At 39.0% G+C, this 105,456-nt stretch overlaps 2 protein-coding genes and 1 pseudogene across 6 annotated transcripts; all 3 read right to left on the bottom strand.

Annotated features, from left to right (window-relative positions):
• Positions 1 to 5,398: 5,398 nt before the first annotated feature.
• Positions 5,399 to 5,922, bottom strand: LOC105858273 (large ribosomal subunit protein uL11 pseudogene; annotated as a pseudogene).
• Positions 5,923 to 8,975: 3,053 nt separating this feature from the next.
• On the bottom strand, positions 8,976 to 15,156 carry NACC1 (nucleus accumbens associated 1). Its single transcript, XM_076010759.1, is given in 4 exon segments — positions 8,976 to 11,473; positions 11,476 to 11,941; positions 11,943 to 12,130; positions 15,034 to 15,156. Coding segments are annotated over 4 exon segments (1,491 nt in total). The 3' UTR covers positions 8,976 to 10,759.
• Positions 14,069 to 105,191, bottom strand: LOC105858327 (cytidine monophosphate-N-acetylneuraminic acid hydroxylase). Of its 5 annotated transcripts, none has more exons than XM_076010501.1 (17): positions 94,140 to 94,226; positions 93,182 to 93,241; positions 86,462 to 86,685; positions 73,897 to 74,100; positions 70,032 to 70,123; positions 49,491 to 49,600; positions 48,017 to 48,207; positions 44,524 to 44,671; positions 43,883 to 43,964; positions 42,974 to 43,111; positions 40,886 to 41,021; positions 25,646 to 25,786; positions 23,712 to 23,886; positions 22,048 to 22,164; positions 20,181 to 20,296; positions 17,585 to 17,681; positions 14,069 to 15,473 (listed from the first exon to the last, which is right to left on the bottom strand). In XM_076010501.1, the coding sequence occupies exons 1-17, from the start codon at positions 94,158 to 94,160 to the stop codon at positions 15,468 to 15,470; spliced, it is 2,058 nt and encodes a 685-aa protein (XP_075866616.1). In that variant the 5' UTR covers positions 94,161 to 94,226; the 3' UTR covers positions 14,069 to 15,467. The 5 variants fall into 5 exon arrangements, with proteins under 5 accessions (XP_075866616.1, XP_012596835.2, XP_075866615.1 ...); XM_012741381.3 differs by lacking the exon at positions 86,462 to 86,685 and adding an exon at positions 74,343 to 74,443 and having other exon boundaries at positions 94,140 to 94,225; XM_076010500.1 differs by lacking the exons at positions 93,182 to 93,241; positions 94,140 to 94,226 and adding an exon at positions 104,790 to 105,191.
• Positions 105,192 to 105,456: the final 265 nt, after the last annotated feature.

A 105,456-nucleotide genomic window follows, 5' to 3' on the forward strand; every position in this document is an offset into this window, starting at 1 on the left:
ATTCCAGATGAGACTCAAGCTCAAAATTGTTCTCTTTTTGGACAGGAACACAAATGCCACATTTCCTGGGTAATGCTATTGAAGCATATATGACTTCATAGACACTTTATTAAAAAAAAAGTATATGATGACAACACAGCAAGAATAATTGTTATTAAACATGTACCATTTTCAAAATTCAGTTAAGTTCTATAGAGATATACCAGAGCTCTTGGGTATTTCAGCTGGTGGAGTTTGGGCAGCTGGGACTCACTGTTGCAATAGTCACAAATGCCACGGTCACTCTGTCCAAAATGTCTAGTTGAACTTAATAACATCTGTCTACCCAGAGGGCAATAGCATGTTTGTTCCTGGCTTGTGAGGGCAATGATATTTTAATTTTTTTTTTTGAAAAGTATTGGCCTGGGGCCCCTGGAAACATTGCTTCATTGCTTGGCCTTATAAGACTTCACTTGACCTATTTTGTGGAAAACAGAGAAATGAAAATTTGTACTGCTGAATAGGTCCCATTTACCTGAGTCAATTACAGATACTGAAATGACCAGGTTTGTAAGATGCTATTTTAATGAAAATAAGATCTTCAGATCTAGACTGAGTAGATCCATGCCTCAAAAATGAAAATTTTCTTCTTAGCTACTACAGCTGCATTATTGGGCAGGGCCACCATTCTGTGAGTATCAGATTATTATCAACACATGAGGCTCTCTCACCAGGGCTACGCCCTTCAGTGGTGTGATCCTTGTGGTTACAAAGAGCAGTACAGTTCTCTCATCTTGGTTTTTTAATGATATAAACAGAACAAAACTCCCCAACTCCCATCTGCCCACAGACTGAGGCTGATGAGGACCCTAAGAATCTACTCCTTACAAGATAACATTTCACAGTTAAGGGAGTCTGGTTTTTGTGTACTGAAGGAATGTCCATTAAGCAGTAAATGTCTCAGACACAGGTCCCTTTCTTATCCTTGGTTGACCCAAAGATGAACAATTTGGGAAAAAAAGGGGGGGGGGTACAATGTCAAACCACAGGAAGTAACTTCACTTTGCCTGATAAAGCAACCTTTGAAATCCTGTTTGGCAAGTTAGGAAAATATCCCTTCCTTTTTAAAAATTGAGATAGCTTCCTGGGGAAATGAACATTGGCCATTAGGAGGTTGGTGGGTTTGTCTCAACCAATTAACTGCATGTTCTCCCATGGGAAGGTCTCTAAGAAGCTGCTGCCAAGAGTGCCCCACCTTCCCTGAACAGTGGGAGGCCTTGAAGTCCCAAGCCAGGAGGGCTCCCTCCCTCTCAGCCCTGGACCACTGACTGGTCTTAAAGTGGTAAATGCTGTGCTGAATGCACCCAAGAAGCCCCTGAAGAGTCATTAATACAAGGTTAAATATTTCAAACTGGAGGAAGTTCCCTGCTGTGAACAGGGATGGTCCTGGGATGAGTTCCTGCGAGTGGAAGAGGGTCTCCAAAATGTTGGGTGAAGGGTGCTTGGGTGAGTTGGGAAGGAGAGTTTTTTTAAAAAAACAAAATAAAACAAAACAAAAAACCTTTTTTCCTCCCCCTACAGAAAGGCCTGGATTTGAGAACAGGCAAGGATGATGAGGAATCGCACGCATTCCAAGTTGCCCTCTTGTGAAAGGTTTAATGCCTTAGGTGTTTTTCTTCCAACATGGAAGAAAGTCATATTTAGCATTAAGCTTTAATGTATAACCTTCTGCCTCGTAGGTCGCTAGGTACCCCAGAGCTTGGGTGGAGCGTGCCCGCAGCATCAGCCTGCAAGGCGCTGGGCTGGAGAAGAGGAGGCTACAGGCGGCGAGGGGCGGCTGGGAGCTCTGCGGGGCAGCCAAGGGACCCCTGGGGCCCCAAAAGAATCCCCTCTCTTCCCAGACACACAAGAGAAAGCGGTTTCTTGGAAAGACGAAAGAGGGCCGCTTGGGTCACTTTGAGGCGGTCACTGAGTCAATAGCAGCAGCCTGGACGCATCAAAGGGGCAAAAGGAAAACCAGAGCGCGGGCCGCGGGGTGTTGATGTGGTCCTCTTCCGCCACCTATCGACAACATCGGTCCATTGCGGTTTCCAAACGCACCTATTTGCGACTTCTTCAAAACCTTTCAAGCTTCCAATTTCTCCATTCAAATTAAAATTGCATCCCCAGGGGAAAAGATATAAGCTTACAAATCTGGTTTATCTATTTTATTGAGTAAATTAACATTGATTTTCAGCTATTAAAATAATAATAGTATATGACCATAATAGGGAGGCAGAGTTCTGATAATGTTTTTCTTACATTTGGTTAATGCTTTAGAATATATAAAGGTACTGTGTATTTTTACGGTTTTTGTTGGTTTTCAGAAAACATGATCACTCTAAAGTATTGAAGGAATTTTTAGAAGAGACATAGTGTATGAGTAATATTAATATTTGTAAGCTGCGGAGGAGGTAATTTCTGCAGAATTGTCATTATGGAGCTCCATGGAGAATCAACATAGGCAAGTGCAGCATGGAAGATTGTCTCTGTGTTATATCGGCCTGTACGTTCACTGGAAGACTGGGAAGATGCTATCAAAAGCCACAACTCTTCATACTTTTTGATTCGGTAATCCAATTTTACAAACTCTATCACAAGGAAAGTACCAAAAAACGTGAAAAAGTAGTGTGAATAATATTCATCATAAGATTGTTTAATGTGGCCAGCACGGTGGCTCACACCTGTAATCCTAGCACTCTGGGAGGCTGAGGCGGGAGGATCGTTTGTGCTCAGGAGTTCGGGACCAGCCTAAGCAAGAGCAAGACCCTATCTCTACTAAAAATAGAAAACATTAGCCGGGTGTGGTGGCTTGCACCTTTAGTCACAGCTACTCGGGAGGCTGAGGCAGGAGGATCACTTACTCATTTCTAGATTTTGATTTAAAGTAAGAAATATGTGCCTCTCACTTTCACTTGAACACTTGGAAGCCATTGAAGGATTATTAATTGGCCTAAATTCAATATTTTTGTGTCTCAGGGACTAGGGAGGCCTGAGGAGAGGGAGAGAGATGGGGGAACAGCTCATTAGTGGAGCAGTCAGAACACACAAATTTATTAAGTTCACCTTCATATGTGGGCATGATTCATGGTGCCCCAAAACAATTATAATAGTAATATCAAAGATCACTGATCACAGATCAACATGACAGATATAATAATTATGAAAAATTTTGAAATATTGTAAGAATTACCAAATGTGACACAGAGACAGGAAGTAAGCAAACGCTGTTGGGAAAATGCGATTCTTATTCCTTATAAGTTTTAAAGTAGTAAATAATTCTGCAAATGCCCTTTCTTGCACATTTATCTCGGTGCACCCTATTGATGAATTTAAGCTTATTTTCATTTATTCATTCGCCATTTGTGTTTCCTTAGAGAATTTTCTACTCAAAAATATCTCTTGCAAATTTTTATATTTCATTGTTTATATTTTTGCTATTTATTTGTAGGAGTGCTTTATGAATTCTAGGTTTTTACTCACATTTCACTGAATTTAGAGGTTGGTACAGCATAGAATATTTCCATCCAGAACATATGACTACCCCTTTATTCTGGTCTTCTTTTATATCCGTTTGCAAAATTTTATTATTTTTTTATTATGACTTATACACTTATTATCATTTATATTACACAAGGAAGACATTTTCAATGATCGTTTATATAACTGAAATAATTTACATTGAACTAACAGCTGCCGTTGAAATCATACTGTTTCTTAAAACTATAATGACCTGTCAAATTTGAAGATGTATAATTATTAGCCTGCTCATTTGCTTGTATACAAGGGAAATCAATAGATTGATTTCATTTCTTCTAACATGCCAAAAACAGGATTTAGGTACAAAACAAAAAGAGGGAGAGAAGAAAAAGCACAGTTGGGGGTTCTCCACAACTCCCTGAGGATTTAAACTGTGAGGACATTGCATCTGGACATCTCTACCCAGTGTCTGCAGATGCCCTCCCATTAGGCCAGGCCTCGCATTGCCCACGTTGGAGTCTCTAATAATTTTTCTGGTACAATTTTCAAAAACAAGTTGCAGTATGAATAGGATGAGTGGACCTTCCTCAACGTCTCTGTGGCAAGTCGCATGGTCCAGAGAGTCTCTCCTCCCCCTCCCATGCCATGCCATGTCGAGGTGCTGCACCTGGGCTATACAGGGGTAGACACGAGTTTTCCAAAATTTTAATTTTTACCTGAGTAAAAATTATCATTCACAAGAAATATTGTCAGTTGTTTTCCATGAAATGACAGGTTCCTTTCCTTTCTTTCAAAGAAAATGTCTGCCAAATATCTAAGTCTGAAAAACCAGTTTGTCAGTCTTTCCTTTGAGGAAAAGTTGTTTTTCATGAAAAAGGGTGGCCAGTGTGGCTCATGACTCAATCACATAAGCTCTTTCCCTCGAGACAACCATCGTACTGGAGTGTGCAGCGGAAGTGCTGTGTGCATACTTCCTGTGAGACACATACTTAAGGTCTGTACTAAATTTATGAAATAAATTTAATAAAATCAATGATTTTTCTTGCTTTATCAAGGATGTTAAATAAAACAATTTTTTTAAAAACTGTAAATGCCTGGGGGTGAAGACTATAATGACTACTAGCACAGTTTGAGGCCTCTGCCTTGATCCGTGCTAAGATGTCATCATTTAAACACACTATTGCTTTTGCAACATCAACGTAAAGGTTAACGTGGAGAAAATGGCCTATAACGTTAGTATTATTTTGAAAATAGTTCTGACCTTAAGGACTTCATAAAACAGTCTTGAGCACCTTCACGAGTCTGCAATCCATACTTTGAGAATTGCTTCAGTGGAGGCTTCTGTTGTATGGATATGTTTCTTGCAGGTATTTGGGGTGCTTCCAGTTTTCTGTTACAAAAAGTGCTGCTATGAACATTCTCATAGATGTGTGTTTTGGTGAACACATGTGTATGGTTTTGTGGGGTATATGCCAATGCATAGGATGGAGTCATAGACTATGTGTATGTTCATTTTAGTGGTGCCTCATGGTTAACCAAAGTGATTGTACCAATTTATACTCCCACCAGCAGAGTATAAGCATTCCTATTGCTCCACATCCTCAGTGACACTTGGAATTGTCATTATCATTTTAGCCATTCTGGTAAATGGGTAGTGGCATCTCAATGGAGTTTAAATTTGCCTTTCCCCAGTGGCTAAATTAATTTGAGCATCTTTTCAAAGCTTCTCATCCATTTAAATATTCTTTTTTAGTGGAGTGACTGGTTCAAATTTTTTATTTTTCTATTATTCATCTTCTTTTTAATTTGTAAAAGCCATTCTGTGGCTTGCCTTTTTATTCACTTAATATTGTTTTTAGGGGACAGAAGTTATTAATTTTGGGGGGGTGTTAAATGATCTTTATTGAAATATTTTCCTTTGTACTTTTTGACTAGCTGGGCATTCCACTGCATCACTGTTGATGTCATCTATGATGTCATGTGGGTGGCGGCCATTGACATTGCAGCCCACAGACTGGGTAGTCCCCAGGATCTCTTTCATGGTTCCAGAGAGTTCTCTGTCTAAAGAACAGTACTGGATCTATCGGGCAATGTTGACAACCTCATCAAAAGTGATATCACTGCTGTTGTGTTTAATGTTTTTCTGTTTCTTTGTGTCTCTTGGTGGTTCCTCGAGGGCTTTCATGATCAGGGCAGAGGCAGGAGGTACCACTTCAATCTGGGCCTGTCTGTCCTGAATAGTTTCACTGTAATCCTCAGACCCTTCCAGCCACTGGTTGCCTTGGCGATGTCATCACCAACTTTTTTTGGAGACAGACCCAGGGGGCCGATCTTGGGGGTCGGGGCAGGCGTGGCACCGACTTTGCCACCGGTGCACCTCAGGTACGCGACTTTGATCTCGCTGGGGTCGAACTTAGGCGGCATGGTGGAGGCGGCTGGTGTCCGATGAACCCTGATTCAGAACGACCAAAGAAAGTTGCACCTTGGCCTCCTCTGAGCCAAAAACCGAAAGCAGATGTTATTGATTTTTAATGGGTTATTTATTTTTAAATTTACATATAGTAAAAGTCGACCTTTTTGATGTAGAGTGCTATAAGTTTGGTCAAATGCATAGAATTATGTAACTTCCACAACAATCAAGATACAGAACCATTCCATCACCCTCCAAATTTCACTCATGCTGCTCCTCTGTGGTTATCTCCTACCCCTACCCCAACCTCTGGCAACCACTGATCTGTTCTCCATTGCTATAGATTTGCCTCTTGAGTCTGGCTCCTTTCACATAATACAATGCATTCATTCATGTTGTATGTTTGTTCCTTTTTACTACTGACTAGTATTCCTTTGTATGGATATACTATAGTTTCTTTATCCATGTGTCAGGATGCTTGCATTGTTGAAGGATGCATTGTTTCCAGTTTGGTAGCAATTTTGAATAAAGCTGCTGTGAACACTCTTGATTAGGTTTTAGTGTGAACATAGGTTTTCATTTCTCTTGAGTAAATAGCTAAGAGTGGAATTGCTGGGCCATGAACAGAGTTTGTTTTTAATGTAATCTAGTTTTCTAATTTTTTTCTTATGGATAGTACTTTGATTGTGTGTTCTGTTTAAGAAATCTTGCCACGGCCGGGCGTGGTGGCTCACGCCTGTAATCCTAGCTCTTGGGAGGCCCAGGCGGGCGGATTGCTCAAGGTCAGGAGTTCAAAACCAGCCTGAGCAAGAGTGAGACCCCGTCTCTACTATAAAATAGAAAGAAATTAATTGGCCAACTGATATATATATAAAAAATTAGCCGGGCATGGTGGCGCATGCCTGTAGTCCCAGCTACTCGGGAGGCTGAGGCAGGAGGATCACTGGAGCCCAGGAGTTTGAGGTTGCTGTGAGCTAGGCTGACGCCACGGCACTCACTCTAGCCTGGACAACAAAGCGAGACTCTGTCTCAAAAAAAAAAAAAAAAAAAAAAAAAAAAAGAAATCTTGCCAGGTAGATCAAAAAGATATTCCCCTTTTTCATCTTCTAGAAGAGTTATCGTTTTCCCTTTCATGTTTGGATCTATAATTCACTCAGCATTTATTATTTATGCTATAAAGTAGAGGTCAGGGTTGATTCCCTGTCCATTCAATATGGAAATATGATTCATCCAGCACTATTTATTTAAAAGTTTGTGGTTTCTCCACTGATGCATAGCATCTTTGTCTGAAAGGGAGTGTCCCTACATGCCTGTTTGTTTTTGTACTTTCCATTGTGTTATATACATCTGTCTCTCTTGTAACTCTACCACACTGTCAAATTACTATAGTTTTATAAGTCTTGTTAACCAGTACGATATATTGTCACTTTATTTTTCCAGCATATTACGGGGCTGCAAATGTTTAGGTTATGTATATTGCTTTTGCCCCACCCAAATCAGAGTTTCAAGTGTGTCCATCCCCCAGATGATGTGGACCACACCCCTTAGATGTGTATATACCCATCCCCTCCTCCCCTCTATTCTCCCTTTATCCTTCCTCACTCTCCTTCTTCTCCTCCCTCTCTTCCTCTTCTTATATCCCTTACCCCTCCATCTTCTTTAAGAATGCCTTGGCAACTTCTGAAATTTTCTATTGCTATATAAATTTTAGAAACTGCCTACCAGTTTCTATAAAATGAATTCCTGTAGGGAGGCTTGAAACCTATTGGGTAAAACTGATATTTTAAAAATATTGAATCTTCCAGTTTATCAATGTCCCTCTATTAGGTCTTTAATTTTGGCATTTAGGTTTTAAATAGTTCTCAATATTGTAGTGTTTTTGTTTAGAGATCCTGCACATATTTTGTTAAATTTATTCCTAGGTATTTGATGATTTTAATGCTGTTGTAAATGGTGTCTTCTTAAAATTTCATTTTCTGTTTATTACTAATATAGGAATAGTAGGGGTTTTTCTGTATATTGACCTTATATTCAGGAACTTTGCTAAACACATTAATTCTAAAAACGTATCTGCAGAATGTTTTGAATTTGCTATGTTCTCAATAATATCACAACTAATGACACTTTATTTCTCCTTTCTAATGCTTATATCTTCTATTTGGTTGGCTTTTTATTTTTTCCTTATTGCACTGGCTAGAATTTCTACTATATTGCAAAAAGGTATTGATAGCCAGCATTCTTGTAATACTTCTAATCTCAGAGGGAAGATTTAAACATTGCACCACGAAGATACTTGCTGTAGTGTTCATTTCTTTTCTTTTGGAGAAAGAGTCTTTCTATTCCTAGTTATTAAGAGTTTTCTTTTTACTCTTAAATTTATGATTAAAACACTTACCAAAAAAAAAAAAAAAACCACTTACCAAATGCTTTTTGTACATATATTGAGATAATCCTATAACTTTTCCCCTTTATCCAGTTAATGTGAAACACATTGATTGATTTTCTCATGTGGAAGTCATGTTGCATTCTGGGACTAAACCTAATAAGTTATCCTAATAAGTTATCGCTGACATCCTCATGGTTAACATTTGCCAACACCGCTCCTCTTCCTTACAGTAGTTAATGTGCAATCTCTCTTGGGGGCCGAGGAGAGGGTGGGGGCTCGGCCTGGGGCGGGGAGGGCGTTGGCATTTCACGAGGACAAGGTGGGCGCCCGGCTCGTGTGACAGAGGCGTGGGTAAGTGGGCGGCCAGGGGAGTGGAGGTGGATGGGGTGGGGTGGGGGGAGGGCCCCAGTCTTTTTTTTTTTTTTTTTTGATGACTCCCCATTCCTGTTCCTTCCTGGCTGCCCAGGGTTGGGGGACTATGCAGCTCAGAGCAGGGCAGGGCAGGAAGAGGAGGGAAAAGCAGCAGGCCGCCCAGGGCTGGGGAAATGGCAGGGCGAGGGTGAGGGGGTTGGGGGCTACTGGGGTAAGGCACAACCCTGTCTTTGGCTCTCCTGGTGAGGAGTTTCCTCCCCTGCACCCCCTGCCCGGCCCCGCTTCCCCCCCCAGGCCCCCCCCCACAGTCCCGGGAGCCAGGGGCGCCTCCTGGGGTCCCTGAAAAGAGTGGGCTCTGCCACCCAAGCCAATGGTACAGGGCCTCGGAGGATACAGGGGCAAGCCCAGGGAGGGGCTGGTGGGGGTCTGCCCAGGACAGAGTGCCAGGACCCCAGCCAGACACCCACACCCCGGACTGACCCCCTGCAACAAGCAGATGTTAGGAGGGACCCCCCAGCAGGCTGGCGGGGCTGCAGGGTCAGGTGGATGGTCACTAAATCAGATTCAGAGGGTCCAGTAGGGCCCTGCCTCTTTAGAGAGGCCACTGGGAGCAATGGGGAGGGAGACTCGAGGCAGGGAGGACAAGGGCCAGGGACGCAACTGTGAGATGACGAAATAACACCCCACATGGGGGAACGGGGAGCAGAAAAAGAAAAGAACCCTCCACAATCACATGTAAAACTAAAATAAAAATAAAAGTACTCGCTCTGGGCAAGGAAAGGGAATGGTAAGAGAAAATTCTGGAAACAATCGCTAACAATGGAAGTGGGCCCAGCCCTGCCCAGCCCCCAGGAGGTGGGCTTAGCCAACAGGCCAAGGCCTAGGACACCCTTAAGCTGTAGCCCTGTGGCCGCTGGGACAAGGGACGGGGGAAGCTGGGAAGACCCGCAGGAGCCCAGGTGGCAGCTGGGACTGGGGCGCCGCCACAGAAACACCCTCCCACACATGCGCACACATTTAGCCTGCCGCCCCTCCCCACCCCAGCCTGCCTTCCACGGCCCCGGGCCGAGGGGGGACATCAGACACAGTCACATTGGTTTTGAAAAATAAAAGGAATCTTATACTTCAATAGTTCATTCGCTAAAAAAAGGTTTTAAAACTTATGTACAAGGGGTGGGGGGCCTGGAGCCCTGCCGTGGGGCAGGGTGGGGTGGAGGGAATGGAGGGAAGGGGCCCCCAACCTGCTCCCCTGGGTTCCAACCCTGGTCCTACTGCCTCTTAAATCTTCATTTGTCTGAAAGCAAAACTTCTATACACGCAAACGCACACATGCACACGCACACGCTCTGCCAGCCCTGCGACCCTCCCCAAGCCTCTGAAACCCTCCGTCTGCCACCAATGGACCCCGTCCCTTAGGACTTGCCTCTCTAAGGCCCCAGGGAACCCACAGGGGGCAACAGAGGCAGGGAGAGGAGAAAGGACACTGGGCCCGATGCCTTAGATCAGTTGTGCAATTTCTCTGAGCCTCAGTTTCCCCAGCTGTAAAACGGGCAGTCCCCACAGCCTCGCCTACCCTAGCCCCCAGGCACAGGGACAGACGAGGGTGACAGGAAGGTGCTTTTGGAGATGTGGAAGCACTGGGAGGTGGCAGGAGGGGCCCTGAGAACCCCTGGGGGACCCCTCAAGTCCCAAGGGGCTGCAGTGAGGGCGGAGGCTGAGGAATGCTTCCGCGGGGCAGCCTAGGGCCTGGGGAGGGGCCCTTCCTGAGCCCCCCAGGCCGGCCCCGTCCCCATGGCGGGCCTGGGTGTGGGGGCATCATTGCGAGGGGTGAGGGGAGGAGCAGAGCTCAAGTGTGCAGAGTGTGTGAAAGGAGGCGCATGGACCTCGGCCACCTGCTCTGCCCTGTGGGTCCTCTGTCCTCTCCTGGCCTGGCTCGTGTTGGGGGAAGGGGGGAGGAGAGGGGAGGCAGAGGGGCTGGGAGCATGCAGCACCCCCCGCGGGTCCTGGGGAGGGACAGACAGTAGCTGGTGACCAAGATGGCGGGCGAGGGTGTGACGGAAGGGGAGTGTGCGCCGCGGTGGGAGGGCGGGCGGTTACTGCAGGCCCTCGGCCGAGGGGCCTGCCTCGCCCTCGTGGCCGGCCGTCTTGAAGCCGTGCTCCACGCCCATCATGTCTGGCTCTATCTTGCCCGTCTCGCTGATGAAGGCGGTGTAGGCGTCGCCCTCCGCCTTGAGCACCTTGAGCTTGGGCATCCAGCTCTTGCGCATGGCGCGGCGCGCGTTGGTGCACATGTCGCCCGCGATGGCGTTCATCTCGCCCTCCTTGAAGTTGGAGGCGAAGTTCTGGCAGTAGTACTTGACTGCGTGGAGCACGCGACTGTCCAGCGGCTTGCGGCTGGGGTTGTTGCTGGAAGAGCGCATGCCCGTGCCGCAGCTGTTGGCCAGTGTGTTCCGGTCAAAGGAGGAGGCCAGGAGCCGCCGCAGCAGGACCTTGTGCCGCGCGCCCGCGCTGACGTGGCGGTTCATGAGCTGCGCCCGTGTGATGTACACGTTGGTGCCTGTCACCAGCTCCAGCTTCTCGGAGGGGTCCGCCTCATCGTAGAGCTTGGGGTGACAGCGGCTGCCGATCTGGTTGATGAGCTCAGTGGGGAGAGATGCCAGGTCCTGCCGCACCTGGATCCGATTCCGGGACTCGGGGGCCACCTGCTCGGGCAGGGCCTCCACCTTCTCGGCTGTCTGGCCGACATTCATCGTGCTGTACATGGTGTACATGTTGCAGATCTGCCGGTACTGCTCGTCTGTCCCCTCCTAGCCCCCCCGTCCTCCTCCTCGTCCTCCTCGTTGTGGTAGGGACCAGGGCTGTCGCTGGTGTAGGCGCTCGAGGTGCCCAGGCTGGTCCGCTCGGATGTGCTGGGCCCGCTGACCACGGCCCCCGCTGCTCCGCTGGCCGGCTGCCCAGCCCCGGCCCCTGCTGCTGCTGCCGCCACCGCGGCTGCCACCCCAGCAGGCTGGGCCGCTGCCACCACTGGGGCCTGCTGGTGCGGCTGGTTGGCGGCCAGGTCCGGCGTGGAGAACTTGGCCATTTTGCGGCTGCCGTTGCCGCTGCCCCCGGCCGACTTCTGGCCGCTGTCCCACAGCCGCTTGGCCACAGGCGTGCACTGCACAGAGTCCGACTCCTGCTGCTCCGTCTTGACCCGAGACACGAGGGGCAGCGGGGTGCCGCAGGCTGGCCAGCCTGACGTCTGCGCCACGGGGCTCTGGGGCTCGGACCACGGCCTCCTCGGTGGGCAGGCCCTGGGAGTCGCAGCTCGGGGAGCTCACCTTGAGGAAGAACTCGGTGCCCTTCTCCATGATCTCCTGGATCTGCAGGAAGCCGGCCGTGTACATGAGCAGGAACTGGTCGCCCACGTTCATGCTCAGCCGGCCCGGGTAGCAGAAGTTGAGGATCTGCTGGAAGGACTGCGGCTGTATTTGTTATTTTTTTTAGAATTTTGCATCTATCATCATTTGTGAAATTGACCTGAAATTTTTGTTTCTTAAAATGCTCTTGTCACATGTTGATGTCTGGCTTCAAAAAACAAGTTAGGGAAAAGTTTTCTCATTTTATATTTCCTAGAAGAGTTTAAAACTAATTTGCATTATGTCTTCCCTAAATGATTGGAAAACTTTGCTAGTAAAGCCATTTGGGCCTGAAGTTTGCTTTGAACCACAAATTTAAAATTTCTTAATTTCCAACATATGGTGATTTTATAATTATCTTATTATCTCAATTGCCTTGTGGTTTGAGAATAATATAATGTATATGATTTAAATCTTAGAAATTTGTAGAGATTTGCTGCAAGTATGTAGTCAGCATGTAGTGATTTTGTGTGAAATGCCAGTATGTCCTTGAAAAGAATGGGTATTCTGTGGTTGTTAAGGGCAGTCTTCTCCATATATCAATTCAGTCAAGTGTTTTAATTGTATTGTTCAAATCTTCCAAATATTTAGAGGTTGTTTTGTCTGATTGGTTTATCATTTACTGAAAGAGATGCATCCACATGTCTCACTATGATCTAAATTCGTCTATTTCTTTTCTTAGTTATATCATTCTTTGCTTTATATATTTTGAGGTTATGTAATTATTTGCATACAAATTTAGATTTTTATATCTTCCTGGTTAACTAAAACTTTTATCATTATGAAGTGTTCCACCTTGTCTGAAATTGATAGCCACACCATCATTCTTTTATTAGTGTTTTCATAGTGTATATTTTCCCATCTTTTTTCTTTCAAGCTTTCAGCATACTTATCTCTTCTAAATACATGTGCCTTATAAGCAGCAAAGAATTTTTTTTAAAAAAATCTAGTCTGTCAATCTGTCTTTTGAGAGCATTTAATCCATCTATTAATACATTCAATGCAATTATTAATGTAATTTACCATCTTGATGTTTTCTATTTGTTCCATTTTTCTTTTTGTTTTATTGGCTTCTTTCAGATCAGTATTTTTAAATTATTTTGTTTCCTATTATCTTTGTAGTTACATTTTTTTTTTACTATTCCTTTATTGACTACCTTAGAAGATTACAACATGCATTCTTATCAAATCCATCAGTTATGAATTTATTACTTCTCGGCTCCAAATCCACTTTTCATTGCCTGTTATGCAAAAATAACTATTTCTCCTTTGCTAGCTGTTGTGAAGCTAAGCCATGTGATGTAGAGGGTGCTGGAGAGGCATCAGAGGAAGGAGGAGTTTCTCCTCCTGGTTCCGGTACCACCCTCCTGCCGTGCTCCAGGAGAACAGGGAGGTGAGTGGCAGTGCCCAGCAGCCAGCAGCTTCCCTGGCTCCCTTCAGGGCAACTTCACACTGGGATTGTGTAGCCCATGAGGCATCACCTCCCAGTGAATGGCTTTCTCAGCACCCCAGTAAAGGGCTTTGAGCAAATTTTGAGGCATTCAGCTTCTTGGCCTTTTCTGGAATTGGCCGATGCCTATGGAGAAAAATTGGTCCCTAATGCCAAGATTACCTTTATGGATTTCCTTCCTCTTCTGATCTTGGTAGCAGGGGAGGTGGTGGAAAGTGGTCAGACTCTGGGTATATTATTTTGAAAGTGGAGGTGACAGGATTTGCTGACGGAGTAGATGTGAGAGCAAAGTACAAAGGATGATTTCATAGTTTTTTATTAGAATGGAAGTGAGACATCAGACAAGGGAGAGAGAGAGAGAGAGAGAGAAAGTGATGTGGGGTATACCCAAGGAGAAGAGTAGTAAGGGAAGTGATGATATAAGGTACTGTTATTGGGTCAATGGCTTGGAGGTCCTGGTGATATCAAGGAATTGTTGGAGTTAGGATATCAGAAAGAGAGAACTAAAAAAAGTAGCATGAAAATATAGACAGACTTGGGGAAGAGGAAACAAATTCTTGTTTTAAAATAATCTTTTATTTGCTTGTCTTAGGCATTTTAACATACATTATTTTGATATACATTACATTTATTTTCATTAACTGAATAATTTACTATATAATGTAAAGCACAAAATATAATTTTGAATTCTAAACATTGCATAATGTATGAGGTATGAATAATCAAAATAGTCAAACATTATTGATGTTCATCATAATGAGAAGCAGATAATCAACATTTCTATTACCAAGTATGACTCTAGAGATTGGGGAGATAAATCCACCACTGAATTTTCACACCTTTGGAATTAGAGGTAGGATATGTAATCAAAAAATAGATTTTGATATTCAAATCTGTACTGTGTGTTTTTGTTGGAAACATCAACACATAAAACAGAAAACTAGTTAATGGTCATGTTTTCCGAGAAAAAAATGTGTGTCTGAACAATCATTTGAATATCACAAAAACACTGCAGACATTAGCAGAAGCAGGCAAATTAGTTGCCTATTTTAACCATTGAAATGATGTTTTTAAATGTTCAGAAGAGGGGTTCCTAATTTTTTCAAGATATTGATCTTTATTGTTGATTTGTCTATTAACTTGAAAGATTTTTGTCGACAAAACTTATTTGATTAGTGTTCACATCTTGCATTGATCAAATATCTACATAATAGTTAGCAATTATAAGTAAACACATTCTAAAATGTGATATTAAATGAATCAGAATTAATCTAAATTATTTCAGTCCCATTGACCCTTTAGGGCAGCCTCTGAATTCTTTGTTTTAGTAAATACATGATTTCAACAGAGCCTTTTGAAAAATTGAAAATAACTTATGAAACCTTCTTATTCAAGTGTCTTTCTGGGCCTTATTTGGAGAATCAATCTATTAAAGAATAGAATGTCTGTTTTTACATTCTTCTTTTTAAATTTCGTCTTAATTTTTTCTCCTTCCCATTTTTCTCTTCTAGGTCCTCACTGATCTATTTCTCTTCTTCCATCCTCTAACTAACCTAAAATCTGCTCCCTGTCCCCTTTCCTTATTTCTCATCGTAGCCTTGGAAGTTTTTCCTCTTCCTGTTTCTTCTGTGCTTGGATTCATATCTCCTCCTGTTGTGTTTGGTTTTCCACAGAGAATTTGTTTCTGTTGGGTTCACCGGTTCTTTTTACAGAGAATTATGGATGAAATAAGTAAAATATTTTTGAATCTGGCTATGTAGTGATCCACAAACATAAGATATATCAACATCTCACAAATGCAACATGTAGTTGTCTAAGGCTGATATCATACGCGTAGTCTCTTTGGTATATACTTCTTGTGTTCAAGATGTAACAACATTAAATTTGTTTTTTTTTTTAGTTTTATTTTGTTTTTAATTGACCAGTGAATTCTGGAACTTTTCATATTGCTTTCTATTCCTGTGAAGTAATAACAATTAAATGCTATTAATAATAAATGTTATTAATGAATAACAGTATGAATCTCATTTTGATACTTTTTCATCTTCTTATTGCATTGGGACTTTTTTTATTCTTATTCTTTATTTCAGGCTACATAGTCTATTATGCTTTGAGGTAAGAGAGAATCTAAAACTGGAATATGATTCTATTCCCAAGTTCTTACAGATTTACCAAATGGTTGTCTGTGGGTCACATCTCTCCTATTTATTCCATAAGGTTGATATGGTTAACATCTACTATTCCCTTACCATGTGCTAGTCACTCTTCCAGACATACCTTATATCCATTACATAACTCTGGGAGGTGAGTGCTATTATTATGTTCATTTTACAGATGAAAATCTGGGACACATGGAGGTTCAATAATTTGCCCAAGGTCATACAGTAGGAGACAGAGCCAGAATTTTAACTTAAGAAGTCAGATTCCAAGTCTGAGGCACTGGCCACCATACTGTATTGCCTCCTAATAAGGCAAGTTGCAAATGCACGTGTTGACCTCTTGATTCTTGTTACCTTCATCTCTGCTCCATTTCATTCACCCACTTATATAGAAGCACCTATAACCCATCTTCTTTCAGAACTCCATCTCTAAGACCTTAGACTCAGCATTCTCTTGATTTGATGCCTCCTTACCTTTCATGCCTGCTGCTTTTTCATAGCTACTGAACCTGCTGGGCATCTGCACTGAGCCCTCAGGACTCTCCTTATTCTCCCAGTTCCCATCATGCCCCTTTCCTATTTTCTGTTACTTCTCCACCTTACCAGGAGGGCTTGCCATTGCTTGAATTCACCTTGCATTTTTCTACTTTTAGTTTCACCCACTCTTTCTGTATGGAATATTCTCCCATCCCTTCCCTCTATTTTAGCTTAACTTCACTCAATCTTTAAGCTACTCCCTAAACTCCCTACCCCTTGTCTGCGTCCCAAAATACTACCTCTCTATTATGTACTTCCTGGTCATCTCAAAACATTAGATGTGTTCCTTCTCTTTTCAGCATTCCCAACACTCAATTGGTACAGCAAATATAGTGCTTATGAGAGTCTACCTTGTAATATAGTTGCATGTGAATGTCCTTAGCATCCCTCCTAGCTTATAATCATAACTTAGAAGACCTAGCCCAATGCCTTATGCTAAAGCATGGAACAAGGAACTTTATAAGGGAAAAGAATGTAAAAGATATTCTAATTCGACCTGTAATTTTTCTGGTAAAGACATTGAAGCCTATTTGAATAGGCAATCATACTGACAGTGGGAGACAGAAATTCACTTGTTCTTTCCATCCTTGAATGCACATTAGGATTAAATCATGTGTGCACTCAACACCGTGCTAAGCACTAGGGCTACCCAGGCAACAGTCTCTACTTTTAAGAAATTTGGTGTCCACTGGGGTCTACTGGGGAAGACAATTAATAGATTACTACAATACCATGTGATGAGATAGCTGTTAGAGGAATAAATAAATGGATATATAAATAAATACATGAGTCAAGGAGTTTACTATCTTTGTAGTAATATCATATGGTCCTTTTGATCACAAGCATGAGGAAACAGGTTTTGTAATTCACTTAATAAAATCACAGCTGAGGCTGTAGGAAGGCATATCAAATCTGATTTGTGCCAGACAAGCTGATCTTCATCAGTCCAAAAAAAGAGAAAGGTCTATTGAAAACAGAGAGGTGATGTTTTCTATCTTACTCTCTGGTTTTAGTCCTTTTCTATTCAGTTTTTTACACTGCTTTTTCTCACGTGTTTAGGATTAAATTCTGAACACTCAGTGACATCCTGGGATAGTTTTTGTTTTGTTTATTAATTGGCTGTATGTTCACCTCAACCAAACCAATGTTCACCTCAATCCAACCAAAGATTCGATCGACTTTGGACTGGCTGCGTGCACTGTTTGTTTTATTTACTTATTTTTAAGCTTGAATGTTCTTCCTGTAATATTAGCTTTTCTCAACCCCTGAAAAGTTGAGTTTTCTGACGGCCATGGAGCCTGCTTAATTTAGGTGCCAAAGAGAGTGTCATAGGATGTAAAGTGGGGTGTCTCCCAGGCCGACAGGACACCTTACCTGGGGAATCCCAAGCCCATTCTGCTCATTACGCATCAGGAATGACCTCCAGTTGGGTGGCGTTAGGGGGAGTTTTATTTGAAAATGATTCCAAAACCTGTAAAAGAGATAAAACAGGGAAATTCCACACCTGTCATTTTGCCAGGATCTTGTTGGAGCCTGGTACCCAGCTCTGCCTAAGAGATAACGTTTCTGTACTATTTCAGCTGTTCATGTACCTTGGAATTTTCAGGGTGTTAAATATAGATAATCTTTAAAACACGATGACTGTGTCTTATTTGTATTGTACTATGATATCCTTTGCTTTAACAAATTCTCATATATGAAAATCTAGATTTATATGCTGTATACAAAAGCATTAAGGCCTAGTATTAGTGAAAGGGCAGGTAAATACATCCTCTCATGAGTTATTTATGGGAAGGTGAATTGGTTTCCTGAAGAACGATTTGGCAGAGTGCACCCAAAGCATTGTAGGCAATGGACCCAGCGCTCTACTGCTAGGAATTTATCTTAAGGAAATCAACATGAATGTGTGTAAGACACACCTACATGATTATTTGCCTAGTCACTGTTTCAAATAGTAAAAAGTTAGAAACAACTTAAAGGCCAAAGATGGGATGCATATAGGTATATGGCATTAGGCAAGCAGGCATTACAAACGAAGTAGGAAAATAGAGTAATGTGGAAAATTACTTTGATAAACATACAGGTACAAAAGTTAGTATAGTATTATCTTATTTGTATAAAAAGTACATGGGTATGTGCTTATAAACAGAAAAAGAAAGCTTAAATAAACACCAAAGTATAAATTGTTCTTTCTGGGTGGTGGGATTATTTGTGTTTTTAATTGTTTTTTATTTTAAAATATTTTTTCAAATTTTCTACAGTGGATAAGTATTATTTTTATAACCAGAAAAATGGCTAGTAAGCTTAAAAATCCCATTTTAGGAGCAACAAAGAGGCTTGGTGCAGTGACTCACAACTATAATCCTAGTACTCTTGGAGGCTGAGGTGGCAGGATTGCTTGAGCTCAGGAGTTCAAAACCAGCCTGAGCAACTGTGAGACCCTGTCTCTACTAAAAGTACCAAAATTAGCTGGGTGTGGTGGCACATGCCTGTAGTCCCAGCTACTTGGGAGGCTGAGGCAGGAGGATCGCTTGAGTCCAGGAGTTTGAGGTTGCAGTGAGCTATTATGATGTCACTGCACTCTACGTGTGTGACAGAGTGAGATTCTGTCTCAAAAATAAATAAATAAATACATAAATAAAAATAAAAAAGAGCAACAAAGATAAAGCAGGCTGTGACTGCTTCCCAAGATTCCTTATGACATCCTTTAATGAACTTTGTAATCAAAACACAATATTTAGCATCAACACCTTAGAAGTTTCTGAGATGGAATTCTTAAGAAACAAATCTCCAGAATTTTCTCCGAAGTTGTCATATTCCTTTTTTCTCCCAGAACAAGAAGTTAGATATATGCTCTGTTGAAAATCAGCAAAACTTGAAATGAGTTACAGCTGTTAAAAAGTTTAAGTAGGCTTGCATGTCCCAATACAGAGGGATGCCTAAGATATGTTGATGAGTAAAAAATGCAAGTTGCAGAACATATGTACTAGGATTGTATTAAAAATGACAGCAACAATAATACTCCCTCCCTACCAACTATATGGGACATTTTATTGAAAACAAATATTTTTAGAGAAATGTTGATATGCCCAAAAATAGGCCTAGGAGGGCACACCCTGAGCTGTTATCAAGAGTTACCCTAAGAGTGGGTGGAAGGATGGGCAGAAAACAGATAAGCTTTCCTGGAAAGTGCCAGGTGGGGTTACCTCCTTTTTATTTTATATACTTTTATGTTCTTTAAATTTTTAAATATAATTTAAAAACATTCAAAAGGAAATAGATAAAAAATAAATTTTAATAAATGCCTGTGCTCAGGGTGTAAACTAGATAGTGTATTTTGCTTACACATTTTAAATAATTAGAATTTTAAAATTAAATTTCTGTATTTTTCAGAGGATCAGTTGTAATGATAAGAAAGAATATTCTCTCCTTCGGTGATTATTTTGCAGATATAGAAATGGCAAATTGCCATTCCTTAAATTTTAACTCAAATATTCTGAATATGATCTTAAAGGCTTACACAGTTTTGAAGTATAGGCAGGCAGAAATTCAATGGGCCATTCCCCTAAACCAACTACCCCACCAAATTCATTCTCAGAGTTGGGCACAGGTGAAAACGTGACATGGGAAATCATTGTAACTCAATGACCACATCTTTGCTACATTAATACCCCCTCCTCATTCTTGTCTTAGCAAATATACCATTTTCCTCTTATCTTTCCTTCTCCTAAATCAAAAACCATTTCCAGAAGGGATCAAGAACACATTTACATGATGTATAAATGACTCTATGTTATATCTTCCTAACCAGATTTGTTTTTTAACAAGCTAACAAAAGAATGAAGTTCTAATGGGGGAGTCTCCTACATCAGTCAAAATTTGGGAGCATAGGCATTCACTGACTCTGTTTATATATAAACACAGCACCCTCTGCATCGGCCCAGGGTGCAACAGGTGTTTTCAGACTTACAGATGATGGTATATGTCAGGATCCCGCTGGAGCCGGGTTTGGAATCCTATATACAAGTCATCCCAGAGCAGCCCATTCTTCACCACATGTCTGATGACATCAACCCGGCTACGAATCTGAAATAGATGTGGCACAACTAGCAGGGCGACCTAGACAGCACAGAGTATGGAGCCCTCCTGTCCCTGGGAGAAGCAGCTGCCCATGATGGCAGGGGCATGAAGAATCAAGGAGAGATGTCTCCTGGAGTAGACATCACAGGCTGAGGACAAAAGGAAGGAGGTTGAGTGCAGCAGAAATCAAAAAAAGGAAAACAGGAAATAGATTAAGAGGTTGGGGAGCATAGTGGCTAAGAGCACAGACTCTGGAGTCAGATTGCTGGGTTCAAATCCAGGTTCTAGCTGTGTGATCTTGGTCACACAGCTTCTGTGCCTCAGTTTCCTCATCTATAAAATGAAGATAATAACAGTAGATTCTTCAAAGGATTGTTGTGAGGATTAATGAGTCAATGGACATAAAGTACTTAAAACAAGGCCTGGCACATCATAAGCATGCATAAGTGTTTGCTATCATCATCATCCCACATGTGGAGTGTCCGAGTCTCCACCTGCACATTCGCTGCAGTCCCCTGTGTCCGGCCTGGCAGAGACCAGGATCACCTTCAGTCAGATGGCCAAGGCCCTCACCCTTACAGAACCCTCAACTTCGGACACCAAAGCTGCTGAATAGCCAAAGGAGCACAGAATTAGGGGACAGTAGAGAGGGTCTTGAGTCTCAGACCTGCACTTGCTAATTATGTGACCTTAAACTTGCCAAGCCTCATTTTCTTTACTATGGGACTGTTCTGAGAAAAAATTAACCTATATAAATAGCACAGAGGGAAGTTGTCCTAAGATTGCATGGTTTTAACAATATGTCGTTGCCAGTGTTAAAGTTTACAGGAGCTTTTTTAGTATCTGTATCCTATTTTCCCCCTGGTAAATATTATGCTAATGCGAGAAGGGGCAAACTTTCATAAATGACAGACACAGAATTAAATGACACAGTATTAAATGACACATAATGATTAGAAGGCAGGCATTTTGGGTTCATTTCGCTTTTCTGCACTGTTTCTATAAAACAATTATATCCATTGTGAACTGAGGTTATAAACAGAGATCAGAGGATCTACTCTTTTGCCAACAGAGACTTAGAAGCATGATTCCACAGTTCGGTCAGGTCATCCTGCCGTGCTAGGATGCAGCATCAGGACCCAGTGCCTCCCAGTGGAGGGTGAATGGCCTCTCTTGGCCTTCAGATTTGGAGAGGAGCACTTGGGAGAACTGGAAAGAGACTTGAGAAATATTTAGGGTGTAAAATGGAAAGGTCTTGGTGACAAATTAGATTTGGGGATGGAGAGAAAAGGAAGAGTCTCCAAAGCCCTGGCTCTTTCCTTTATATCATGCTGTTATAGGTGAGGGATTTGCTCAAAATTTGGACTCAATAAAATAGGTGTTGGTTTATATTGATTTAACTCCCTTTCCAGAGGTACCTGTTGGGTTCACTTGGGGAAGGAGACACCACTAGACAGAAGGAAAAGGCAAGCAGAACACAATGCTCACTGGTCTATCAACAGCTCAGGTTGGGCAGGTGTTTGGAAGTAAGCATGGACAAGCCAGTCTCTGGGAACAACTCAAAAAGAAGCAAGTATGGACTTTAGTCAATAACAATATTTCCATATTGGTTTGTTAGTTGTGACAATGTACCATAGTAAAGTGAGATGTTGATAATACTTTGCACTATCCTTATAACTTTTCTATAAAGTTACTCTAAAATAAAATATTTATTTAGGAAAGAAGGAAGGAAGACCTCCACCAGTGTTGCTGCTTACTTCCTCATAGGGATGTTCTCGGCGTGGTCTTTCTTTTGGAAAGGATAAATCTAGAAAGTCAACCAAATAGTCATATCCTCCAGGTAAAGGGCTGAAGTCCTCATCTGTCTCAATCATCTGTGCAAATGACATGGTTAAAGGGAAGAATATCAATCAGGTGCTCAAGGTCTTGAAAAAATTCTAAGAATGTGTAAGGCTCAAATGCCCTTAAATGAGAAAGGATAGCAATGACCTGGAAGTTAATATTAAGAGTTTCTTACTCTCTGGCTCTTGTTCTCACTATCTATCTCCTCTCTCCTGAACTGATAACATTCAAATGCTAGTCCGCATTAGCAAAACTGTTTCATTTCACTAACTTCAGATTTATAGAGAAGGTTATCATTATCTCAAGTATCATTAGTAATGAGACATCAAGCATCACCATAGGTTTGCAGGTGAGGAAACAAATCACAGGTGGAATGTTTCTCACTGTCATACAGCAGCTATATATAAATAGTTTCATTAAAAACTATTTGTCAAAAACTTCCAAAAGTTTTTCTTTTTCATACTAATTATACTGAAAATATCATTTAGACCAATGTTTCCCAGGTCTTTGGATTTCAAAGACCCTTTCCTAAAATATGCCTGGGAGCTAATATAAGTATTAATCTTTTGTTTTGCCAAGTCAGAACTTTTTTTTCTAAAAAAATCTTACATATGCTATCTTTTTATTTCATTAAAGGAAGGGTGTTTTACTGCTTCTAAAATAAAAAGGACCTAGTCATGAAATAATAATTCATCCCAAGAAAAAAGAGTTGACATTTTTGTGCCAACAAGGATACCCTTTCTCTCACTTATTTCACTATTAACAAGCAAAAACTTTGTCATAGACTATCAGTGACCCTCAGGTTTTTGTGAATCATGCTTTTGAGAATAGCAAATGTTGCCTGGCATTACTTTTCAGGAGTTGAAAGGTGAACTTGAGAATAGTTCTCACCCTGAGAATAACCAGTGGCTTGTCTCTAAGAATGTGAGCATTGTCTGTTTCCTGATGCCATCTCCAAACTTTGCTCCCCTGCACAGTCTCAGGCACTTAATATCAGCCAGGGGTGGCCCACTGCAGACCTCCTCTTTGTCTCACACCCCTATTTATTAGTACTTAATTTGCTTTTGGATATACCTCCAGCTTTGGCGACCAGGTTATGACCTGAACTCTTGGGTGTGGCTCTGTGTGTATGGGGTGGGGCTAGTTTAAGTTCTAGATCTAGGCCTACCTCTGGGTTTGTGCAACTCAGTCTTCAGCATAGCTGCGGATATTAGTGACCTGCTTCTATCTCACCTTGCTCCAGGTGAACACCTCTCTGGGTGGATCCCACCTTCTAGTCCCACAGTTTAAATAGCTGTTCCTGCCATGCCAAAACAAAAACAAAATACCCACAAACACAAACAACAAATACATGGTGACAGAAGATAAAAGATGCTCTAAAAGAAAACCTAAGCTGGACTTCAGAACATTCCCTAAATATTTATCAAAGGATTGTTGATCAGATTGTCAAATTTGTTCTCTGTTGGGCAGCTAGTAGGGCTTAATGAATGCTGCTTGAGAAACAAATTGAAAAATGAAGGGGTTTTTGTGTATTTCAATAATACAAGAAAGCAAAGATAAATAATACTTGATAGCATACCCTGACCACAAGGTTATAATCCTTAAATCCAGCCCAAGTGAAGTATTCTTTTATCCAGGATGAGTGAAGAAATATTTCATCTTCTACAGCAGCATTCAAAACTTTCAAATAAGGTTCAAAGTCCCAGGAATCCTTGTAAATTTTAGTCCCCTGTGGAGGCTCTCTGATGCCCTTGCTAAAAGACACAAAGAGAAAGCAGCAAATGATGAAGGCAAAAGTTACCACTTAAATAGCAAAAGTCAACCAGATTAGTAGCTTTGAGACTGCTCAAATGATTCCCAGGGGGGGTCCCACTGTCACCTAAACCAGAGCAGCTCCTGTTAATTGTTTAATGTGATAGGTTTCCAAGTCAGATTTCATTTGAAGAAAAAAGTCTGTGTCTGGGAGGGAAAAAAAGTTTGAAAACCACTTTTTTAGACCCTTTTGGTTCAAATAAGTAAATTATGAAAATGTTGGATATAATCTGGCCATATTGACTTTGTGGATGTCTGCACACTCCTGCCTCTCCACCCCAGTTATTAATAGAATATAAGTTTGATGAAAGTAGCAACCGTGGCTGAGCACACAGCAAGTGCTCAATAAATATTTGTTAAACATAAACTTTAGCCTATCTTTGAGATATTCTCAGAATTTTGTGTTTCTAATACACAGCACTCTTACTGCATGAATCAAGGCACAGCTGACAGAGAGATGGGCAATTTTATCTTTAAACCCAGTGAGCAATGTGGATAATGAAGGTCTCTCATAGTCCTAGAGTTCTGTCCATCCCATGTGAAGACAGATCCTTGCATGGAACATGGAATCTTGAATCCTACGAATGGAACAGGAAGTGATGTGGGTAAGAGAAACACAAGGAGGGAAACAGGCATCCACTAGTAAAGATTCAGCAGGTCATGGTATCTGTCCCTGTTCTCAAAACTATACTTTTGGTCCATTGTATTCCCAAAGTGACAGAAGCACTGGTTCCTGTAATAAATTATTTACTAAATCCTAAAGCTTCTCACTTCTAAATATATGTCAATCTTCTCCAACTCCTTGCCCCTGTCCCAGTTTAGAGCCTTGCTAATCTCTTCTTATATAAAGTCACAGCCTCCCTGACTCCAGTGGTTCTTCCTGTAGCCTCTTCCACAGTCCATTCTTCTCTGCAAAGCTCAAATGGTTTTTCTAGAACACAACTCTGTAATGTCGCTTTGCTTTGCATCTTTCTGCAGCTCCACAAGGCCTTTCTGGCCCACACCCAGCATTCCTGCTTATCCTTTTCCTCCACCTGCACTCACCAGCCCATACTCAGGAAGACAGGTGGCTTCATGAGGACAAGGACTTTCCACGGCTGTATCCCCCATATCTAGTGTGGTGCCAGGTATACAGAAGCAGCTCAATAAACTGTCTCTGAATGAATGGCATATATGTATGCCCTCATTTGAAGTATCTGCACTCACCAAACCCATGATACCATCTACGACTACCTTCTTCAGAATGTGCCATTGCCTCTGACTGGAACCTCTTTCTTCTCTCTAATCACTTACCTGTAGCCTTCTCCTCATCTCTAAGTGCCATGACACAGATGGCACTTTCCTTGACGACGCACTTCCTTGGCTCTCCTGTCCTCCCCTCCCCTGAGGAGGCAGTTAAGCACTTAGCATCTGTGTGTCCCCTACGCTTTGAGTTAGCTCTGACACCCAACAGCGTTGGCTCTCTTGTTACCTAGAATGCTTTGGCATGGCAAAAGGATAGAAATGCAGATTCCTGGGCTCTGTCTCAGATCTACTGAATCAGCATTTCTGTGGGAGAAGCCAGGTATTTGCGTTTATGTAAGCGCCTTTAGTTATTATGATGTTCATTAACATTTGAAAATTACCACTGTAGGATATAGCTGGAGGAGTGGAGAAAGATCCATGAAGCATTTTTATCCTCTATAAATACTTAAGCCAAACCTGTCTGTTGGGTCCTTCAGCATCCTACCCAGATCAAGGGTGGCTCCAGGTCGTGGGGTCCATGTTATCACATCAGAATTTTTCTTGATAAGATTGTTGAGTTCAATTGGGTCATTTTTGATGTTTGTTTCCATAATGTACCTGAGCAATGAAAACATTCCAACGTAAGAAAGTTTATTCTCAGGTGCATAGTCTCATTAGTACGATGGCGGATTTTTTTTCTCTACATTACCACTTCCTAATCCCCTTCCACTTACTCCATGGAAAAAATAAAAACTATACTTGGATTAATGTCCCTAACTAGGGAAGAAGTGTTAGCCAAAGAGGGTTGTACTTGTACTTTGTTTTTAAGTATAATCACATGGTGATTGGAATTCAAGTTAGATATATCAAAACTGACTATTATAAATAGGTAGAGAATGCACACGTTTGTATTTAATATTAATTAATATATGGACTAATTATTATTTGGCAGGCATTATACTAAGTGCTTAATATGAACTCAGTGATTTTATCTCACAATGCCTCATGAGATAGCTACAATTCTTGTGCTCATTTTATAGAGAAGGAAACCAAGGCTTAGAGAGGCCAAAGGACTTGCCCAAGGCCACACCACTAGTGGGACCCCCAGCCCCAGCCCTGCACCTGCTCTCTAGTGCAGGCTGTGCAGTCAAAGCAGGCTTAGCCCTCACAGGAGGCCACAAGGAAGGGCCTCTCCCCAACCTTGGGACTAAAGTCTGAAATGTCCCTGTATTCAAAACCGTTAAAAATCTACCTATTATATACACAACCACAGTTGCAACCTATCCTGAGATCTAATTTCTAATTGTGCTATTGACCAGAGATGGCGTCTCCCAAACCACAGTCTTTCTCAGAAAGCTGTAACTCCTCAAGTTCTATATCATATGGGAAGGTGATTGGTGGTGTCAGAGCAGGAAAAGGGAGATCCACAGAAATGCATTTGTCATTGTGACTCACCTGGCATGGGTTATCTAGACAGACATTTCTGTTAAAGGGAATTTTACTTTCTTGAGCTACAACTTGGTTACCCAGACTTGATTGATACTTTAAGTATCTATCAAGGCAAAGTGTATTTAGGCATTTGTGTTTCTATATCACTAAGGTGACTTACATCAGTGACGATACCAGAATCGATTTGCAGATCTGAGTGAGGACTCTGTCACTATACCCAGTGATGTCAGCAGTTTTCCCTTCCTGCACATGTTTTAGTCCTTCATTTAAAGCAGTGCCACCACTTTGTCCCATCTTATTACTTTAGTCTCAAAATGGTTCACTAACTGGCCTCCCTGCTTCTGATTCCCCTCTCTCAAAAGCATGTTGCTGTCACTCTTCCTAAAACATAATGTGTCGTGGTTGCAAAGTTCCATAACTTCTTGATGCTTCTTTGTCTTTCTCTCTAAAATAAAAGTAAAATCAATATCTAAGGCCAACTGCAGTGGCTCATGTCTATAATCTCAGTAATTTGGGAGGCCAAGGTGGGAGGATCGCTTTAGGCCAGGAGTTCAAGATCAGCCTTGGCAACACAGAGAGAACCTGCCTCTTTAAAGGTTAGCTGGGTATGGTGGTGTGCATCTGTGGTCCAAGCTACTTAAGAGGCTGGGCAGGAGGATCACTTGAGCCCAGGAGTTCAAGGCTGCAATGAGCTGTGATCATGCTATTGCACTCCAGCATGGGCAACTGAGCAAGATCCTGTTTCTAAAATTAAATTACATGAAATTACATGAAATTAAATTTAAAAAATCAATGTCCAGATGCCATCATCAAAGGGGTACCGTGGGCCCTAAGGGCAATGTTTGCCATCTGCTTACACATAGAAGAGTGGCTTTTAATTACCATAAATGACAGCATCATATTAAGTGGCCAAGCACCTCCCACCTCCAATTCTTCTCCAAGTCCTTGCAATTTGACCTACTTAATGTTTCTGGAGTCTGAATTTGCTCCTCACTCCTCACTGCCACTCACCATTCCTTCCTAGGTTATTGTGATGGCTTCAAAACAGTTTCCAGAATCAACACTCCCTCTCCCTTTCCCACCACACAGACATACAAGCTGACTTCCCCAATGCACGTCTCATTACATCCCTGTTCCTCACTAGACTCTCCATGGGGCTCCCCATCCTTTCAGGAAAAAGTCCAAACCGCGTAGTGTGTCGCAAATACTGTCTGCCTCCCCCACCTCTCCTCACAGACCCCTCATCCCTCACAGTGACCTGCAATCTCTCATCGCAGCAGCTTTTTATCTCTGCCAGTCACTGTCTACTCATTCTTGAAAATGCTACTTTCATAGTCTCATCCAGTTGTCCTTCTCTCTCTCCCATCTGGATCTCCTTGCCTAAAACAACACTTATCATTCTGTATTATAATTGCTTTTCTCTTCCAATAGACCATACCCCTGTGGAAATTCATTTTGTCTCTAGTTCTCCAGTGCCTAGGACAGTGCTGATCAGTAAATGACAAATGAACAAACGATTACTGAACAGCATTGATGAAAATAAATTATTTTTTAACCTTAGGCCAATCTTTCTGAAAAAATTTGGAAGATATGAGACAGCTAAATAATGTCAACAAGAAGGTTAAAAAAAAAGGAAAAACATCAGCAATAAGCCACATTAAGTGATTACACATGAAGTTATATCTTGAGAGAACACAGAAAAACAGCAAAGCAATAAGTCACATTTTAATGCTGAAACTGATAAAGTCCAGAGAAGATAGATAAATGGTGGTAGGACCAGAACCTAAATTCCATGTACACTGCTCCTTCCACTGCACTGTACTACTGTCCCTAGTGGACAAGAAGTCATGGGCAGTCCTTACACAATTATTGTCATGAAAACTTATCTCAAGGACTGGTTTCTTTAACACCCAATAACTTCAGATAAGTACAGAGAAGTGTACTCCCACAGCAAAATGACACATGCATTTCCTGCCTGCCCTCTGTTCACAAAATATTATCAGTAACTATAAAAAAATATTATCAGTAACTGTAAAAAAACTATAAAAAGTCCCTGCCCTTTGTTCACAAAATATTATCAGTAACTGTATCGTAAATGCATTTTTGTGAAGCAGATGATACTTGCTCATAAAAACATTATAGCTAGGGGGCTGAGTCACTGCATGGGCTTAGGAGCAAATAAATTCTATATATAATCAATGGAATCTTATAAAAGCAAAGTTTAAACATCTATATATAAGACTTTGGTTAGCATTTCAAATGATAAAATTATGATCCAAATACTACAAAGGGGTGGATATAATATATATATTGTTTTTTCAAGAGATTATAAATTCTATAAAATATGCACGCAATAGAACTGGAGTGTGTCACAAATGTGACTTAAACAAACATGCTTGCTTTAACTACCATAGGTTAAGATGCGCTTTAAGAATAATCGTGTTTGCCTTTTCATTTTTCAAATTTACTGAGATTCAAATTTTTTACTTTCTAGAGGGTAGATTTCTATAATTTTAACATATGTATCTATTTAATGTAATCACTACCACAATCAAGACAAAAGACAGTTCATCACCCCCAAAACGTCCATGTGTTGCCCCTTTGTAGTCAAATCCTCCTTCAATTCCTAACTCCTGACAACCACTGATCTTTTCTCCATCCCTATGGTTTTGCCTTTTCCAGAATATCATATACATGGAATCACATAGTACATAACCTTTTGAGACTGGCTCTTACCACTCTACGCAGTGCCTTTGAGATTCATCATGTTGTTGCATGTAGCAATAGTTCTTTCATATGGTTGAGTAGTAGTCCATTGTACGAATATACCATAGTTTAACTATTTACCTATTGAAGACCATTTGGGTTGATTTGGTGATTATGGATAGAGTTATTAATGTTTGTGTATGGTTTTGTGTAAGTAAAAGTTATTATTTTGTTAGGGTAAATACCTAGGAGTGGTATTGCTGGATCATATGGTAAAGGTAGCTTTGAAGAAGCTGCCAAGCTCTTTTCCAGAGTGACTGTACCATTTTATATTCTTAACAGCAACCTGGAGGGCTCCTGTTGCTCTGCATCCTTGTCATAACTTAGTATTGCCAACATTCCAAAGTGCTCTTAATTCTTATAGTTATGCCATTGTGGTGTTAATTTGCATTTCCCTAATGGCTAATGCTGTTCAGCACCTTTTCTTATGTTTATTTGCTAATCACATATCTTCTTTGGTGAAGTGTCTGTTCAAATCTTTTGTCCATTTTTAAATTTTCTTATTGATTTTTAAAGTTATTATTTTAAATTGTGGTCTTACTGTTGATTTTTGAGAGTTCATTATATATTCCGTATACAAGTACTTTTCAGGTATGCTATTTGTAATATGTTCTCGGAGTCTGTAGTCTTTTCGTTATCTTAATAGCTTCTTTCATGGAAGCTATTAAGATAACTTTGCTCATGGAGCAAAAATTTTATTGGGTAAAGTATAATTTATTAATTTTTTTATAGATCATGCTTTTTGATGCAGCATCTAAGAAGTATTTGCCTAACCCATGGTCATAAACATTTTCTCCTATATTTTCCTTCTAAAAGTTTTTTAGTTTAACCCTTATATTTATATCTATGATCCATTTTTACTTACTTTTTTGTATATGGTGTGAGATGTAAATCAAGGTTCACTTTTTTGCATATAGATATCTAATTGTTCCAATAATGTTTGTTGAAAAGACTGCCGTTTCTCCATGAAATTGCCTTTTTACATTTGCATTTCCTAAAATTACATCTTTGTCAAAAATTAATTGACCACATTTGTATGAATCTATTTCTAGTCTCTCTATTCTGTTCCATTGTTGAATGTATCCATTCCTTTACCAATATCACACCATCTTGATTACTGCAGCTTTATAGTTAATCTTAAGATCAGACAGTACGTGTCCTGTCCTAAAATAGAAGAATTTTATTCTTCTATTACAGAATTGTTTTCATTAGTCTAATTCCTTTCCTTTCCCTATAATTTTAGAGATTGTCTACATCTACAAAATATCCTTCTTGGATTTTGATGGGCATTGTGCTGAATCTATACATTCATTTGGGGATAATTAAAACCTGAACTATACTGAACATCCAATTCATCAACAAGAAATAGTCCATTTATCTAATTAGAGTCTGATTTTTTCATCAGTATTTTCAGCATACATACCCTGCACACATTTCATTATAACTAAGTATTGAATTTTTTGAAGCTACTGTAAATGATATTTTAAAAAATGTTTAGTGATTTCATGTTCACTGTATATAGAAATACAATTGATTTTTGTATGCTTACGATGGATCCTATGACTTTACTAAACTCATTCATTAGCAGAAATTTTTTCTATAGGTTCTTTGGTATTCTATAGAGACAATTATGTCATATGTGAATAGGCATAGTTTTATTGCTTCCTTTCAGTCTCCATTTCTTTCTTTATCCTGCTTTATTACACTGGCTAGGACTTCCATTGGAATGCTCAGCAGGAATGGTGAGAGTAGTCATTCTGCCTTGTTCCTAATCTTAGTGGAAAGTATTTAGTCTTTTTCCAAGTTTGGTCATAGCTGTGGGTTTTTAAAGATATCTTTTAAGAGATTAAGAAAGTTCTCTTTTATTTCTCTTTGCTAAGAGTAGTTTTTTGCTTTTGTTTTTATTTAACCATGAATGGATATTGAATTTTGTCAAGTGCTTTTTCTGTATTGATAGATCATGTGATTTTTCTCTTTAGTTAATATGAATTTTTAGATTGATCAGTTTTTAAATATTAAAATAGTATTACATTCCTGTGATAAACGCCATTTGGTCATATTGTATTATTCCTTTTATATATTGCTGGATTCAAGTTGCCAAATTTTTGGAGGATTGTACTTCTATATTCATGAGGTGTATTGATATGTAATTTTCTTATAAAGTCTTTGTCTCCTTTTGATATCAGGATAATGTTGGCCACATAAAATGAGTTGACAGTGTTTTCTCCTCTACTATTTTCTGGAAAAGAATATGTAAAATTGGTGTTATGTCTTCTTTAAGTGTTAGAATTTACCAGTGAAACAATCTGGGCTTGGAGCTTTTAATTTTTGGAAGATTTTAAACTTGAATTTCTCTAATAGATATAGGGATATCTATTTCTTGTTATGTGAGATTTAGAGGTTTTTGGCTTTTAAGGAATTGGTCCATTTCATCTAAGTGTCTGAATTTATATGCATATAATTGCTTGTAGTATTTCTTTATTAGTCTTTCAACATCCATGGGGTCTACAGAAATATCAACTCTCTCACTCCTGATATCAGTACTTGTCTCTTATTTTCTTAGTCTGACCAGAGATTTTTTATTTTATTAATCTTTCCAAAGAGACACTTCTGATTTCATTGTTTTTCTCGATTGTTATCCTGTTTTCAATTTCATTGATATCTGCTCTTAACTTTATTTCCTTCCTTTCTTCTTGCTATGGGTTTATTTTGCTATTCTTTTTCAAATTTTTTTAAGATGGAAGCTTCGATTATTGATTTGAGCCCTTTCTTCCTTTATAATGTAATCATTTGATGCTATAATTTTCTGTGTAAGCATTGTTTTGGCTGTATCCCACACATGCTGACATTGTATTTTCATTTTTTTTACATCAAAATATTTTCTAATTTCCCATGACACTTCTTCTTTGGCCCATGGATTATTTTGAAGCATATTGTTTTAATTTCCAAGTAGGTGGAGATCTTCCAGTTATCTTCTTTGATTTCTAGTCTAATTCTATTATAATCAGAGAACATTCTTTGTCTGATTTCAATTTTAACTTTGTTAAAGTTTATTTTGTGTTCCAGGATATGGTTCCCTTGGTGAATGCTTGGTGTGTCCTTCTCTTTGGGGTGGAGTTCTGTTTATATAAGTTTTTTTTAATAGTTTGTGTAAGTTTATTGTTCAGCTTTTCTACATCCTTGCTGATTTTCTGGGTTCTTGTTCTACAAATTACTAAGAGGAGAACGTTGAACCCACTAATTATAATTGCGAGTTTCCATTTCTTCATTCAGTTCTATCAGTTTTTGCTTCATGTATTGGAGGTTCTATTGTTAGGCACATACATATTTAGGATGTTATGTCTCCTTGGTGAATTGAGCGTTGGTGAATTGACACCATACATCACTCTTTATTTCTGGTACTTTATCTTTCTCTGAAGCCTACTCTGTCTGCTGTTCACGTAGTCACTCCAGCTTTCTTTGGATCAGTGTTTTCACAGCATAACTTTTTCCATCCTTTTACTTTTACTTACCCGAATAATAATATTTAAAGTAGATTTTTTTGTAGGCAGTATGTATTATGTCTTTTATCCATTTCCATAATCTCTGTCTTCTGTTGGGTATTGACAACTTCATGTTTTAAAAGCAACATTCATTATATCTCAAAATTTTGTGGATCATGAAATCCAACGCCATTTGGATGATCAATTATTTTGTTTCACATGGTGCTAAATGGGATCAATGTTATTGAGTTTATGGCGGGGCTTATCTGGAAGATACCAAATGGCTTCACTCATATGTCTGTAGACCATTTACATTTAAAGTAATTATTGCATCTATATTCATTAGGGATATTGGTCTGTAGTTTTCTTATTTACATATTTTTCAGTATTCCATTGAGTCTACCTATTGCATTTTTAAGGTAGTTTTTGTTTTTGTTTTTTTTGGGGGGGTGCTTTTTGTTTTAGAGATGGGCTCTCACTCTGAAATGCAGTGGCACTATCATAGTTCACTGCAGCCTTGACTGAAGTAAGATCACACGCTACCATGCCCCAATAATTTTTTTTTCCGAAGAGACTGAGTCTTGGCTCTGTTGCTGAGGCTGGTCTTGAACCCCTAGTCTCAAGCAATCCTCCCACCTCAGGCTCCTGAGTCACTTAGATTACAGGCATGAGCCACTGCCCCCATCTACCTATTGCATTTTTTACTATATCTCTTTATATGGTTTTTATAGTTGCTGCTCTAGGGGTCACAATACACCATACTTTACTTTTCACAGTCTACTTAGAATTGATGTTTTACCACTTTGTATGGAATATAGAAACTTCCCCAGTATATAGAGTTCTTTATACTATGTTGTAATTGTCATATGTATTGCATCGCCTATATTAGTTTGCTAGGACTGCCATAAAAAAGTAGCATAGACCAGGTTCTTAAACAACAGAAATTTAAACAATGTATTATCTTATGGTTCCAGACACTAGAAGTCCCAAATAATGGTATCAGCAGGTTTGGTTCCTTCTGAGGACTGTGATGAAAGATCTATTTCATGCTTTTCTCCTTGGCCAACTTCTCTATCTCCTCACATCATCTTCCCTTCAAATGTGTCTAAATTTTCCCTTTTTATAAGAACACCAGTTAATTGGACTAAATCATTTTAATTTGATTAGCTCTGAAAAGATCCTATCTTCAAGTAAAGTCAAATTCTGAGATACTAGGGTTAGGACATCAACGTAAGAATTTTGAGAGAACACAATTCAACCTGTAATACCTACATACATTGAAAACTTCATCAGCCAATATTATACTTTTTCAAATGCTATATATATTTTAAAGAGCTTAAGAGAAAAAAAAAATAGCCTATTAAATATGCTCAGATATTTACAATTTCTGTTGCTCTCCCCTCATTCCTGAAGTTTCAAGTTTCCCTTTGGTATCACCTCCTTCCGTCTAAAGAATTTTCTTTAACATTTCTTCTAAAGTAGGTCTACTGGCAATGAACTGTCAGAGTTTTCTTCATCTGAAAATGTCTGTATTTTACCTTCATTCCTGAAGTATATTTTCACTGGATATAGAATCTGGGTTGACAGTTTAAAAAAAAAAACTTTAAAAATGTTATTCAATTACCTTATGGTCTCCATGGTTTCTGATTAAAAAGACAGTTATCTAAATTGTTTGCTATATGCAATGCATTTTTTTTATCTAGCTGATTTGAAGATCTTTTCTTTATCTTTCATTTTCAGCAGTTTTATTTTGAGATATCTAGGCATCAACTTCTTGAGCTTATTGTGTTAGGTTTGCTGTGCTTCTGGAATCTAAGTTTATGTCATTTATCAAGTTTGGGAAGTTTTCAGCTATTATTACTTCACCATAATTCTGTTCCACATTTTTTTCATCTTTTTCTGAAACTTCAAAGACATGAATACTAGACCTTTTAGTATTGTCCCACAGGTTCCTGAGGCTCTGTTCTTATTTAACCAAACTTTTTTCTTCTTTCTATTGATCTATCTTCAAGCTCATTTATTCCTATTTGGTTCTTCTTTATATCTTCTATCTGCTGCAGATTTCTATATTTGCATTCATTTCAAGGGTCTTTGCCCTTACTTATTGAAACATGATAGCTGCTTTGTTTTTCTGATAATTCCAATATCTGTGTCATTTTAGGTTTGACATCTGTCATCCTTTTCCTTATGAGATGCGGAGATTTTCCTGGTTTTCCTATGTTCAGTAGTTTTGGGGTGTTTCTTGGACATTTTGAATATTATCTTATGAAGTTCTGAGTCTTGTTTATATCCTCTAGAGAAGGTTGAGGCTTTTGTTTACCAGGCAATTAAACAGGTCAGATTCATATCACAGTTCCTACCCACCTTCTGTCGGGTGTGGTTCCAATGTCAATTTAGTTTTCAAAGTTTTTTTTTTTGTAGTCCTTTTCAGATCTGTTCCACATGTGTACTATGTAGTGACCAGTGTGAGACCTGAGCAGTGGTCTACCCTGTACTTCAGTTCTCAAAGACTTTGATATCCATCCTGTGCAGGGTTAGATCCACACATACAGTGCAGCTTGGGGGTAAACCCAGGAATGTATTCACAATTTTATGGGCTCACTTTCTTAAGCTTCTTCCTGTCTGCAATATTTTGTCCCCAGTATTTTATTCCTCCAAGGAGTTCCTTTCTTCATCTTCTGGTTGAAAAGCCAGGCCTTTTAGTCTCCCTGTTCTACTGAGCATTTTCAGAAAATTGCATATGCTTCTGAGGCCAAGTAACAAAAGGTTAGAGAAAGAAAACATAGCAACAACAAGGATTCTCTCTACATTATTGGAACCAAAATTACTTTTATCTAAGAGAGAGATTCCTTCTCCATGGAGTTTTAGGTATCTACACAATTACCACTGGTCTTGACACCACTGCTGCTGAAGGATTGTCTCAGGACTGGGGCAGGAGAAAATGAACAAACAAGAACAACAAAAAACCCAGAAGATTTCCCCACTTTTTTCATAGGGCCCCCTTTCCTGGTCTTTCCAAGGGCCTCTTGACTCTGGGGGTCCACTTTTCCTGCTCTTCAGATTAGAAAGGGAAGGCTTCTCTTGAGCTCCTTCTAGCCTCAACCAGGACCCCATCCCAGTTTCAGGCTGTCTTTGAATAAAGCTAGGGAGATCTCAGATTTTTTAAGACTAGAGCATCACCGCTGGTTCAGAGGCACTTCAATTTCTCATTTCTTTCCCCAATCTTTCTGCTACCATTCAATTTTTAGAGGCCTTACATACCTGCTCCTTGCATTCTGTCCAGCATTTTTAGTTGCCTTCAGTCAGAAATACTTGGAAGAGTTCACTGCATTTGCCTTTGTAAGAATTGGGGCTTCTGTTTGCCTTCTTAGGATACAGATTGCAATGGGATGAGTTATCCTTGAAAATATGCTGTAATACTTTCTGTATTTTCCTGATTGCTGTCTCTATACAAAGCTGAAATACTCAAGATCAATTCACTGGTCTTAGAACTATTTTTCCCAAAATTTGCTTTCAATCCTTTGCCATGAACCATTAGGTAAAGAGTCAAGAGAGGGAAGGAAGAAAGGAAGAAAGGAGGGAGATAATGGGATTTCCTGAGAAACTTTCATATTCTAGGCATTATGCTAGGTACTTTATATTTATTATCTATAATTCTCAAAATAACCCTTTAATAGTCTTATTATGCCCAATTCACATAAAATTGGGGTTCAGATTAGTGTCATTCCTGGATCCCACTGTTAGTATGTTGTAGAGCAGAGATTCAAACTTTAAACATCTTTTGCAGAACTATGAACTATGCAATGTGCCAAGCACTTTTATATAGATGGCAAAAGGTGGGAATTGCTTGTATTTCTGTTTTCCCACAGATAAAGATCAAATTCCAAATGTGAAAAACCATCTCTCTCCCTTTCAGGTATTTCCACGTAATGTGGTCTGGCTGATGTGAGTGGCAGTAGGGTCTCTTCTCCACCGCCTTTGTCCATTGCTGTAAGGACAGAGCTGATATTTAGCTGGTATGAGTATCAATTGTTAAAATACTGAAATTATTCTGTGTCAGCTGCTTTCTTGAGTCCCTGAGTGTCCTCTTTACTACCCCAGCCACCTGACCCTCCCTGGAACCTCCTGACTCTTTCCAGACTCCAACAATTTGAGGATTAAAGCTTGGGAAAACAGAGGTGTTCAGGATCAGACCCAACACTTCCTGGCATCTGTTCTGACCGGTGGCCATGCCATACTGGCTGTGAACTGTGTTAGATCTCACCTCTGCTTCAGTGAAGCCTCTGTATTATGTCTATATTATTTGTTCAGTAGCCATGGGAAAGCTTATTTTTGTTACATTACCTGATTACGATTCAGTTTTACATCAACAGTGAGTATGAGACCATTAATGACTCCTAGTTTCTTTAGGAAACTAAAGAGCCTTACAGAAGTTTCTCAGGGCCATCAACTTCTAGCAATGTTGGGAAACCTAATTCCCTGGTCCTGCACCATTGCCACCCAACACAGATAACCCTTCCCTGGTTCACTAAAATCCTTCATTTGCTGTCTAACGCCACCATTCTTATTCTACCTTTTATCCCTCATAGTTACATGTGTTTGAATAGAGGATAATAGATTATGTCTCTGGTGTGATCAAAATTTCATTCCTCCTTTAACAGCTGTTTCTTGTAGGAAAATTGCTTTTGATTTAGTTTTAAAGCTACACAGATTTTTAGAAGAACACATTCCTTGACTTTATGCTTATCTGGCACTTCCAAAAGTTTTTTTTTAATAAATGGTATACTTCAAAGCAGGAATTTACTTAGGAAAAAGTATACCTAAATTTTTTTTTTAATTTACAAAATATAACAACTGATTTAGCTGCTTAGTAGTGAAATATAATACCACTTTAAGGACCTGGGACTTGGTTATAGAGAATACAGTTAAGGACTGGTTAAAAATAAGAAGTCCAGGCCGGGCGCGGTGGCTCAAGCCTGTAATCCTAGCACTCTGGGAGGCCGAGGCGGGCGGATTGCTCGAGGTCAGGAGTTCGAAACCAGCCTGAGCAAGAGCAAGACCCCGTCTCTACTATAAATAGAAAGAAATTAATTGGCCAACTAATATATATATATATAATTAGCCGGGCGTGGTGGCGCATGCCTGTAGTCCCAGCTACTTGGGAGGCTGAGGCAGAAGGATCACTTGAGCCCAGGAGTTTGAGGTTGCTGTGAGCTAGGCTGACGCCACGGCACTCACTCTAGCCTGTGCAACAAAGCGAGACTCTGTCTCAAAAAAAAAAAAAAAAAGAAGTCCTTTTGTAGCCTGACAAATACAATGCATGAACTAAGTTCATAATCATAAATTTGGTTCAGAATTTTATAATCATGAATTAAGTTCAGAATCTATGCACTAAGCTTCTAGTAGTCTTTCACTAAGAAAATTGCTCAGGGCGTCGCTCAAAGTATGTGTACAAGAGAATGACATTAAGTCAATTTTTAACTTTTAAGTACTTAGGTAACTAAAAACAGCAAATCAAAAAGAAGGATGGAGGCTGCTGGTAAAGATTTATTATAGCAGCAAAGAATGATCACTGACAGCCTCTTAGCAAAACTATAACAAGTTGACATGTTTTACTGCCTGGGGCCATTTAGTGCAAAGGCAAACAGCTGAATGGACTATATGATATCCTGCTATAATATTCTTTAGTGGACTGTAGGGTAATTAAACTGCTACATCACATTCTGAAACTTTTAAATGATGATTCCATTGTACCAAGAAAAGATAAATTATATTCAAATATTCTTTTTGAGAAGATACTTCTACCAAATCATAAAACTTTCATTTCTGATAAATCATAGCTATCCACAAAACTTTGCTACCTAGCATGGTTTCATTATCCAGAATGCCCAAGTTCCTATAAGTTCTATATAGCTGAGATTCTATATTATTAATAGGTCTGTGATGCTCAAAATTATTAAACTCTCAAGCTGAACTCTGTCCAACAGAAATATAATGTAAGCCATGTATGTAATTTTAAATTTTCTAGTAGCAACATTTACAAAGTACAAAGCAAAAGGGAAAATGAATAGACTTTATTGAACTCAATCCAACAAAAATATTATTTCAACATAAAATGAATTAAAAATTATTAAGAAATATTTTGCACACTTTTTTGTATATCAAGTCTTTGGAATTCAATGTCTCTTTTAAATACAGAATTCCTCTCAATCCAGATACTAAATTTTCATCAGAAATACTTGATCTATATTTAGATTTCAGAAAATCTATAATTCAAAAAGTAGATTCAGATGTTCCAGTTGTTTCATAGACACTTAAAAGTTTTCCAATAAAGGAATCAAGTACTAAAAATTTATTTTCATGAAATATTCAAATCCACCTTGACACAACTGGTTCATTTTTTAAAACGATTTGCCTTTGAAGCAAAAGCATATCAATTTCAAAATTATGTCTGTCCAAGTTCAGTAAATTCACTAACTTTTGTGTCAACTCATTAATATTAACACTGAATTAGGGTATTACATAAACCAAAATGCAATTATAAATTATCAACATTAATGAAACATTCTTCAAATTTTTCTTATAATTTTACAGTGAATTTTAATGTTGGCAATTTAAAATCTGCATATTGGCCTACTTTAGAAAAATGTGCAAAATCATTAATATCAATTTGTGCTAAGAAAAATTTCAATTTTAACATAATTACTTGGTTTGGATTGAATTATTTTCCCCTCAAAGATGATGTGTTGAAGTCCTAACCCCCAATACGTCAGCACATGATCTTATTTGGAGACAGGGTCTTTAAAGATGTAATGAAGTTAAAATGAGGTCATGTAGGTGGACCTTAATCCAATATGGCTGATGTCCTTATAGAAACAGAAAATTTGGACAACATGGAGATTTGCACAAAGAGAAAATGCAATGTGAAGAAACACAAAGAAAAAGATGGCCATCTATAAGCCAAGGGAAGTCTGAGGCAACCAGAAGCTAGGAGAAAGTCCTAGAACAGATTCTTCCCTAGCCATTTTAGTATGGCACTGCCCATACCTTGATTTCAGACTTCTGGCCTCTAGAACTGTGAGACAATGTATTTTTGTTGTTCTAAGCTACCCAATTTGTGTTCCTTTGTTATGACAGCCCTAGGAAACTAATACAATGCTTATATTTGTATAACTATGACACAAATAAGCTTTTCCTTTCATGAGAACTTCAAATTTAGCTTTCCCATATGCATAGTGATATCAATGAGAAAACATAAACCACACTGCCAGATTCTGTATGATTCCTGAATATATGGCAAGCATTTCTTTTATCTCAAGAAAATCTTAAATTGGAATTTACAATATAGGTCTTCAGTGACTTAACCAACAAGCTTTGGCAAAGAGCACAAATCATCAAAATCACTGTTTTTTATTTCTTTCAACAGTTCCATGAATTGGTGATGATTCATAACATTTGCAGAAGTTATATTACTGCAAGAGAAATCACATAAGATACCCCAAAATATGAGAAGACAACTTCAATTTGATAATGACACAGTACTATTCTGGGATGCAGTATGGTATAGAGAAAAGAGCTTTGGAACTAAGCATACCAGGGTTCACTTCTCAACTCGTGTTTCCAACAGGGTGTCTTTGGGCAAGTCCCTTAGCCCCTCCAAGTTTACTGATACCTCTCAAGTCTCCATCTGATAAAAGGCATAATCCCACCTTCCTCACAGTGCCACTGGGGAATTAATTTGGATGACTTAGTTAAAAGCCCCATTTCACTTCATGGCACATACTAAGTATCAGCTGCCTTCATCTTTTCTAGGATCCTTTCAGAGAATATCTACCTGAATTGACTCTGGCTGCCAAGTGTGGCTTTTATTCAAACTCTGTTCTTTGGCAACTTGTCAAAAAGTTCTAGATTCCTATTAATCACTTTCTTTCTCATGTCACACTGCATTTACAGCAAAGTCACTCAGTCTGCCATACTTTAACTTATGTGTAAAAATGTTGCCCAAAATGTCTAGCCATACTTGTCTGATGGGTGGGATTCCACAAAATACCCAGCGAAGGGACAATAGATTCGGGGTTGCAGGTCCTTCACCAGCCGGGCCTTGTAGTTCAGGAGCTTCTTCCTTTCTGTTTTAATGAATTGGGCTTTCCATTCCTCTGAAATGGCAGAATTTGGAGAATTTAGAGTTTCCTCTTCCCAGAAATCACACAAAAACAAATGCTCCACCAGATTGGAATTTTTTTCAGGAGATAAAATTGACAGATAACTAAGGCAGAAATAAAACAAATTTCTGTGTCATTAAGTAGAAAATTTCCCCCAGCTTTATCTTGCAAATTTCAGTTAGCTACTAGGAAAATGTCACCAGGCCACCCAAAGGTACTGGCACTGAGCTTCCTCCTTGTGATATGGCAATCCATTGAGACCCTAGCTGAAGACACAGGGCAGCATAATCTTACCTTGCATGCATACACTTTTAAAGGGCACTGTAATTGTTGACATTATTCACTCTTTACAAACATGGAAATGGCTTTCTTAATTATTTTAGTAGATCATAAAATAAGTCATATTCAACATAACCTGACAATGCACAGTGATTAAGAGTATGACACTGGAGTCATGACCGATCACTTACTGGTTGGGCAGCCTTGAGCAAACTCCCTAACTTCTCCTATGTTTCCTCCTCTGTAAATGGAATCATGATGCCTACCTCGTGGGGTTGTTTATTTGCTCATTCTTTCAGTCAACCAATTTTTATTGTGTACCTACTATGTGCCAGATGTGGTTCTAGGCACTGGAATAAAGTGGTGAACAAGACAAAGCAGGTCCCTGCTCTCATGGAGCATTCCTTCTAGTGAGAGAAGCAAAAATGAACAAGTAAATAAATAAAGTCATTTATTTAGCAATGTGCTACAAAGAAAATAGAAAAGGGCAATAGGACATAGAGTGTTTAGGGTGGCATGGGATGGGATGGAGGCCATCACTAGGGTGGTCAGAGAAGAGATGGCATTTGAGTTGAGAGACGGATGTAAAGTTGCCCACCATGTATGTGGAGATCAGAGCCAAGAGCATTCCAAGCCGTGTAAACAGCAAGTGCAAAGACCCAGGACACACACACACACTTGATATTTAGGGTCTGAGAAACAAAAAGCAGAAAGATGTGGGCTGATATATAGCAAGCATTGGAGAGTCAGGAAGTAAATGAACTTGAGGAATGAGGCAGGACTCAGAGCATATGGGTCACAGGACCAGGTAGCTGTTATTATTATTGTTATTATGAAAATCTGACAAACACAGATACGGACACAGAAAAAAATTAAAGTTACCCATTACCCAGACATAACCACTATTAACATTTTGGTATATTCTAGACCTTTTTAAATGCATGCACATGCATTCACTCACATACACACTCAAATAAGAATGGGATTATGCTAGTTAACCTTAAATAAGTATATATTTTTGCACACTTTTAACCTTAAGGACAGAACCTTCCCTCTGTCTCACATGTGGTTATACACTCTGGGAGGCAAAGAATACAGATCTGTAGAAGAAAGCAAGGAACGGGACAGAGGCTAGCCTCATACTGCAAGTAGTGCATTTTCTGCCACAATCACTTGCCAAACATATTAATTTATTAATTGGACCTATACTGAGCACTTACAAAGCTAGTGTTGAGGATGCACACTTTCCCTCTGCCAACCCCAGCACCACCCTTAGACCCAGAGGGCCCCCCTGTGACTGCACTGGTCCCCTGTGAGCATGTGCTAAGGGCTGTGTCTACATTGGGTTGCACACAGCCAAGAGCACTGAAGCCTGGATGACCTTTCCTATTCTGCTCTATGGTCTGCACAGTGAATCCAATGACTCTTTGTCATGGCTCCTCCTGAGGTGCTCCCTGATCTCAGTGTTTCCTTTATGCTCCATCATCACATTTGGAGCCAGAAACTTTAGTTTGTAATATCTGCTGCTTACTAGTCTGTTTCCCCCAATAATTTGGTAAGCTTCTTGTGGGGAGGGACCAGGTCTCCATTACCTTTGCGTTTGCTCTCACAGCATTTAGCAAAGTGCCATGTCTGATGCTTAGTATTACTTTCATATAAAATATTACCAGTGAATTTTCCACCATTGAAAGTCATTGGAAAGCCAGATGTTCCTCCGGCAAAGTCACTCATCATCAGATCAACCTTCTCAGGCAGCCTTCCCCCGTTAGGTCTGGTGCAGTCTACTGTATTGAGTATTTTATGACCTGTGGAGAAACAAAGTGGTAAAGGTTTTAAAGGTGAAATCTTCAACACCATGGTTTGAATTTCCAAGCTGACAAAGTCTGTGCAATCTGACTTACCTGTTTATGGAAGAACTGCTTATGTCCAAAGAAAAACAAAGAGAGTAAGATTTCAAAACCTAAGGTCTTGAAGAGTATATTCTGAATTTTCAAGTGAATAAATTCTTTCCATTTGGCTTGATGGATGCTGAGTGTCTCACGAAGACATTTAGCTTAATTCTACTCTGGATCATAAATAGATTGCTTTCTTCAATCAACCATCTTTAGATGTTGGGCCCAAAGGATTAAGGAAGAGTGACTGGATCAACGAAAATCCTTCTACCTTTTGCAAATTCCATGCAAAGCCCAAGTTCAAATGATTGTTGGGGCAGTAAGGTCATCTTTTGGTAGGAAAAGCAGGAGTGTATGATTATATTACATGATAATATTTCATGGTGAAAGTAACAAAAGTCATTTATTTAATAAATGTAGTTTTGAAGAAATTGCTATAGGTAAACTATAAAATATCTTCTACCTTCTGAAAAAAACCTTTGCACCTGTCACTACACAGTCTACATCATCGGTAATATATTATCAATCTGAAAGATAGCTCAATTTTCAAAGACAAGGTTATAATACACTATGTTCTCTGAAAATGAAGATGAAAGAAGATGAACATAGGATGGAATTTTAGATGGCTATTACTATTCTTCCCACCAAGTGGATTTTTCATTTTTTATGAGGATGAAAAGGTACCTTTGTATTCCACGATGATGCAAGTGTCCATCTCAGGATGAACACCATCCATCAGGATCATGAATCGAAGATTTTTGTCTACCTGGAATTTAACAATAAAGCCAACAACTGGGTATATCAGTTTTGCTTTTAATTAATATTTGAAACATTTTTGCTTTCAATTAATATTTGAAATATTTCCTGTTCTAGAAAGAAGCGTGGAGAACCTGCGGCCTTAAGCCAAAATGTGGCCTTCTAGGTCCTTAAGTGCGGCCTTTTGACTAAATCCAAATTTTGCAGAACAAATCCTTTTATTAAGAGGGATGCAGCAGAGAAAGATGAAGCTTTTCTTGCCTCCTTTGGTGCTTAAAAAAGAATATTGAAATCAGAAGGCCACAGTTCCCCACCTCTTCAAGAATCCCCTTATTCAGAACTGGATTTATTACCTGTTCCATAGAGTTACACTACTGGTATGTAGAAAGAAAATCATCTTTACCCAGGATAGTCTGCCCAACATTTGAGGTTCAAATAAAGGTGTTTATGCAGACCATGGGCAGACCATGTTGGCCATTTTTCCCCCTGAATCTTAAGGTGACTACCTCACCTAAAATTCATCCCAGAAAGCATAACTGGAAAGTTTGCAAAGAAAACAGATTCCTGACCTGCTGCCATATTCCAAATGGCACTACATTGATATTAGTCAACTTGACACCGCTCTGATTCAGATTCCAAAATACAGGTCTTTCTGTGTTTCCAACATAAATGGGAATATCTGGTCTTCTCCCAGCAAGCTTCTCCAGTGTTGGGTAACTAGGATTAGAAGAATAGAAAGGTTGAAAGGTAAAAAAAATAGGGGCCATCTAGTATGAGAGACAGTTTGCTCCTTTTAATAACATATCGACTGAGAAGCAGGGAATTGAGAAGCAGGCTCTCATCAGAGTTCAGGGAAGAGTTTCTGCTCACTGTGATGGTGAGGGCAGGTTCCCAGGAGATTCCTCTCTACTGTTAGAACACACCCTCTACCATGGTGTGTACGTCAACCCCATACACAAGTTCCGCTTGCACCCCGATGCTGCTTTGAGTAGTGGTAGTTCTAACAGAAGGCACGGAGCAGAAAAAGTCATGCTGCCGAGGTTGCTGGCAGGTGAAGAGCTCCATGAGCTTCATTTCTTCGAATTCCTCCATTAGTAGTTAAAGAGAGGACTGGGACATAGTATAAGAAGAATCTATGGGTCACCACCATTTGGGAGGTCAGTTTTGCAACCTTTTCAAGCCACACTTTGATGTACAGAATGTATTATTTATCCTTAAAGAGGGTCAGAGTTGCCAGCTAGGCAAGACAGTAAAATTTAGTGGAGAGGAAAACTACATTCGACATTACAGTAATCCCAATTCAGTATGTAATCAATCATTATTAATCAGATATTAATCTGATTGATATTATCAGATATTTTTGAATGCCTACGCTCATTAAGTCAATGTTTATTTATTGTGTATTCATTATAAGAAAGGATTACTATACCACTGTAGTATATGGTAGAAAGATGAATAAACAAATAAAAGATTAGATATCTATCATATTTCAAACACAGTGTTAGGCTCTTTCACATACTATGTTATTTGGTTCTTACAAAAAAGCTCTGAGGTTTTTTGATTTTTTTGTAGATGAAGAAACATTCAGAAATATACAACTAATAAATACTAAATTGGTATTCAAATTTGAGGCTTCTGATTGTAAACCTAGTACTACTTCTATTAGAAGACAGTTTTTAGCTTTAATAAATGTACTATCTGGTTTAAGAATCAGACTTGTTCATAAAGTGTAATGTCAGGTGAAATAAGATATATAATCATTAAAAAGAAACCCATAAAACTTGTATGTCAGCAGTTATCAGCTCTACTAATATTCAAGTTCCAGCCCTGTGTTAAACGATATTCAATTAAGTAGAATCTGGATATGGGGGCTGCAGTGGGGGGGGGGAGAATCAGTAGGTTTTCTCCTCAGAAACAAAGGATTCAAAAAATCAAGGATTCTTTGAATGTGCCTTCAATCTCTGGGTTCAGCAACCGAATCTTATGTTTTAAATGACTTTAGGAGCTAGGTTAAATTACTCTAAAATGGATATTTATTGCTTTGTGATTTTTTTTTAATTGCTTATAATTCTCATTGGCATTTAGTAGTAACATCATCTATTACAATACTATGTATACATAATAAAATTTCACTTCTTTGAATAAAGACTATTCACTAAAGTATGTTCATCTTTTCCCTTATTTTTGTGAGTCAGGCAGGATTTATTCAGTAAATAAAACACAGGAGGATGGGGGGGCAAATGACCTCACTGTTTATTAGTTGACTAGGCAAGAGTTGAAAGGTACAGGCCAAAGGAAATCAATTCAGAGGAATAAAAATCACAAGTTTCAGCAACTTTTCAGTAATAAACTATCTGCAACACATTGTACAACCAATGTGTTGAGATACTATAGTTAAAAAACTGAGGTTAATACATGACAATTTTGTTCACACAAGCCCTTGAAACTAAAATTAAATTGATTTTCAGGTCAGTAGTTCAGGAATAACTCAACTAAATGACATTTAAAAAGTTCTTACTTTCCCTAAAATTCAGTGTATTCCCATAGGATGTCTCTCATTAGGACTTTAGGCAATTGCATCCTTCAAACACTATAAAGCAATCACTTCATTTATGTAATAGTGTTATCCCAATACAAGCTATACAAAATTACTACCACACATTACTGTTATAACACAACACATGAATCTAGGACTCTTACAATCCTGAAATTATGCAAATGTAGTTCCAAGAAGTTATGTGGGACAAAGGTATCATATAGAGTAGATTTTTAATTGTATACCACTATACAATATATAAGTACCACTATACCCTAGTGGGTTGTGATCAATTATGAGGTCTGTTACAGCTAATTTGTTAATAAATCAGTTAAATAAGGTTTTAAACCATTTCCTTAAGACAAAAAAAAAAGCCCATCATATTCATGCCTTAGAGTTTTCATATGTTTTTGAACGGAAAATCAAAGAGCCAGTTAACCAACAGCTAATCTATTATCCCTAACCATGGTCATTTCATCTGAAGTATGTTCTACATGTAAACATAGTCTGGAGGGTCACAGAAAAAAAAAAATTACAACTGCTTCTTTAGAACATTGTGGGCATTGCTTGTGTTTATATTAGCAACCCAGCAGAAGTGATAAAAACTTCACAACAAGGATGAGGAAACATGACACTATAATTATATAATTATAATTATTAATTAAACATGACACTATAATTAATATGATACTCCCTCTTCTGACAACTCAGTTCATTTGTAAATACATGTAGTCTCTTAAGTGAAAGTTCTTCTTCCTTTCCGCTCGTTTTCCATTGTCTGGGTTAGGGAGGCTTCGGTTCATATCATCACTAACATATTGCTCTGGTTTCAGTGAAGTGTTGGATGAGGTTGACTTGGGGTTAATAAGCAGGGAGCTCAGTGCCAGGATGCTATAAACCAGAGGTCAGCAAACCACAGCGCATGGGCCAGATCCAACTTGCTCTTGTTTTTGTACAACTTTGCAAGCTAAGGCTGCTTTTTACCCTTTTAAATGGTAAAGAAAATCAAGAGGGCAATATAATTTCATAATACATTAAAATTATATGATAGTCACATGCCATTTCCATAAAACAAGTTTTATTAGAACACAGTTTCATTCAGGACTACTCTGTGGCTGCTTTTGTGCTACAACAGCAGGGTTGAGTCATTGCGACACCAGCCGTATGGCTTGCAAAGCCTAAAATATTTACACTATGGCCCTTTGTAGAAAATATGTGCTGATTCCTACTATAAACGTTGAACTGAAAAAGGAAATCAACTTTGATTACTCTTAAGCCTAGACTTGTGTCAAGGGGCCTTAGGGTAGGGGTGGACAGGGTAGAGAAGGTTAAGAACCAACCCCTCCTTTCCACAATAGCTCCTTCCTCACTTTCAAAGGTGTAAAGTGTGGAAACACTGTTGAAAGTATAAAATTGCTAAGCGAATGTAAATATTTGTCTGTATCAGTCCTCTTTTCCTCATCCCAACTGAACCTATTTCAAAGTGAGCTTTCCCCTTAGGAGCTGAGCACTCAGGGCTTCCTTACCTCAAGTGGTCTGAGTGCATGTGACTGATGTAAATGAGGTCTGCTTGGCACAGCCTCTCCAGCCAATCAGACGGAGGCTCATGTAGCAACCACCATCCTCGGGCAAAAGCAGGACCCATTAACCAAGGGTCAAACACCATTCTCTTGTCTCCCAACTTGAGGTCCATGCAGGCGTGAGTGAGATATGTTACCTGTTAAAAGAAAGTGGGATTCCTGTTATTGAATCAGTGCTGGTCAGCAACAACGAACTGAAATGTTTGGCCTGGTTAGCTGACAAGTCAGGTTGGAGAAATTCGCACCTAAGCACGGTCAGGCAAAATCTTGGACTCAAGTACAACTCAACAGGAGCCTTTCATAGAACACAATTCCCAACACAGGTCATGGCTTTATCAGAAGAGAAATTCTCACGGTTGGTTTTAGGTGTCAGACCAATTGATTTTCCTAGTTTTACTAAATACGTATTTATGATCTACAATGCAGAGTATGTCTTGTGACTAGTCCTTCAAAGGAAGGCAGTTAGACTTGTTATGACATGCATTTGGGGATTTAAATGCCAGAGTGGCTATTAATAGGAATATGAATGAACAATTCTTTTGAGTTTGGTGGGTTGACATAGCTCTGCAGACTGAACTGGAAACTAGCCAGGCTTGCAAGGCTTTCTCTTCTAAATTACCTGCCAAATAATCACCCCTTGAGGATATCAAGGTCTTCTGATAATTGCTACAAACAATCACTTAGAGACAGGAACAGACAGGAAATTCCAAATTCCTCCTTCATTCCCTTGCCATGGCCTGGCACATCCATGGAAAAGGAATGTAGCAAGACATCTCTGAGACAAGGTAGCAGAAACTCGAGCATGAAAAGCCAGCAAAGTGGGTGAGGAGAGGTCAAGGAACCAAATCTGTTTCTATTATGTCCATTCTGGGTGGGTGCCCATTCATTTCCTTACAAGAGTAACTGCCCCAATACACACAAGCTTCCTAAATACACAGAAAAATAAATTTTTGATTGTTTGCCTCTCCCAAACTATTAAAGTATTTATTCTGAAGGAAATTCTCTTCAAAAGTTGGGAAAATTCACAAGGAAATTTGTAAAAGATCTTAGGGCAACATGCAGAAATATGCAACTAGCTATTCTATCCAACAATGATCTGGCACTAAGGGTAATTTTGGAACTTCCTCCAATAGTTTTGAATGACTCACCTTCCAGACCTCCTCTGAAGTTTTGTATTTTTTTTTCCTATAAAGATTTTCTTGCAATCCCTGCCAAGTTCTGGGAGTTCCTTAAAGAATTTGCTGAAGAGTTCAGAATGACTTTATCATATATCCTAACTAGCCATCTCAAAGAGGATTTAAGGTAATATAGGATTAATGTGTGTATATATGTGTGTGTGTGTGTGTGTGTGTGTGTGTATAATGAACATATTAGTTATATTTTTGTTTTTAAGAATACTGTAATTTTAATATTTACTTACCTGCACTTCTCCGAAAGCCAAATCTTCAGGGGATCTGGGCTCTGAATCCCAGGGGTTGGGAGGATTCAGTTCTAGAAGTAAAAGTCCATTGTTTTCATCCATCTCAACAACTAGAACCAAATGGGAACAAATCTGGATTAATAACAAAAATGTCTTTTAAAAAGCATCACTGAAATAGAAATGTGAGGTCCAGATACACAGAGTGCCACAAATCAAAGGAAAATTAAAACAAAGGGTGACACTCACTTGCGTCAAGAGGTATCTGCTGAGATGATGGCTTAAGATGGATAACTCATTTCCTTGTTCATATTACACTAAAGGAACCCATGAGCTCTCAGTCATACCAGGGATACATACATATACAATTTCACTCCAACTAAATGAATGATTGACAGAGATGGGTTCAAGGTGCAGTATACAGAAAGGAGTACCTGGTCTGCTTGCAAAAGACAAAACAAACTTCAAATAGCAGGTAATCCTCCAGCTGGGCTGGAAAGACAAGACGTTTGGAGGAAATGAAACAAATACTATGATGTGAGGCAAAAGGAATGAGAGAACAGAATGTGCAGAGGCATGGAAGAGTTTGGTATTCACAAGGTGAATTTCTGGTAATTTATGACTGAGAAAAATGGTGTTTAGGTCAGGCAGGATAGATCAGCCAGAGTAGGTCACAAAGGACCCTAGATACCATGCTAAGAGATTTGGATTTTATTATGTGATAATGAGGGAAAAGAATTTTTAAGCAATTATGGCAGACACTTCTGGTGGCCTGCACAAAATCCATTCTCTCCTTCTTCCTTACTATTAGCATTCTAATTTTATTAGGGGTGATATGTCTATTAAAGATCACGGTTTCCCAGGTCCCTTCCAATTAAGAGTGGCCACAGACAGCTCTTACATACAATATAGTACACACAGTTCTGGCCAGTAAGATGCAAGCACAAGTCTCCTAGTGGAATTTCCAGGAATGCTGTTATTTTCCTAAAAGAGGGACAAACTCAAGGGACTTGCACAATTTTCTGTTTCACTTGTCCCTCTCTTGTTTGGATCTTGGTTGCTATGCCTGGAGGAGTAGGAGCCATCTTGAGACCCAGGGGAAAAGAGCCACATACTAAGGATGACAGAGTAGGAGGACAGAAGAAACCTGGTTCTTTGATGAGCCATGGAACAGCCATACTTCCTAGGACTACCTACTTTTCAACTTCTTGTGATGTAAGGAAAAAAAATCCCCTATATGATCAGGCCACTGTTATTTAGGTTTTCTGTTACATGCAGCCAAAAGCAATCCCTAACTGCTCCAGCAAGATAGTAATTAAATCAGAGCTTAATTTTAGAAAGATCAATTGGAGGGAGGCCAGATCCTGTTGGAGAGCTGTTGCCATGGTGTTGGGAGGTCATCAGCAGAGTGCAGATGGGCTTGAGCGTGAGAGACAGTGCCTTGTTTGGAACCCTCGCTTTCCCACTTAAGAGGTGGGCGACGTTGGCCAAGTTACTTGATTTCTCCATTCTTCAGTGCTTTCATCTTTAACCTTCGCTACTTCCAATGACTGTTAATCCTAATAAATGCCAGCCACCGTATTCATCACTAAATGAAACCAAATGTGGTCCTACACCACAAATGGCATCTCCACCCAGCACTCAAAGCCAAGCACTGTCCCATTCTCAAACCTGTGCACTTTCCCAGCTTCCTCAAAATGTATTTAAATAACTTTATATATACTTTCCAAATGAATATTACTTTTACTCACTTTGAGACAACTGCCTATGGAAGAAACTGAAGTGAAAATTACCCATAAAATGAAAAAGGGTGCATTTTAAAATTTGTCCCAGTAGTGGTGAACAAAGACTTATATATCTCAGTCAAACTTCAATTTTCTAAGTCATCTTGAGGAATCATAACAAGGAAAAGGCTGAAAATTTAAAGATATACTACTAAAGTCTTCTTATCTCCCTAGCTTCTGCCTCCTGGCCATGTACTTACATTCTTCCTTGCTGGCCCCGACTAATTGATGACTCATTTAGAGGATTTGCCTAAAAGCTCTCCCTGGTTATCAGCACTGCTCAGTCCCTGGCTTCACTGGGGACTCTAATGTCACCTTATCAGAGAGGGCTTTCTGACCACTCTATCTCAAACAGCGCTCCCTGGCCTACAACTGTCCTATCCCTCACCAGCCTTCTACTCCACCTTATTTTTCTTCCCAGCCTTATCATCATTAGAAATATTATATATGTTATATATATGCCATATATTTATGGTCTGTCTCACCTACAAGACTGTAAACTCCATGAGAGCTGGGATTGTGTTTTGTCACTGCGGGATCAATAGTGTGCTAAGAAAAGTGCCTGGCTCACAATAGTATTCATTAAATATATAGAGAGTTAATTGATTAATAGTCTTAGCTTCATGTCTCCCAAAACTTGTCTCAGGCCTGTATAGCTACACCCCTCAACCTAGACACTGCTCCTGCTCAGACTTAGCAGCTTACCATAGGAAATTTAAATATAAGATTATCTCAGTATAAGTTAAAAATAAAATGCACTTATTACTCCTTCTTTAGTCGTAAAATAGCACTTGACAAACTAGACGTGGTTGCACCAGAAAACTTCCATGGGTCCCTGCAGCCCCGCACCCCTCTACCTTTCTCTTCCCTTGTCCGCCTGCTCTCTGTCTCAGGAGGTTGACCTTTACAGGCCATGTGAAAGGGCTCCCTTTCCCTCGACCTTCTAGGTGGGTTGGGCCATTGCAGAGAGAGGCTGGGGAGAGAGTTCAGTGGGGCTGGGCGCTTTATTCCACTGGCTCTCTCCCTGGAAGGTAAGTTACTTTGGCCTAGCTGTGCTCTGGGCACCCACCGATGTCACTGCTCCTCCCATGGAAGCCAAATCTTTACAACCCTCTCTTCTTCTAGATTTTGGAAGCCACTCCTTCTCCTCCTCCTCTTGGGCCTAAAAATGGACAACTTGGCTGCTGTCAACTCCAGGCTACCGCACCTTCCACAGTGGCTCTCCCACATCCACACCTCGTATTAACAAAATGTCCCTTTGTAAACATGCCCTCTTCAAATTATCCTAACTTAGGAGTGTCATCTGGTATGTGTGTGTGTGTGTGTGTGTGTGTGTGTGACCAAACTAATACAATAACAGAAAATAACTGTCCTTAAGATAGACTCTCTTAGCAAATTTCGAGTATTTTTACCACACACCAAAAACATAATGACTACATGAGGTGATGGACATGTCAATCAACTTGATTGTGGTTATATTCCGTGCTGTACATTTTGAATACACAGATTGTCCCCAATGGTTCAAATTACAATTTTTCGGCTTTACTGTAGCACAAGAGAGATACACATTCAGTAGAAACTGTACTTCAAATTTTGAATTTTCATTTTTTCTGGGGATAGTGAAAAAGCCATATGATAGTCTCCCATGGTGCCGGGTGGCAGCAGGGAGCCCCAGCCCCCAGCCAGCCATGCGAGCACAGGATCAGCAGGTGACCCTCTGCGGTGCTCAATGCTGCCAGATGATTCTGCCCAACTGCAGGTCAATGCAAGTTTAGGCGAGGCTAAACCATGACGTTAGGTAAGGCAGGTGCATTAAATGCATTTGGCTGGCTTATAACCAGTTTATCAGGACTTAAGCCCATTGTAAGTTGAGGAGTTTCTGTATACAATTTTTATTTGTCTATCAATTATATCTCAATAAAGTTGGGGTGGGAAAGAATAGCTATCTTGAAACCCCAAATTCCTAAAAGTGATTACTCCTGGGAGGTGGATGGGGCTATCTATGATATGATCAAGGAAAGGTACTTAAAGATTTGTTGTTTTAATCTTAAACTGGGCTCTGTTTGCATGGTGATCACTTTAAGTACCTTTTAAATATTGCCCAAGAAATTTAATAAAAAACATTATTTTTCTTAGTAATAGCTATTAGCTTATTTAATGGTGAAACACAAATGGCTTTCATTTTTGTTTGCTTGTTTTGAGACATAGTCTCACTCTGTTGCCCCAAGTAGAGTGCAGTGGCATCATGACAGCTCACTGCAACCTCAAACTCCTAGGCTCAAGTGATCCTCCTGCCTCAGCCTCCCAAGTAGCTGGGACTACAGGTATGTGCCATGATGCCCAGCTAATTTTTCTAACAAATGGCTTTCTTAATAAAATCAGGAATACAAAAAGGATGTTTGATATAGCTATTACTTATGTTCCTGAAAATGTAAGTGGTATAATAAAGGTACATATTATTGTTATGTATAGCTTATATGATTGCTGGAAATTAGTGTCATAAAAAGTGCTGATTTTGGAAACATCTGGGTTGGAATCCTAATTCTTATTGCTTGTTAGTAGCAACCATAGCTTATTAGAAGTATACTGAGCCTTCACTTTCAATCTGTAAAAGGAATTATGATGCATACACCCCATAGGTTGTTGTGGTGATTAAATGAGATAATATAAAGTATCTAGCATTATGCCTGGTACAGAGCAGTCATTTAATAAATAATAGCATTATTAGGTAATTATTTTATACTTAAAACAATGAATAGAATTAAAAAGAAAATTCATTATAAGGCAAAAAAGACCCTATATATTTAATACTAGAAAGATCAGCAACAAAATACAGTAGTATTACGGGAGACCCTCAGAAAACTCTTGTACTGATATCTTTTCCTAAGGATTTTCCTTCTTCATAATTTTTCTCTCTCAAGCAATGCAGAAAAAAATGAGTCTATAACTCTTCACTTAATCTTAGCCAAAAGGCTGAGAAGCTATTATAACTCTTAATCATTGTTCTGAAGCAATTACCATAAAGGTCTCTATGTCCCTCGCACAAAGATAACTTGCATATACCCAATGAAGAAAAACATAGTATCTGTCAACTCCCTGCCTCTATAAATAAAGTAGTGACAATGTGGTATCTTTATCTTGATATCACAAACTGATGAAATCTAGGTAATTTGGGTTATAAGTTAATATTTATCCAGAAAAACAAATGATATTTCCTAAAATCCTTTTTAAGGAAGAATAATGAAAGAGAATTAGAACAAAAACATACCAAAGAACTATAATAATCAAATCATTGATTGTTGACATTAGGACAGCCAAGAAGTAGATCCTAATTATATAACTATTTAATATTCTAAAGAAGGTATCATAAATTTGTGGGCTATTTAACATGGTGCTGTGATAATTAGTTAGCTAAGTATTCTAGTTGATTAAAGACAAAAAGGAAAGCAACCAAGCCATGAAAACGTATGATATTTAATAAAATAGAATACCAAATATAAGGAGAGACTTTTTAGTTTAACAGCAATGGAAATAATTTCAAGGGAAAATCTGAATAGATACAAATGAAAAAGTCCTAACACTAAAACAATTTGGCAAAGACATTTTGCCAAATTATATGTAGCAAAACATAATCATCATATTTGATATACAAATGCAAGTGAAAACAATGAGATGCAATTTTTGCCTCAGATGAGAAAAGCCTAAAAGACTAAGAATGCCCTAAGCTGATAAGGTATAGGGAGAAAAGGCATGCTCATATACTAATTGAAGTGAGAAAAAAATCGGTCTATTTCAAACAATAGATGGCAATACAACGTCTATTAAAGAATAAACAGATGACAAATTCATTTATTCATTCATTTAGGATATCAAGTGAAAATGGGTGTGTTAGTCATACTTTTCAGTTCACTACATATATCTGATCTATACAAACTCCTCTCTTTTTTATTTATTCCCTTTATCTCTATTTCCCATTCTCATTTCCCTCCCATCCCCTACAGGGTACCATTTTAAATGTTTAAACAAAATGCATATTATATATATGTATTTCTAATTTATATAAATGATATTGGGTCTCCAGTCTGTTTCTTACTGTTTTTCATTCAACATTATGATTTTAAGATCCATCATGTTGCCACGTGTACATCTAGCCCACTTCTTCTAACTGCAGTTGGGTATTCCATAGCTCATGTCCATCACATTTTATCTTATTCACTCTCCTGGTGGTGGACCCCCCGATTCTGCCACAACAGAATTTATTCGGGATATGAACAAGTGGGATTTATGGATCCTGGTATGTTCATAAATCTCACCAGCAGCCAAGTGTACACCTATAGTCTCAGCCCTCAGGAGGCTGAGATAGGAGGATCACTTGAGCCCAGGAAGTCAAGTCCAGCCTGGACAACATAGCAAGACCTCACTCTCAAAAAAACCCAAAAGCAACAACAGCAAAAAAACACCTCCTCTGACTAATCACTGTCAGACTGCTCTCCAGAGTGGCTGCACCAGCCACATTTCCACCACATGCATGAGGATTTCTAAGTCCTGACAACATTTGGCATCATCTTAGTTTCTACCTTTTTATCAGTCAAAAAGATGTAAAGTGGCACCTTCTTCACTTGCAGTGTTCTGATTCAAATGAGTTCAATAAGTGTTTTCATATGCTTAACAGCCTTTGGGTCTCTTCTGTAAAATGCTAGTTCATATTCTTTCTTTTTTATTTGGGAATCTCTCAAACTGTCATTATGTCTTTTGATTTTTTTCATGGTGTCCTTCATTAAGCAGAAATCTTTAATGTTGATAAAATCATATTCATCAATATTTTTAATTCTTTATTAATTTTTGGTTGTTGTTGCTCTATGAGGTGTACTTTTGAAGTGTTCTCTGAAGAATCAAGAAGTGCCTCCCCATCTCCAGGGCTCAAAGATATACTCCTATCTTTCTTCTAGTACTTATATAGTCTTACCTTTCACATTGAGGGTATTATTCCATGTGAAGCCTACCTTTAGGCTTCATATAACCTTTATATGAAGTGTTAGACAGGAGTAAAAGCTTTAATTAGTCGTAATGCCTTTTGGTGGGTAATTTAACTACTTTATATAAACAACTCCAAAAATACAGAGATGCTCTTAAGCACAAAGACATTTTTGATGGCAAAAAACACAGAACACTCTGCTCCACAACATCAGAATACACATTCTTCTCTAGTGCATGTGGAATATTCTCTAGCATAGACCATATGTCAGACCATCAAACAAATTTCAATAAATTTTAAATGATCAGAATCATGTAAAGTATGTTCTCTGAACACAATAAAATGAAACTAGATTTCAATAGGAAAAGAAAGTTGGGAAATTCACAAATATGTAGAAATTAAACAATACACATCTAAATAACAAATTGATTACAGACACAATCACAAGACAAATTAGAAAATACTGTGAAACAAGTGAACACTGAAACACAATATGCCAAAACCTATGGAATACAGCTAAAACATTGCTTATATCTATTACAGATATAAACAGAAGTTTATATCTGTAAACTTTCTATATTAAAACAAAAGCAGAAAGATCTCAAATAAAAATCCTAACCCTCCACCTTAAAAAACTAGCAAAATAAGAGCTAATGAAACCCAAAGCAAACAAAAAAGTAATGAAAAATTAGAGCAGAAATAAGTGAAATCAAAAATAGAAAAACGAGAGAAAATCAATAAAAACAAAAGTTGGTTCTTTGAAAAGATCAACAAATTGACAAACTTTTAGTAAGACTGACCAAGAAAAAAAGAAATTACAAATTTACTAAAATCAAGAATGAAAGAAGAGATATTACTATTGATCTGACATAGATAAAAAGGATTATAAGGAAATACTAGGAAAAATTGTACTCCAACAAATTAGATAACCCAGATGAGATGGAAATTCCTAGAAAGACACAAAATAACAAAACTGACCCAAGAAGAAACAGACGAGCAAACATAATAAGTAAAGGGATTAAACTAGCAATCATAAAAATGTCCCACAAAGATAAGTTTTAGGAGTAAATTTGGCAAAAGGTTTAAAGAAGAATTAGTACCAATCCTTCACAAACTTTTCCAGTAAATAAAAGTGGAGGAATCACTTCCCAACTCAAGAAAAGAAACTACAGACTAATATTTCTTAGGAATATAAGTATAAAAATCCTTAACAAAATATTAGCAAATACAATTTAGCAATATAAAAAAGAGTTATACATCATGACCATGTAGAGTTTATGCCAGGTTGGGTCAACATTTGAAAGATGCATGACTGGTTCAATATTAGAAAACCAAGTGATGTAATACATAACATTAACAGAACAAAGAGAAAAAAACACATAATCATCTCAATTGATTCAGAAAAGGCATTTGACAAAAATCTACCACCCTTGGTGTTCACCAGGGTATTTGGGAGCTGTGGGGGTAGACCCACATCTGAGGGATGTGGTGAGCATTGTGGAGGGGAAGGGCATACCTCTAATCCTTGCTAGGGAAAGGCAAAGATATAAAATGTAACCAAAATGTTAAAAAAACAAAAAAAGCAAAACATTTATCAAGTGTCAGGCAGGCGGGAGGGGGAGGAGAGGATGGGTATATACATTCACAATGAGTGCGGTGTGCACTGTCTGGGAGATGGACACGCTTGAAGCTCTGACTCAGAGGGGGAAGCAAGGGCAATGTACGTAACCTTAACATTTGTACCCCCATATTATGTTAAAATAAAAAAAAAAACTACCACCCTTTCATGGTAAAAACACTCAGAAAACTAAGAATAAAAGGGAACTTCCTCAACTTAATCAAGGGCATCTAAGAAAACCCAACAGCTGTTTTTCAGCTAAGAGCAGGAAAAAGACCAGCAGGTCTACTCTTGCCACTTCTACCTGGCTTTAGCCAGGGCAACTAGGCAAGAAAATGAAACAAAAGACTTTAAGACTGGAAAGGAAAAAACAAAACTACATCTATTCACAGATGACATGATCTGGTATACAGGACATCCTAAGGTATCACTGAGAAACTGTTAGACTTAACAAATGAGTTCAGCAAGGTTGCAGGATACATGATCAAATAAAAATATCAATGATATTTCCATACACTATTTTTACATGAAATTTACAAAATTCCATTTATAGTACCATCACAAAGAGTAAAATACTTAGGCATGAATTTAACAAAAGAAATACAAAACTCATATTCTGAGAACTACAAAATATGGTTGAAAGAAATTAAAGACTTAATAAATCAAAAGACATTTCATGTTCATGGATTGAGACTGAGTATCATTAAGATGACAATACTCCCCAAATTACCTACAAATTCAACACACTCTCTATCAAAATTCTAGATGCCTTTGCCCCCCAGAAATGGACAAAGCTGACCCTAAAATTCACAGGGAAATGCAAGGGACCCAGAAGAGCCAAACAATCTTGGAAAAAAAAGTTGGAGGACTCACATCTCCCAATTTGAAAAACTTACTACAAAGCTACGGTAATCAAACAATGTGAGACCAGCATAAGCATAGACATATAAATCAATGGAATAAAACTCAGAGTCCATAAATAAACCCTTACACTTGACCACTTGATTTTCAACAAGGATGCCAAAACAATTCAAGGGGGAAAGAATATTCTTTCAGGAAATGGTGCTGCAATAGCCATATATCCACACACAGAAGAATGAAGTTGGGTCCCTATCTTGCACAATATTCAAAAATTAACTCCAAATGGATCCAAGGCCTTAATGGAAGAGCTAGAACTATAAAACTCTTAAAATAAAACATGGTAATAAATCTTCATAAGCTTAGACAATGGTTTCTTGTGTTTCTTACACTATATATTAATCTCTATATATGTTAATCTAATAATTACATTAAAATACAAGACTTAGATATTCTATGCCATATACTTTCTTAGACACCAGAGGCACAGGATCCAAACAAAAAAGAAATAAGTTAGACTTCATCAAAATGTAAAACTTTTGTGCTTAAAGACATCATCAAGAAAGATGGACAATAACAACTCTTGGTGAGAATGAGGAGAAATAGAAACAATCATTCATTGCTGACGGGATTGTATAGTGCTTTTGAAAATAGTTTGGCAGTTCCTCAAAGTTAAAACACAGTTACCTTATGACCCTGCAGTTCCATTCCTAGGTGTACAACCAAGAGAACTAAAAATATATGTTCACACAAAAGTTTGTACAGGAATATTCACAGGAGAATTAGTCATCATAGCCAAAATGTGGTATATCCTTACAGGGAATATTATTCAGCCATAAAAAAGAACAAAGTAAGCGAAATACTGCTACATGCTACAACATGGATGAACCTTGAAAACATTATGCTAAGTGAAAGAAGACCCACATAAAAGACCACATACTGTATTATTCCAAATATATTATTATTCCAAATGTATTATTCCAAATGTCCAGTAGAGATAAATCCATAAAGACAGACAATAGATTAATGGTTTCCAGGGGCTTGGAGAAAAAGGGAATGAGGAGAGACTTCTAATAGTTATAGAGTTTCTTTTTGGAGTGATAGAAATGTTTTGGAATTAGATAGTGGTAGTAGTTGTACAAAATGTGAATTTTTTAAAAAAACACATTAACTTGCAGTTTTAAAAGGGTGAATTTTATAGTACATGATGGGAACTAAAATAAAATGTTAAGCCCCCCACCAGACTGATGGATCTCCTCCTGGCCAAAGGGACCTCCTCCCCAAAAAACCCCCTTAAAGTTGAGTTGCAGGCCATGAGGAAAAAGACATGTCTAGTTACGCCCAGTCCCTTTTAGAATCATTCTATATAACAATAAAATACAAAATTATTAACCAGCCTGAAGCCATGTAATACAAACATTAAACCACACCTGCACATCATCAATTTATTAACAGATCACTTGAGTCTTGGCGCATGTCTGGTGGTTTGTCTTTGATTAACAGATTTCCTTATCTTAAAACATCCCAAGCCTTTAGACAAAGATTCATTTCTTTAACCAATTGCAAATCAGAGAATCTTTAAACCCATCTATAACCTGTAACCCCCTGCTTGTAGATTTCAATAGGAGAAGAAAGTCCTGCCTTTTTTGGCCAAAGCAATGTATGCTTTCCATGTATTGACTTATCATTTTACATGTAATTCCTGTCTCCCTAAAATGTGTAAAACCAAAGTGTAACCCAACCACGGTGAGACCACTTGCTCAAGGCTTCTTGGGCATGGCTCTCCAGACTGTGGCCAGACATGTTCAGCTCAGAATAAACCTCTTTAAATTATTTTATGGAGTTTGGGTTCTTATCTGCTGACAATGAATTACTTCTCATGAAGAAGAGGAGCAGAAGAAAAAGAAGTGGAGGGTAGAGAGGAGAGAAGGGGGAGGAGGAAGGAGAGAGGAGCGATGACTAGAACAAAACATATCAAAGGAGTTTAGGTGATGGGAGTATAAATGAGATTTCTACTTTTCTGATTTCCAACTTTTTAATTACAGCTGTATATTGTTTTTTATAATGATGATAAAACCAGATACTCATAGCTGATAGATAACATTTCTGGGTGGATCAAGCGCCCCTCCTCTTTCTTAGAATATGGTATGAAATTGCTATAGTATTGGTAGCACTGGAATGAAATGTGAGCTCTGTTAAATTTTCCCCTCCTGGCAGCATTTCCTCACTTGATTAACAGTTGGACATCCCCCAAGTTTGTTATCTCTGTCTCCCTACCAACCAGGTGCGGGCTCTGGCCTTGCCCTTTACCTAGTGGGCAGTTGACAGCAGCCCTTGGTATCAGCTCCCAGCCTTGATCTATTTTTCAATTGATCCAACTTCCTGCTGCAAGAGTAATTCCTCATTCCTGCATCTGCAGTCCCAGTCTCAGGGGATATAGATTACTTGAGGCATACTATGCAAATAAATAATTACACTTTGTGTACCAAGTACCAAGAATTTAACAGGTACTAACTTTATTTACTTTTTTGCAGTCTTTTTAAAATTTCAAAATATTAAGGGAGTAGAAATGTTTTAGGTTACATGGATTGTTTTTGTAATGCTCGAGTCCTGGTTATAGGTGTGCCTGTCACCCAAATAATGTTCACAGTACCCATTAGGTTGTTTTAGTCCCCTTCCCTCCTTCCTGCTCCCTGTTGCCTTCCACTGAGTTTTACTTCCCTCTGTGCACATGTGTACTCATCAGTTAGTTCAAAATTCATACAACAACCCAGTTGTTGTGAGATGCGACCCACAATATTACCTCCAGTACACTGGAGGAAACCAAGGCACAAAGAGATTGAATCATTAGCTCAGCATTCCTGGACTGTGTGTTGGAGCCAAGACCAGCAGAGTCCTGTTGCCTTTATTTACTCTTAACACCTTGCTACGCTGTCTCTCTGCAGGGTTTGTCCAAAAGACTTAAGGGTTTTGATAACAGCCCCTAAGGACCTGTAAATTTCTTGATTATATATTCATAATGTTGATAACCTATTAGTCTTTCACTTACACAAACTGTGTTTATGTCCAAACCTATGATTCTATCTATCTATCTATCTATTTATTTTTGAGACAGGGTCTCCCTCTGTTGCCCCAGCTAGAGTGCAGTGGCATCATCATAGCTCACAGCAACCTCAAACTCCTGGGCTCAAGCGATTCTCCTGCCTCGGTCTTCCAAGTAGCTGGGACTATAGGGGGCGTGCCGCCACACCAAGCTAATTTTTTCTATTTTTTGTAGAGACAGGATCTGGCTGTTGTCCAGGCTGGTCTCAAACTCCTGACCTCAAGTGATCCTCCCACCTCGGCCTGCCAGAGTGCTAGAATTACAGGCACAAGCCATCATACCTGGCCAAGTCCAAACCTATGCTTCTTAACAGTTTTATGCCAAATAAATTTAACAGTGTCTGAATAGCACACATAATCAGCTGCTAGTAACAAGGCAGTCTACAGGGTTCTCAGGCTGGGGCAACAGACTTGGGTGGAGTTTACTGGAGAAAATAGCTAGTGGTCCAGGTGTCCTTTCTCAGAGGTGGAGGGAGGATGAATTTATAGCCACAGCAATTAGTTACTCTCCCCGGAGTAGCATTCTATTTCCTTGGCGTGAATATAAAGGACATCACCTCAATAACTGATGCTTCTGTTCATAGGAAAATTGGGAGAATGCTTGTGCAGGAAATACTTGTTTTAAAAGTCACTTGATGACTCATGCTTGTAGTCCTAGCACTTTGAGAGGCCAAGGCCGGAGGATCACTTGAGGCCAGGAGTTCGAGACTAGCCTGAGCAAGAGCGAGACCCTATATGTACAAAAAATAGAAAAATTAGCTGGGCGTGGTGGCACATGGGGTAGCAGTCCCAGCTACTTGTGAGGCTGAGGCAGAAGGATATCTTGAACCCAGGAGTTTGAGGGTGCAGTGAGCTATAATGATGCCACTGCACTCTAGCTGGGGTGACAGAACAAGACCCTGTCTCAAAAAAAAAAAAAAGTCATTTGGGGCTAGGCATAGTGGCTCATGCCTATAATCCCAGCACTTTGGGAGGCTGAGGCAGGAGGACTGCTTGAGGCCAGGAGTTCAAGACCAGCCTGGGCAACATAGTGAGACTGTCTCTCTACAAAACAATGAGAAAAATTAGCCGGTGTGGTAGTGCAAGCCTGTAGTCTCAGCTACTTAGGAGGCTAAGGCAGGAGGGTTGCCTGAGCCCAGGAGTTTGAGGCTGCAGTGAGCTGGGGTCACACCCTGCACTCTGGACTACAGAGTGAAAACCTGTCTCTAAAAACAGTAATAAAAAGTCATTTGGAGTTGGTCTCAGAAAAACACATAGGTGAAAGTGGTCACACCCACATAACATGGTCATAGTAATTTTAGCCTGAAAAAATGTAAAAGTAGAATATTCAAAGCACACAACCTGGAGGTACAGCCTAGGAAGCCCCCGGCTCAGCTACTTTCACAGGTAACCTAAGGCTGCCCTTGTGTCACCCACATGTGCTTATGCATGTATAATTCTTTATATAATGTTTATAACTTGTTTTGCTTTGTATATCAAAATACTCTTTTCTTATTTTAATTTCTTCAATAGCATCACTTTTAAGACATACCAGATTAATTTCTAATGTTGAATTTACTTCTAATTTTTCGCCTTTTAAACAGTATTGCTGTTGGACATTCTTATAGCTGTATCTTTTGACACACCAGTGATTATTTCCTTGGAATATGGTCTTGGTTGTGGAATTGCTGAGCCAAAGGGTGTACATATTCGTAAGTATGACAGGAAGCCACTGCAGGGCTTCTAATGGGGAGATAATGTGAATTGATTTGGATTTTTAAAGGTCAGAGACTATGAGTGCTGCAAACATAGGGACTAGAGAAAGCAAGGACAGAAGCAGGGAGGCCGGCTGTGAAGGCAAAAGGTGACCATGACCTGGACTTGCATGGAGGGAGTGCAGAGAGAGGGAAGTGGGCTCACAAGGTTTGGCGTAGAGGCAACATGGTTTATTAATGGTTCGGATGGGAGCGTTTAAAGACAGAGAAGACACAAGGACGACTCCCAGGTTTTGTTTAGTCGTGTGACTGTGGTGCCATTCACCGAGGGGGAAGGCTGGAGGAAGAACAGTTTTGAGGATAAGTTGAGGCTGGGCATTATCAGTTCCATTTGGGCTGTAGGCTTGCAATGCCCATTAGAAATTCACATCAAAATGCTGAATAAGCAATTGGATATCAGAGTCTGGAGCTTAGGGATGGAGTCAAAGCTGGAGGTAAAGTTTTTGAAGATATCTTCTGAATAAAGATGCTGTTTAGAGCTGTGGGATTAGATGTGATCACTTACAGCAGCAGTCCCCAACCTTTCTGGCCCCAGGGACCAGTTTCATGGAAGACAATTTTTCCACAGACTGGGGACGTGGGGTGGGGTGCTGCGGGTGGGGCAGGTGTGGGGCGGCAATCAGGTGATGACGCATGGCCCATTTCCTAACAGGCCACTGACTGGTAATGGGCTGTGGCCCGCAGGGTTGGGGACCACAGCCTTAGAGTATCACTTAGAGTTCAGATAAGGAGAATTCAGGGTAGAGTTCAACGACATTCCAACATTCATTCGTCTATCAGGGGATGAGTCAGCAGAGGAGACTGGGAAGAAGTGGCAGTGTGTGGTAGGAATACAAATCAGGAGAGTATGGTAGATAGAATAGTGGCGCCCAGAGATGTCTATGTCCTACCCCTGGGAACTGTGAACAAGCCAGGTTGCATGGCAATGGGGACCAAAGTGGCAGTGAGATTAAGGTTGCTAATCAGGTGGCTGGCTGTAAAATAGGCAAGTTATCCTGGATTATCTGGGCAGCCCAATGTAATCATTAGGGCCTTAACAGTAGCAGAAAGAGGCAGAAGAGGGACAAAAGGAGGGAGATGTGATGACAGAAGAATGATCAGAGAAATGCAATGCTGCCGGCTCTGAGAATGGAAAAAGGGAGTCTCTGTAAGCTGGAGAGGAACAGGAAACTTCTTCTCCCCTGAGCCTTCAAAAAGGAACAATGCAGCCTTGCCAACACTGTAATTTGAGCCTGTGTTGGATTTCTGACCTACAGAACTGTAAGAGAATAAATTTATATTGTTTTTCACCATGCTAGTTTGTGACAGGAGCAAACAGAAACGAATGCAGAGAGTCTGGTTTCCCAGATGCCAAGAAAAGAAGGTATACCAAGAAGGGCCGCTGTGCTGTACGCTGCTGGGAGTTTGAGTAAGATGACAATGGAAAAGTGACTGCTGATTTAGCCTCTTGGAGAGCACTGGTGACCCAGCAGGAGCAACTCTCATGGAGTGGTGGCAACAGAAGCTCAAGTGAGAGAGAATAGGAAGTGAAGGAGCAGACGGTGAGTGTAGACACCTGTTTCAAAGGGTTTGGCTGTGTAAAGTGTTAGAGAAATGGGAGCACACCTTAAGAGGAGCGGGAGGTCTAGTAAGGGCTTATATGAACACTAGAGCGTGGGCGTGGAGGGGCTGTGGGTGTGGTGTGTGTGTTCACACGTGCACGCTAGTAAACAACGACAAAATGAATGATGCGGGAGGGAGAGGGGCAATTGCAGGAATGAAGTCCTTGAGCAGGTGTGAGGCAATGGGATCCAGTGTGCGGGGGGGCAGGGCTAGCCCTAGGAGCAAGGTCAGTTTGTCCATTGTAACAGGAGGCCAGGGAGACTGCCCAGTCACAGAGGCATGTGGGTCGATAAATGTGATAAGAAAATGACTTCATTGCTGACTTTCCATCACCACATTGTAGGGTCAGTGTGAGGGTAAAATGAAATAATTCATACAAAATATTTAACACTGTATCTGGCACACACTTAATAAAATGCTGGATTTGGTCTTAATTCCTAGACTAGCATTCAAGACGCTCTTTGCAACATACATGTGCAGTCTTGTGTCTTGCTACTTCAATCTGCATGCCCTGCACTCCAGCCAACTAAACTACGCATTTGGCCACATAGCACATTGCCCAAGCTGTTCCCTCTCGCAGGAATGCCCTTCTTTCTCTTCTCTGCCTCTTGAAACTCTGCCCGTATTTCAAAACCCAATACAAATGCCATCTGTGGCATGAGGTTTTCTGTGATTCCCTCAATGGATTAAATCTATTTTTTAAATTCCTATACCAGTCATTCTGACACACAGTGTGTCTATCATACTGTCAAGTGGCTGTCCCTTTTAAGGATTGTCACGAGTAACTTGCTACACTAATAACTATATTTTACTAAGTTAGAACAGAGACAAGTTTACGTCCTGGTCCCTATGACAAAGGCTTTTTATTCATATTGCTATAGGCTTTCTAGAGTAAAAGAGAGCAGAGCAGAGGCGGAGCCAGCGATACTGAGAATAGAACAGAAACTCTAGCTTCTTAGCCATGCCAGAAAGAGCCATCTATGAAGTGCTTTGCTTCTCCACCAAAATTGCGACATTTCATCAATAGTTGAGAGGCTCGTGCACATGAACATAGGCTATTTTGTGTATCTTCACAGATAAAATATCAGAGCCACTATTCTACAGTACACTGTATCTCTCTTAAGAAACTTATCATAACATCCCTTGTTATTTACACATTTGTGTTAGCCACCACTTCATGTCAAAGTCATCTCATTTATACAGACTCTATCTTATCCATCTTTATATCTCTTAATACCCTGCGTGTTTGCACATGGTAAGATTTCAATAAATATTTGCCAAGAAAATGAATGAATGCATGAAGGGATATTTTGACACAAAATTACAGCTACACAGTAGGAGTAAGTTTCAGTGTTCTCCACAGCAGGGTGACTATAATTTATAATAACTTATTGTATATATTCAAATAGCTAGAAGAGAGAGGATTTTGAATGTTTAAAAAAATGATAAATGGCCAGCTGTGGTGGCTCATGCCTGTAATCCTAGCACTCTGGGAGGCTGAGGCGGGCTGATTGACCTCGACCCAACTTTTTTTTGCAGCCCTTTTGGGAAAGCACTGAGGATGACTCCAGGATCACGCTCTCTCACTCACAGCCCACATCACATTCTAGGAAACACTCGCCTGTTCTTAGCCCCAAGAAACATTAGGAGTGCTAGGGCAGGGAGATCCTAACACAACCAACCACCTCTCCTTCAGCTTGTCTGTCATAGCTACCTGGCCAAACTTTCAACCCTGAGATTTCTGAGAGGAGAGTCAAATATAAACCCACTGTGTCCTTCTACCTTGGAGAACACCTTTCAGACTCTCCAGGTAGTCCACCTAAAGGGGTGGCTTAAGGTAAGGGACAGGCATCCCTCAGAACTTGCCCTTTTTAGTGAACGTGGACTTCAGTATAGCTTTGCAAAGAAATCCTCCGAAGTTGTTATATTTTGATCTTCTCTACTCTTTTATGCTCCTGACAAAGGTGAGGAGCTTAAGAATGATCTACTAGTTCTCAGCCTCTTGCTTTGTAAATCCTGGTCTAGGACTTCAATTTGGAATAGGTATCTGTTGTTCTGCAACCTAAACTTCCATTTCGCCATCCTGTTGCAAGGTATCACATGTGTTGTATATTTAGTATTTTCCATTTTTACATATAACCCAATTTCCCCAGGCCTCCCCAGATTGGGAATATAAAATAAAGTTTCAGTCTATTTTTATGCCCAAATTATGATGGCAAGAGCCCCAACTGTTTTAATGACAAGTAATTAGCACATTTTTAAGTGTCCTCAAGATATTTTTGGGAGTTCCCCAAAAGAGTGCCACGCACATGCCCACCATCCAGTCTGTCACTGCCTGGTGTCTGCTCTCTCCTTCCTTTCCTACTCTGGCTTGGAAGTTTCACATTCTCTGCCTACAGATTTGAGGAGTGTCGGATCATTGCTGGGTTCCAGGGGGAGATGGAGGAAATGGCCTCCTCAATTTCATGCCACATGTGGTCACCAGGACTCTGACATGGTTCTTTTTTGCCAGAGATGAACTTTTGGCTATCTCCTACTTCCCATGAATTCTCCAAATTTCTCCTTTAAAAATAGTTCCATTATTTTTCCAACTGCACTTTTCTGAGCTTGGGTGGTTCAGCCCAGTCTAAGGCCAGACAACGCCCATCCCTAACTCCTCACAAACCAAAACTCCATGGCCTAATTTTCTTTCTTTTTCTCTTGTGTGTCCTGGCACAAAACAGGAACCTCTCTGCATGTTAAAGGATGGAAGGGAAAGGGGCATACAAGTCTCACTAGTAACTTCTGGACCAACGTTCACTGGCTAGTCCAATATTATCTTTCTTTTACTTTCTAAATTCAAGAGCCATTCAGAAAAAAGCAAAAAGCAAATAGGACAGTATATACAGTCTGCTACTAAAGGAGAGGAGATTGTAAGTATGTACAGGTTTATAAGTGCAAAGAATGTCTCCAGAAAGACCCACAAGAAAGTAATTAACAACAGTGGCTGCTCCCAGGGTGGGAACTTTGTGACTGGGCATCAGAGATGGAGAGAAGACTTACTTGCCACTGTACTTCATTTTGTACCTTTGGAATATTTTACATGTGCATGTATTCCGTATTTAAAATGAATTTTAAAGAATACTAGTAAAAATACTTTAAAGTTCACATATACACACATACACACAAACTCTGTATCCCATAAAGGATGTACCCTTTTATTACTTATTTACTAAGAGTTATTATAAAGTGTTGCTAACATTTACCAAATGACAGTTATGCATATGTTGAAATAAACATGATTTTTCTCCTTAAAAAAAAAACAAAGGGATATTTTGTAGAATTCCTCTGTTTAGGTTTTACTGTTAATTATGGTCTTCAAAAGGTTTGTAGAAAATGCATATTATGAAAAAACTACACAAGAGTTTCTTCTTTTTTTTTTTTTGCATTAAAACAAACTCATACTTCAACCAGAAGTACTTATGGCAAATAAAAGGGGAAAAAAAGAAAAGAAAAATGTATAAAATAAATAAAATAAACTTGTATTAACTTGTTATAACATGTCTGAAGAGGATATAGTTTTAGGCACTAAGAAGGATAAGATATCAGTTTGAAAGGAACCTCTATCAGAGCAAAAGAATTCTTTTAAAATTGAAGCAAGAACAAATATCAAATTTATGGTAAGCTTGGGTAGAAGAATGGTAAAATCATTGATGCTTTATAAAAAGTTTATGGGACAATGCCCCCAAAGAAACCAGCAATTTACAAATAGATAACTCATTTTAAATGACAAGACAATGTTGAAGATGAAGCCTGCAGCAGCAGACCATCTATATCAATTTGCAGGGGAAAATATTCATCTGATTCATGCCCTAAAAGATTAACAGCACAACAATAGCAAACACCACAGACATCTCGATTGGTTCAGCTTATACCATTCTGACCAAAAAATAAAAGTTTAGCAAACTTTCCACTTCATAGGTGACAAAGTCATTGTGCTCAGATCAGCTACAGACAAGAGCAGAGCTTTCAATGGGAATTTTAAACAAGTGGCACCAAGATCCTGAAGCATTTCTTTTAAGAACTGTAACAGGAATTAAAACGTGGCTTTACTAGTAAGATCCTAAAGACAAAGCACAAGCAAAGTAGTGGCTACCAAGAGGAGGAAGTGGTCCAGTCAAAGCAAAAGTGGACTGGTCAAGAGCAAAGGTCATGGCAACAGTTTTCTAGGGTGCTCAAGGCATTTTGCTTGTTGACTTTCTAGAGGACCAAAGAATGATAACATTTGCCCATTATGAGAGTGTTTTGAGAAAGTTAGCCAAAGCTTTAACAGAAAAATGCCCAGGAAAGCTTCACCAGAGAGTCCTTCTCCACAACAATGCTTCTGCTCTTTCCTCTCATGACACAATGACAATTTGGCAAGAGTTTCTATGGGAAATCATTAGTCATCTACTTTACAGTCCTGATTTGGCTTCTTCTGACTTCTTTTTGTCTCCTAATCTTAAACACTAAGGGGCATCCATTTATCTTCAGTTAATAATGTAAAAAAACCACAACACTACATTGAGATGGATAAAATTCCCAGGACCATCAGTTCTTTAGGGATGGACTCAACAGCTGGTATCATTGCTTTAAAAAGCATCTCAACTGTGATGAAGCTTACATTGAGAAAGAAAGCTTATATTTTTAATTTTTATCTTTTAATTCCATTTTTCCATGAACATTTTGAAACATCCTCACATTTAAAAAGAGATCTAATAGTTTAAAACCAGAATATATCCAAAGCTTCAAGTGAGATTGGAAATAAGTTGAAAAGAAGAACCCCAATAACAATAATAACAGAATACATTAATCAATGTTGATGGTATTTACCCAGTTCATCTTGACAGAAGCTTTCTGGAGGATTGATATACTTCATGGTGCTCACATCTAATTTCCAGTTGTGCTTTGTGCATTTAACAGACCTAGATGAAAAATTATATTTAGGTTTATGAAATGGTGAAAATAAAAATCCTGAATAGGCTTAGATGCATTATTTTATGATAAAATTAAATTATGATGAAATTCGTTGGTTGAACACAAAATACACAAAAGAAAAACTATTAATAGCTAATACTCGAATATCCAAGGACTAATCATCAATAAGTGATTTTAAAAAGTGAAGATAGAATCCATGTCACAAAATGACACGTTAGAGATCAGTAGAGACACAGAATAAAGTGATCTTGAGAAATGGCTCTCTTATGAAAGCTACACTAGATGAGATCCCATTAGAGCCAACACAAGGGAAGAATGTCAAAGCAAATACATTGTCTGTGATTTACAATAACTCTACAACCCTTTACCCCTAGAAGAGTGTCAACTACAATTTTGGTATGTCAAAGATTCCCTTATAGTTTAAGATTTCAGACCAGAATTGCAAGATAAACTACAGGGAGCCTGGTTAAATTTGAATTTCAGATAAACAACAAATGATTGTTAAATATATTTCACACAATATTTGAGACATACTTATTCTGAAAATGTGTTGTTTGCCTGTAATTTAAATTTAACTGAGTGTCCTGTACTTTCATTGCACTCCAGCAACCCTGTTTCAGAATGAGAACCAGACTGAACAAATGGATTGCTCTTTCCCCCACATTTCTTACCAGAACTTCCAGACTGAACAAATGGAATGCTCTTTCCCCCACATTTCTTACCAGAGCTTCCACAGTTCCATGTATTCCCTTTATTTTAGTAGTATTTCTGGTGAAGTTTTTGTTGTTTGGTTTTTTTAAGAGTTAAAGAATTTTTTTTTTACAAAGAAATGTCTCAAACCAGAAACATAAAATTTTTTTTTTTTTTTTTTTTTTTTTTTGAGACAGAGTCTCACTTTGTTGTCCAGGCTAGAGTGAGTGCCGTGGCATCAGCCTAGCTCACAGCAACCTCAAACTCCTGGGCTCGAGTGATCCTTCTGCCTCAGCCTCCCGAGTAGCTGGGACTACAGGCATGTGCCACTATGCCCGGCTAATTTTTTATATATATATCAGTTGGCCAATTAATTTCTTTCTGTTTATAGTAGAGACGGGGTCTCGCTCTTGCTCAGGCTGGTTTTGAACTCCTGACCTTGAGCAATCCGCCCGCATCGGCCTCCCAAGAGCTAGGATTACAGGCGTGAGCCACAGCGCCCGGCCTAGAAACATAAAATTTTTTAAAACTAAAAACATCAACTTAGAAGTGAGTCATGCTGATTTTTCTGAGCTTTATTATATCCAGAATTTCTTATGTTCTTTTCTAGTGATAAGGCAAAAAGCATATCCAAACTTCAATTTATGAAGGATTATTTTATGACACCTCCTTTCTCATCAATGAGTAGCCAATCTTTTACTAATTAAGACAGAACATTCCAGCTGCAGCTATTCAGTATGCTGGGCCATGGAGGGGGAAACTAGCAGAACCATGTGCTTACATTACAGGTGGCAGGCAGACAGGAGGGCGACAACCACTGTACAAACAGGTTGTGAAAAAGTGTTAGAATTGTTAGAAAAATTGTTAAGAATGAGAACCACCACTTATATTTGCTGATCTTGGTTATGTGTCAAAAAGAAAAATGACTGACTGGCAGGTAGAATAGAACTGATAGGTTCTTGTTCTTGACTGGGACCTGGAAACTGGAAAAGACAGTTTCTTCGCATGAATAGCTACAAAGACACCCAAGTAGAAGAAACCAAATTCCAAGAAGTGTATGTGAGAGTATAGTGTATAAGTTACCAAAGGAATACAGTGTCAACATACAAATGCTTGGTGAGCTGCATCAATAAAACTGTAAGAACTTGGTTCCTCATGTGCAGGAGAGCTAAGAGAATAGAGTTAGCTTGTCTACATACAGAGTAGGGTGGAACTAGGATCAAGTACCCACAAGGCTTTGGATGAAACAGAGAAAGGCCAGTTGATGGTAAAGCAATCATTATATCTAGCTGAGCAGACTAGATACAAAAACAGTCTGACTTCCTGTAAATATTCCCTGCACATAGCCACACAAGAAGCTCGTGGCACAGAAATAATAATGCCAACTGTAACCCACATCTTTTGGGTGCTCACCACATGGCATTCTTTTATGTGCTTTTTTGGGGTTTGACATCACATAATCCTCTCGGCAACCTGACAAAGTAGGTAATACTTTCATCTTCATTTTACAAATGAGAAGATGGAGGCCCAGAAAGGCTAAGAAACTTGTCCAGGATTATTACTGAGCTAGTAAGTGGTTGAGCCAGGTTTCTAAGCCTGGCAGTTTATGAAAATAAATGATGCTCTTAACCACTAAGCTTTGACACCTCCTTAAATGCCTGGCTAAGTGCACACTGTGTGAAACGTCTCACTAAGGAAAGAAACAAAGCAAAGAAAACCAGAGACTCAAAACTGCAAAAGTTAGAAGAAAAAAACCTTAATATCCTAGACAAAAACCTTAACACCCAGTGACAGAACTATGTCTGAGGCGTCCCTGCCTTGAACCCACTGAGCAGATGGAAGACAATCAAAACAGCTGCCAGCAAATTATCTAGATGTTCTCTTAGGGTAGAGTTGCCAGCTAAGAAAAGATGTCCCATTTATAGTAAAAATATACTCATTGTTTACCTGAAATTCAAATTTAACTGGGCATCCTGTATTTTATTTGCAAATCTGGCAGCCCTCTCTGAAAAGCTGAGCAAGCTACAGGTGCAACAGTGGTTAGCATTTCAAACTCTAATAATATCTGAGGCTGGGCCCTGAAACTATATATGCAGTGAAGCAAATCTGTGTGCAGGTGGTATGAGAACATTCTAGGCTCAGGTGACTGTCTTCTATACAGTTATAGCAGGGAACTCTTGGATAAACACCCAGCTCCCTCTCAGTACACTAGCACTAAACTACCCACAAATGACCTAAGAAATAAGATTGACAACACAGAGGAAGAAAAAAGCCTAACACCAAATGACTAAAACCACATAGATTAAGTTAGGCTAAAGAAAAATTTGAAAGATGGGGTTAACCACTCACACCATTACTGGTGTTGAGAATCAAGCTGACAGCAGACACCCTAGAACCCTTTCTGGCTCTGCCAGGCAGTACCACCATCTCCTTGGCAGTTATTGAAAACAGGACTAAAAATGGTTTAATCCTGTCCTGGTATTGCCACTGCACTGGGGAAAGGTAATTTACACACGGCGGGGGTAACAGCATTACTTCTTCTAAGAAACGATCAGAAGAGACACTGTTCAAGGTGGGGGCAGTTAGGGCTCTGACATTTTTGTGTTGTAAACATAACTAAGGAAAATTCTTTCTGCTTTGCTGCAGGGTTTGGACAAGTGCCTCCCACTTCTGAGGGAGGGAGAAGGAAACTTATAGGAGACTGGGGTCTTTGAATACAAAACCAGGTAAATGTGGCCTTCCCCATGCACACCCAAACACACACACACACACACACACACACACACACACACACACACACACACACACACAGGCAACCTAGAGGTTTTACTATTTATCAAGCTAAAAATAAGTTTTAAATTAGAATTCTTATGAGAGAGCGGAAAATGTAGTAAAACATACAATTTTGAGATCAGAGAGATGTCCTAAATGAGCAAAAGCGAAAGCTGCAAAACTTACTAGGGGAAGTTATTTGCTGATTGGTTCATTTAAAATTTCTAGATGTACACATTTCCTGCCAAATCTAATTGCAAGAAGGGTCACCAGTGAGAAAGCAAAGGACTCTTGGTACCTTCCATCTAAATCCTCAATATCTTTTATGAACAGGCCTCCTTGATGCTTGCACATATTCTTACATGCCCTCAGGTGGCACTTATTCTTGTATATGATGTAGTCTTTGCCGGTGCTCTTATTTCGAAAGAAATTGATTCCTTCCTTAAGATTGGCAACTTCAACGGGTGATAGACACAACAGGATCTCAGCTCTCTGTTCAATGCTATGAAAAGACAAACATTTTGAGGGGAAAGATTAATAATGTTAGGTTTTAAGAGATAATCATTTGGCAAAACAGCTCAAAACCCCTTTTCATTAAAATACTTCCTAAGCCCTCTTTCCAAGTACCCAGGCGTGGAGGCTGCCTGATGCTGCCCTTTCTCCCCGACATGGACATAATTATACACCCTACTTGTTGAATATCCCTCTTCACTTTTCTAGAGAACCAATACCTCTCTTACTTGCCTGCTCATCATAGTCTGCCGGCTCCTCTCCCTGGGTATTTCAAAAGAATAGCAGTTGCTCTTTTCCCTTCTGTTGCTCATTTGCTCCCACAGGGCTGTAAGCTGCTCAGAGAGAAGATGTTTACTCCATTTCACTATTTCCGTTGATAACTGTCTCCACCCTCTACCGCGCCTCTTTTAGAAGCCTGACAGTATTCAGAAGCCACTGTGTTCTCCCCCTCAGCTGCAGCCTTTCACATTTGCACTTTGCGTTGCCTGAAACACAGTTCCTCTCCTTCACTACTCCGCATCAGCCTTGGTTCATGTAGGACTGAGTCATCCCCTGCTTGGTTGACACTTCAACCAAGACACCCCGCCCAGGTCCAGCCTAGCATTCTTAGGGTGCATCCCAACTCTGTAAAACATTATTACACAGTACCTGGCACACTGCCCTGTTTACTCACACAGGGGCACTTTTTAAAGCACTCTCTCCCCACCACTTAGCAGACTGCTTTTCACGTGGTGCTGTCTTCGCTAGCTCTCCACTTAAGGAATTGCCCCTTCCCCTGCACTCAATTTGACTAATTTACAAAAAGCTCCAACAGCAAATGTTTTCATGTTTTCTCATGGAAACCACACGTCACATTTCTCAAACTCCAATTTCTAAACAGACTCACTTTACAAAGCAACTCTGGTCCGTAAAAGAATATAATTTTTGCCAAGTGGGGTTTCAAAATATCTTTTGCAAATCCATGATATGTAATCTGGCACACGCTTAATTTTACATTTGACTCCAAAGAAAAAGTGGCCAAAATTCTCTTCATGTGTTAAGATTGATTTGGAGCTCAAGCACATTTGTGGCATTTTCACTTTCATTTTCAGAAGTACTGTGAATTTCTTAAATGGGATACAAATAATTTTAAAAACATGCGGGAGTAGAAAATAACAGAGAAGCTACTTCCAGTTTTAAATCTATGAAAGCATAGTCCTCTAATTATGATCCATTTCCTCAAAGAAGATTCTTGTCACATCTGTCCCAAATTTCTGGTAATTCTGTTCACAATAGACTTGAAATTATTATTATTCCAAAAATATATTTTAAGTATATTTGATAGGAAGGAATCCTTTTTAAACTTCATGACTTCCTCTTTGACTTTGTTCATCTGAATACAAATATCTGACACCAAGCTAAAGTAAGCACTGAGGCAGTTCCTGGAATAATTAGTCTAAAAATATAAAAGGAAAACCTCTCTAAATGATTTGTTTTACTTAATTGAATGTATCACATGGCCAAAGTTCCATGTTAGACTGTAAGTTGTTTCACGCACTATGTAAAACAGTTTGAACTAACTACATCTTTGTTTTCAGGTCCGCATGAAGTCACATAGGAGCAGAAGGAAAAAGAAAAAAAAAGTGTGCTCCTATATACATGTTTTTATGTATAGTTCTGAATGGTTAATTTTCCCCCAAGTATTTTAAAAGATATTAATGAATTTGCTTCCATTAAAATGAGACAAAATTTTTCTGAGCAAGAGCCTGAGCAAGCCTGAGCAAGAGCGAGACCCCGTCTCTACTAAAAATAGAAATAAATTAATTGGCCAATTAAAAACATATAGAAAAAATTAGCCGAGCATGGTGGCACATGCCTGTAGTCCCAGCTACTCCAGTGGCTGAGGCAGAAGGATCCCTTGAGCCCAGGAGTTTGAGGTTGCTGTGAGCTAGGGTGATGCCACAGCATTCTAGCCTGGACAACAGAGTGACACTCTGATTCACAAAAAAAAAAAAAAAAATAGAGTTCTATGAGGTAAAATTGTCATTTATGCTCTGATGCCACCACAAATCCTGAAGATCTCTTCAGAGGCCAGTTGCCAGGGTTTCTAACCTCAGAGCTGAGAGAGAAGCAGCGACAGGAGTGGGACAGGAATGTCAACTAAACTTTGGGCCCAAGCAGGATAGAAAGCCCAAATAAAGCTTACTTCTCATAAAACTATAAATCCTCCAGACGGTTATACTCTGAGAAAAAGTGTAAAGGAAGAAAAGACAACTCATTCAGAATTGTCAGTTTATATGTGCATTTTGCTTCACATAATTTATTAATTAGATTATTTTTGTTTTGTTTTAAATGGGAAGATATTCAGTATTTTGTTCACAGAAATATAAACTCTATGAAAATCAGGACTACAGTACCTGCCACATGGTAGGTACTCAGTAAATATCTGGTGAATGAAAGAATATCCTCACAAGAATAAAATGTGTACTGCATGATTAAAAGAAGGAAAATTCACCAACTATTCCTTATGATACTTAGTATCAAAAATCAATAATCTAAGCTTCCACCTTAGGAAACTAGAAAAAGAAGAGTAAATTAAATCCCAAGTAAGCAGAAGAAAAGAAATAATAAAATTAGAGCAGAAATCAGTGGAATTGAAAATAAGAAATTAATAGAGAAAATCAACAAAACCAAATGCTAGTTCTTTTAAAAGATCAAAAATATTGATAAGGCTTTAGCTAGGCTAACCAGGAAAAAAAGAGATGATACAAAACACTATTATTATAAATCAAAGAAGGGACAACACTACAGACCCCATGGACATTCAAAAGATGATAAAGGAATGCTATGAAAAACTCTATGCTCACAAACTGGATAACCTAGATGAAACAGACCAATTCCTTGAATGACACAGCCTGCCAAAACTTTCACAAGAAGAAATAGACAATCTGCATAGACTTATATCTACTAAATAAATTGAATCAATATGTAAGAATCTTCCAAAATAAAAGGCATCAGGCCCAGATGAGTGTACTGGTGAATTCTACTAAACTTTTAAGAAAGAAATTACAGCAATCTTCTGCAGTATTTTCCAGAAGATAGAACCAGAGGGAATATATCCTAACTCATTCTATGAGCACATTTTCACCCTAATCTCAAAATCAGACAAAATCATTACAAGAAAATTACTGATTTTCTTATTGATTTCTCTCATGAACATAGAGAGAGATGCATAAATACTATCAAATTTAATACAAAATACTATCACATTAAATAAAATAATGCATCAAAGGAATTATACACTATGACCAAATGGGATTTATTCCAGGTATGCAAGGTAGGTTCAACATTCAAAGTTTAATTAATATAATTCATCACATCAACAGGCTAAAAGAGCAAAGTCACATGATCAAATCAATCAATAGATACAGAAAAAGCATTTGATAAACTCCGACATCCATTCATGATAAAAACTCTCAGCAAACTAGAAATAGAGGAGAACTTCAATAGCTTGATAAAGAACATCTACAAAAAACATACAGCTAGCACCATACTTCATGGTGAGAAACTAAAAGCTTTTTCACTAAGATCAGAAACTAGGCAAGAATGTCTCCTCTCACCACTGATTTTCAACATTGTATTGTATGTCCTAGATGATGCTGTAAGAAAAGAAGAAAAGGTATACAAATTGGGAAAGAAGAAATAAAACTCTTTGTTCACAGATGACATGTTTGTCTACATAGAAAAGCTGAAATAACAAAAACAGTCCTAGAACTAATAAACAATGATAGCAAGGTTGTGGGATACAAGGATAATATACAAAAGTCAATAAATTTCCTATATACCAGGTGGAATTTGAAATCAAAAACACAATATCATTTACCGTAGCACCAAAAATATATATATACTTAGGTTTAAACCTAACAAAATATGTACAAGATTTATATAAGAAAAACTGCATAGCTATAATGAACAAAATCAAAGAGCTACTAATTAAAGAGGAGATAGTCCATGTTCATAGATAGGAAGGCTCAATATTGTCACGATGTCAGTTCTTCCCAAATTAAGCTATAGATTCAATGCAATCCCAATAAAAATCCCAGCAAATTATTTTGTGGACATTGACAAACTGATTCTAAAGTTTATATGGAATGGTTAAAGATCCAGAATAGCTAGCCAGGCACAGTGGCTCACGCCTGTAATCCTAGCACTGTGGGAGGCTGAGGCTGACAGATCGTTCCAGGTCAGGAGTTCAAAACCAGCCTGAGCAACAGTGAGACCCTGTCTCTACTAAAAATAGAAAAAAATTAATTGGCCAACTAAAAATATATAGAAAAAATTAGTCGGACATGGTGGCGTATGCGTGTAATCCCAGCTACTCAGGAGGCTGAGGCAGAAGGATTGCTTGAGCCCAGGAGTTTGAGGTTGTTGTGAGCTAGGCTGATGCCATGGCACTCTAGCTCAGGAAACAGAGTGAGACTCTGTCAAAAAAGTAATCCTAGCACTCTAGGATGCCGAGGCGGGCGGATTGCTCGAGGTCAGGAGTTCAAAACCAGCCTGAGCAAGAGCGAGACCCCATCTCTACTATAAATAGAAAGAAAATAATTGGCTAACTAATATATATATAGAAAAATAGCCGGACATGGTGGCGCATGCCTGTAGTCCCAGCTACTCAGAAGGCTACGGCAGTAGGATTGCTTGAGCCCAGGAGTTTGAGGTTGCTGTGAGCTAGGCTGACGCCACGGCACTCACTCTAGCCTAGGCAACAAAGCAAGACTCTGTCTTTAAAAAAAAAAAAAAAGACTTATTACTATAAATCTACAGTAATCAAAACAGTGTGGTGATGGTAAAAGAATAGACAAATAGATCAAATGGAACTAAATTGAGAGCCCAGAAATAGACCAATGCATATACAGTCAACTGATCTTTGACAAAGGAGCAATGGCAACACAATGAAGAAAAGACAGTCTTTTCAACAAATGGTGCTGGAATAATTAGACATCCACTTGTAAAATAAATAAATAAATAAATAAATCTAGACACAGACCCATTGACCCAACACCCTTCAGAAAATTGATTCAAAATGGTTTAGAGATCTAAATATAAAAGGCAAAACTTTAACACTCCTAGAGTGATAATCAGAGATCCAGGGGGAGAGATGAGAGCTGAATAGGTGAAGCACAAGAGGTATTTCAGGTGGTGAAATTACTCTGTTTTATACTGCAATGGTGTACATGTGACATTATGTATTTATCAAAACCCATAGTACTTTACAACACAAAGAGTAAACCTTAATGTAGTTAAATTTTTACAAAAGTATTTAAGAGATCAGGAGATCCCAAGAAAGAATGTAGATCATAAGAAGAGAATACAACTGTATTACAAATGTATGAAACAACCTAACTGAAGTGGAAAAAGGGAAAAAGTGATGGCCAAAGTATCTTTGGAATGGAATCTGTAAGATCAAAGGCAACAGGAGCTGCACATAAGTAGTGTGCTGTAGTCGATAAAGTTGTTTTGCCTGAGGATATGGGTTAACAATTCTGGTATTTCTGTACACACACACTGGAATTGCACAATTAAATAAATGGATGACAGTGATAAGAGCCAGGTTTCTCACCATTAGAGTGACAATTTATAGATAAGCAAGGGGAGGAAGCTAGAATAACCCATACAATAATGGATCAGAGTTAGAAACATCAGTATGAACATATATTTAGCTTAATGTAGATACTAGTGGATACACATAGAAATATTTATAGGTATATGTATATACACAGGTTAGAATACAGAAATTTATTTCCATGCTCAGCCAGCTGAGAAGTCCTAGAAGTAATAACGCCACATAACAACAAGCACACCTAGCACCCTGATCTTGGTTTATAACATCATTCTCCAATAAAAGGAACCAGGACGCCTTCAAGAAGTGGTTGATCCCAGGACTGGGATAGAAAATTTACAAGATGAGCCTGAAGCATCTTGTAGTGACAGAGAGTAAGGAATTGCTAACAAGCAAACCACTTATGGATGTATGGGGTTATGTCAAATCAGAGGTACAAAGGGGTCAATTGAAACAGCTCCCAAGGCCCAAAGCTGGAACATTTTGCAACAAAATAAAGTACTATTAGATGATAACCCAAAGTATAAAATAAATATTCATTATATAATATCAATATAAATAAATGATTGAATAAACAAATAAGTTAGGTAATTGTTTCGGAACAGAACAATTCCAAATACTTTGTGTAGACACTCTCCCCTCAAGGAAGGGAAACATAAATTCTCACCTCTTAAATGTGGGCTGCACATAGGGACTTCTTTTCAAAGAATACAGTATGAAAGTGAGGGGTGAGGGGGTAACTTTTACAGTAGAGAAGTGTGATATACACTACCTCATCCAGTTGATCAAAGTCAATAGCAACATTGATAAATTATGTTAGTATGTAACTTTGATATGATGTAATGAAAAGGGCATTTTGCTTCTGTGGTCTTAATCCCCAAAACCTATAACCTCAGTCTAATTATGAGGAAAAAATCAGACAAATTCCTATAGGGGGGCATCCACCCTGCAAAATATTTGAAACTGTCATGGTCATCAAAAACAAGAAAAGTTTGAGCAACTGTTATAGCCAAGAGAAGCCTAAGGAGACATGATGACTAAATATAATGTGGTATCCTAGATGTGGCCCTGGAACAGAAAAAGATGTCAGGTAAGACTGAGGAGATCCGAATAAACCACTCTGGGAATTAAAGTAAGAAAAAGAAGTCAAATATGCAAAGATTAGAAAGAAAGCAAAAAAAAGTCATTCTTTGAATATAGTTACATTGTATATATAAAATATCCAAATGCACCCACATATAAATGATAATACTCTATGAGAGTTGAGCAGTTATTAGATATATAATCAATAGTTTGAGAAATCAGTTTATTCTCATACCAGCAACAAACAATAAGAAAATTGAATTTTTAAAAGATACTGTTTAAAAATAGCATAAAATATGAAATATCAAGGAATAAATCTAATGAAAGATTTAAAGAGCTCTACAGAGAAAACTATAAAGCTCTGTTGAGAGACATTAAGTATACCTATAAATGCAGCATCATATGTTCATAGATTGGAAGTTCAATATTATAAAGACATCAATTCACTACAAATTTATTTATGAATTTACTATAATCCCAATCAAATCTCTGGAATTTTTGTTTGTTTGTTGTTTTGTTTTGTTTACAGCTTTAAACTTATTCTAAAATTTATTAGAAAATGCAAGGTGCCAAAAAGAAACATTCTTGAAGAAGAACAAGGTGGGAGAGGAGTTTTCCTATTAATATCAAGACTTATTATAAAGCTATAATAATAAAGATAGCATAGTAGTAGCTTAATGACAGATGAAATAATTAAGAAAAAAATAGAGACCTGGAAACAAATTCACATATATACTAAAACTTGATAGGTTACATTGTAGATCAGTAGGGAAAGGATAAATGTTTCCACAAATGTTGCTGGGGTAATTGGGAACCCAATCTGGAAAAATAAATTGGGCTCTTTCCTTATACCATAGACAAAAATCAATTCTAGACAGATTAAAGACTTAGATTTTAAAGGCAAACAAGCAAAATTTTGGAAATTATTTAGGAGAAAATTTTCATGATCTTAGAATAGGGTGGATTTTTTTTCAACAAAACAAAAAGCACCACCCAAAAAGAAAATTATTGGCATTTTAGATTATATTAAAAGAATAATTTATATTCATTCAAAAACACCATAAAAAAGTTAAAGATAAGACACAAATGGATTTGCAACACACATATGACAAAGGACTTCTGTGAAGAATATATAAGAATTTCTACAAATCAATAATAAAATGACAGACAACCTACAAGAAAAATGGCAAAAAGATTTGAACAGGCATTTCACAAAACAGAATATCCAAATGATGAATAAACATGTAAAGAGAGCTCAACCTTCCCAGTATCTGAGGAAGTGAAAATTAAAATCACAATGAGATACCACTACGCCTACCATAATAACTAAAACTAAAACAACTGAAAATACCAAATGTTGAAGATGGGGAGTATGGAAACTCTCATACATTACTAATAGGAATGCAATGTGGTTCGATCTCACTGGAAAACAATGTGGCAATCTGTAATAAAATAGAAAATATACATATACTGTGACCTAGCAGTCTTCCTAGCTAAGTCTTAACACTAGGGAAGTGTGTGCATATGTTCTTCAAGATACATGTACAAGAATGTACATTACAGTATTATTCATATTGGCCCCAAATTGAAAATAATACAACTGTTCATCAACAATATAATGATAAATTATATATTTATTTATATTATGAATAAATTATTCATTATAACAATGAAATATCATGCTGCGAAATATAATACAGAAATGTTAATAAACCAATTAAGACTACTTGTAGCATTATGCACCAACATCCAAACATAATGTTATATAAAAGGAGCAAACTACACACATACACACACACACACACACACACATATATGCAATGTAATTCCATTAAAATAAAGTTCTTCAACAGGCAAACTAAAGTATATTGTTTTACAGTGTGAGAAAAATATTACAGCAGTCAGAGCAGTACATATTTTTTTTATTTCAGCGTATTATGGGGGTACAGATTTTAAGGTTTCAATAAATGCCCATTTTTCCTCCTCCACCCACAAGTCTGAGTCTCCATCATGACCATCTCCCAGATGGTGCACATCTCACTCATTATATATGTATATACCCGCCCCCCTCCCCCCTGCCCAATACCCTATTACTGCAGTACCTATGTGACCACTTAGGTGCTGTTCAGTTAATACCAATTTGCTGGTGAGTATATGTGGTGCTTGTTTTTCCATTCTTGGGAAACTTCACTTAATAGTATGGGTTCCAGCTCTAACCAGGAAAATATAAGATGTGCTATATCACCATTGTTTCTTAGAGCTGAATAGTACTCCATGGTATACATATAACACATTTCATTAATCCATTCTTGGATTGATGGGCATTTGGGCTGTTTCCACAGCCTTGCGATTATGAATTGTGCTGCTATAAACATTCGAGTGCAGGTGTCTTTTTTGTAGAGTGTCATTGGATCATTTGGGTAGATGCCCAGCAATGGGATTGCTGGATCAAATGGTAGATTCACTTGTATCGCTTTAAGGTATCTCCATATTGCTTTCCACAGAGGTTGAACAAGTTTGCAGTCCCACCAGCAGTGTAGTATAGAATTTTTTTATTTCCATCTTGATTTCTGTATTTATGAAGTAATCATTTAGTAGGAGGTTGTTTAATTTCCACGTTTTTGTGTAGAAATGTGAGTTTCTGTTAGGGTTGATTTCTACTTTTATTCCACTGTGATCTGAGAAGGTACATGGTATGATTTCTATTTTTTTAAATTTCTTGAGATTTACTTTGTGTCCTAGGATATGGTCAATCTTAGAGAATGTCCCGTGAGCTGATGAGAAGAACGTATATTCAGTGGATTTTGGGTAGAATGTCCTGTAGATGTCAGTCAGACCCAGTTGTTCCAAGGTTTTGTTTAAGTCCATTATTTCTTTATTAATTTCCTGTTTGGAGGATCTGTCTTGTGCCCGTCAGTGGGGTGTTGAAATCTCTGGTGATTATGGAGTTGCTATTAATCCATTTGCTTAGGTCCAGTAAGGTTTGCTTTATGAAACTGGGTGCACCTAAGTTGGGTGCATATATATTTAAAATTGTTATCTGTTCTTGTTGAAGTGTGTGCTTCACCATTATATAATGACCCTCTTTGTCTTTCAATACTTTTGTTGGTTTAAAAACTAAATCGTCTGAAATTAGAACTGCCACGCCAGCCTTCTTTTGGCTTCCACTCGCCTGGAATACTGATCTCCACCCTTTTACTTTTAGTCTATATGCATCCTTGCAGGTTAGATGTGTTTCCTGAAGACAGCATATACTTGGCCTGTATTTTCTTATCCATTCAGCCAGCCTATGTCTCTTGAGTGGAGAGTTTAAGCCATTCACATTTATTGAGAGAACTGATAGGTAAGGTAGATTACTGTTCATTCTGTTGGGTTGGATGTTGTTGCTTTGATTTCTCTCTTGAGCCATTGTATTATCTGGCCTTTAATCTTTGGGTTTTGGTTGTTTTTATATTTGTGAGTTTTTATTATGGTGCTCCATGCATAACACTGTTTTGAGTAGTTCTTGTAGGGCTGGTCTTGTCTTGGTGAATTCTCTGAGACTTTGCTTGTCTGAGAATGTTTTTATTTCTCCTTCATATACGAAGCTTAGTTTTGCAGGGAATAAGATTCTAAGGTGGGCATTGTTTTGTTTCAGAAGAGTGAGAATGGGGCCCCAGTCTCTCCTTGCTTGTAAAGTCTCATTAGAGAAGTCTGGTGTTATTCGTATTGGCTTTCCCTTGTAGGTTACTTGCTTCTTTCTTCTTACAGCTCTTAGAAGGGCCTCTTTAGTTGATATTTTGGTCAGTCTGATGACTGCATGACGTGACGTCTTCCTGTTTGCATTGAATCTCCCAGGGGTCCTCTGGGCTTCGTGAACTTGTATATCGAGATTTTGAGCAAGGCCTGGGAAATTTTCCTCTATTATATCTTCAAAAAGCTTGTCCAGCCCTTGAATGTTGTCTTCTTCCCCTTCTGCTAACCCTATGACCCTCACGTTAGGTTTTTTCACATAATCCCACAGCTCTTGTAGGCTTTGCTCTTTTCTCTTGTTTGTCTGCTCTATCTCTGTGACTGATTTATTTAATTGGAAGGTGTTATCTTCAATCTCTGAGATTCTTTCTTCTGTTTGATCTACCCTGCTCTTGAGACTTTCCACAGTATTTTGTAATTTCCTGAGTTGATTCTTCATCTCCAGGACGTCGGTTAAAGTTTTCTTCACTGTGTCGATCTCTTTAGTGAACCTTTGTTCCATATCCTGGAGGCTTTTTGTGGTTTCTTTGTGTTGGTTATTGAGTTGTTGTTGCAGGTCGGTGAGTGTTCTTATGATCCACATACGAAATTCTTCTTCTGTCATATTGGTTGCCTGATTTGGGTTGGTGTCCGTTTCTAGGGGGCTGGTGCTCCTCTTTGGGGGTGTGTTTTCCGTTTGGTTCTTCATATTTCCTTAGTTCTTTTGCTGATTTCTTCCTATGTCGATCCATTGTTGTTTCTTTCCTTTAGGTTTTTGTTTGGGTATTCACACACCTTGTTTAGTTTCTGAGCCGTTAGGTGGTGTCTGTGGGTGAGATTCAACCACTCCCTGTATATTGAGTCAGTGGGTGCCGTCAAAAGGCTGTGCAGGATGCCGTCCCTGTCAGTAGGTGGCGTTTGCTTGGAGGAACAGGCTATGCTATTGATTTTGGGTCCTGTTATCAGCTCTTGTTCTGGGCGGAGCTGGGTTGGGTAAGCCTGCCCTCAGGCACCACCAATGCCTTTAGCAGAGGTCAAAGTTCTGTTCTCTGCTTCCAGGCAAAGTTGTCAGGGCGGGGCTGGAATGGTCCCGCTCAGCCAGAAAGTCTGGGTGTGGGGGTGGGGCTGTCTGAGACCCGCAGTCTGGAGCAGGCCTCACTTCTTTCCACCCTCCCCAACTCCGAAGCTACTCCTCAGCCTCTGCCAGCAGGCCAGACCACACGTCACCAGGCCTCCCCGGATTGTGATGCTGGCGGGGAGGTTCCCTGTGCAGAAACGCTGCCTGGGCTGGGCGCATGGCCTCCCTTTGGTGGGAGGGTTGCCCTCTAGGATGCTGATCTGCCCCTGGAGGCACACACACCTCAGCAGGCTGTTCACAAATATCCCTTCTGTGCCCCCGGGCAATGCTAGACATCGGTGCACGGGATCTGGTCTGCAGGTCCGACCTCTGGGTCCCAGAGTTCAAACTGTATCCCCACCAGGGAGAGGAGTTCTGGTCCCAATTCACCCACAGGGAGCCCAAGCTGCGTCTGTGTCTCTCAGCCTCTGAGTTGGCACCGTTCTCCTGGGAACACGGTGCCAGCAGCACCTGGGAGGGTTGGCGGGTAGGGAGCTCACAGTCTGAGTTCCCCTGAGTCAGCTGTAGGGTCCCAAAAGAGAAAGTCCCGTTCCCTGGAGGTGCCTCCGGCTGGTGGCTATATTATCTCTCTGGGCAGCCGCGGGTAGGGTCGGCGGGAAAGGAGGAGGAGGCAATATGGCGCCTGCCGCGCGGCTCGGGTCTGTGCACACGGCGGAGGTGCCCCGAGGGATTTGGGAGTCTGGTGCCGTGTCCGCTACAGGCTCACCACTGGCTGGCAGCAGCCGTCTCTGGGCTGGTGTCCGCAGGTCTCTCCACCCACTGGGGAGCCCACCAGCAGTCCCAGATGCAGGGGAGGGGAAAGGTGATTTATCCACCTACCCTTCCCGCTGGTCTCCGGGCTGCTCTGGTGGTCTCAGCTTCCAGTTCTCCTCCGCAGCCTCCTCTGGTGGAGTCTCCCAGGCTCTCAGGTACCCCTCCTTCCAGCCCTCGTCCGCTGTATGCTCGTCTTCTTGCTTCTTTTTTCTAATTTCTGCTAGAATCTGTCTTTTCTGCAGAGACACTCTTTCTGGCGGTGTTTCTTGTCCATCATCTTGGTCCTCCCTCTAGTACATATTTTTATTGGGGGATAGAGTTATAAACAGAAAGGGGCACATTACTTAGAATATGGCTAAAGCAAGATATAGAGGCAAATGAATAGCTTTAAATGGCTATATAAGAAAAGAAGAAAGATCTTAAATCAATAATCTAGCCCTGATTTTAGATCTAGAAAAAGAAGAGCAAACTAAGCACAAAACAAGTAGAAAGAAGACAATAATACAGTAGAAACCAATGAAGTAGAAAAATAAAAATAATAGAAAAATCAATTTAAAAAGTTGGTTCTTTGAAAAGATCAGCAAAATTGACAAACCTTGAGGTAGGCTGATCAAGATAAAAAGAAAAAACAGATCATAAAAATCAGTAATGAGAGAGAACATTACCATCAATCCTATAAATATTAAAAGGATTATAAGAGAATATTATGAACAACTATATAACTATATGCCAACAAATTAGATAATTTAGGTAAACTGGGAAAATTCCTAGGTGAACAAAAAATTGCCAAAAGAGACTCATGAATAAACCCATTACAGGTAAAAAGATTGAATTAGTGATTAAAAATATTTCCACAAGAAAATCCAGGCCCAGATGGCTTCACTGGTGAATTCTACTAAACATTTAGAGAAGAATTATTAATATTGATCCTCTATAAACTCTTCCAGAGCAGGTGAGATTTATCTCAGGAATGCAGGATTGATTTAACATCTGAAATCAATTGATATATCATATTAATAGAATAAGAGATAAAAACCACATGATAGATTCAAAAGATGCAGAAAAAACATTTGAAACAAATCTAACACCCGTTCATAATTTTTTAAAAAATACACTACAAGCTAATAGTAGAAAGAAATTTCTTCAATTTGATTCAAGAAATCTATGAAAAACCCAAAACTAACATTATATTTAATGGTAAAAGACTGGATTCTTTCTCCCTAAAATCAGAAACAAGACAAGGATGTCTGCTCTTATCACTTCTATTCAACATTTTACTGAAGGTTCTAATTAGGCAAATTAGGCTAAATAAATAAATAAAATTCATCGAGATTGGAAAAGAAGGGTAAAACTATTTTCAGACAACATGATCTTGTATATATAAAATCCTAAAAAATTCTCTTAAAAAATTCTAGAGTCACTAGGCAAGTTTAGCAAAGTTACAGATACAAGATCAATATAGAAAAATCAATTGCATTTCATATGCTAGCAATGAATAATCCCAAAAACAGATTAAGAAAACAATTCCATTCAGAATGTAATAAAAAAGAATACAGTTAAAATAAATAGAAGAAAAGAAGTACAAAACATGTACACTGAAAACTACTATTTTTTAATTAAACACCTAAATAAAAGGGAAGACATCTCATGGTCATGGATCAGAAGACTTAATATTGTTAAGATGGCAACAGTCCCCAAATTTATCTACAGATTTAATGTAATTTTTATCTAAATCCCAGAAACTGACAAATGAGCATAAAATTCATGTGGACATACAAAGGACCAGGATGGTCAAAGCAATATTGAAAAAGAAAAAAGTTGTAGGACTCACACTGTAAATTTTAAAGCTCACTACAAAAAAATTACCATAATAAAGACAGTATAGTACTGGCATTAAGATAAACATATAGATCAATGGAATAGAATTGAGAGTCCAGAAATAAGCCCATGTGTGTATGGTCTGTGCTTTCAACAAGGGTGTCGAAACCATTCAATGGGAGAAAGAATAATCTTTTCAACAAATTGTGCTGGGACAACTAAATTGCCACATGCAACATGATGTACCCTACCCCACACCACATACAAAAATTAAGTCAAGATGAATCATAGACCTAAATATAATAGCTAAAACAATAAAACTTTTTAAGAAGAAAACTGCAGGGAGTGAGGTCAAGGATTTCTGGATCAGGCCGGGCGCGGTGGCTCACGCCTGTAATCCTAGCACTCTGGGAGGCCGAGGCGGGCGGATTGCTCAAGGTCAGGAGTTCAAAACCAGCCTGAGCAAGAGCGAGACCCCCGTCTCTACTATAAATAGAAAGAAATCAATTGGCCAACTGATATATATATAAAAAAAAAATTAGCCGGGCATGGTGGCGCATGCCTGTAGTCCCAGCTACTCGGGAGGCTGAGGCAGGAGGATCGCTTGAGCCCAGGAGTTTGAGGTTGCTGTGAGCTAGGCTGACGCCACGGCACTCACTCTAGCCTGGACAACAAAGCGAGACTCTGTCTCAAAAAAAAAAAAAAAAAAAAAGGATTTCTGGATCAATCAAAGAAAACAATAGGACCATGGGTTGGCAGTAACATGCATAAGCTTTATTAGGGTGCTGCTTAACAGGTATACTGGAAGAGGAAGCCCTTCACATCTTAAGACCGCCCAGAGGCTTAGGGGGCCATTGTTTGGAGGGGGAGAAGAGCAAGGGAACTTCCAGGGGAGAGGATAGGAAAGGTGGCTTAGTATCTGGGTGATGGCACTCAGCAGCACAGCAGGAGTCTCTGGGTCAGAGAACTCAAAGGGCAGCAGCAGTTTGGGGTCTTTATAACACCGGTACTTATCTTATCTATGGCTGGTAGATGTGGGGCAGTTTCATAGGATATGCAGAGCAGGCTCTAAATGACTAAAACTCTGCTTATTAGGGTTATGTTTAAAATAATTGAATGTGTACAATTTTAAGGTTGGTGCTGCCAGCTTTTGAGCTAATGGGTCTCACCTGCTGCGAAGAAATAAACAACCCAGGGGCCCAGACACAGAGGACATCTTTGGCTCACTTATATTTTTAAAAATAGGAATAAATCTTTGTGACCTTGGGTCAGGCATTGATTTTATAAATGCAACACCAAAATTACGTGCAAAAAAAAAAAAACCTGATAAATTTGACTTCATCAAAATTCATTTCCACTTCAAATGATACCATCAAGAAGGTGAAGATAACACAAGCTGAGAGAAAATATGTGCAAATTATATATCTATAAGGACCTGTATTAAGAAAATATAAAAAACATTAAAACTCAATAAGAAAACAACCCAATTAAAAAATGATCAAAGAGTTTGAGTAGACATTTCTCCAAAGAAGATATATAAATGGTCAGTAATACACATGAATAGAAGCCAACCATTATTAGTCATGACAGAAACTCACGACTGCCATTAGATGCCACTTCACATCCAGTAGGATGTTTATAATAAAAAGTATAGATAATAATAGGTGTTGGTGAGATTGTAGAGAAACAAGAACCAATACACAATGTTGGTGGGATTTTTGAAAACAATTTGGTAGATTCCCAACATGTTAAACATAGACTTTCTATATTGTATAACCTAGCAGTTTTACTCCTGGGTTTCCACTCAAAGAACTGAGAGCAAATATCCATACAAAAATCTGTCTATGAATGCTCATTTGGCTATTATTCATAATAGCCGAAAAGTGAAAACAACCTAAATGTCCATCAACTATTGGATAAATAAAATGTGTACATTCATACAATGAAATACTATTTGATAATGAAAAGAAATGAATTACTGATATATGTTATTATACAACATAGAGAAATCTAAAAAAAATATGCTGAGTGAAAGAAGCCAGACAAAAAAGATCACATATTATATAATTTCATTGTATGAAACATCCATAATAGGCAAATCCACAGAGACAGAAAGTAGGCTAGTGGTTGCAGGGGCAGGGGTGGAGTTGTGGGCAAGAAATGGAAAATGAATGATTATGGGCACAAGGTTTCCTTATGGGGTGATGGAAAGATTCTAAAATTAGATTGTAGGGATAGCTACTCAGCTGCACAACTCTGTAAATATACTAAAGACCATTTAATGGTACACTTAAGTCAGGTGAATTTTATAGTATATAAATCATGTCCATAAAACTATTTCAAAAAAAGAAAAGAGCATGTGAGAAATTTCTGGGGTACTGGTAGGTAATACTATGTTTTTTTACTGGAGTTAGACTGGTGTTTATTTTCCAAGTGTTCTTCATTTGTATTTTTTGAACTATTCTGTATGTATGTTATATTATATAATAAAAATAGTAGGGAAACTGATATTTTAAATATGCTTTTCAAAATATATGCACTCCTCACTTATTCTGATATATAGTTGTAAATAAAGCTTGACTTCTCAGGAGAGAGCAGCCTATTCCTACAACCAGCTATAACCAATGATAACCAAACCATAATCAACTATAATCAAGGAAGGTCCTACTGCAAACACGTTTGGCTTTTTAAGCAAACCAAACTACCCCTGGAAAGCTTCTTCCAGAGACAAGTTCTGGGGGTTCTGAGTTTTATGTTTAGAAGAGAAATCCCATCCACTGCGTGAGTAACAATGATGATGATAGTAATAATTAAGCTGCACTTGGAGGACAAAATACTAAAGAAAAAGATCTTACTCCAGGGCATCTTTTCCACTGTAAATTTCATATTTCTCATTCTCTTTCTCATTAACTTTTTAAAATTTTTTACGTGGAAATAATCATAGATTCACAGAAATTTGCAAATATCATCCAAAGTCACCTGTACTCTTCCATTATAATAATTATAATATCCACTATAATAATATAAATCCACTATATATTATATTTTATATTATATGTATCCATTATATATTATATTTTATAATAATATAAAATCCACTTTAATAATTATAATAAACTGGATGATCCCTCCTCCACTTATTTTGTGCTATGCTCTTCCTCCTAAGGACATCTGATTTTCTTTCATGTCTTTAAAGTACAACCCTATATCCGGAATAATCTTCTTTGATCCTTCTTCACAGATTTGACTCTCCTAATCCTCTGGGTCTCAGTTCAATCATCATCTCTGCTAGGAAGTCTTCCCTGACTCCCCAAACAAGGTCAAATCCCACTAAGACACAGACTTATGGCACCATGTACTTTTCTTCCACCTGACTCTTGAACTTGTAATTTTATTTTTAATTTTGAGGTTGATTAATTAACATCTGTATCCCCTAGAAAGCTGCAAATCACACAAGGGAAGGAACCACACTTGCATAAGTTTGCCATTGCACTCCCACAGCCTAGCACACAGGATTTCAACAAATATTTGTTTAAAGAATAAATAAACATTGCAATTAATGGCCAACAGTGCTTCTTACAAAACCCTTTTTATGAACCTGGAATTTAAGTATGTCACCATTCCTAAAATATCTATAGAAAAGCTTCATGTTTTACCTGAGAGCTAGAACTTAGCAAAATGTTACAATGATATTTTAAAAGTTAAGTGTACTACACAAAGCACCACCAATTTATGACTAGGTAGTGGTCTAAATGTTTGTTTTTATATTGCAGTTGATGTTTCTTCATAGGAAAGAAGTTGCGAATGGCAAATAAATTCTAACTCAGTCCACGAAATTTTTATTTGCCCCATGAAGTACTCAACGTTTTACTGATAGGAGCTTTAATTTAAGACTGACTGCGCTTTGGAGCCATGAACTCAGTGTACCTCTAAATCCAGAGCACCCCTGCGTCCAAACCGTGAGTCCTCCCTTCAGGCCCAATTCTTTATTGCCTCCCTGGGTCCTAAAGCTTTTGGAGCCCCGAGCACGGCAGTAAGGAATATATTGACAGTAGGAAAATTCCAAAAACAAGAAGATCTGCTGGCAGCCAGGGAAAAAATAAGGGAAGTCTACAGAAAAGGAGATGTCACTGAGAGGGGTGGGAAAAGTGGACAGGGGTTGGAAAGAGAGGACTCAAGCAGGTAGAATATCAAGGGCAAGCAGGGCAGAGGGACAAAAGCTCTACACTACACCCAAATAATTAGTGAATTGTAAATCAGATTTTCCTGAGATGGTCAATAATGTATATTCAAAAATTGTGTTAAGATCATGTATCCTGCCCCATCGCCTCGCAAGAACTCTCAGTTCTTGTACCTAGTTATAGAGGAAGTGAAGACAAACAACCAGAAATATGTGTTGGGGCTCAGAAAACAATACTCCAAGATGAAGGCCTCAGAAGCAGCCTCAGAAGCAAAAAATTTTCTCTGCCCTCCTGCCTCTCAGTTCCATTCTCCCCAAGGCTGGCCATAAAAACCAGAATCCTTCTTCCCCAAGGTGGGTTGTTGAAACCAGAACCTTTTTGCCCCAAATCAGCCATAAAACCTGAAATTATCACTCTAATTTTCCCTCTGCCTTTCTGTGTAAAATCTGGCCATAAAGAAATTATCTGACCTCTCTTGTTTAACTGTAGATCATAAGACCCCTATCAGCATTAGATCATACCCTTTTTGTCTAACGATCATATTTCTACACAGCTATCTCTATTTTCTTGAACCTAGACATAAAAATAGACCATTTCCCCTGTGTTTTGGGGCCTTCGTGCTAAAGGTTTCTGCGTGTACACATTAAATAGATTTGTACACCTTTTCTTCTATTAATCTTCTCTTTGTGAGTTGATTTTTCAGTGAACCTTCAGAGGGAAAGGGGACTCTCCCCTTCTCCCCTAGATATAGATCCTAAATTTAGCAGAAAAACAATGTAAACCTTACCTTTGCTCCATTCCAGGTGAGAAGGGGCCAAACAGCACAAGAGCAGCTCCTTAGAGAAGGCTGAAGTGGAATGAGGTTGAAATCTTCTTTTAAATGATGTTTAGAACTTCTAGAATGGCTGCAGCTTGAACAATTCAATTTGCTTGATAACTAATTTAATCAGATTTTGTTGTAGCCAGAAAACCTTTTCAAAATCAATTACGAGAGCACAGCAGGCAAGAGCACAGCAAGCGAGTCAGAACTCTGGTGACATGAACTCTCAGCCAGCTGATATGAATTTCAGTTGTCCTCATACATCTGCCAACCTTTCTATTTCCCTCCTAGCTCCACCCACAGAGCCCAGAGAGTGGATAGTGCACTGTAGATAAACTCTGAATCCCCACCTGCACTGGAGTATGATGTGTGTGTGTGTGTGTGTGTGTGTGCGCGTGTGCGTGTGCGTGCGTGTGCGTGTGTGTGTATGTGTGTGTGTGTGTTTTGCAGACAATAAATGTGGTGTACGAGGAGAAAACATGAAGGAGAACTTAATATATCATCCCCCAACTTTGTGTCTTCTTCTAAAAATGAGTCAGCCTGTCATAAACACACACTTTGGTTTTCTTTATAATGCAACAATAATAATTGCTCTATTATAAAAGAAAGGACCTCTGTAGAATATTTCACATTGCACTGTACAGTTCAGTTCTGGCCTCATTCTTTCCCAATCCCTTCATTCCCCTGACTGTATTTCTGTCGTCCCAGCCATGCAGTCTTGGACCAGTGGCAGTTTAGAGTCCAAACCTGAATCTTCTGAAAAGTCTGTATGCCTCTTTTTATTTTTCCCATTTGACAAGCATGTTTTCTTTTCCTGGTCACTATGTCAACTCTAGCAAGCAGGTCTTCTATGGTTCTGTAAACCAATGCAGGAGGGTAAAGAGCTAGTTGGCATTTGCTTGCCCATCTATTTTCAAAATCTCACCTTAAGTCCTTCCTCCTTCATTAAAAGCAGTTACTCCATTTCTCGGGAGTTCTCTTTCTCCTGGAGAATTCTGTGCCTCGAAATTTGCACTTAAAAAAAATAACAGTTATCTAAATATTTTATTTATGTAAGTCTTGTCTCTCTAGATTGTAAGTTTCTAGAGCACTGAGAATGTGGCTTTGGATTTCTATTTACCACAATTCTTAAAATGGTGTGTAGAAAACGACTCAATAACAAGAGTTATAACCACATCTATTCTAGAGAAATGACTGTTAGTAGGATAAAGGAAGAAAGGACTTCTATGTAAGACAATTCTTCTAGGTAACACCTGGCTCCAAAAGTTCCTCTTCCTCTCCAAATAAAGAGGTCTCTCAAATTCTTCCTTCCCTAGTTCTAGAAAATATCACATAATATTTTTTTAATTGAGGTATAACTTACCTAGAGAAAGGTACGCTAATCTTGAATTGCTCTGTGATTTTTTACATAAGTATATATCCATATAACTACCTTCTACATCAAGATATAGAACATTTCTAAGACTCTAGCAAATTTCCTAACCAGTCAATATCCACTACATGGTTACTACTCTTCTAATCTCTGTCACCCCTGGTTGGGTACGCCTACTCTTGAATTTTATATAAATGGAAACATGCAGTCATATAGTCTTTTGTGGCAGGCCTCTTTCTCCCAGCATATGACTGTGAGATTTGTCTGTATTGTTACACATAGCAGTAACTTTTTCCTTTTCGTTTATATATAGTATTCCATTTTATAAATATACTACATTGTATTTATCTATTCCCCTATTGTTAAATATTTGAGGCTGTTCCTTGCTGATGGCTATTATGATTAAATATACCATGAACGTTCTTGCATATAACTTTTGGTGGATGTAAGCACTCATTTATGTTGGGAATATACCCAGGGGTGAAATTTCTGGGTCAAATAGTATATGTACATTTAGCTTTGACAGGTACTGTCAACCAATTTTCTAAAGCAGTTGTACCAATTTATATTCCCAGCAACAAATGTAAAAGAGTTCCTGTTACAATATCATAGGCTTTTGTATTAGGCATTTTTTCAGAGTTCTTTAGCATGCAATCAGTTAACTAGACATCAACCAATTGTATACCACATCACTAAGAATTTTAGTGATTGGTTTATCTGCCCTAATGCAAATATATGGAAAAGCCCAAGTGGACTAGTACGCAAAAGTATGGTATGAGGACTAAGTGCATACAAAGGGAATCCAAATCAGGTAAACAAAGGAAAACAGACAGTAATGAGTCTGTTATTTACTCCTGGCTAAGGGTGAAGCAAGTATCTGAGAGACAAGCAATAGTTAATTCATATTAGAACAGCACTCTCTAAAGTTGATATTTTATTGCTGCAGATTTCATATTTATTACATGTGTAATAAATTCTACATACGCCTCACTTTGGAAAAGGAAGTAGGAAACCACCAGCAGTAACCAACCTCTGACATACACAAGAGCTGAGGGAATCCACATCATTTGCCAATGCTGAGGAACATAGACCTCTGTTTAGAAATAACAGCCATCTATTTTCTCTTATAGGAGAATCATTAGACATGCAAAGAAAATTAGCTACCAGAAATAATAACAACTTGAACAACCAGGGCAAAACTATCTCTCCCCAAACTGGATTTAATAAAGTAAACAACGAAAAATTTTCAAAAGTATTTTTAATTAGTGTATCAAGGCTTGAAGATTGTCACTTTAATAGCAGGAACCTGAATTATTTTAAGGAGAGAACAAGTGTGGCAACATCTTTTTTTTTTTTTCAGACAGAGTCTCACTCTGTCCGCCAGCTAGAGTCCAGCAGTGTCAGCATAGCTCACTGCAACCCCAAACTCCTGGGCTCAAGTGATCCTCTTGCCTCAGCCTCCCGAGTAGCTGGGACTACAAACACATGCCACCATGCCCAGCTAATTTTTTCTATTTTTTGGTGGAAATGGGGTCTCACTCTTGCTCAGGCTGGTCTCAAACTCCTGAGCTCAAGTGATCCTCCCACCTTGGCCTCTCCCAGGGTGCTGGGATTACAGGTGTGAACCACCACCCGGCTTAGCAACATTTTTTTGACTTAAGTACACATCAAGAAACAAAGAAGACTTTAGAATTCAGGTAAAGGGAGTTCAGTCTGAGAACAAACAAGAAGATAAGAAAGGCAGAGAAGAGAGGCACTTCTCAACATGGAAGGAGAGGGCCCCTGATGAGACAGGTGATGGGGCAGATGGAGGACTTTTAAGACCAGGTAGATGCTCTCTGGAGGGCTGGGGTGCCACCTCCTTCACCACGTCAGACCTTCAGCAAAGTGAGCCCCACACAAGGTAAATGCTAGGAACACCATTAGGGGAGAGAGTGTATTCCATATCTGGGGCATGATGGGCTGTAAGAAGGGGAGAAATCAGGAGATGCAGGCCAAAAAAAAAAAAAAAAAGAACCTAGAAGGGACCAAGTACAAAATTTCTCAGAATCAAAAAGAAACAAAAATCAATGTTAGGGGTAGCAATAAATTTCCCATCAGGAATAGGACTGAGAGTTAGACATTTTATTTAAATCTCACAGGATACCATGACCTTCAGGAAGACGTTGCATAAAAGTAAAGGGGTAATAAGAGAACAAAAAGGTTTTTAAAATAAAAGCATGAGTGCCAAAACAAAATTTAAAAAAAGAGTAGAGGCCTTAAGTAGCACAATAATATGCCAAAAACCAAACTTATAATCTGTGAAATATAAAACCAATTTAAGAAATATCCCAAAAAAGAGAGAGACAGAGATTATAAAAGAAAGTTAAGAAATAGGAAGAATGATATATGATAACTAATTTCTATATGATAAGACTTCCAAAAAAACAAAGAAAGAAAACAAATAAAGAAGGAATGATCAAAGAAGTAATAAGAAAAAATTTTTCTCAGCTGAAGAAAATCTAGATTTCATATTTAAAGGACCTAAAGACTGTTGGGCAGGAATACTGAGAAAAGCATCTGATGAAATCTATAAATGACAAATAAAAGTCCTACAAGAAATCCTACAAGCTTGCAGACCACTCCTCTACTCCCCTCACTGTTACCCATAAAAGACACCCCCTAAAAAATCAGGGACCAGCCAAGAGCAAAGAAATCCACTGGCATCGCCCTCTCGTTTGCAAACTAAATGCCAAGAAAACACAATGGAGTGATGTTTACAGAATTCCAAGGGAGAATTCCACAGCCAAAAGATGATTCAAGCATGACCATAAAATAAAGGCCTTTTCAGACTTGCAAAGACTTTGAATACACACTTTCCAACTGTCCACTTAGAAATCAGTTCCATGGTATCCTGACACTCTCAGTCTCAAAGTCTTTGGTGAATCTCCCTGTAACAGAAAGCTCCATCTCCCAAAAAGGTCTTCCAGCCTTCTCTGGTGGAAGGTTGTAGATACTCTCGCCCACACAGCACACCTTGTCTCTACGCCTCTAAATATTGTTCCAATAAAAAGATCCCTGAGGCCGGGCGCTGTGGCTCACGCCTGTAATCCTAGCTCTTGGGAGGCCGAGGCGGGCGGATTGCTCAAGGTCAAGAGTTCAAAACCAGCCTGAGCAAGAGTGAGACCCCGTCTCTACTATAAATAGAAAGAAATTAATTGGCCATCTGATATATATATAAAAATTAGCCGGGCATGGTGGCTCATGCCTGTAGTCCCAGCTACTCGGGAGGCTGAGGCAGAAGGATCGCTCGAGCCCAGGAGTTTGAGGTTGCTGTGAGCCAGGCTGACGCCACGGCACTCACTCTAGCCTGGACAACAAAGCTAGACTCTGTCTCAAAAAAAAAAAAAAAGATCCCTGAGATGATGACCTCTTTAGCAACTATCTTCTCTTTTGTTCTCATCAGCCTAGTTACCTTCATTCCTTTTCTCCACTTGCTAACATTATTCTTCACCCTAAGACAATCTAGCTCCTCACAGTCCCCTGTAACTGCTGTCCTGAAGGCCATCGGTGACATCCATGCTGTGAATCCCAAAGAGCCTTTGTCAACACTTAACTGTAGTTGGGCATTCCTCATTACACTCAGTACTGCGGCAACCTTCTTCTTAAAACTCACTCGAAATCTGAAGTATATTTTCTCCTGTGTCTCCAGAGCTCTTTTTTTGCTTTGTCTAGTTTTTTTCTCCATTTCTTCTACCTGACTTTGGCTGTTGCTGTCTCCCAGGCTTCCTTGACTCACAGTTCTTCTGTCACTACAGAGACTTTGTCTATCTTACTCATTTGTTTCCAGAGATTAAAACTTCCTCCAGTAAAAAGAGGGATTTGCCAGAAAGATCCAGGTGTATCTCAAAAAACCTGCCATAAGGACTTTAGCCCATCTGGCCTCATGTACAGCTGGAACCTCCTGCTGTTATGTCAGTATTAGGGAAAAACACTTATCCCCCTTTCTGCCTATGTGGGAGGAGAAGGAAAACAAACCCAAGTGGCCAGCCATTGGCATTCACAAGGTCAAGTGCAAGGGTGGGCAAGGCCACCGAGCTGAATGGCATCTTCCACTTCTCTGTTCCACCCAGGAATGGCAGCAATAAGGGAGCAAGGCTGACTTTCTTATTTAGGCTACTGTCAGACTCAGAATCTCCTCTGCAAGCCCAGGCATATTCTACAGACACATTGGAACGTGTAAGTCCTGAAACAGAAATCCAGAATGGGAGAGGTAGAGGACCCCACTTAAGCTTCTGTCCTAAGTCATGTTCTCTAATTAGCTTTTATCAAAGAAGCCCACACCGGGATTTAAAAAGTATTATACTGATTAATAAAAATCATTATTTCCACCCAGTTGCAAGTGAGCCTTTATGTGTGTGCTTGCCCTATTTTTAGAACCTAGAGAACTCTCTCCCTAAGTAGCACTAGTGAAACTTGAATTCAATCTAGGACTGTGTTAAATTATGAGCTCTGGAAGACAAACACTATACTATCATTTTTTATTGCCCATATCCGGCAAAGAGCCTAGACCAGAGGTACACAGTGAATGTTTAATAAATATTGGAAAACAAATTCTTATCATATTCCTTTGTTAGAAGTATAAATTAGTTTGCTTCTATAACATCTTTTAGACCTGCTTCCATTTTCCCTTCCTACAAACACTGAAAGGCCATTTCCATCTCATTTTCTCGTTCCTAAAAGAATTTCACATGAGCAAATATTTTTTAAGTATTTTGAAATTTCAGGAAAATAAGTAAGTATAGAATAATTTTTGCCAACCAATATTTAATGGCGTCCTTTGCCAGTGCAGAAGAAAACTTCTTTATGTAAAAAAAGTGTTTACTTGAATTGGTTAATTTTCATATTTGTATTAAATTTAACAGCAACTGGATGGGGAAAGGTTGGAGGTTGTGTCATCTCTTCGTTTGTTATTCTGTTCACAGCCTGTGCAGATGAATTGCATCAGATCTGACATAAAGTGGACTCAAATGGGTGAGCATTGTTCCTTTCTTGCGGTGTGCTGCTGTGGGGTTCATCTTCCTTTCTGGACCAAGGAGAAAGCTAAGAGGGAGGGAATTCATTTTGTAGTAGTTTTTGACTTGCCTGTTATAATTTGCTTTGCTTTTTATCCCAATTGTGACTAATTTCAGCCGAAGGCATAAACTGCCAGAGTCACGAGCCAGACAACTAGCCAGACAACCCTGCCATTCCATAGCTATCAGTCATTTTAAAAATCTATTTAAGAAGATTGACCACAAATTGGCCCTCAACTCCCTAAGAATGCAAGCATTTAGTCTATATCCTCAAGGGAACACATCTACAGAGACCTTCCTACCACACATGACACGTCAGTCCAGCTAAACACTCGCAGGGCATCTGTTTATTGGTGCTAAGTCATACATTAAGTGCTAGGGATATAGATTCAAGCAAGATACCGTCCCCCCCTTCAGGAGCTCACAGACCAGTGAGGGAGACAGACATCCAGCTGGAAAATGTCAGTAAAATGTCAACAAAATGTGACAATTGACCAACTCCTCTACCTTGGTTCTAGACATCCTCCTCCAGCCCACAGTCTCAGGAACCTTAATCTATTGTCTTTCTCGTCTAATTCTCTAATCTGTCTCCTCTGCTTGCTCCTTCCTTTAGCATTTAACATATTAACTTCCATGTGAGTTATATTGAACTCACACTGGTTTTGGGGCCTCACAAGGCCTGGGGCCTTGTGAAGCATACGTAACTCATACATCTCCCCACCTTGGGAGCTGCAAGAACTATTTTTCAAGTTGCATATAACTCATGCACAGAAAACAATAAAAAATAACAAATTTTTCATTAAATTAGAAAGGATTGTTTTGTTTTTGAAGTTTTTTTTTCTATTTTTGTAATAAAACACTGTGGCCCCAAGGAAAAAAATTTTTTTCTAGTGTGGCAGTCAATGTGTTAAATATGCACAAGCCTCTCCCATTTTGGAAACTATAAAACTATAATTCTTTCTTTACTCACTATTTCCCTCCAGTAATAATGCTTTCTTTTCACTCTCATAGCCAAACTTCTGGAAAGAGTTGTGTTATCTCTCAATCTCTCTTTCGCTTGCTCTCCCCCATTACAATCATTCCTCAGCCACTCAGTATAGATTTTATCATCATTCCACCAAAATGTTCTCCCTCAGGTCAGCAATATCTTCCACATCATGGTATTCAAACAATGTGTTTCAGTCACCTGCTTCCTGGACATCTTGGCTCTATTTGGCATGGTTGACAATGTTTTCTTTTGTAAAAGACTCTATCCCTTTGGGCTTCGTGGAACCATTCTTGATTCTTCATCCTCCCTTATCCCCTGAATTCCACAAAACACCAAACTCCTTCCCATTGAAGTGGCTACACCACCCTAGTTCAACCTGTGTCACACTCATCAGACCCGCAGCAGGTACGTCCCGACTGGCCTTTCTGCCTCTCCCCTCGCCAACCCCACCAGCAACCCACGTGCTGCGTTGCAGCCAAACGAGCTGTTAAAAGTCTCAAATTTGATCAAGTCTCTTTCCTCTTTAAATTCTTAATGATTTCCAACTTCCCTGAGGATAAGTCCAAAATCCTTAGCATGGCCTATAATGCGCATCCTGATCTGACTTGTGCCTACCCCTCCAGCCCCCATTGCTCTCCTGGCCCTCTCTCCATTCTGGCCAGCAGGACTGTCTTATGGTTTTTCTAACATTCCATGGACTTTCTCATTTCAACAGCTCCCTCTGCTTGAAATAGTCTCCCTCCCCATGGGTGGCTGGCTAAGTCCTACTCAGATTTCAATTTAAATGCCATTTCATCTAGAAATCTCAGATTCCCAAGGATTTGGCTAAATCCTAATATGATCGTACAACTTGTAGAACTCTCTGCATTTCTTCTGAACACTTGGCATATCTACCCTTACTTATTCAATGTCAGTCTTTACCCCTAGCCACGACTGACTAAAGGCAGGGGCCATACTTGTTCATTGTGGTGTCCCAACACATAGCTTGGTACATATTTTTTAATGAATGAATGAATACATGAAATGCATTAAGAACAACTAAAAGGAACAGCTAAGCCAATCTGTAACAAGGAAATGAGGGCCATTCATTTTCCAAATCCATAATACTATAATTTCTTGAGGAAATGTAGACAAAACCAGAGGGAGGGTGTATAGAAAGAGCTGGATGCTTGTAAAGGACAGCTGTATTTACAGAACAGCTAAACAGGGTTGAATAGGCTTAAAAGAACAATTGTCATTCTAGAGTGTTATAAAATTCAACAGGATCTAAGATGTGAAGATATCAATAAATCTGGCCCACAGTACAGTTCATACTCTGAGGGGACATCTGTTACATTAGATGAATTTACGTTGCATATGTTTAGCTAAATAAAGGATAGACACACAATAGCTTCTAGGATGGGTCATTTGGAATTAGCTCATCCCCATAAATCAACACTGCCTGGACCTAAAAGAATTAAGACTTTATGCACAGGAGGATTTTACCTTAAAAAAGGAAGAAATCCAGAAAACTTTTTAAATTGTAGATGTCTAGAGCTGCAAGGGACCTGATATTATCCAGTCCAACCCTGACACACCTCTCAGCCCCCTACCTCCAATGTTGTACAATATAGGAAGCTGAGACTCTAACAGGTTAAGCCACTTTCCTGCAGTTACTTATCTAGCTAGTGGAAAATGTGGTAATAGAAACCAGGTCTCTATTTCAATGAATCTTAATTCTTTGTGACTCCTGATTCTCCAATGAGACTGCTCCAAACCATACCCTGAGGAAGGTTTTCAGGAAACTCTTACCTTCCTCCAATCTCTGATCCTGATTCATTAAATAGCATATCCTGCATAAAGAGAAGCCTTTGGCTGTTGCTAACACCAATGACACCTCCCCCTCACCACCAGCACTGCTGAGAATCTTAGGAGTTGATAATAGCAGTAACTGAAGAGCTTTGAGTAACTCCTTGAAATGGTATTCTGTTCTGTGGCATTATGTAACATTGCCCTAATCTGTCCTTTGTGACTATCTCCTTGCTGTCAAAGAATGTTTGAAAAACTTCTTGTGTTATAAAAAATTACTAAAGATGATACAGAAATTCCACTTCTAGGTGTATACTCAAAAGAATGGAAAGCAGGGACTCAAACATATACTTTTACACCAATGTATAAACTGTACATTGTGCTATTCACTGCTGTACATTGCAGCATTAGTCATGATAGCCAAAAGATGGAAACAAATCAAGTGTCCATCAACACACAAATGAATAAACAAAATGTGGAATATTATTCGGCCCTAAAAAAGGATGAAATTTTAAAATATTATGCTAAGTAAAATAAGCCAGACATGAAAGAACACATATTGTAAAATTCCACTTACATGAGGTACTTAGAATAGACAAATTCATAGAGATGGAAGTAGAATACAAGTTACCAGGTGTTGGAGGGAGGAGGTATTAGGCAGTTATTGCTTAATAGGTACATAGTTTCTGTTTGGATTGCTAAAGTAAATTAAAATAGAGACCAGGCCTGAAGAATCCCTAAGTAGACTAAACCAATTAGGCTTTATACCTAAACCTTGCTTAATTTGCAAACTGAACCTCAACTTGGGCTTTTTTATTTTTTGGAAATGCGTATGTTAAAGAAAAACAGAGCCGGACGCAGTGGCTCACGCCTGTAATCCTAGCACTCTGGGAGGCCAAGGTGGGCAGAATGCTCGAGGTCAGGAGTTCGAAACCAGCCTGAGCAAGAGCAAGACCCTGTCTCTACTGAAATAGAAAGAAATCAATTGGCCAACTAAAAATACATAGAAAAAATTAGCCAAGCATGGTGGCTTATGCCTGTAGTCCCAGCTACTTGGGAGGCTGAGGCAGAAGGATGGCTTGAGCCCAGGAGTTTGAGGTTTCTGTGAGCTAGGCTGACTCTACGGCACTCTACCCAGGACAACAGAGTGAGACTCTGTTTCAAAAAAAAAAAAAAATAGAACTTAAGCTCACCCAATCAAAAGTAGCCAACAAACTTATAATCATATAACTAGGGATTTTCCAACAGGATCCAGGGGTCCTCAAACCACGGCCTGTAACCCAAGGACATTTATCCGGCCTGCCAGGTGTTTTTGCCGCTGCTGCCTGTCCTGCTTAGCAGCCGACTCATCCTGGGCCCACAGTGCGCATGTGTGGAATGTGCACTGCACTCTCCAATGGCCCTCCAACAGTCTGAGGGACAGTGAACTGGCCCCCTGTTTAAAAAGTTTGAGGACCCCTGGATAGACTAAATAAGGCAACTGTATAACTGTAGCCAATGAAATATTCTCTTGTTTTATCTTTCTGTTCATCCTATAAACCTTCCCTCTTATGTTTCCTCCGTGGAGCTCCTGAGCTGCTTGTTTGAACCTGTCCAATTCTTGAAAAATTTTTTCCTCAAATAAACTCTTTGAAAATTTTGTTGTGTCTGTTTACTTTTTAACAGGGATTATGAAGAATTTCTGGAAATAGAGGTGATGGTTATAAACCTTATAAATGTACTTAATTCCACTGATTGTATACCTAAAAATGGTTGAGATGGCAAATTTTACGTTATATATATTTTAGCACGGTAAAAAAAATTACTCAACAATTTCCGGTTCCAGTCAAGATGGAAATTCCCATTCCTCCCAGATCTTTCCGCTTACAACTAAAAACCATAAAAAAACAAAGAAATAAATCAAAATCGAATACTAAAACATGTCCAAGCAACCATTAGAAGGTACAAAAAAGAGAAGCAGAAGAACAGGAAACAAAAAGAAAACAAAAAACGGCATGACAGACATAAGCGCTAATATATCCACAAGTCTCTTAAATGTAAATGGCCTAAATACACCAATTAAAAGACAGAAATGGGCAGCAAGGATAAAAGTAAAAACATGATCCAACAATATGCTATCTAGAAGAAATTCACTTTAAATACAGTGACACAGGTAGTTTGAAAGTAAAAGAATAGAAAAAATATATGCTATGGAGCTATTAATCAGAAAAGAGTAGGACTTGGCTCTATTAATATCAATGCAACTAGTAATTCTTAATTTTGAACCACACTTAAAAAAATCTAGCTTGTAGATAGAAAAAAACTAAATATTTAAGACCAAGTGAGTTTCTATTACTATTTTCCAAATAAGCCAACATCAATAAAGCACATTACCTTATCTAGTTTCCCTCCTAATAAAACACTAAGGTCCTCTTCCTGTAAGCTGTGAAGACTGAAATATGCTTGGATGATAAATAACGAATACATTCATTGCATTCTCTTCCTTTTTAGTAACTCTGGGCTTCTGTGTTGTCGAAAGCTGCCACACAAGCCAGTCAAAGCTCTCTGCGTGGCTGTGGTCAATCTAGGATCACATCCATTCCAGGGGCACTCCACAGTGACTTTCAGGAAATTAAAGATACAGACTCACCCATTGTCCATGGAATGAGAGAAGTTAGTCACCATGGTGGGAAGATTTTTGTTTAAGTTGCAAATTGCTGTCCCAGAAACCAGCAGTTTGTGGTTAATTCTCTTATTTCCTCTTCTTCTTCTGTTTAAGTCCAAGGGCAGAGAGAGATCACTGATCTGACGCAGAAGTCTGCATCTGCATAAGAACAGTGTTTGTCGGGCCTGGGATCTTCCTCATCTCCTCCTCCTCGTTTATGCTGTGAAGACTGTGGCACTGGGTATTATTTTCTTTCCTATGAAGCCTGTTCCATTTCTACTTTCCAAACTCTTTAGGCCTTAATTTCTTACATAAACACAGATTTTTATATAAACATTTTTAAGTTTAAGAGAGGTAAATATTGTGAAACTATGAATATAACTTCCAGAATTAGAA

The sequence above is a fragment of the Microcebus murinus genome, chromosome 15 (assembly GCF_040939455.1).
Source record: "Microcebus murinus isolate Inina chromosome 15, M.murinus_Inina_mat1.0, whole genome shotgun sequence".
NCBI lineage: Eukaryota > Metazoa > Chordata > Mammalia > Primates > Cheirogaleidae > Microcebus > Microcebus murinus.

Excerpts from the sequence above, each read along its gene's own strand:
- LOC105858327 (XM_076010500.1), bottom strand. The coding sequence starts at position 104,882 with ATGTATTCGTTATTTATCATCCAAGCATATTTCAGTCTTCACAGCTTA. Across the intron at positions 70,124-73,896 it reads ATTGAGGATTTAGATGGAAG|GTCTGTTAAATGCACAAAGC; the intron begins GTACCAAGAGTC and ends TTTTTCATCTAG. Across the intron at positions 25,787-40,885 it reads GAATCCCACCCATCAGACAA|GTACATTATGGAAACAAACA; the intron begins GTATGGCTAGAC and ends TTCATTGCTCAG.